This window comes from Homalodisca vitripennis, chromosome 7, assembly GCF_021130785.1.
Source record: "Homalodisca vitripennis isolate AUS2020 chromosome 7, UT_GWSS_2.1, whole genome shotgun sequence".
Classification (NCBI taxonomy): Eukaryota; Metazoa; Arthropoda; class Insecta; order Hemiptera; family Cicadellidae; genus Homalodisca; species Homalodisca vitripennis.
In genome coordinates, this window is record NC_060213.1 from 87,830,610 (window position 1) to 87,952,505 (window position 121,896).

Consider the following 121,896-nt stretch of genomic DNA (forward strand, 5'->3'; position numbering starts at 1 on the left):
GTGTATGAATGCCTGGAATTTAGAAACCCCGTATTGACGTTTGCCAGACAATGTACATATTGTCGCTGCAATAAAAAAGATTTTCATTTCGATTTTGAGGGTAAAAATGTAAGTTTTAATATATTATTTAGAAAATACAGCTATGGATATCTTTACTCAAACAAGTTATGTTCCAGTCATATTTAGTAATGTACATCACAATTACTTGTTTTTTTTTACAGAATGGCAATTCCAGGGACGTCAATGCCATCAAGGATCCCCGAGATGTTAGAGTATGGCTGACAGTGTCTAACGAATAACAAAGGTATTAAATTATACTACTTTAACATAGCGGGAACTATCAGTGTAATTAAATGAGCCACTGTTTAATAAAGTATTTAAATTCAGAAAATAAATGAATAAAACAAAAGCAAAAGTTTTGGGTTAAAATAATAAGTTGCGGGGAAGTTATCAAATTTCTTTGGCAGGGTCATTGTGCAAGTAAAGAGACTATATCCATGGTGTGTTAACTAAGTGTTTACGAGAATTACTCACACGGAATGGTACGTGTTAAAACCCAGGTTTATGCGTCTTTAAATAGTTGGGTATTGTATCGCAGATTTACAGAGGTGATAATTATTATTAAAACTATAATTAAATACTACATCTGATTATTCACTTAAATTAGGCCTACTTATCTATTTACATTATTTATGGCCACATATGTTATATTTGTAATTTTGTTCTCTTAAACTTGTTAACTTTTGCATATATTTATATAAACATTTGTCATCTAGGCTATACAAACATGCTAACTTAATTTCATAACTTCATAAACGCGTCTAGGTTTTTGTTATTGAATTAGTTTTTATTTTTTTTTTTTTTAGTTTTAATGGCTTTGATTTTATTTTTATTTATATATTTATAGAATTTTAAGATTGGCATCCGCTTCTCAGTTCATAACCGCAATATAACAGAAGATTATTCACAATTAAATAATTTACATTTCAGCCATTACAATATTGTGGCTATTACTAGTTTATATCATTTCATCTGCATTTTTAAATACTTCTTTATTTATATGTTAGTTCATTAATAATGTTAAGAGATTCTTTCTCCTTTTTCTGTGCCCTAGATAGTTAAGACAAACTTCTTTTTTAAAGTAATATTCAAATTTTGAAAAATAAAAAAAATGTTTTGAACTGAATTTGAGTATTTGATAGTAGTAAAAATGTGTCAAAGAATTTCGAAGAAAATGGGATCTTTTAATGATTTATGCGTAATTCCCGCTTGGTAAAGACATTTAAAAAGCTTAGTTTTTTATGGAGGAACTGGAACTGTTAATTTTAGAGTTAGTTTCAACTTTCTAAATACCTACATCGCAGAATTGCTAACATAATTCACCTTAAAGAAACCCTCTTTACTTGATAATTTATTGAACATTATTGCTAATTGATATTCCATTTAAGATCATTTACAAAATTACTGTCCTAGACTAATTTCATGTTATGAAAAAGATGTTCCTTAGATGGTAACTGAACATCAGATCCACCAGAAAGAACCTCCTCATTTTATCATAAATATTAATGTTTGTCTCTAATCATATTTTCCTTCATTTATAAATGTTATTTAATACATTGTTTTCATTGAAACTATTAAGCAATTTTTATTTATAATTGTGTAGTTGTATCTTTTATGTCTTTTCCAGGGAGTATAAATAAATTACTAAGCGTCCACAAATGTTAAAGAGGTTTTTAATTGAAATTGTAACCAGCAAATTCAGATGCCTTGCTCCAGTTGTAGTGGAGAACACATGGTACAGTCACTTGTTTTTAACGTTTTTTTCATAACAATCTACTTCCATTAATTAAGTAAGAGAATTGACAATTCATTTATTTGTGGTAAAAATAACTATACAATGAGAATCCTTACTAATTTAAAAACTATAAAATAGAGAATAGTTGGGAATAAAAGAATCAGGTAATCATGAAATAGTAAAAGGCTTCTAAAATACCAATAACAACTTATAAAAATTAATAGCGATAGTAAAAGCACGATATTACCAACAATTATTAACAAGAACAAACTAAACGAATAAATTATGACAGAAAGAATAACAATAACATTCTGAGGTCGTCACATAAAAGATTAAAAACCTCTAACAGCTCCCAGTTTCCATATAATTATTTATATATAATACTGCTAGAACTTGGAATTTTAAATATAACTTCCTTGTTGCATTTGTTTAAACAGGGTTTGTATAATGCATTATTTCATTCACTAAGGTCAGAGCGTATTATTTCAATTTCTAGAGCAGAAAAATGGGATCCAGATGGCATTATAGGATAGAATAATGAATCAATACTACAGTAATTGTTGGTTTCTGCTGAGATTCTGAAAGGTGGTCTTGGGTTTATACTTGATGCTTGCGCTGCTGTGCTTCCGGAAAAAATCGACATATGGAGCGACAGCATTGCCCAACTTCTTTCGTCGTGAAATGTATGTTCGAAGTGGAACATGTTGTAGGTAGTATGTTTGGTAAGTCCGTTTGACGAATAGGTCTTGGGACCTTCTGCTGAGTGCTATACAATTAACTGATGTATTTTTAATTTCTTTTCAAAAATTTCAACTTCAAAAATAATTATTAAAAATATTTTTTATGCAAAAAATCCTGACTCAACTAATACTGCACAAAAGATTATAACTTTTATATTTTACTGGTCCTAAAGTTATTTGGGTTTATTCTTAATTAGTAATGCAATAAATTATTATGAACTTTAATCGCTAAACCTTAAATGATAGGAGGACACTGAAAGAAGTTACCGTCTCAAACCTGTGCACTGCTTAGTTCGTACTTTAATAGGAATTGGAATTTTCCCCAGGAAAATTAACATGAACAATAGAATAAAACTATTTACTATCCATTGCTATGGTTTACACGCGACAGCTGATCATAATGGCCAGTGTGCATTGACAATTTTCAAATAACCTTAGTTTGCTAAGGTTTTATAATATTTCTCATTTTATGATTCGTCATATAATATTCCTATTTTTCCAGGTGATGCAGAATGGATTCTCTGAATCTACAAAGAAGAAGTTTATCCAAGAGGGTTCTATCACCATGTGGTAATGAAGCGATGATCTCATTAACGCAAATGTGACACTATTGGTACTACAGGACGAGACATGTCATTGAGAGTCTGGATTGTGGTGCGGTATTTCCAGTTGTAACGGAATAGCAATTAATGATGGGAGAATTCAACAATCGAGCAATATTACTGCTCATCTTCCTGGAACCTTACCTTCACAATTTAAATTACACACGTGGTTATGCAATAACATAGACCGTGAGCAAAATGCCAGTGTGCATTGACAATTTTCAAATAACCTTAGTTTGCTAAGGTTTTATAATATTTCTCATTTTATGATTCGTCATATAATATTTCTATTTTTCCAGGTGATGCAGAATGTATTCTCTCAATCTGCAAAGAAGAAGCTGTTGTTTATCTGAGAGGGTTCTATCACCATATGGTAATGAGGCGATGATCTCATAACACAAATTTGACACTGTTGATACTATAGTATGAGACATATAAATGAAAGCCTGGATTGTTGCGCAGTAATTCCAGTTGTAACGGAATAGCAACTAATGATGGGATGATTCAACAATCGAGCAATATTACTGCTCATCTTCCTGGAACCTTACCTTCACAATTTAAATTCCACACGTGGTTATGCAATAACATAGACCGTGAGCAAAAAATAATAATAAAATAGAAATTTTCAGAATAAGCAAGAGAAAATTATTTATTAGCCATTTTTAAGGACTAGTATACCTTAGATAAAATTACTATACCAGCGTTTCGGAAACATTTCTCAAACTTTCGCACAAGAAAAGGATTAAGGAGGATAAATTTTGTTATAATTTTGCGTGTAAAGTTGAGTCCTATGTAAAGTAATAGTGCCGTTACGGTTCTGCATCCCAAAAGAATCTACAGCGTTCACCAAGAAAAGACCGTAGCTAATACACAAACAGTATTCTTACTTTGTAACATATAATATCATAAGGTCTAAACTTTCCTTCTCATTTGTTTCTGTTGGATTATTTCATTTTTCAAATATAGACTTTGAATAAAATCTTCAAGAATACAGTATAGAGTTTAATTTTGCTTGAAGGGAATATTGACGGTGGGCTCCTTGTTGAATTTCTACCAGGATATGTTAAATTTTAATGAATAAAAAAATGTTACGGCCTAATCATGGCGTTAAGTTTATTACCAATGATTTTCTTATTTAATTAGAAATTAAGAATGTATTTGTTTAAATTATTAAATTAAATATTTCTTTTTATATATAGACTATATAATTATACAGTTATTCACAGGTTGTCCAACAATAGGTTGTAACAATCATCTGTGGCTGACACATTATTGATAACTTAACTAAAAACAAAATTTGTGTTATAAACATAGGTCGACACATGTATTGTTCAAAAAGTATGATCTCTAGAACTTATTAAGCTACAAATACCAAACTTTGCACGTAGTTTATGAAAAATAATTAAAAACTTAAAACAATTATTGAACGAGTTAGTTAATTTCAACAAAATGGCGCCTGTTTAAAAATTGCAAATAAGAAAACACCCATTACAGGTATAAAACATTTAAAATATACCAACTATTTTTAAATTGCTATAATAATTCTAACAGTAATTCTCTCGACGAAATCCGTCCACATATAAGCGACTACGATCACTTTGGAGGTATAACTTAACAAGCCGGGAGAAACAGTCAGTTAAGGCATCAGCTATTTTGCTTTAGATTCAATATACTAACTATTTTGCAATTTGCATCAGCCACAGAAGTTTTTCCCACCCTATTGGTAACACCCTGTATATCGTCCTTAGTCGCAAGCCACTTTAGAGACGTCTGAGCGTCTGGGAACGTTTTTTAAAGAAATAAATGTTTATTCATTCACATTTTGTTGTTTTCATTATGCCTGTTCCCAGTTGACTTGGCTTAATTCTAATCTAAATAAAAAAAACATTCTCTCACATTATTTTCCACATTTGCATGATTTGATTTCATTTGTGACATCAAAATCTAACATAGTATGTAATAAATAAATAAATCTTGATCGTGGTTCGATAAATTGTATTAAGTAAATCAAGAGAGTTGATTTAAAACGTTTCAAATAAAAGTTAGATTTTTACATGGAATAACAATGTTTAATATACCGCTAGTCCAATATTGCTTGTGTTGATCAATTTATATTTCGGAACTAAAGGTGCTATGTGCTCCAATGGTTAGGATATTTTTCTGAGAAATGATTATACAGTAAGATTTTTTCACAACTATTATATTAATATTGATGCTAACGTTATCAATTTGTCTCAGCTCTCTAATTATAATAACTAATAATTTATGTTAAAACCAGCGAATAAAATATGTAAAATGTTCTTTGCAGACAAAATGTTATACTGTATGAGTATAACATATTCTATATTATCTATTCTATATGACATTTTTTTATTGAGAAGTTTGACTGTTTTTTTATCTTTTATCTTTGTAAATAAATAAGCATATTAAAAGGTACGTAACCAACTGCACTCAAGGAACTAATTGTTTATGGAATTCAATCCTATAGATACAAATTCTAACGTGTGAAGGAAGTATATAAGCATTAATATTTAAATTTCCAAATAAATATTTATTTCTAAAACTCTTTGCTTTTTAATTTCTATTTTAAAATAATATAATGAAATAAATGTATGAATAAAATTAACAAATTACAATCTTTTATAACTTATTAATCTCCAAATGACTCTTAAAATTAAAATATTAAGAAAGTTTTATAAAATGATAACCTATTAGATTATACTTGTGATAGTATATTTTCTCAAATACTGCCTTTTTACAAATTGAAAGTTATCTACGGTATGTTTCATAATACACTTGATTATGAATCCTCCTAAGGATTTATAATCAAGGATAATACGGAAAATGTTATCTTAAGAGTTTCTTATCCGCGTACTCACGAAATTAAAGATCTCATTCTGTTTTTCAAATAGTTATTTTTTTAGTTTTATACTGCCTTTTCCTTAATACTAAAACAGCTATTGACTACGTAAGTTAATTAAATAGTATTTGTTTTGTTCTTTAACTCTAAATTAAGTATAGTATCAAAATAACTCGTTTCCGTTTGAACATTCTGAAATACTAAATAATAAATTAGGTTCCAACTCCAAAGTTGTATCACATAAGGTATCAATCTTCTGGAGGATGGTTCGTCGTGCTCCTCGTCTAATCCGAACCGGACCCTAGGATGCTACCAGAACTTGGGGCTCCCTGCAGAAGGGAGGCTAGGATACCGGCGACGAGGAGAGTAGCAATATCAGTTTGGCAACGAGGTTCAGGGTCTGGCAGAGGCTCTGCTCTTGCCTTAGGTTTCGGTACCGCCTCAACTCTCAGGTTCCAGCTCTGAAAACATAACCCAAATAAAACATTATGCGTAATTTTTTAGCAATTGTAAAATACGCTACACCACGTGTTGCATAATAGGCTTCGTTGAGGTTCAATGCACAATTTCAGATCTAGGTGATTTCATTAATGAAAGATACATTGAAAGAAAAATAAAAGAGATATTGTGTCAGCCTAGTGAGTGATAGAGTTCAACTACGGTTAGCCAAATGCTATGGTTGGACATGCACCATCATACAACCCGTTGTTGTCTACATAAAAATGTTAACCAAAGTTTTAAGTCTACAGAAAAAATATATCAAACTATATCCTTCCAAATGGTATATTCACATTGTAGCTCATTAAATTGGGTTTAATATTAGCTTTTGAATATTGAAATTCTGCACGCCAAGTCACGATTAAATTATGTTACATGTGAGTTTGTTACGTATATAGGCGAATAGGTGTGTTTCTCTCTCTCTTAGGACATGAAGCTAAGAAAATGGTACCTAGTCCTGTAAGGACCTTTGCGCTGCTAACGGAGTGACAGGATATTCTGGATGGGTAATGATAGGGGTAGGGGTCGCCTCCTGTCGACATCCATGAGGGAGAATTTAGGGCACTAATCTCAAGTAATATCATCTCGGAAGAAGAGGAAGCCAGCTCTGAACCAGCCTCTCCAGCCAAAGCAGACAAGTGGTGGCATTCCCCTATGCTTAGGTTACCAAGAAATTTTGACTCTTCGGGAACCAATCCCACAAACTCCAGCAGTCATCTTCCGCAGTAGACTAGACCTATTGAGTTACACTTGTGCCTCAGAATCTCGACATTGTCGGTTTGTGATGTGCTGCACCTGGATATCTATAAGGTTGCGAAGTGCCATATCCGTTTTTGCTGTGCCCAGTTTGGGTTCAACTGGAAGGTATAAACCAATCAGAAATGAACCCTCCTAGAGGAGGTTACATGTGTTAATAATCAAAATCTCTTATATATCAGTGTATTGTGTTTGTTTTATAAACTAATTTGTCCTCCATAACACCAATGTAAAAAATTCACTTACGCTCAGCCAAATCCCAGTGAGTGACTAACACAATAATGTAACTCAGTGATCCTAATATAGTTTGTAGGTCATTCCATTTTCGAGATATCGTGTAGACAGATGGACAGACAAACAAAACTGAAATCTTTCCAGCATTATGACTGATAAGGTTGGCTAAAGCTCAGCCAATAAATATCTTATTTAAAATATCTGCGTTAAAAATAGTAATGGTGAATATACATAAACATATAATTGAAGTAAATATTCAGAATTTCAAAATTGTAATATTTTTAAATTGTTACAATTCAAGAAATTCCTGTAGCGATAAGCTCCTTTTTAGTAACTGACCCAAGTATTCAAATGAAATTTTTTAAGTTTTAAGTAAATAATAATATACAGTTAGTAGGTGGTATACACGGTCCACATAAAGTCCACTATTCATCAGAATTCTTCTATTATTAGTAATACTTATAAAACCAAATATTATTGAAGGAGGTTAATATTTAAAATTTATTTTAAATAACAATATAGATAAAGTATTTTGGAATCTACATTGACAGGAGGTACTTTTATTTTCTAAGAAATTTAGTGAACCAACAAATCAAGCGCACATTTTATTTTACTTTGCAATGCAGAAGTGTATATTGGCTTATTGTTTGGGGTATTGGGTTTAGATCTTGTTTCAATAAGATATACTTACAAAAAAACGCACAACTTATGAGTCTAGTCATGAACAAAAGAACGTTTGAAAATTCTCGTCCATTGTTTGCAAATGCGTAGAAAATAAATAAATATTCAATATCTAAACCAAAATATACTTTATTATGTCTAGAAACTGTATCAATTGACCTAGTTGTCAACCAAATAAAAAAGTGAATTTTTACATTGATAGTGTAGTATACATTTTTCAGTTGCTAGAAAACTTTTATGAGAGAGAGAGAGATAGTGAGGGGGGAGAGCTCGGATTTATTTTAAGGGGCGAAAACGAGTCCGTTTCTCTTGAAGAATTTCTCTGACGTTCTTGGTTTTATCTAGTTGTTCCCCAAGATGGACCTAGTGGTCTCTTGGTCCATTTCTTTTCAATGTCTACAATAAAACTCTGGTCTAGTCAGTTCCTGTGAGATGCTTTTTCTCGTGTACGACACCAAGCTTTAAGGACCTGGCAGTTCTTGAAGACCTGCAGGAGTTTTCAATTGGTTCTTGATGCCGAGCTTTCTTTCTCAGGACATCTCGTCGTATATTCTACAACTACTTTATTTGCTCAGAACATTTCGAGCGTTGCGTGACCATTCGTGATCTTGGAGTGACCTATTCCTTGTATTATTCCTTGAGCTTCATGTGATTTGTGCAATTTAACCAACAGACCAATGGAGCTGTTGTTTCCTCTTGGGCGTGATCCTTTTAGCACCAGACCTCTGATTTACATCTCCCTCGTACGGCAACGCCTGGAATATTGTAATATAGTGTGGTCACCTTACCTCAGGAGTATTTGTAAAAGGTTGGAAGCAGTTTAGCGGAAAATCTGTAGACTTGATGGTGTTTGAATTGGCTTTCCTTTTAGGAAGCTCCAGTTGCTGAGATTCTCTCGTGATTGGGATTGGACTCTCACGGCACTCGTCATGAAGTAGCTGACCTTTGTTTCATATACAAATAGCTGAGTGGAAACATCAGCTGCTCTTGCTGAATGAGCTGCGAATTCCTTGTCAGATGAGATCCTGTGATATACTCATCAGAGGACAGTATAGAACAAATTACTTACGCCAATCTCCTCTTCCGAGGATGATCAAACGAAGGAATCGCGTGTCCTCAAAGCCCGATGTCTTCAGAGATGTCAGTGTTCTGGCCTTCAAGATGAGAGGCCGTCTACTCAAGTCTTAAGTTAGTAACATCTAGTCCTCCCTTTCCATCATATATGAGGTGATCGGACAGTGGTTACGTGAGTAACGTTTTATGTATAAAGTGGCTAATACGTTCACTATTTAAAGTACTTGCTATTGCTCTCGACATTATTACGTTTCATTTTAGTATTATCTTCACAGATTTGGGCTTAGGCCTATATTGATTTTATTTTTTTGGCATTTTTCTTTTTAGAGTTACCTGTTACCTAATTTATAACTGATGAACATGGTAGTTTAGTTGTTCTTTCTGTGTAGGTACTTGTTAGGTGATGTCAGACTTATTTCTGTCAATACAGTTTTGTAGCTCATAAACTTAAGTCAACGTTCAAGTAAAAACTCGGAAAAGTGTTAGATAGTAGCCTACAATTAGATAGTATTGGTACTGGTGTTGGTCATAGTTGCATGGAAGCTCGATTAAATACACAGTTTTTATGTCATTTTTTATTTTTGGATTATAATTTTAAAATATTTTAGTTATATTATTCTTTTATATATTTGAAACCAACGATTTTTCCAAAAATTATTAAAGGAATATTTACATCTTTATTTCCATGAAGCAATTTTAAGTAACTGGGTCCTCCAACGTACGTACACTAACGTACGGTTTATTCAGCGAAAAGGGAAAGGATACGTATAATAGGGAATACACATACGGGTGCACTGAATAGCTGTAGAAATATATCCTTCGTATTAAACATTTAAATTTCTTTCCAAAACAACGAAAAATTATCCATAGCAGATTCCAAGAGGATAAATCCTCACCCTATCGTGCTAGCCATTGCTGTGAAGATTGGGTTTACTCATATGCTAGTAAAATTAACATCTTATGATATTACCAATTCACGGTTCCAAATTATAATTAACGTTTTCAAGCCAAGAGATCAAAGGTCAAGCAATGTAGGCGTTTTTATGTGAAAGGGTTAAAGCCACATCAAGGAGCAAGTACTTTCAGTCTTTTTGCTTAATAGTTTAAAAAAAATTTGTAAAAATCTTGTAGCTCCCTTTTACTTAGTCTTTTTGGTTAGTATTTTTTTTTTAATTGTAACAATCTTTTAATTACCTATTAATTACACTATCTCTTTGTTTTCATATGTGTTTTGTATAATTGCATTGAACTTTTTTAAGCGTCATGCTTTTAAATATTTTTTGTAATCTTCCTCCAATCCCTTGATTAATGCTTATTCCTTGCTGTGCCATACACTCCTATTTGTTATATGATTGATATGGGAGTTGTTTCGACCTGTTTTCAAGTTTAGCCGTATTATCTTTAAAGTATTGAGATACCAGAGGAGGTTTTAAATTTTTAAATTTTTGAAGATCTTCTTCCATGTTCCAAGTTTCAACTTTTTAACGGAGCTGAGGTTAATTCATTGATAAGTGATTAATAGTCAATCAGCTAATTGTTACATACCTAAGTTTTTATATTTTTCGTTGCAGGTCTTTGAGTGATGACTTCAAGAAAACAAAACCATTTACAGATAAAATGTTTTCAGTAATCCAATTATATAGCTAATCGCTTTTAGTTCAAATCTATTTTAGTAATATGGGTGTCAAAGTTTGAGCCAATATAGGCTGAAATTGTTGCCCAAAAACAGAAGGAATGGTTCAGTAGAAAATGTTGATTTGCCTTCAACTGTAAAGAATATTAATGTTATTATATACAACTTTTTTCTTACTTTTTGAAAGTTTTGTTTTAGACACCTACTACATTATCTCAGTAACTTTAGAAATTTCAGCTTTTGGGTATACATACCTACCTATACCACAGTGTCTTTAAATAAAGTGCATGTAAAAGTTCTTACCCTCTTTTTTCCCCGAAAAAGCTTACCTTTTGGCCCTCGATCTACACTATACCATTCACAACACATTTGTTACACTAGTAAATTTTCAAATCAAAAATTCCATTTCAATTTAGGCATCAGCACTAACAAAAACAAGATGGGGGTACACAGTGTTTTATTTATGTGGGTGTGCGTTTGAAAATGCCATGATCGAGCGAGCGCGTCACGCTTAACAATATAATGGATTGCTTCATGACGTGATATAATAATATAAGTATAATACAAGATTAATACCAGCAATCCCAAAACAAGATCGAAATAAAAGAGATTTTTGAAGTGAAGACTTATATAGCTGTGTATATCTTTCAGGGAGCGTTTTAGGATCAATGTTCAAGCAAAGATTTTCGCGAAAACTCTCAACACAGTAGTATTTATTTTCATCAATTATCTAATAAACCAATATTAGTTATTTTGTTTGAATTTAAAATTTTTCATTTTTTATATTGTCTTATTTATATTCAATGTTCTATATAAAACTTTCAAATTTATACAAGTTACGTATTTTAGAATGTTTCCACTTGTTATTAAATAATAAGTGAACTGCAATCAATTATGGTTTAAATTTAAAATTAAATTAACATTATCTATTAACTGTGTAATGGAACTTCTTACTGTATGTGTTAGCCACAACTATTTTCAGTTAAAAGATAGATTTTACAATCAAGTATCCGGTTACCTATGGGTGGTGTACTCAGCCCAATAATTAGCAACATATTTATGGACCACTTTGAAGACATTGCTTTTGAAAATTGGAGTATTAAACCCAAAATTTGGTTACGGTATGTTGATAATGTCTTTTGTGTGTGGGAAAATAAAACTAACATCCAAGACGAATTTTTAAAACACATCAATTCAATTAGACCATCGAGAAAATTTACTATTGAAAATGAGGTAAACAGTGAAATTCCATTTCTTGATATTTTGATAACAAAAACAAAAGATAACACAATTAAAACAACATTATTTTACAAGAAGACTTTCAGTGGACAGTACCTTATAACTCAAATCATCCTCAACATGTAAAAATTGGACGAGTACAAAGTTTGTTCCAGAAGATTAATAATTTGGTAACTGATAACAAAGATAAAATTTTAAAGGAAAATTATACTACAGAACTTTTGATTAAAAACAACTACCCTCCGTCAATTATTGAACGAGCTAAGGCTAAAAACAAAAGTTGCAAGCAAATTACCAAAAAAGACAATCCTAATTATCTCACTACCGTAACTATTCCTTATGTAAAAGGAACATCAGAAAAAATTCGTAGGATAAATTATAAACTTAACAACCGCACTGTTTTTAAGTCCCAAAATAATATAAGAAGCTACTTAACAAAATTAAAACCGAAAAACAAACAACAAGAAACAAAGAATGTTACATATAAAATTGACTGTGGTTGCAACAAGACGTATATCGGCCAAACATCAAGACCTGTGGAAATTAGGGTAAAAGAACATATTTATAATTATAAAAAGAAAACATTGAAAAATCTAAATTAGTTCAAAATGGCACTGGAAATAACTTGTGGCTAATTCAATGCATATAAACTAAAAATGTATAAAAATATTTTATTTGAAAACTATAAACATATTTTACTGTTCATTCCCTGAAATTATCCTCTGCTAGAAAAAAAAATGCCCTTTAAACCATCTAACCTTATCCTTATCCCTCATATTATCATTATCCTTCATATTATCCATATCAAAAATACTATACAGGTCTTACCACGAGCAAAGTCAAGATGCAAATGGAATTTACGATGTGTTTAGTCATGTTACTTAAAATGGAGGAGCACGACTTATTTTCTGCAGCACTTCACACAAGACGCATTGTCCTGTGTAACTGATGGCACATTGGCTGTAAAGTTGATGGTTCATAAATCAGCTGGTGATATCACATTCTCACCACACTCATAAAATCATATTTGTACCTTCTCGCTCGCTCTACGAGTCAATGGTGATCAATTACGATTATTAATCTTAATTAGCTTTCCTTCCTGGTAAGAACCGTTTTTATGTGGCTATAAATAAGACTGGTGATGAACTGTCTACTTTTAGGGGCAAACACTTTAGTTCCAGTTTTAATATACTAATTCAAAAATACAGCAATGGAGATATTCATTCAAACAAGTTATATTTCAGTCATATTTCGTAATGTAAATCACAATTACTTTTTTTTCAGAACGGCAATTACAAGGACGTCAATGCCATCAAGGAACCCCGAGATGTTAGAGCATGGCTGACAGTGCCTAACGAATAACAAAAGTAATAAATTATACTACTTTAACATAGCGGGAACTATTGGTTTAACAAAATTAAATGAAGCCCTGTTTAATAGGGAGTTTTGATTTTTGACAAAGATAAATTTATAAAAAAGGCAAAATTTTGGGTTAAAATAATAAGATGCAGGGAACTTATCGGATTTCTGTGGCAGGATTATTGTTCAAACAAATGGGCTATGTCCATGGTGTGTAAACTAAGTGTTTACGAGAATTACTGACATGGAATGGTACGTATTAAAACCCAGGTTTATGCTTCTTTAAATAGTTGGGTATTGTACCACAGATTTCAAGAAGTAATCATTCTTACGCTATCATTAGAAATCCCATCTTTTTATACACTTTTATTAGGCCTATTTGTTTACATTATTAACAGGCTACATATTTTATATTTATAAGTTTGCTCTATAGTTATTTATTTGTTAACTTGTGCATATATTTATATAATACATTTCATATAGGCTATGCAAAACATATTTACTTAACTTCATAAGTATAGTATCTTATATTTATATAATCCATTTTATTTAGGCTATGCAAAAGCCGAGAGTTCATCTTCCTAGAACCTTTACCTTCACGATTTAAATTACACACGTGTTTATACTATTACATAGACCGTGAGCTAATAATAACATAAAATAAAAAACACCCAGATTAATTAAGAGAACATTATTTATTAACCAGTTTTTTAAAGACTAGTATAATTTAGATAACATTTACTACAAAAGTGTTTCCCGCGCTACATTCAAAAACATTTCTCTAACTTTCGCACAAGAAAAGGATTAAGGCGGATAAATTTAATTATAAATTTTGCGTATAAAGTGGAGTCCTATGTAAAGTAATAGTGCCGTTACGGTTCTGCATCCCAAAAGAATCTACAGCGTTCACAAAGCGAAGACGGTATTCTTACCGTACTCTCAAATATGGCAAAGAGGGTACGAGTTTTCAACCAAAAGTTGATCAAATAATTAATCTTTTAAATATTAATCGCTCTGTCAACATAACTTACAAAATCACAATGTCTGAACTTTCCTTCCTATAAAACTGGTTATGTATGGTGCTAATTTAAATTTATTCCCTACTTTGTGACTTGCTGTTGTAAATAAGTATATAATACTTGTATGTGAAGCATATTTTATTTTTATCACGTGATTGTTATAAGGTGTTTTGTTGAACATTTAACAATAAATAGTTACAGTTTTGTGTTAAGGGCATTCTTTACATTTCTCTTTTCATGTTAATAATTATTATAAATGGGTGCAACAATTTAGCGACGTGGTATAATTTGAAATGGTTTAACATGGTTTATCAATTTTTTTATTTGTCCCTTTGCCATAATTATAGCAACATCATGGGTGATTGAAATGTTTTATTTTTGACTCAAGCAATTTCTGCTCTCGTAAAAAAACTTTATACTGTTACAACAGCAAAGTTAACTCTATTTTAAGAATAAGCGATTCAGGATTATTTCAGTTTTCAAACATACACTTTGAATAAAATCTTCAAGAATACAGTATAGAGTAGAAATTTGCTTAAAGTGTATATTGAACTTTTACGGGATAATGATGGCGTTTAATTCCTATTACTAACCATTTTCTTATTTAATTCCAAATTTAGAATATATTTCTTTATAAATATACATATATAATATAAAATAATAAATTTATATTATAAAATAATAAATATAAAGATATATATATATATAAACTATATATATATATATATATATATATACATATATAAAATAAAATAATAAATTTATATTATAAAATAATTATATATATAAACTATATAATTATTCAGTTATTTACAGGTGTTAACAAAAGGTTGTATCAAACATCTGTGGCTGATAGTATTCGTAACTACAAAAAAATTTGTAATATAAACATATAATATACGACATATAGTCGATACATATATCGTTTAGCCGTCAGTTGCCATTTTATATGTTTAATAAAAAAACACTATTATCTCTAGAACTAATCAAGCTACAGATACCAAACTTCGCACATAGGTTACGAAAAATAATAGAAAAACTCAAAGCAATTATTGTACGAGTTAGTTAGTTTTATCAAAATGGCGCCAGTGTTAAAGTCATAAAACAGTTAAAAAACGATTTACAAAATACCTACTATTTTCCAATTGTTATAATAATTATAATTCTAACGGCACTTCTCTCGACGAATCAGTCCACACATAAGCGACCACGATCACTTTAGAGGCATAATTTAACAAGGCATCACCTATTTTGAGTTAATTTCAATATACCAACTATTTTAAATTTTCATCAGCCTCAGAAGTTTGAGACACACTTTTGGTAACACCTGTATATCGTATTGAGTCGCAAGACACTTTAAAGACGTCTGGGAACGTTTTTGTAAAGAAACATATGTGTATTCATTCACATTTTATTTTTTTCATTATGCTTGTTTCCAGTTGACTTGGCTTAATGCAAATGTAGATGAAAAAACATTGCCTCATAATACCTTTCATATTTGCATAAGGAATCATGATTTTATTTCTGACCTCCAACTTCAGCATATTATGTACTAACTCAAAACATGTTGATAATGGTTAGATAAATTGTACTACATAATCAATGAGTTTGACTTAAAAAGTTTGAAAACGTTCAATTAAAAGTTAGGATTAAGCAATAAAAATTTCCGATATACTAAGCGGATTATTTTTATAATTAATATAATAATTAATTATATACCGTATATTTAACTATATTATACCGTAATTTGTTCTAATATTTTTTATTTCGTAGCATAATAGCACATTCAGTTGTGCTATGTGCTCCAATACAGTTTATACAGTAAGATTTTATAACAATTATATACAATTAATGATTATTTTATACAATTATATTAATATTGATTCTAATGATATTAATTTGTCTCAGCTCTCAATATGAAAAACTTATGTCAAAAAATTATCAGGCTAATAAAGTCTGTAAAACTTTCTTCCTAGGCAAAATGTTATTTTTAATTGAGAGGTTCAACTTTTTTATTTTTACCTTTTATCTGTGTTAATAAATATTCATTCGTATTAAGAGATCCTCAGATTTAAAACATTCAATCTTTCCAACTGCACTCAAGGAACTATTTATTTATGGAATCCAATCCTATTCATACAAAATCAAATGTGTGAAGGAAGCATGTGATCATTAACAGTCAAATATTTGAATAAATATTTATTTGTAAAACTCTTTGTTTTTTATTGCTATTTACAAATAACATATTGAAATAAATGTATGAATAAAAATAACAAAGTACAACCTTTTATAACTTATTAATCTCCAAGTGAATTTTTAAATGAAATGTATTAATAAATTTTTCAGAAATGATAATGTATTAGGTTAGACACGTAATAGTTTGTTTTCTCAAATACAGACTTTTTTAAAAATTACAAGTAATCTACGGCACTTTTTATAATACCCTTGATTATGAATCCTTAAGAAGGATAATACGCAGAAGGTGAACTTAAGAGTTTCTTATCCGCGTACTCACAATTATAAAGAAATCATTCGGTTTTTCAAATAATTAGTTTTGTTGGTTTCATGCTACCTCATATTTCCTTTTAACTGAAACAGCTATTGACTTCGAAGCTACGTAAGTTAATTAAATATTATGAGTTTGTTCTTCAAGATTATATTAAATGTAATATCAAAATAAAACGTCTCCGTTTGAACATTCTGAAGTACTAAATCATTAATATTAGGTTTCCAACTCCGAAGTTGTATCACGTATGGTATAAGTCTTCTGGAGGATGGTTTGACGTGCTCCTCGTCTAATCTGAACCGGACCCTAGGATGCGACCAGAACTCAGAGCTCCATGCAGAACGGAGGCAACAAGTCCTAGAGCACCGGCGACGAGGGAAGCAGCAATATCAGTTTGGCAATGAGGTTCAGGGTCTGGCAGAGACTTTGCCTTAGGTTTCGGTACCGCCTCAACTCTCAGGTTCCAGCTCTGAAAACATAACCCAAATAAAACAGTATGCGTGATTTTTTAACAATGAAAGAATACGCCACACCACGTGTCGCGTAACAGGCTTCGTTGAGGTACAATTTGCACAATTTCAAGTCTCTAAATAATTCCATTAATGAAAGATAGATCGGAAGTTAAACAAAAGAGAATTTGTGTTAGCCTACTGGGTGAGAGAGTTCAACTACGCTTAGCCAAATGCTGTGGGCTAAACCAGCCAGAAGTGAACCCTCCTGTAGTAGGTTAAGTGTGTTAATAATTAAAATCTCTTATTAGTGTACTTAGTTTTATTTATAAATTAATTTTTTTCTCCTATTTTCTTGCCGGCATTGTGGTTACGCCTAAAACCAATGTAAAAAATATTCACTCACGCTCATCCAGTTTTCCATAGAGTGACATGCACCACCGTAGAACTCAGTGTTTCTAACATTGTCTGTAGGTCTTAAAGTTTTTGAGATATCGGGTGGACAGACAGACACGCAGAGATAATATTTTTTAGCTCCTCGAGTGATAGGTTTCACTAATGCTTTGTCAATAATGAACCACTTGTGATTCAATAGAATGCTTTAAAAGAACTCATAACACTTTTTACTCCCCTTCTTATCCATTCTAATGTTTAAAGAGTGTAAAAGAGCTGTTTTACTTCACAGAGCGGTTAATGCACCAGAAATCATGTTTCTTGATAGGGAAATTTTATCTTCTTCCGTAAATGGGTAACAGAGTTATTTTTTGCCCCAGCTAACAACACCTACTTTTCAGGATTTCGATAAGAAAATTGAGTAAACTCTATGGATTCTTATATTAACCTTATATGAAATAGGGCTCGGTTAAATTTTACTTAAAAATATAATAGTTTTAATTGTTTGATAACCCATTGCATACCATCTTTCTATGATATGGGTAGTTAAAGACTTCAATGAAGGGAAAATGTAATCGGGATCCTGAATGAGAGGAGTAAATAATTAATAAGTCCACCCTAATGATTCACGTATCGCGTTACAGGTTTACAGGATACAGGTTTCGCTGAGGTTGGTTCGGTTTATAGCTCATTTCATTCTCGAGAGATCCTGCAGATATATAAGAGAAGAAATTTTCGTGTCCCTTCCGGCAGGAAAAAATATAAACTGTGCCTGCCTAATGACTCATAGACTTCAATGACGTACAGCCAAATTCGACGATTGGACATACACCATTATAGAGCTCATTATATTTACGTATAATTAATTTTCACGCAAGCTTTAAAATTAAGATATGAACTCTTTCTTGAGATATTTTCTCTCTTGATTCATTCCCATTTATTCGTTAAATTAGGTATCATAGCATTGTTTAAATAACAAATTTCCGGTCAGCTAGGGAGGGTAATACAACACAAGAGTGTGGTGAAATCAAATCCAGGGATTCAAATGAAATTGTTTAAGTTTGAAGTAAATACTAATAGACCGTTAGTAGCCTACGTGGTGTACATGGTCAACATAAAATCCATTCCTTATCAGAATTCTTCTTTTACTAGTAATACCTATAACACAAAGTATTATAGCAGGTGGTTCATATTTAAACATTATGAGCTTCACTGTTGAAGGTCGGTCAATGAGAAAATGTTTCTGTATTACGCCAAAATAAACAAGGAGGGAAACACTTAATGATATTAAGTATTATGGTACGTGTATGATATTAAATAGAGAATTAGAATAAAAATGGATTCTCTGTATAATTATTATTACTTGTAATTTAATTATTGTTTGAAATGTTTGGTAGTATCAAGAAGCTTATTGTAAAATAACTTATAGGACAGAATTTACCTTAAAAATGATCCAGTCCTAGCCGACCATGCCATGGTTGGTCGTCTTCCTCTAGTATTTATGTTGGTGTAAAGTCTCCCTGTTGGTGAATGTGTGAATATTAGTGTTTGTGTACATTAAACAAAGTGAATATATAGTAATAGACATGGTGATAAAACTTAGAATTGGATTATCTTATTTAGGCTTACGCAGATGGTGAAAACGTTTTTGAGATAACATCAAAGTTTTTCTGTTTAAACTACATCGAAGCTATAGAATTTGGTTTAACAGTTGATGACAGAGGATGAGTATGATCAATTATTTCATAACTTGAATTGTGTTGGTATTTCCTGAGATTAGCTGAATAAATAATGTTATTTGACTGGGAAAATTTAACAAATTTAATTATATTGCTTTCAAGATTCATCATGTGAGCCAGCTCAACACCGTATTGAATTTAATCGCAAAGAAACAATGATTTTTTTTAACCATTTGAATTATAGTTGTATTGGTTATCTCATGATACATACAATGTATCACATTCATAACTAACAAGTAAGCTGCTGTCAACAGAACAATATAAATAAAGTAATATGGAATCTACATTGACAGTAGGTCCTTTTATTTTCCCAGAAATTAGGTGAACCAACAAATCACGCGCAGATTTTATTTTGCAAAGCAGAATTGGATATTGCCTTATTGTATGGGGTATGGCTTTATCACTTGATTCAATCGCAATATACGTACAACAAAAACAATTTATGATACTAGCCATTATTAGTACTCTCTTGTCAGTGGACAATAGAAAGTTTGAACATTCTCGTCTATTGTTTGCAAATGCTTGGAAATTAAATCAATATTCAATACTAGACCATAATGTACTTTACGACGCCTAGGATCTTTAGCAATTAATATAAAATTAATCTAGGAATCTAGTAATCTAAAAAATGTGAAAGGTTATTTTTTGCTTTCATGGAGTAGTGCAAATAAATATTTCACATATTGCTATTTTTTTAAGATGCATGAAAGTTTTTATTTTCATGTTATAGAATGAAAGAAAGATACAGCATGTATGAGTCAGAGTGTGTGTAAATCTGTGTGTGGGTGGAGAGATAGAGAGAGAGAATTTCGTGGATAAACATGCACCATCATATAACGCATTATTGTATCGGATGAATTGCGGACTTCATGCTGAAATCATACGAGACATCATTTATTTCATGCTAAAAGTTCGACTACGCCAAAACCTTCGACAAGATAAGTCATCTCTATCTATTTTGCATACTCAGAGGCTATGGTGTACCTGCACAGTTCGTTTAGATATCTCAATAGGCGGGAACTCCGAGTCCGTTTCGCTTCGAGAATTTCTCTGGCGTTCTTGGGTTCAATAAAAAATCTGAACTAGCCAGTTCCTGCGAGATCCTTCTTTTTCGCGGGATGACTTCAAGCTTTTTAAAGGGGTAGCATTTCTTGAGGACTGCAGGAGTCTTCAAGCGACCCTTGATGGACTTTCCCAGGACATCTTGTTCTATCTTCTGCAACTACTTTATTGACTCTGGAACCTCTGGAGGGTTGCGTGGCCATTCGTGATCATGGCGTGACCTTCAGCCATAACTTATCCCATGAGTCGCATGTGATTTGTGCTATAAGACTAACATATAAATGGGGTTCTTGGAATATTTCTTGTATATCCTTTGCCTGGAATATTGTTGTTAAGTGTGATCAGCTTACTTCAGTAGTCATTTTGAATGGTTGGGTGCAGTTTAGCGGAATCTGTAGACTTGATGGTGTTTGAATTGGCTTTTCTTTTAGTAAGCTCCAGTTGCTGACATTTCCTCTTGGTTGGGATTGGACTCTCGTGTCTCGCATGAAGTAACTGAACTTTGCTTTATACACAAACAGTTGAGTGGAAACATCAGCTCCTCTTGCTGATTGAGCTGCGAGTTTCTTGTCAGATGAGATCTTGGGATATATTCCTCAGAGGACACAATGGAGCAAATTACTACGCCAATCTCACCTTCTGAGGACGATCAAACTAAGGAATGACGTGTCCTCAAGGCCAGATGTCTTCAGCGATGTCAGTGTTCTGGCCTTCAAGAGGAGAGACCGTAATCCAGTCATGTCTTGAGTTAATGACACCTAGTCCTTCCTTTTCATCACATATGGGTTCATCGGTCAGTGGTTAAGTGACAGTAAATTCTGATGTATACAACAACGAATACGTTCGCTATTTAAAGTATGTATTTTTGTTCTCATTATTGTCACGTTTCATATTAGTATTATCTTCACAAGTTTGGGTTTATATTGTTTTTATTTATTTTCCATGTTTCTTTTGACTATTGTTTTCCGCTCATTTTTATATATTTTCCTATCCTATATTGATCATATTATAATCACTGTCTGTATTGCTGTTGTGCATAGTGTATTGTTACAGTTTAAGTGCATTTATTATTGTTCTGTACTCATTTTTATTTTTGTTGTGTCAAGCTATATTGTTCGCATTGTATGTACCTGTTCAACTGCCTGTAACCTAATTTACAGCAGACGAACATGATAGCTTAGTTGTTCTTTCTGTGTAGGTAGCTAGCATATTTTTGTTTTTGTTGTGAGATTGATTTCTGTTAATATAGTTTTTTTAGCTCATAATCGTATGTCAACGTTTAAGTTAAAATTCGTAAAAGTGTTAAGATAGTATTGGTACTAGTGGTAGTGGTAGTTGCGCGGTAGCTAGATTAATGTTGAAATATAAATAAATATACAGTTTGTTGTCAGTTTTAATTTTTAGGTTAAAATTATAAAATAGTTGATTTATATGTTGAGTTATACTAATTCTTTTTCATATTTGAAACCAAAGATCTATCAAAAATTATTAGATGAAATACGCAAATATTCATATCTTTATTTCCATATTTTAAATAATATTGTATAATCTATTAATACCATATTTTTACTATATTTTAATAGGATACTAATTATACTATTTGGAAGAATCCTAAGTAGTGATAAATTTTGTTGAAGGAGACCAGCAAAATTCTCTCCTACTATTTAAGTAAAAAGGTACTCCAATGTACGTAAAGTAACGTAAGTTTGTATTCACAAAAAAAAATAATAAAGGAATTCGTATAATAAAAAGTACCAATACGATTGCAATAGAAATTGCTATAGAAATATATCCATTGCTTAAAACATTACAACTCTTTCTAAAAACAGGACAAAATTCTACTTTACAAGATTTCAAGAGGAGGAATCTTCACTATATCGTGCTAGCCACTGCTGTAGAGATTGGACTTACTCACATGCTAGTAAATTAACATCTTATAATATTATCAATTCATGTTTCAAAATTAGAATTTTCACGTTTTCAAGCCAAGAGATACTTGGTAAAAATACAAGCAATGTAGGCGTTTTGACGTGAAAGGGCTAAAACCACATCAAAGATCAAGTAATTCCATTTTTTTTTGTTAGTAATTTTGAAATTGTGTAAAAATCTTGTAAGTTCCTACTAATAAATTACACGACTTCTTTGTATGCATTTGTTTTTTTGTAGAATTGCAGGAACAAATTTGGGGCGTCAGGCCTTTAAATATTTTTTTTTTAATCTTCCTACAATCCCATGAATTAATATTTCATCTTTGCTGTGCCATACACTCCTATTTGCTATTTGATTGAAATGGGAGTTGTTTCGACCTGTTTTCAAGTTGAGTCGTATTATCGGTGGAGTATTGAGACACCAGATGAGGTGTTAAATAGCAAATTCGTAATTACATATCGTGTACAGATAGAGAAGATATATAGCCTTAACCAAAAACAAATTGATTCCTTCTCTGTTGTAATCTTATTCTTTTTAAGACTCATTATATTCTTACCTTTGTCTACTGTATCAAAAATCAAATCTTCAGATCTTTGGTCGAGTTCACCAACGGATTAATTGCAAGCATACCCTGGACTCATTGGTTAAATAATATATAGCATATTTTCTAGTTGACTTGCATTATTTGGAGTTTAAGCCTCTACCAGGAAAGCAATGTTTGGATCCACCGACATAGACCTTTCCTAGATCACCTACCAAGTAATAGTTATCCAATCCAGGCGGACAACTATCATTTATGAGCTAGATATATAATTGTATGAGGTTTCTGAGCCAAGGTGTAATTTTAGTTAATATTTAGGATAAACGCTTCAATTCAGATATACAAGAAATTGCTGAGCAAGAAAAATACTTGTGTGCAATATTGACCTGCCTACCAAGGCTGTGAATCATTTGAGGATTTCACAAGTCCACATCTTTACTTCACTTTGAAACACTGTAACTCTTGGTGTAGTTTCCACGACATGTGACTTTGGGTCGATAAATCTCGAGTACTACTGGTTATTGTCGTTGCACTTCTCACCAGTCACTATTCACATAAAGGTACTGAGAAAACCTTGTTGAAAAATCTGGAGGTTGGTACTAGATAAGAAGTTTCTGGAGTTTTCATAATGTTCTGAACAATCAACTTCGTATGAACCTTCAATGTTCTGCATTTGGATTAACTTGAATAGAATAGAATAGAAAAATGATTTATTTCTAAAAACATATACAAAAAGATATTAGATTTATTTACAGAGTATAAATTGTAAATTACCCTTTTACTATGCTTACTAAGCGGCGATAAAACGAAACTTGGTTCAGGGTTTCACCTTTATTAAATGTCTTTATATTCTTGAAAAGACTACAATTAAAAAGTCAGCAAGTACTATTTCGGCCACGTTCAAATCTAGAAAAAGTATAAGAATCAGCTGTCCAAAAACAACAGAAATTAAATTACTTCGAAATTAACAGCATATGATTAAAATGCGAAAGTGCCAAATTTTACATAACATTATCATCAATTTTCAATTATGTGTGGTATAGCTTAGTACGAAATAACGCATTGCAAAGTTTTCGAAAACAAATACTGTTAATAAACAATTTATCAATGTGCTTACTAAATCCAGGCTACAAAGATTATGTCAACAAATTAGTAAATTTGGTTTTTATAAAACAAACTTCAAAGGAACTGTCTTAACCGCAGTACAGTATAACATAGCAAATGTAACACATTATTTTACAGAACTTTAATCGCTTTAAATAAACATTGAATATAAATATAATATAACAATAAATGTAACACTACTCTCAAGTATAGTAGAATCACGTGTTTATTGATGAGTACTAAAACACTTTAAACAAAATAACAACACAATCACGTGTATTGAATGTCTGTCGGCTTACTTACCAAGGCTAGCACTAACAATGCCACTACTATATTTAATTTTAAATTTGCCATCTTCAGTAGCGAAATCATTCGCAATCGATCGCACAGCCTTATCAGCTCCTTTATTCAACAACAGTTGTTAAAAGCTTTGGACGTTAGTGATAACAATTAATAAATATTCAAGTCAGAGTACAGAACCTTGTATTCGCCCGAGAAGTAAGCTGAGGCTCAAACAGACCGGGCCATATGAGTTCAGAGAGAATACAAAGTTTAAAAGAAAAGTAACGTATTTTTGACTGGTTACAAGATATACCTATTCATGCCTTTTTCGGTCTTTCAGTACTTTTTTCGTTAGTTCTACTATTAAAAAATCAAGTTTATTCTTTAATAAGGTTAAAATTTTTAATGAGCGTAAAGAGGAGTGTAAATATATATATATAACAAATAAACATTCGAGATTAAAGAGCTGGCAATGTAATGTAAGTATCGCCTTTTATTCCGTAAAGGATAGAGCGCTCAATCTGTATTTTTGCTGATGTACGCAATTATTTGGTTATCATTAATATACATACACCTCCATCTATAACTTAAAATTACCTTTATATTAAAACAATTAAGCATAAACAAAAGAGGTTACTACGTCATCGCATGAATAGCGTTCTGGTGAGAGACTCGCCATCACTCCACTCAGAGAAGTCAATAAGCATGACATTGATTGGCAAACATGTGTTCCAATATGATAGTGGCAGTTCAATGGCGGGTCAAAAGGAGGGCTTCAAGATCCGTTAGAGCGAAAGCGACCATGTCGATTTGGACCCCTTACACGATCCATAGAGAAGCATTAACCGCTGAACATCTCATTAAGGAACTGTGCGATATACTTAACATTGGAATGGGTGCAATCAACTACATTAAAAACATTCTTAAAAAGTAAGTTTTATTGAATAATTATACAAGGACATGGGATCTGACCGACCATTTTTTATTCTACGTTAGTTCTTATTGATTGTCTCTTAGTAGAATGTTTGAGTCGATTCACGAAATATATGCTTAACATATAATAAAACTATACTATTGCATTTACATTTATTGATAAGAAACTTATGTCGAAATACCTTTTCTTACTGAATTGCCTGAAGAGATGGACATACTTAGAAAGTTACAAAACAAATATTTTCTTTGGTTTCGAACATGAGTCGAGATTTTGATGTACTAATTAAAGGAAAAATCTCATCCTTCGCATAGAATTTAGCAAATATGTCCGATTGGCTTGTGTGAAACTTTAAAAGAATATTACGAACTGTAATTAGTTTGTGTTGATATGATCTGACTAGCTAAACTGTAATATTTACGAAGCAATCATTGGATTATTTATAACCGACGTGAATTAATTATTATGTAAGTTATAGAGTCAATATACTTTATTGATATTCTTTATCGACTCAATATAGGTGGGGCTGAAAGGGAAGGGCACCGCGGAAAGCAGTACAAACCTAAAGGGAGGCTTGAGTCCAAAAAGTTTAGGAAACACTGGTTTAAAGGGTTGTTATTTATGCTAAATACGTAAAAGTTTCCAACACCTACTTTCAATAGGACAGTCTCATCGTAATATTTAGGGTGGTACATAATTCCACAAGAATGCGCATTTAATCATAAAAACTGCTTACAGGAAGGAACTTCACTTCATCAAACTATACTTAACTTTATTTAGTACTTGTACGTAATACCTTATGGAACGAATTATGAACATAAAAAATCTATGGTGTGTTTAATGTGGATCAAAATGGGTTATGTTGAACTAGTTTGAGATCAAATATTTGCAGTATTTTTTTCTGACTATATTAAAGGCTCCAGACAAGTAATATGTATGTTTCGACCGATACAATTATAACAATCAAGAAACTATAAGATCCACTGCTGCTAGTGTTCCTTACAAACGTTTAACAAATTTATTAGTTGCATTTTCTCATGTTCAATCGTCATCCACTGGACAGATTTAGATATGTTCTTTAAAATAAAATCATTTTATACTTTTTTATTTTAGTTTGTTACTATTTTTGTCACTTGGTGGTTTACAGGGGTTGTTGTGAAAAATAATTAGGGGGTAGACTCTAGATTTGTATGGCCAAGGTAAGCTGTAAAAAATTAACTATGCTGTCCTTAATTTATAAAGTTCTCAAATTAAGGGCGTATTTAGACTTCACGTTATAAGTAAATCTAAGAACAAATATCCCTTAAGCTTTTTAAAATATTCAACGATCTCAATTTTAGCTAGTGATGAATTTGACACGATTAAAATTATGATATTCATAGTCAAAAGTATGTTGAGAATTTCCACAGTTTTGTATTATTGTTCAGGACCAGTTATTTTTTCAGCGTTTCGTAATGCAGTCACATACAAACTGGCCTCAAAAATAAGAAAACAGTAGATTAAAAGTTTTATAAGCTTGTATCAAAAATTCTAAATCCACCAAGACTATCTTTGCTTAGTTCCACCATCGACCACGAAGCGAGAAGGCAGCACTGGCTGGACTGCTGCCGTCGGTTATCACCGGCAAACAACTGTGCTCGATAAAGGCTCTTCACTCTTATTTATTGACAATTTACAATTCAGTGTTGACTTAGTCAGCGACAGTGCGATGTAGTGATATCAGAGAACCTGAGGGGAAGAACGATCATGCGCCACTCGATCCTTCCCATATTAGCGGTCCTCGCGTGTTTTGTGGTGAGTAAGCAGGATTAGCGAATAACTCTGAGGTTCCTGTCAGAGCAGCAGGAGCTGCAGGATTAGTACAGGATGTGAAATATCTGGAAGCCAATGCCACATTTTAAGGATAAAATGATTGCGAATTGTTTGTATTGTTTTATCATCGACGTTTACAGTCGCACTATATTTAATTTGTGGAAAGGTGCATTTCTGAAGTGATTCACATTCCTACGTTTTTAGTTAAGTTTCTTCCGATGGATTATTGTGCTGTAGTGATAAAACATTTTCTACGTATTTCAAAAACTGCTACCAAATATTATTCTGTGGTATTGATGTAAATATAAATATTTGTGCAAATCCTAATCTACAACGAAAGCGCAATACTGGTTTTGTTCATTTAGTAATTATAAAATTTAATTTACTCTACCTATGACCACACTGATGCCATTCTTCCACTGTACATGGGCAATGAGGGTAGCTTCTGAATCTGGAGTATACTCTTCACTTTTCGTTTTAACAATCGTTCTGCATCTGTTTGTTATTCGATAGCTCTAAACCAAGTACCTATTTATTTGATGAGTTGTGCTTTGTTATATTCAGCATTTAAAATGCGCAAAAGCTTTAATTGTTCCAGACGTCAAATATTTTCGAAAATATTGCTTTGTAGTTGTTCATATTCAAAAGATGAACAACAACAATTTTTTGTTTTCTCTATTTGTTTTGTTTTTTGTGCTTAACAAAACAAATAGAGATGGCGTAATTTTTTTTGATATCGTGTTTCGGGATTTATAAGACAAAATAGTAAATTACGTAGTTCAAACTTAACGAATAGATTCAACTTATACTTCGTCCATGCCCAACCGATTGTTAAGGTAATTAACGTTATGTAAAACCCAACGAGAACTTAAATTCTTCTTCCCTTCAAATAGCTTTAATCATTAATTATCCATCTTCCAGCCTACAGTCTTTAATCGGTTGTTTAAGGTTATAAAAATTGTTTTTGAAATATTTATTGACTGACACACGTGTTCTACACTTTCGAAATACACGTGTGCTTGTTTTCCATTGAATTTTCAGATTTTGTTAAATTACAGATAAAACCCCAATTCTAAACTTCAAACCTTAAACGGAATAATTCGTTAGCCTTAAACAACCTAATTCAGTTTCTTTTCATTAAACATTACAAATTTAGATTTTCTAACCACCAAATTATGTTAAAATACTTGGTTGCGAAAATTTTACAACGATGCCACAAAAATATTCAGATGTGCATTAAATTATTGGCCTTCGCAAATGTTACTTTAACTATTAATTATAGTACATGTTATCATTGCAAAACTACTTGTTTTATTGTTCTTTTAGTTCATTATTCAAATGTTTATTTATAACCTCATTTTTAAATTTACCATGAAATAGTTTAGTTATTGTTTTGAACAATATATACACACAAAATTTATTTACTAGTCTAGAAATTTCAGGAATGACTCAAGGCCCATACTATGATTCAAATAAAGTGCCTGTATAACAGGAAATTTGAAAATTATTTCTTCTATGAACAATCCATTTGTGTATTTTCGGACACGTACAGAAAAATCGCAAATAAAGTATTTTTTCAACCAATGAATCGCACAAAAACCGCCACTGTGGACTGTAACAGAATCCCCTTATACTTCACCCACCTAATAAGGGCGTCACGTCGGAACCAGATATTTCATATTTGTAATTCATCTACTCCACTCTATGTTTCAGGGATCATGTGTGTCGTTTCCGAGGCCGGAAGCGGAGGCGAGACCGAATCCCAGTCCCAAGCCACTTCTCGATAATCTCCTTTACTCTCTTCTGACACCCTTGCTACCTCTGCTCTGTGAGTTATTAAGCCTTGTCGATGGAGTAGTGGGTCTCCTCGACACAGTACTGGAACTCCTACCTGAGCTACTAGGCTCGGGACAAGTCCCTTACGACACGGTATCCACTCTATTCCCTGCTGTGTAATCTAAACATCGCTAAACAAGTGCGAACTTGATATGGACTACTGAATGCATAAACAATCATAACATAAAAGTGAAAAGAAGTCCCAGGCATATTGTGACTGCCGTAAATTGTAGCGATAATGTACAACTTAAACTAATTAAATTGAATCAAAACCATGTTAAATTTTTTTTTAATAGTTAAAATGAATCATTTTTTAAACAATTTCTTCCTTCATTGATAAATAAATGTCTAAACTAATATTTATGTCTTAAAAGAAAAATTTATTCGTCATAAATAATTAATAATTACAACCTTAAATGCTTTTTATTAATTCCCAATAAAATAAGGTCATTATATATTAGTGTAAGGTATAATTTATATACAATAAGACAATGTACAAGTAGCAAAAATTTTAATAAAAGCATTATTTTGTGTTCAGTATATTTTTACCCTAATCTAATAATTACGTAAGAGATTATCTCTAAATGTTAAGATAAAAGTCAATTCTAAATTAAGTTCTATGCAGTTCTTTAAAACAACTCTTGTAACGGCGAGTAAACTATTAATTGTAATTATTGTTACTATATTTCTCTTAATTTAAACTATTTGTGATTTTTTTAAAAACTTCAACATATAACTTATGAAGGATAAATGTACATAATGCATGGATATTCACATACATTCAAACCTCTATACAACTATTACATGAGGAAAACACTCATTCTCTCTAATACTCGTAAATAGTTTAAGATAAGATACAACTAAAGTTATAACATTATTCCTCTCTAGTTAACAATATAATTAGCTAATTAAGATAATAAATAATATAATAAAAGAAAGTAAATGCTACAGTTATAAAATTGTAGACTAATCGGTGAATTAAATAAATAAACTATGAAAGTCCAAGGGAGGCATTCAAATGGTATAATACTAAGAAATAATCGTTTAATCCGTTTTTAAGCTTCTGAAAAATTTATAATATAAATATTACTTAGTGTGTTCAAAAATCTATACCTAAAGTAACGTAATCGCACATATCCGGTTAAGGTACTCAGCATTTCATTACCCATTTTATTATCCTGTTCATGGGAAATCTATAGATTCCATAATTTAAAAAGAATGAGTGGATTTTAAAACTGCGTGCTATAAAAATATAAAAATAGCGTTTTGGATTATAAACTATGAATGAATGAGTAATTTTGCATTTTACCTTTTACAAAGGGAGATGACCCTAAAGAGTTCTCCTGGCCCTAAAAAAAGAGATTGAGCCTAATTGACCAATATTTTGTGTTAAAGTAGTAGGCAAAACCTCCCAGTAGCATATAAATATTGTATTTTTACACCGTCTAGAAAAGGATACTTTTAAGATAATATTCATGTTTCGGTTAACGTTAGACGACAATCCGTTTTCGTCTCCATATATGACTAAGGTTGTTAGTACCTGTAACTTTATGAGCAGACTATTAGCTATCTAGCATATAGTCCTCGTGGAGCTGGCACTGTGTTCTCGTATTTAACAATGATGTGTTTGAACAGCTTTAAAAATTATATTTTTCTATTTTAGAGTTAAAAATTAAAAGGATTTTGGCTATCTGTGATTAACACCCACAATTTGGGTGGAAGTTGTTTCACGTCATTTTAAAATTTCACTTTTAATCCAGCGGTCGTTGGAATTTCCATATGATGGAGATAATTAAAAATAAAATATAGCTAAAATATGTGTTAAATTTATCTCTCCTTCAACTGAAGTACTGCGGCGTCCACTTCACTACTTATATTATATTTCAGGCATAAATTTATATGTCTATATAAACTGTTTCCAAGTTGGGCAATTTGAGATTTTCCGTGGAATTTACACCACCGTAGTCAGTTGATTAATCATTGGAAAAGGTGGGTTCAATTTCACCTTTTTCAGTCATATTGTGTAAATGTGGCAATTTTCCTTAAAATTGAGCGTGTATTTTCTCCAGTTATTGTTTTAAACCTGTTTTATAGTTTTAAACCCAATAATTATATTCGGCATCTCCAAAAATCAAGTATCTTTCACTTGCTACAACCTCTTATTATGAGGTAAGCTTCACTTTGTAAAAAGGACAAACCCAAAATATTTACTTCAACCATAAAAGACCAAATAGAAATATATCAATAAATCATTTTTAAATCATCCCAGATTTAGATTTTCGATTTTAAATAAGCTTTAAAAATTTTATTTTATAATTAAATAAATTCTACTCACTAAATATTTTACTTTTAATCGTTACCATTTAAACTTTTTGGAAATCTTTAAAATACTTTATAAAAATTGATTATACATTCTAATTTTAAGCATTTTACGGTAAGTTTTGCTTTCCATTTAGTGTAAATCGTGGTTTTGCACATAAAAATTATTTAAAACATATAATTCCCCTTCTAAAATGTTAATAATATAAGCTGGCCATTTACTGATACAATTTAACGATACTGGGTAGTTTACTGATAATAATATTTACTTATGAATTCTATCAGCGTTTTCATTTAAATATCTGAATCTAATAGTTTAACTGCTGTTCCTTAATTTTGACCTTAATTCTATAATTTTCAGTACAACCCTCCCACTTTTAACCATTGAAAGTTAATTTTTTCCATGAAAAGGTAGGATTAGAGTTTTGAAATATCTAAAGATGATATATTGATTTGTGAATAAAAACATAAATCCATAAAAAATAGTTATACAAAATTAGACTAAATGTATATTAAACAGAAATTTAAGGTAAAAAGTGTACAAAATTAACTTTAATAGAAAAATGGTATGATAAACCTCATGTATAGATAAAAATTTAGTTTTTCAAAAGTATAATGAGCCCTCTACAATCCAAGACTTTATGGCAGTTACAATATTTTCCTTAATTAAGGTGTGATCTTAATCTTTACAATTTCAAAGATTAAGCAACTAAAGTTTAGGAATCTCATTTGTTATAGTGTTGATCAAAATATTACTTCTTGGCGATAAACACCTATCCTCCCTGGATTGTATTCAAGGGTTCGCCATGTTTAAAAGGCATTAATTTTTTCTTTCCTATTGGTGGCAATTAGATATATTATGTTTCTTTTATTTGTTGTTTTAGTTCGTGGATGTTCCAGATGATGCTCGTGTGGATTTGATCCAAATTTTGTTTACAGGGTTACTTTGTACACAGCATTTACGGTTGGTAGGGCTATTCCTACGAGAAAATATGTACAGTTCCATTAATCAGTTTTTTTCAGCTTTCATCGGTTAAACTGTAAGTAGCAGTGATTAGCTGTAAATGTGTTATCAAGAAAGTTGTAAGAGGTGCCATAATGGCCGAATTCAGTTCGTAGGCTACTAGCCAATGAGACAGCTCAGTTAGGCAAATCATATTAAACCAACGATCCTGGACCGAGATAAGGATATACATATTTCTATACCCCTGGTACGTATATTACAGTAGACCATACGTGGAATGGTACAAGATAGAAAGACGTACTAAATGTTTTGTGCTTGAAATTCAGCTCGTGAAGATAAACCATTCATAAATTCGTCATTCAACATGGCACGTGATCCGTCTGGAACTCTTCCTTGGAACTCGCCAGTTGTCCGGACCACATCTTTTACCAAGAAATGTCCCAGATCTCTTATTAACACATATGTTCCCATAGTTTTATCATTGGGGCACCATTCGACTCTATAAAATTTCCATTTGCCTCTAAAATACTCCTTGGGTTTATGAGTTAAAAAGACACCTATATGTGGGAATAGTTACCCTTCGTATGACAGATCGTCTTTTTAAGTTTACCGTTACAATTCATTGAATAGAATGGAACTAGGACGCATTCTGGATGGTATTCTGCAATGGCCTTCTCTCTCACACATTCACTTTTCATATTAATGTCAAGATCTGTGACATTCTTCTACAATATATATTTACAAGTAGGTAAGCAAAACGTTTACCTAGGGCAGGGTTTCCCAAAAATATGAACCATTTCAAATGCGTTTTATGTCAAAAGATAAATTTATTTAGAAAAATGCAATAGGTGCAGTATTAGGAATTGATTGTGGCAGTTCTTAGCAAATGAAATGTTGAATTTGACTTAAAGATTGCATGGAAATATACAAACATAAGGAGGATTTTTACAAAGTAGAAAACAACATTTCACAGCTGCACGTTGTTCTAAGTAACTTCCCGTCATAAAAACGAAACAAGGACAAAACATCTCTAGCGAAAACAATCACTGCATATGAAAGGGACAAGCCAGATTGACAATACAGGCGGCACTGAAAGGGCTGAAATCGGCAGAAATGCGTACTACACAAGCACCACTCATGGAAATGCTATTCCGGTTTATTTTGGGTACCCCCTCGTAAGTCAAAACCTATTTTAGCTATAACTGTGTTGTCATATTTATATTTCTCAATTAGGTTGGCCTACTACTGGATTGATGTTTTGTAATCCACCCCTCCCCATACACAAAACATTGAGAAAATTTAACAATAGCCTACAGATAGAAACATGGTCAATTAATAAGTGCATTTATTTCGTTTGTGGTTATTTTTAGTTTACGAAGATGACAAATTTTTTGTTACGTTTTTTACTAACGTTAAGTTATATTTAGTTTTTAAATTTTGGTTATTCTGAATTTTGAGTCGTTCAGGTATAAGTCTCAAGTTTATGCAATCTGCACTATTCATTTGGATTTTAAAGCGTGTAAGATTGAGGATAGAGAAGAGGTACATATACGGTATTAGAATTATAACAACTAAGAATTTCAACTTATAATAGAATATAAAAATCTTGCATATAACATTTTAATGTAATGTATGACCATAACTTATTTTATCATTACCGATAGTTCATCACGTAATACTTCTTTTAGTATCCTCTTCCCAATCTTAATAATGAAATAATTGTATTAGAATATGACTTGAATTTACAGTTCTCGGTGGAGTGTAAGCGTGTAGTGTCGGCATATAAAATATGTATTTTATTATACAGAATAAATGTTAATTCAGACGATGAATATCGAGATTATAATTCCATAATCTCCAACTGTATCATCGTTTGTAAGACGGTAGTAAAAACTAGAATATTTTAAACAAGTGTATCTATTAAGTAACTTAGAAGGTTATAAAATAACACTACCTCGACAGTAAAACATTAATTAATTAATTAAAAACCCAGAATTGAAAACTAATAGTGTCGGCATGTAGTAATATATGTATAAATCTTACAGTAGTGCCTGTACAACCTGGCGGCCGCTACCGCAAATGTCTAGTTGAACACAGCACCAGAAGAATGTCCTCTGTTGTGTTTATTATACATTTACTAGTAAATTTTAAATGTTAAACTGTTCATGATTAAACGTTAATTTACAATATTAGTTATCATACCCTATGATATTTTAAAATACGATATTATAAATAAACACGTAAGGGGATGTAGGGGTAACTTCAATATATATTACACGATTTTCAATTTATGAAATAATATGTTATTAAACATTAATAGTAACAATTACACACAACACACGTTGATACACCCTATGAATATCTAATTATAATGAAAGGTAGTATTTCCCCGGGGAGTCGGTTGACCCTATCTTCCCCATGTTAAATTTGGGAAATCAAGGTACATTTTCTCAAAAACTATAAGTGATATTGAAATAATATTTTTTTCCTTACAAGTTATTATGCATGACTTTAACTTAACGAAGAGTTTCTAAAATAATATTGAAACAATTTTTTAAGATTTTTTGGAATTTTTGCTTAAAAATTACATTTTTTAAAAACAATATTGAACTTTTTAAAGCTTTTTGACTTATAAATATGAAAATAACTCTCCGTCTGTTTATAAAGCTTCATAAAAGAAATAAATTAAAACAAAACTATAAAGACATCTCTTTTGGTTATTGTAAAAATGTACCTTTTATGTCGAAAAACAGTTATCTGTAGAAATCGCAGTTTAAAAAAGAAAATGTGTTTATAAAACATTTACAGGGGTTTTGTGTTCCTCCATGCAAACACATTTGAAGCAGTTCAGGACTGGACAAGCTTTTAAAAATAGGTTTAATTTTCTCCATAACTGGAACTGGCAAATGGCAATGCTCATTATGATCATATGTCCGTTTGTCGGCAATTACTTTTTGGAACTTGCACCAACTTTCGTCACGCTTCGGACACAAGGCATGAGCTGGTTCTTCGTTGCTGCTGATCAGATGATAGTATTCAGCCCATACTGCCTGTCTCATGGCTTCAAGACACTTGCAGTATTTCTTCTTATGGCAAGTCCATAATACAACTGTATCGTATTTATGTTAACTTCTGTCAGTCGGCCTTTTCCACCAATTGTTTTATCATCGTCAAGTTTGATTTTGCCCATTTTAGATTTTAGTTTCTTAAGTGGACTCCCCATCCGCTTCTGAACACGCCCTAGACATTCGAGTGTTTTTACATCAAAGTCTGGACCGTAGGGTTTTAATTCAGAAACTGTTGGAAAGGCACTAGAGTCCCCATCGCCAAGGTAATATTTAAATCGAATATTATGAAGCTCTTGTGATCTTCGGAAAAATTCAATTATACCACTGACCTCCATCGCACCACTTGTGTCCTGATAATTTGCTGTACAGTCTTCTGAATGTTTGTTTTCAAATATGTCTTTACATTTACAGAACTTGGACAAAACCTTTACATCCAATACCGTTCCAATACTGACACTGGTGGCAGTCACAACACCGTTCTGTGAAGAAAACCCTCTCTTTTGTCAGGTTCCGTCGAATGCTGCCGCAATATCTCTGTTACCCTCATTCTCTTCTACTTGCTCTACAGCTGCTTCAGTCATGCTAGCCTTACAAACCTCTTCAGTAGAATCATGCGAGCATTTGTTATAGTAACGAAACAACGGTGGGTTTGGTAGATTTATTATTCCACATAATGTCATAGCGGCACTTTCTCCCTTCCCAATACTACGCATTCCATATACTAAACGAATGTTCAACTCTGACTGAATTATTTATCAGTTCATTGTCATTCCTTTTAGAAGTATTTAGTCCACATTCATTACACTTATAACCAATCTCAACACTTAGGCCTAATCTTCGGTTGGTTGACACTAACAGTCTTCCGCTACAGTCTTTACAAACCGCTATATTAGAAAGCATAACTTCAATCTTATCTAAATTTACTATGTCATAAATATCTTTTTCATTACTATTGCTAAATATACTATACTGTTCCTCATGCTTGGCTGTTTTCTTCTTTGAAGAACTTATCCATTTGATATTAGTAGGCAAGGTCTGAGGCTGAGTTGTGTTTGTAGGCCTATAGTCTAAGAGCTAGTGGTCGGCTACCTGTATGTATTTGACGAGACCTGGGTTTTTGTACAGTGAGGCCCCTATACCCCCTGTACATGAGATGGGGAGTCACTAAGCTCCAGGTGGCCGACTTGGCGGGCTCTCAGGTAAGACAGGTATAAATTTTTGGCCAATTTCATAAGTATTTGATGACGTCTGCCGTTTTGTAATTTGAAAATATATTATTATTATTATCGGAAAATAACAATGGCAGACCATTATCGCGCGGATTTCATTGCGGCAGACAATTTTGAAAGTGCTCAAAACAATAAAATTTTGAAAGTAATTGACGAGATCTGCCATTGATATATTTTATTTATTAGGGTTTTAAAAACTTATATTGATCATGGCAGATGTCTATATAGCGGACATACTTTAGTAAAAACGAAAATCTTAGCTACTCCCTGATTAAAAATATTGATAAAAAAAAATTGTAATGGGTAAAGATCATCAAATTGTTGAAATACCCGTTGGGGCAACAACTTTTTTTGTTGGATGTCAAAATTTGAATTTTATCGCCAAATGTCTTGCGAAGTTTTTCTTCCAAATAAGATGCGTTAAATATTGATGCTGGGTCTGAGCTTTCACTTAATTCTTTAAATATTTCAAGATACTCTTTCTGCAAATAACTCAGAAAATAACAACGTCCTCGTTTTATCACATCATCTTCAACTAAATAACGCATTTCTTTATAAACAGTTTCATGTTCTTCTCGGGAGATGTGCCATGCAGTACGAACACGACTTTCCACGAGTGATCTATTTTGATATCTAAAGTTTTGCCGATAAATTTCATGGTAATGTACTTCAGATGAGAGAACACTTTCTATTTTTGTTAAAGTTTCTTGGTAAATTGTAGTATCTGGCTTAAAGTTTAATAGGATACTCTTTTTAAATTGATCCTTCTCTGAAGTCCGTAATGGGTCAATTTTATATCGAAATTGTTTTTTTTTGTTACAAAAAAAAACACAAATTTGAGTTTGCAGAAGCTACAGTATCGGAAGTTACAGTTTTGGAAGCTACAGTATTCGAAAATTGAACATTCGATGATTTTGCTGAATCTAAAGATGACCCCTCCTCCAACGAAAGTTCAGCTTCACGTCGATTTCTTTTTCTGCTTCTTTTGTCTCAAGAATGTTTACATTGTTTTCAAGAGAATCATGTACACGTGTATCCTCAATTATTGAACTATCAGCTGATGCAGATGTCTGTTCAATTGCAGACAAAGACTTTTTAGACTATGATAGAACCTAATTTTCAACATCTGTCGTCAAATACTGCCTTTTTAATGCTGTAAATGTCTTATAACAACTACTATGATATGCTGAATCATAAGTTTCGTCCGGTAAAATAATTTCTTTATATTTTAATATGTGGAATTTTCTTAACCTCAAAATCCTTTTACATTTTGATATAGTATCTGATAATGAAATCCGCGCGATAATGGTCTGCCATTGTTATTTTCCGATAATAGTTATAATATATTTTCAAATTACAAAACGGCAGACGTCATCAAATACTTATGAAATTGGCCAAAAATTTATACCTGTCTTACCTGAGAGCCCGCCAAGTCGGCCACCTGGAGCTTAGTGACTCCCCATCTCATGTACAGGGGGTATAGGGGCCTCACTGTAAAAAAACCCAGGTCTCGTCAAATACATACAGGTAGCCGACCACTAGCTCTTAGACTACTAGGTAAGCAATAGCTGACACATTTTGGCTTCTCAATGTTCTTGCGTTTTTTAAAAACCTTTATTGATGGTCTAGGCATGTTTAAAATACGATTATAATAAATCAAATAACACAATAACTCTTCTAAAACTATCACTGAATCACTATTATTGCAATACAATAACAGATTAACAAATGTAAACAAACAATCTAGTTGTACTGTTGCAGTAGTTATTTACATCTGCAAAAAGCCATGCAGGGTGCCAACTAGGCAAAACAAAATTTTAGTCACTTTTCAAACTTTGCACTACTATATTAAATGTATATTATGTTACTGTTCTAATTCGATTCTTGAATAGATAGTAGTTAGACTAATGGCGAAAGCGCGATGTGCTGCAAAAGATCCAAGTTCATGGTTTCAAAATACGTCCATAAATCCTTTTCTACTCAATATTTTTACGATGTTGAGGTGTAAAATTAATCAGATTAAAACTGTAAATTAACAAAAAAAAATATTTTAAAAATCGAATATTTTAGCCAAAATGATCAACCGACTCCGCTTAATGCACACACACTTAAAGTTATATTATTTAAGTTTTAGATGTAATTATCAGAATGGAAATGGAATAGTTTAGTGAAGAAGGATGTATTGAAGATAAAAAAATGTAACTTTGTATGTAATGTTGTACTTCATTTATTAATTTCTAGGACTTAAATTAACTTTATAAATTTATTTGAAATTTAAATTGTATGGTTGAAATGTTATCTTACCATGTGTTAAACCAAGTACAACTATGTGTTGATACATCTCAATTGATCGGTACAAACTTATTATTGTTTCTTTTTACTTCGAAAAAGATAAAATATAGAGAAGTTGACTTTACATATATTTGATTTGATTAAATGTTTGTATATGGGCTACTCCGTTACATCAAGGGAAGTAACTTTTAAATATATTACATCCAAAAATAGGTAACTTACCAATAAATAAGTATATCTAATCATATTTGGTACTTTTCAAGGAAAATAAAGTATTTTGTATGTGAGATATCAACATTCAACGTTTAGTAATATAACAGAAGAAATTCAAAATAAATGTTTATTGAACTTTAATTTGGGTAAATAGCAAACTACAATCAGAACTGAGAGGATACAGTAGCGACATCTAGAAACGGTATATCAAACTAACAGAAGCCCTTGGTAACCACAATAAAAGAAATGCTACGGAAATGTTTCGTTAAGTCTCTATAAATACTTCAAATTTTGAAGGCTAATCTTTTAATAATAACTAATGATATTGCATTTGTGTAATTTTTAATAACTTTGTAATTTTCACTCATCGCGAAATCAGACTACAATTTGAATCTTTCTTGTTTAAAGTATAGTTATATTATTTATAGTGTTTACCTAATTATTAAGCTTAACTAAACTGGTGTGATGAAAAGAAACGTCGAAATGAGCTTTAGCTAGTACTCATATTTATTAAGTGCACGCTGCACAATTTTGTAACGGTCATAGATTTATAAAAATCTACACTCAGCACTGTAGGCTACTTTATGTAACGATATCTACAGGTTAGTATAGCAAGCAATATCTACTGTAGCCCACAAATAAGGGGACAGCTCAAAGACACAGTTCAAAAAATAATAATAACGAATTATTTCAATATGACAATTGTATATTATATTGCACCGTCATATTTTGTTAGTTAAATTAATCTTAACCACTCATAATCATATACAGTAAACTAACAGCGCACGTCACACTCACACAACCCTCCAGTCATACGCGATTTCATGTGCAGCATTGGGTTGTTTGTAGCATTAAATCCAATATTTACGAGTGAATTTACATGAATTCGTCAGACGACTAAAACCCATTCACTACTAAAAAATGCTTTCATTGAGCCCGACAAAAGTTTGAATTTTGTATTTGTTAGTACATTCGGGAATCCTAATATTAACCTTACACTAACTTGAGAAGGTAAAATCTCAAATGTTATTTTAGTTTGACATCTAATAAAGTTGAGTTTAATTTGGGTTTTGGTTTAGTTTTTGATTAGAAAATCTAAGTTTTTAACCTGTACTTCCAACCCCTTATTAAACATTTTCTACCATTCCTGGTGAAATTGGAAAACTTTTTGTTTTGTTTAAAGAAAACTAAAGTTTAGAAAAATTCGATTATGGAGGTTAACTAGAAACCCCAATTAGTTGAAACAACTATTTTAAGAAGAAAATGCCTCAAGTGAAGATAAAGCCGTGCAGACTGTTTAAGATTCTCTCATTAATGTCTTAAAGGCAGAAATGAATTTACTACTAATGTTTTACCTTGACTTTATCGTAATATCAGATATTAGAAAAATCTTTCTTACACATATGTGTGAAGAATATAGAGATTTTCTCAATTTCTATAGGACGATAAGAATTTTAAGATTCTCATTTGTTGACATAAACGTATAATGTTTGTATCTCTGGTAGTCATGCGGAGCAACTGTTATACTCAGGTTCACTTCACTATCCTACTTCTACAGTGCAGAAGTTAGCCTACGAGTGTCTCTAGTGAAGGGCATTTACAACACTTGTTATAGGCAAAGTCCATTCCATTTTATGTACAATTTGACCTTCAAGGGTGAGAGTGCTCAGACATAAATGTGAGTAGCTCATATTTGTACTCATGTATTAAGTCTCTATCATCTTAAAGATACAAAATTATAATATACTTCGAGCGCTTCCAAAATTTTCTTTCTAATTTCAAATAATTTATATTTTTTTGTAAAACACTGACAAGTTTATTAAAGAATAATAAATAGGAGTAAGTATTAAAACTGAGTATAAGCACTAGTACGAAATACAAATATTCAGACGCTTTAGTAATTAAAATGTGTTTGGTGATATTCCCTGTGTAAAACGTAGGACCAGTTTCAACACCAATGCCCGCACCTTCGGAATACAGCTACTTGGTTTTTAGTTGGAAACAAGATTGAAAAAATGCTTTCGTTTATTATTTTTGTAATTTAATTACTTTTCGCTATTTTATGAATAATAAAACAATCTTTATGTCTCTGGGAAAAAATTCCGTTTAGCCAGTGCCTTTGTAAAAACATATCATACAATCTTATACTGATACTTACTTTATAAACACATAACACATCAAAATAAACATAGATTGTAATATAAAAATGAATATTTGTAATACATGATTTATATGTGATACTAGCAGTTACCCGCGGCTTGACACCACTCAATTTTGTAGGCTATGGATATATAAGAGCGCTTATGGCTCAAGAGCACATATGGTTTAAGTGAATTAATTTCTGACGCCAATTTTGAGTTTGCCTTGTTACCACGATTAAGAAAAAACTCTATATTTGTAACCAAAGTCATTTACTCCAGTCTTAGTATTTTTGTTTTGTTTTTACCATAGTGTTGTACCTTGTTTCCCGATCAAGAAAACATGCATACAAACACAGATCTAAGAAGTTTACTTCTGCAAGAGACAACTAAAATGGGTTTTTAATTTATAGTAAAAGATATATGGTAAATTTTCCTTTAATGGCTGCATCAAAGTACTGAACAAGCACTGCATACTTAATATTTGCTAAAACTTTCAGATAAAATTTTTTTTTACTAAAACATACAACGATTGCAGAAAATATTAAAATAAGAAGTTTTGTTACTAGCGAACTTACTATATGCTTTAGCACTATAAATGTAAACACATTGAAAATAATTGTTAAATTAACTAAACACAGAAAACAATAGTTACACAGAACAATTGCATTTAACAGTTTCTCTCAATTAAAAATATTTGTTATATATAATGCAACTTTCGAAACTGTGATAGCTATGATGGAACTTTCTCACCTTTTGAGAGCAGTAGAGAGTGTGGCTCGGAGGTATTTTCGAAATAAGAATACATATCTAAGGTAAGAGACATCGTCTTATCAAAATAACCAATCTTTAACATCGTACTATTCTGGTTTTTTTTTTCATTTTCACGATACGTTCTTAACTATTTTTGTTAAATATTTGAAATATCCCCATGTGTAAAGTATATACTTGATATTAATACGAGTATATTTTTATGAGCTACTTCACTACATCAAGTAAAGTAGCTTTCAAATAATAAAAGATATACACATTTTACAACTGATAATAGTAGCACTATTGGGTACTAATAAATAAATGAAAACGGATTCTATTGCCTGCGCGATGTCACTTTACAATGTTTATTGCTGTTGTTATTGTATCAGTTTAAAATTAAAGAAATAGAAAATTACATATTTTGAATACATTGCATATATATTAATTTCCAAAAATGTCAAAAACAAACACCATTAAACGTGAAATTAGAGTAATTAATAAGCTATATTCACAACTGAAAGGCTATAGGGGCGACGTCTGGTAGAGGTATATCAAACTAACAGTAGCTTCTGGTGGCACGGTATTAAACTGTGCTGCTACTTTACCACCTGTGACGGTCGTTGCTACAAATGTCTTATTGAGTCTTGACAGTACGAAAAGAAATTCCTTCGCTATGTTGATCATAGATTAACCATCAAACCTTAAAAAATGTCCATTCCTCATAGTAAGAAATACATTTCTGATCACATAATGCATTTTTATTATATTAATATACAACAACAAAACTCTTAAAGACTATAATAACTATACGTATAACAAATTAGATATATGACTATATTTAAAAATTATATTCTTATTTAAATTAAACATGGCTACCAAAACATAAATTTAATTATTATTTATAGTTTTTCCTACGTTTTAAGCTTATTGTAAGTAGAAAAGTTTAGAAGAAACGTAGAAATGGGGTTAAGCTAGAAGTCATTTTTTTAGTGTACCGTGTACCATGTTGAAATAAGTATAAAATCCAAACTCACCACCCTACTAATTTAAATGTATCCACAGGTTAGTTTAGCATAATATATCAACTGTAACCCCCAAATAAGTAGACAGCTTAAAGGTACAGTAGAAAGTTAGGCCATATCCTAATGTACCTCGTCTGATCAATTTATTTCTCGCAATTCATGAGGACGCTTTAGATGCCAAGAAACACTTTGCATCTAATGACTTTCCGCTTGAAATTTGTGTGGAAGACCTATGCCCGATGTTTCAGTCATTAGTTTTTTTTTTTTCAAGATGATTGAGGAAAGTAACTACCATTGCTGTTTTTTCTTAAGAAAGAACTCGCCAAACATATTTATAAATATAGTATTTAAAACCTAACTGAGTATCTGAGGCTGAAAATCAACTGAATAATCTTAAATGGTGAGTTTATTTAGTCTGCTAGCAAAACGTTCAATACAATTTAGAACTATAGGGACACAATTTGGAGTTACATAAATTTCTTCAACTGTAACAATGAATATTTTTCAATTGCTTTGTATTTCTAACTACATTTTTTCTAACTTGAACATCGTTTATTAAACAAACATTTTATATATATATATATATATATATATATATATATATATATATATATATATATATATATATATATATATATGTATGTATATAGGGAGAGGGAGAGAGAACATAATGTTTTTATTTTTTATATTATTGAAATATCCATGGATGAGTTCGATATTTTTCTATCCATATTTAATCCAATCCCTACTTAAATAAAATGGGTAATCCCTAATAAAACGGACCGAACAGTATTTTACCGACGGAATGTCGTATCGCAAAATATACATTAATGGCATTACAAAATTATGTCAATGAACACGTTTATATAGAGTAAATGTATTTATCAAATAATTACTAAATAAATTTTATCAACGGAAATTCGTTAAAGTTAAATTAGAGTAATTCAAAACGGAGTAAAAATTTGTTTAAAAGTCGACATATAAAAGTGCTATATTCAACTAAAATTAGTTCCTTGTCTTTGACAACAATGAATTATTGTCAATCTTGTAACCCAGTTAGACAAGATGGTGGATTGCTACGAAGGGCTCAACTGGAGATTTCAAATTTTTCTAAATTTTTGCAAGAATATCAACATTTCAAAATGTATATGGAAGTGGAAAAAATTACTACAGGATGAATCTACACAAAATCTAAACATTAACAAAAGAGTGGGTGAGTGGTTAGTGATGCCGTACGCTAACAGATACTAAATAAAGAAGAATGTTTAGGCCATGAAACTCCTTACGGGTGCCAGTTGCCATGCGAACATAGATGGTGCCAACAAAAACCTGCTCAACGGAAAGAAGAAGAGTTAAAGGAAACTCCCTCCCGAACCAAAACTCGCAAATCAAAAAACTCAAAAATAAATACTCTGCTGGGTTATTTAGACCACCTGTTATTTGCGTTTATAATTTGGTACTCCATACCCCCGAGACCCTTCGGTGTGAGGGGCACAATTGTTTGAAGTACCTAGGGTGCGGAATATATTATGGGGAAATTCATAATTTGGAGTAAGTCATTAAACATTTCCAAACCTGACAAAATGTGTAATTGTACAAATTCTCAATCAAATACATTTGTATATAAATAAAGACAAAAAATGAATACTTATTTCGTGTTGTCTATGAATACCAATAAGTAAATAATTATTTCTATGCAACATTACACTGTATTTGCTAGTGTAGTTCGGTACGGTAACTGAGTTAGGCTATTCAAAGTCGGTCAGAAGGAGCCTTGAGACCGTAGTGCTAATGAGCTCTAAGTAGTAAAGTAGTACGATTAGGATATATATTAATTTTGATATGTAAACGGATGACTAGTACGTAAATATCACTTACTATAAACATTGGATATAATATTTAAAATTTGTTATTTTTAAGTTTGAAATTGCTAAAAGTACAATGTACACCTGCTTCGCAGTACCTTGCCAGCTCTCTGGGCTCGAATGTGTTCTAGGGGAAATGCGCAAGTCCTCTGCAAACCTGATGTCAAACCCATGAGTTCAAGGCATCCTAAAAAAGCCCGTTCGATGTTGGAAGAAATTTTTGGTCATCCGCCCTGAATGGAATGCCTGTAGCTGAAAAAACTTTACAACCGAGACAACTCTAGTTAGTAGATCTCGCTAGTATTTAACTTTATTATCAAACTGACTTTGGGCTGCAATTTAGACTGAGGTGGCTTTTTTCTTACAAACATTTTTCAAGACATTTGCCCTATGCTCTCCGGACTCTCATGTGAAAACTATCGTAAAGAGTGTTTACAACACCACTACAGCAGTAGCTAAAGCTGAAAGTTTTCCGCCTGGCTGAAATAAAAGGCAATAGAAACAAAATACCTGGCCTTTTGAATTTGAATTGAGGAGCCACTCTCTTAAACTTCTCTCAGTTGAGAATCTTGCCAAAAATAATTTTGTTGAGAGCTTACGTTTAATTTGGAGCATTCACAACAATTTACATAGTTAGAAAAATGGTTGAAGCTTACATCCGAGAAGTTTGACCCTAGTATATGAGAACAGTGCAACATGCATTATATGATTCATTCAGTTTGACAGATGTCACTTAATCAGTTTGAATGTAAGTTTTAAAACGTTTTTATTATAACCACTCAGTTGATTTCTGGATGGTATAGACCTTATTCTGTTGGCTCCCTTAATCAATTCTCCCGAGCAATTAGGCAATTAATATTAGTCAACCCCACTTTACTAAAAAATATAAGTTGTCACCTTTTTGTGTTCCACAAGTTCTCTTTTGGGGGTGACTAAAATATTTATAATAATAAAAACAAAAATATTAAATAACATTTCAAGAATTGTCATTGTTAACACGGATGTCACAGAGCCTTTCATAATCTGCAACCTGTAGCCTGACACTGGCATCTTGGTTTTCATGTTACAATTATTATACAAGAGATAAGCACAGAGCAGGATGCTATTAGTATAATAGGAATACAAAGCTTCTGTTACCACTGAAGATAACTTACACGCACCGGAATATTACATTATTAATATTGCCTTATGGTATTCCTGACACAATTTATGTAATGATATTTCAAGTGGAAAATAAGAGAAAGATAAAAATAATTACACACCACAATTTGATCATCAACCCTTCAATAGCTATTCCATATTTCAAGATGTTTTAGTGCATCTGTCCTCCTCGTCATAGTACTAGCTAATAGCTTTCGTGGTTGGCATGTGCCGTTTTTTCTGGTCCCTTGGTGTGTGTTGTTTTGTAAATTCTCCATAATTATTAATTGGACACCAAAGAAAAGGGTCGTCCCAGAACGAGATGCTTCAGAAAATGGGATATTGGTCACTTTTACAGCTACCGCCATTGTTGTAAGAGCTTTAGACCATAAAAGCGACAAGCAAAAATTACGCTCTAGTCTAACACCTTCTTCCTTCAACAGGTACCTCACACTCCCGAGGTTGCGGTGAGTAGACGCCGGGAGTTACCACAAGCAAACTGCGCTACGCGGTTCATTCCGCAATTTCTTTCGAGAATTCGCATGAGTACGAAGCCCTTTGTCTGATGGTTTGACCAACCCATCAAGTCTGAAGGGAAGTAACTAGTTTTTTTTTTTTATATTCGAGATGTCTACCTTTAGCTGGTTTTGGTCCGCACCAAGTAATCATTTTCTCGGTACCACCCTATATCTGGACAGTATGCGAACCACTACCTAGGGAGACGTTCGGTGAGAGACTAGCGTCACCTTCGAGTGTGTGAGGAGGTGGAAAGAAGGAGCTGGGCGACATGTATGGTCTCAGTCTGGATTTTACCTATAAAACTAGTGCAACGTAATCGCTTTGTACAGGACTCACGACAGTGAGCTAGACAACTTTGCAAACGCTTTAAAGCAATACTATTCAAATATTAGTAAAAACAAAACTTACATTCATATCCGTAATATGTGTTGTATGAGACTCGTTTTATGTGTGGTATTACGAAAACGTATAGAGACGTAGGGGACAGCAAAACTTGGAGCTTATAGACCTTATATTCGTGAACCACAATAACTAATCTGATTAAAACTTTTGATATAACAAATACTATTTGAAAATACGATTATATTATTGCATTAAATATTCAAATACAATATTGTAGGCTTAATATTAACCTATTCAAAAGCCACTAACTGCATTTCAAACTAATATAAACCGCAACAAAATATAAACGAGTGTGGCTATAATTATATGGACTATTGCTATTGACAAATTTGATCTTAACATAAGCGTTAATCTGTTTTTAGTCACTATAAAAGGTAATGTTTGTAGGATATTGGTAATCCCAAACCAAGAACACGCGCACTATAACCTTGGATTAAAGATATCACTTAAATAAGACAATTTTTTTTAAATATAGTCTTAATAATATTATAATATAGTCGTTATAATTATAATTATTATATGTCAGACAAACACAACAAAATTAATTGATAATAAAATTGACTTTTGTTAAAAGGTTTTTGTTGTTGTTGTAGATTAATATAATAAAAATTCATTACCTAATCAGAAATGTTGTATTTCGTACTATGAGGAATGGAAATTTGTTAAGGTTTACTTGTTAATCTATATTCAACGTAGCCGAGGACTGTCTTTAGACTCAGTAAGAGATTTGTAGCGACGACCGCCAGGTGGTAAACTAGCAGCACAGTTTAGTACTGTAGCCACCAGGGGCTACTGTTAGTTTGATATACCACTGCCAGATGCCGCCGCTATAGGCTTTTACTTATGAATATAGCGTTTTGATTACTCTAATTTCACGTGTGATGATGTTAGTTTTTGACATTTTTGGAAATAAATATATATGCAATGTATTCAAAATATGTAAGTTTCTATTTCCATAATTTTAAAATGATACAATAGCAACAGTAATAAACATTGTAAAATGACATCGCGCTGGCAATAGAATTGGTCTCCATTTATGTATTATTACCCAATAGTGCTACATTGATCAATTCATTCAATTATTCACATTTTTTTATTATTTGAAAGCTACTTTACTTGATGTGGTGAAGTAGCTCATAAAAAAATGTAAATGTCAGCAAATATTAACTATGCAGTGCTTGTTCAGTACTTTGATGCAGTCATTAAAGGCAAATTTACCATATATCTTTTACTATAAATTAAAAACCCATTTTAGTTGTCTCTTTCAGAAGTAAGTTTCTTAGACCTGTGTATGTATACATATTTTCTTGATCGGGAAACAAGGTACAACACTATGGTACAATAAAAGAAAGAAAACTAAAATTAGAGTAAAATACTCTGGTAATAATTATAGACGTTTTAACATATTTTCTTCATCTTGGTAACAAGGCAAACTCAAATTTGCTTCAGAAATGTAATTCACTCAAACCAAAAGAGCTCTTGAACCATATGCGCTCTTTTACGTCCAAAGCCTGAAAAATTGAGAGCTAAGCCGCAGGTATTACATATAAAGCTAGTATTACATATAAAACTTATATTAGCAATGATTAATTTCATATTACAATACATGTTTATTTTGTTGTATTTATGTGTATTATCAGTTATAAGTATCTGTGTAATATTTTATGATATTTTTATACCACACCACTAGCTAAACGGAATTTTTTCACAGAAGCATAAAAATGTTTGTATTATTCTGTAAATAACCAAAAATAATAATAATTTTTTTGTTAGAAAGTATTTGTTCAAATCTTGTTTCCAGCAGATAGCCAAATAACTGTATTCCGAAGGCGTGGGTATCGGTGTTAAAACTGGTCCTACGTTTTCCACAGCGAATATCACTAAGCACGTTTTATTTACCAAAGCGTCTGAATTGTTAATACTTGTTATTCGTACTAGTGCTTATACTCAGTTCTAATACTAACTCGTCTGTAATATTCTTTAATAAGCTTGACAATCCTTTCCAAAAAGTATAAATGATTCTAAAATAGATAAAGTTTTGAGAAGCGAACTCGAAATATATGATAATGTTTTATGTTTAGGATGATCGAGCCTTAATATATGAGTTGGAGCCTATTACGAATAGTTGGACTTATAGTTACGTTATGGGCTTTTAGTTAATCTCCTTAATCGAATACCCCCAAACTTTAGTTTTCTTTAATCAAACAAATTCGTTGATAAATTCTCCACCAGGAATAGTAGAAAATGTTAAATAAGGGGTTCTAAAGATTCAAAATCTGTGTATTTTTACATTATTCTAACGGTTAACTATGGTGTCATCGAGAAAATTGAATGAATAAATTTGTAAATATAGTGAGTACAATGCTATTTCAATTAAAACATATGATATAAGGCATATTTAGGCTAATAAAATTAACTATGGAGTTGAAATGTAGAATATAACTTCGGTGAAGTCTTAAATCCAACTGTTATTCAAGCAGAACTTTTGGGTAGGCTTTCCGGATCATTGATAACACTAATCTTTGTGTTAGAACAAAACCTCGTCAAGATTTTAATGTAAGACTAATCTCTTTTAGCTTTGGTTGGGCATTCAAATGTTTTGAGTAGGTATGGATTTGAAAGCAAATCGTTCAAAATAAAATTTGGTGTCATACAAAATTATAGATAACTCCAATTCTATCAAATTACAGCCGTGCTCATTGGTTAAACAGACCAGCAATGAGTGTATAAAAAGTGATCTAGAGTTGCTTCATGTGTTGTATACATCTACAATCTTGGCAGACATTGTTCTTGCAGTTTTTATGAAAGTGTTACGCCTTCTAACTTGAAGTGACCGGTTCGTTTACAGTCATGTGTGTAGTTCCTCTTCTCTACTGCAAGGCGTTTAACGACCTGTAGTAAATGTGTTTTACGTACGACTATTGCAGTTTGATTTTATCTGTTATACTCAGTATTATTGGTACTAAAATACTATTGGTTATGTGATACACTCAGTCTTCAAAAACAGCATAGAAATTGTTTTGCGCTCAAGAATGTCTTATAGGTTATTCCTTGTAGGAGTTATGAGTTTAAAATCGTGTAATTTCTTGCATTTATAGTCTTACATACTGATAGCCGCAGTTCTCTGTTATAAAGCGTGACGCTTATACATAAGCTTATCCATTTTAAATAAGCTTAAAATGCGCGCGCGCGAGGTGAAGCTACTGGGAAATATTTCCATCCTATAAACTTTGAGGTAGATATGGAAGAATCGAATAGTATTTCGATTGGTTTATAGTATACCCGGGCTTTATTCGATAAAGCCCGGGTATTCACATATTCGAATACCTCAAAATGAATTCAAATAATTTTGAAATAAATATAATTTCTCTGAAAGAATTGAATTCAAATTGTACAGTATTCGTTTGGACTAATAGTACTCAAATAAAATATTGATGAGCTGTGTTAGTATTCATATACAAGTATTTATTAATGAATATATATATATATATATATATATATATATATATATATATATATATATATATATATATATATAGTATATATATATATATATATATATTTGCAAGAGATTAGTCTTAAATTAAAGCCTTGATCAGGTTTTGCTCTCAAACAGAAATTAGTGTTATCAATAATCGGGAAAGCCTACCCAAATTTTCTGCTTGAATTACAGTTGGATTTATGACTGTTAATAAAATCATAGAAGTATATTAAACTATTAATATATCTGTTGTAGAACATCTCTTCCGTAGTTGGTACATAGCTGTAGCTTGAGACCATGCCTTTGGGTTGAACCATAGAAGAAAGGTCCAGCCTTCAAGAACCTTCCCTTGCAACATACAAATTAACTGTACATCAGCAGAACTTTCCAAATAATAGTAATAACTAGGTGACGTAAGGCACAACAGTGTTGTAAGAGTTATTACCAGAAAAGGATGAGCACATAATGAATGAGCGACCTTCACCTGCGACCTGCAGTATGAGAATTTTAATGCCACCACGTCTTGTCAAGAAGTGGTGCCACCTTAAAAGCGTGGTTGTTCCTAAGCAAAAAAAATTGTAATCTGACTATTGATTTATGATAACGTACCCAAATCTATCTATATTTATCTTATGTATATTACAAAGAGAATATACCACTCAACGTGTTGCGTAATAGGCTTCACCCATATTATATGCTATATCTCAAGTACATACCTTATTTTATTAAGCTAAATGTGCCTTTTGTAAAATATTAAAATGCATGTATGGTTGTTCTCAGTATATTTGAAAATTTATTTATTCAATTTTCTCGTTGGCATTATGGGTACTCGTCAGACTAATGTAACAATGTTCGCTAACGCTCAGCAAAATCACATGAAGTGACATGTAGCATTATAGAATTCAATGTTGCTTATACAGTAAAGAAGCTCCATACAAATTTCTTCGTCTATAGGTCAATTCTTCGTTTGAAGACTGTTTTCACAATAGAAGCATTGCGAAAGAAACATGATTTTTCCGAACATTTTCCATTGTTCAGTGATACAAAACATCACTGTGATGTATTTTCTTGGCTTTAAAGTGTAGGCTATTGAGTTTGGCTTGCTTTATGTTATTCGTATTTACTGTAGTATTGTGTGTCAGTACGTCACTCAACGAGAGAGAAGGACGTTACAAACGATGAGTAATTGTGTTGATTGCATCAGATCGTTGCATATGGTAAGAAATCTGTTTAGTGACAGGAAAATATTTAAAAAAAACAATACAGCATATCAAAGAGACAGATAGTGTTAACAAATTTTAGAAGACCAAATTCTATAACGAATGAAGAGAAGTCGACAGACGCCTAACAAGGATGTATTAAACATTTACATACATCTTTCATTTCATCAGCTTCACTACATGGAACTAGCCACATTTCAGTCAGCAATTAAAATCAGAACATATTAAAATGTTATAAATTGGATTTACTCCACTCATTTTATGTAAAGATGGTTTTGTTCGCAGTTTGCAGTTCTGTTGAGTTTTAAAGAACAGAATAAATTAAAATTTTAACTTTCAAAATCAACATTTTATACAGGGTGTTTGGTAATTAGTGTACACATTTTTTATCTGTTGGGACTGCAAACAAAATGTGAGAAAACCATATTAGTGCTGGAGCCATTTTTACATATTTTTCAACAAAATCACAATTTTTGTAATTGCTTTATGTTGCATTTATTAAATGAATATTTAACTCTATTTCACACAATTTTAAAAATTTACGTACCATTTCAAACATGAATATTTTATTTTATCCCCTAAATTTAGGGTGGGTACTTACTATGTAAGCAGGTTTGGAACCATTTCATACTAAGAGTCCAAAACTTTTGGCAGTTTGCTATAAAGCGTAGACTCCTTTTAGATAGAGACACGAATGTCATTGAAAAATGTATTGTCATTTTGTTACTATATCTACCTTGAAGGCTTTCCTACTCGGCAAAATAAGCTTCAAGTTGTCAATTAGAGTTAGACGAACTGTTGCCTTTTCTTGGTGGAAGAGTAAGTACTGAAAGGTTTGATAGTGAAATATATAAAAATGAAAAATATTAATACATCAGCTATTAAAATAACTTTAGTGATAATTATAGGTGTTCACAGAAATATTTTAATTAAACTAGCTTTTACCCACGGTTTCACACGCAAGTTTTAAATCTAAGTTCTTAGCATACTTTGATAAACACTTATGATATGATATGATAGTGTCCTATGATATTTTTTAACGCATGTAATCATACATCAGGTAAGATTATTTCAGTGGTCATGGTAAAGGTGATTAGAGGTTAAGGGACTGTTTATCATAAAAGAATTTGCGCGCATATGAGCATTTCTGGGTCGAATGAATTATATATTGCTGACGCCACAGCTGAGTTTGCCTTGTTGTACCGATCAAGAAAATATAAACATAAGTCTCACAAACCCTCTTCAAAACAAAACACGTTTATTTCTCCAGCCCTTATAAAGTCCACTTCCGGTATAAGATATTTTTAGTGCTATAGTGGAATTTGCTTTGTTGTCTCAATAAAAAATATATGTAATTACGAGATTAGGGAATGTTTTAATACTCCTTATAAAGTTTTTGACACAGCCCTTGTAAAATCTACTTCCGGTCCAAGATATTTTCCGTGCTATAGTTAGGTTTGCTATGTCGTCTCAATAAAGAAAATATATATAATTACGAGATTAGGGGATCTTTTTAGCACTAAATAATGAAATTGGTATTTAATTCTATTACATTTGTAGAAGAAAACGTATTTTTAAACTTGATTCTTGGTGATGAAATATATGTTCGCACAATTACCACTTAAACACCACAGACTGCCGGAAATCGTGAACAATACGGTACATTTTATTGTTGTTACACGTTATGTAACATATAAAGATGACAAATATTCGGAATCTTCTTATAATTTCAAATTATCCATTATCAGTAATAAATTCGAAACAGAGAATTTATAGTAGTCGAGATACATACTACATACAATTCTACACAACATTTTTCATTATTTATGTTATATAGAATATAACAATTTCGACCGTGTACAATTGTTTATAAAAATAAGCACAGTGACAAAGAAATTGAATTTCCACTTAAGATGTCACTGTTTTGATAACATTTAAGACAATAATAATCACTATTGTTTTTAAATATGTGCATCATATTAAAAAATGACGTGATAATATATAAAATATGCGTCCAAAACGCGCCGTATAACACAGTATTTTAAACCGCTGTTACACAAAGTCTCTATATTAGTGCGCCTTCGGATATTATACGCAATACATTACACTTCTCACACGTGCTATGGCTCCCCGTCTTTAGTTTACTCATTACCGGGTGAGGCAGACATTTTACTTCAGAGGTCAATGACCAATAATAGTTTTATGCAAATTTTGTTCATCTTGACGAGACTTTAAAAATGAATTACGAGATTATGCATGTTGCTGAAAAATTAGAGTTGGGGTGTCACCAAAAAAATACCCTTAAAAGTAAATACTCTTCATTCTGATGTCGATTATCAGAATGAAGATGAGTTTCTTGTGAGCAAAAAGTCGGAATCAGAATTAGAAAAACTCAAACGGATGAAAAAATACAGAATGTTCTGTAAATTTTACATATATAAAACGGCCGCCATTTTGAAACGGATTGAGATAAGTGAATTTTGTTTTTGCCAATATGAGTTCCCTTTAATAATACCATTTAAAACGATGCATGATTTGTCCTATGCTTACATTTAAAAATTTGTAGATTTGAACACTTGACTTTTAATTTTGGAACACCCTGTACATAGATTTGGATGAACATATTTGCAATAAACTCCCCATGTGCGTTTTATGAGGAAGACACTTAGTTTTATGTTAATACACCAAACCGTTCTCCCACTATACATACCGCACGGGTGGTCTGCCTCACTCAGTATAAGAAACTGTCTATGTAATTGTTCCTACGAAATAATCCGTGAAATGCGTAGCTACCTTTACTTCAAATAAATGAAAATATTGTCTCAATATGTATTGACTAGGATAATATAGAATATAGGCAATTTGCACTGTATAAACAGTAAGCACACAGCCTGTTTTTTTTTCCCTCTCTCTCCCCCTCTCTCCCTCTCTCTCTCCCTCCCTCTCTCTCTCTCTCTCTCTCCCTCTCCCTCTCTCTCTCTCTCTCTCTCTCTCTCTCTCACTCTCTCTCTCTCTCTCTCTCTCTCTCCTCTCTCTCTCTCTCTCTCTCTCTCCTCTCTCTCTCTCTCTCTCTCTCCAATAGATCGCCTGCTAGGTTTGGTAGAGAGAGGTCAAAATGGAAGAGTATGAAAAGGGTTTTTAATATAAAAATTATAATTGTTCTCATATCTTATTTCTCTTAGGTTGACACATTTAAGTCAAGGGTCCTTGACTATTAGCGGCAGCTTAGTCTTAACTTAGCGACTCTCAGCATGTATGTAATTTTTCCAACGCCTCGGAACGACTGTATCTCTAATAGCAGGAGACAGATGCACACAACCGACAAATTCAGCAGATGAAGTAACAAAAGTTTCCAATTTATTCTGGAGTTATAATTACAACTTATGTAACTTTTACCGCATCTTTACAAGTAATTAACTATATCATTAAAATAATGTATCTACATTGTAAAGCAATCAACATGGACAAAGAAGATATATCTCAAGTACTATTGCCAAAAAATGAGGTAAGTGGCACTTTTACTCATGCCTATGACAAGTGGCATTATGTTACAAAACATTACATTCCATATTTTAAAATTTAATTTCGTTTTAACTTTATTACTTAATTTTACTTTTACTCGCCCTCACTCATTTTAATCGTGCAATCTGCACCATAAACTTCATGAATGGACACAGATGTCTAAGGTAGGTACAATTTATTGCGTTCAGATCAATATATTCTCTCCAGAGGGTTTCAAAACTGATCCGTTAATATTTTTCCATGATATATTTTTCTAGTCTGTGACAATTTTTATTAAAACCATTACGATCATAAGTCGTCCAGAGTGGCACGTTTTTGGCAATAGAGGTCCGTTCTACACGATTCAACTATTCTCAACAACTAAATGAATTTTTTATTTCCAAGTAGACCTTCAATGCCGTTCTTTCGCGTAATAATGATGATACATATATACTGTATACACAACGATAGACATTTGATTACACAAACATCTTGGAATAAGCGGATTATAATTTTACTTAAAATTGTAAGAGAGTTAAAAGTGGTTATTACATTTCCCACGACCTTAATTAAAATAATAAAACTGCTATTATATACTGATCGCGAGAGAAAAGAAGAGACCTGGATTCTGGCCTATCTCAAATTTGCAGGCGCTACTACTAGTATGTTGCCGCGCCTTGTTTCGTAATTCCATTATTGTTTCACTGTTCCATTGCTATGATAAACAATTCGCAGGGTTGGCTGTGGGGCGAAGCGCCTGAAATTACCGCGCGGCAACACACTAGTACACAGCTGTGCGCCGGCACGGGCCAGGTCTCTTCTTTTCTCTCGCCAACAGTACAGCATGTGCATGTCAGAGACCGTTGGGGTTTAATGACGATAGCGACTTCCGGGTCCAGATGGTGGTTTCTGATCACAGTCATGTAAAAAAGTCCGTAATTTAAATTATCGGTTAGTTAAAAATTTATTCAGTATAACACATCTTTTGATTCCGGACAGCATCCTGGCCATCTAAAAGATGACCTAAAAGATGCGTCAGGTTTGTAAGATTTTGAAATAACCGCCAATTCTGAAAATCGACAACAATGGTCATGGCCAAAGAATATCGGTTTGTGTTTGTCCGTTAAATTATAGAAGATGTATTATAAGAGTAAATTAGGATTTTCTAATATAAAAAAATGTTCATTATAAATCTATTATTACTGAATAATCAACAGTTATTGGTGAAAATAGTAAATAATTATGATCATCCATCAACGTTACATTTTCCATTGAACGTTGGCAAGCCTGGCGGAGAGGCGGGAGACCGTTAGCACTGCCTAGCGGAAAGCTCGTGCAACTATCATCTCGGATCGGGCACTGGTTGACTGGAAGTGCGAGTTATGCACGGGTAGTGCACTGGTTGTACTGTGATGTGTTGTCTCAACCCCTCGCGTCCCGTTACAGATCGGTGGTTGTGTTAGTGTCAAGTGCAGTGTGACAAGTTTATAGGACTTTCGGATAGTCGAATTCAAAAGGTTAGTAACTACCTGTCAGGCTAACTAGCCACGTATACAGTGTACATGCCTCTTGTGTCTTGCCTCAAATTGTTCTCCAATTAGTATGTTTGTTTAGACTGTTTTGGATTTAAATTACCAATTAATAATTTACCCATTAGGTAGAGTACCAACGCTTTTAGGAAATTAATTTTCGAAATTGGCTGAGTCAGTGAAATAGGTCTAAAATTATCTCTACGGTTTTGTTACCCGTTTTGTTTACTTGCATAAAATGTTTAATTGTTTTACTTTAATTTGACATTTCAAATCAGCAAAATCACGTTAAGTTGCTTCAAGAAAGTAAATGTAATATCAAATTTATGTGTTGAAACCAAAAGTACTTAAGATAAGGTTGGTCCGTTAGTTTGGAATTAGCATCTAAACCGGTTTGCCAGTTGTTGACACTTGGATAGCGCGCGCGCGGGCTGGAATCAAGAATGTTTATGAATTTCAACGCATTTTTACCGGCTGCCATTTGTATACGTTCGTGTTTTTGGACCCGTATATACTCATACAAGTGCAAAGTGGAGTGTGATGAAATTTATCTTTAACATAGAATGAAGTTTTTTTTCTCTTTAAACGTACATAATAGGTGCAATTTTAATATAATGTTGGCCAAATTTCTGGAAATTTTATTGGATGACATAGAGAAGAATACGGTCAATTTCGCTATTGAAGGGAGGAACCCTGTTCAGTTTCGATATACAAATAAAAGCTGTCATCAATTTAAAAAACTCGTGAATACAAATTAGCAACAGTGTGATTTAGCACGAAATTATGAAGAAAATACTTTATGGAGTGATACATACATATACAGTAATTCTTAATATATTATAAGGTATCGATGTATTAAATATAGTATTGACATTTCCACTATATACTCAAAAACACTAGTGCAAGTAAATCCAATATAATGTTTATATGTAATTTAATTTTCTGTTTTTTTCCTACTCATTTAAATTAAAGGTATAAAATTCCGTATTACGTGTAAGAACATTATACGCACCTCTTGATCCACTGATATCATATGTGTCCGAAGTAAAGTACATTTGTAGACAATTATTCATTTTGTATTAGTTGTAAGAGTTGAAAAATTTTAAGCTAAAAAGAGAAATTGATTTCAAAATTTTAACGTGAAGAAAGAATTTACCCACGTCTGTCTAACCCAGAATAATACAATGCAAGGTTTGTCGCAGGGAAAGGAAGGGTATGTCCTCTATTCTTCTGAAGGTCGTTAGTATAACCCATCCTCACGGAGAGCAGCCTAGGTCGAAGGAACAATAGGGTGGTCCTGCATTCCTGCCGCATTCACACAATTCCAAGGACGTAGCTCCTAGCTCGCGCAGTCTGCCCTTGTTTTATGAGCTATTGTCGGCCGTTTTTTATTCAGTCCTTCGGAGAACGCCCTAATAGGAGGTTACAGCTGTTCAGAAACCAATTTGGTCCTGGCCCTTCTCAATTTTAAAAGCCAGTTAGTTCCTCACAGATCTTTTTGAGGGCCATAGCAAAATATTCTTTTTCATTTCTGCAATATTTTATATCACTAGCATTTTACCTGCAAATGTGTGAGCTATTATTATGATATATTTCTCTGCGGATCATCCTATTCATAAACGCTATCACTAAATTAGCTCGTAATTTTTCATCGCAAATCTGTTGTCAATTTTACTTATCTATAAGTCTAGAAAGGTATATATCAGAAATCGTGGCCTTCGACTGACGATGTGCGACGAACGCCTATCCATAGAGTATATTATTAGCCTTCTTACAGTAAGTACTTACATGTGATTGGACGTGAGTAATTCTCTGATTATCTCTTTTAAGTATTTCCAGATTTGCCAATAATATGAGATTCGATGTACTAGTGATTACATTTTTTTTCGGTTAGTTTTCAGTGGTACAATTTCGAATAGTTCATATTCAAAACAAGGGAATACAGAGGTAAATCAGTTTAATTACTACAATAAACTCATAAGGCAAATTAGGATTTTTATTCTTGTTATAACGAGTATATTAGCCTACAGAGAACTTTTGAACAAATCAAAACGTTTTGATTTGTTTGGCTGTTTTAAATCACAAAATATGTTAAATCAGTGATAAAATAAAAAAATAAAGAAAAAAATAATAATAAATATTAAAACATCAATAATTGTAAAATTTAATTAACTATTAATTATTTTTTTAATTATTATTTTTTGATAGTTCAAAATATCAAGATAGCTGCGAAAAAATCGACCTCAGTGGATGGGTATATTCTGGAAGTAATTACAGTTGACAATAAAGTGTTAAAATGGAAAATCCTAACTTTTAAACCCACAAAAAATGAGCCATTAAATCTAGGCCATTTTGGTAAACAAACCATGTCTTTTTAAAATAATATTTTGAACGTAGACCTATAGTGTAGGAATTCGTGAAATTGAGGTCGTATTGCATAAACTACATTTTATCTGTTCGATTCAAGTCATATTATTAAATTGTTAGCCCCGGAAGCCAACAACAAATATTTTGGAAATATAAACATTTTTTGAGCCAATTGGAAACTCGAATTGAAGTAATTTTCTTTCAAACATTTGACTGTGTACATAATGGAAATTTAAAATCGTCAAATTTTGTAGGCAACGGAGGCTCGTGAAGAAAAAATGAGTCATATAGAAAAAACATAAAAAGGTACCCACCAAACAACTCATATAACGACTACTATCAAATAAATATCAAAATAAACCTATCTATTTTGGTAAATTGGACAGTTTTAAAAGGTCTTAATTTGAAACATTTTGTCGAAAACGAATACATTGTGGTTTAGTATGAAAATTCTATTGATATTACACCATATGTGTCTTTTTAAGGCATTATTACACTAAGAGCATAAAAATATACCGAGTTTTGAACTTAAAGAGGAACAGAAGTACGAAAACCTAATTAATTGCGGTTAAATTTGTAATGTAAACGTAATCTCTCAAATAATATGGTCACTTTACGACAATTATTTTAGGTATATTTACTAGAAAAACATTTTAAATCTAAGTTCGAAATCATTACACGAGTGAAATGATAACTAGGAAGCCCTTAACATTGTTTACTTGTTGATTTTTTATTTTTATTTTACGAGAAAACTACCAGAACCTATATGTACTACCCAAATAAGTTAAGCACTACATACTTGGCTTTAGCATACCTACAATGTGGTACTTTGGATGCAAAAACTGCAAGTGTGAAATACGTAATATCACTCATTATATTTCAGTAGACCATACTTATAAATATACGAGTTAATATATGATCAGATTTTGAAAATCTCAAAATGAGGATGCACTGAGGAACATAAAAGGAATTTTATATTTACTTTGCAACAAATCCAGTGTGTTAAACAATACTTGAGAGGATTCCGAATGAGATTGGTTTTATTACTGGACCCAAACAATGCGTCCTCATATATCAAAAAACTTGTTAAAAGCAGCAATTTTTCATTCGTATTTATTTACACATTATAGTTTATAAGGTGTCAAATTAAAGACATTTTCTTCTTGGATCGGACAATTAGCCTAAAATTGTGTAAAAGGGGTAAATATATATATATATATATATATATATATATATATATATCCAATACTTTGAAAGAAAATTTATACACCGGGGTATCAAGTTAATGGCATTTTTAAATAATTTAAAAATGTACTAAAAGTTAAATTGAATTTTGGTAGGCATGTAAGTATTTTTTCGGTTCTACGTCTAAAAGTGGAACAATTAAAGTAGCAAACCCTTCTGGTACTAGGGTTTCTAAACTGAAAAATGTTCCAAGTAATTCATCTGTTCGTAGTATATAGCATTTAAGTGGTAACAATAGTCCTGTTGTCTCATGCGTGCACATGAATAGGTAAGAAAAGCAAGTTTATAGAATCCATAACGCAACGAAAAATAACAAATCCGATATATTCTGAGTTATTTAAATATATATTAATAGTTTAAACTAATTAATGAATTCAAACAACTTAACGCGCCTTGCCTTTTACGACTGCACCGGCAGACCGACCTCCATCGATTGTTACGTATACACTTATGATCGCCATACCAGTCACTGAATTCCATTTATACTATACGAGTATATGAATCGATCCCCCTACTCGAAAGGAATATTCGTTTAAGAAATCGTGACAACCAGTCATCGCCTTCGGCCGTAATCGTGTGGCAGTCAGAGTAACGAAATGTCAATTGATATAGACCTCTATTTGCTCGTTAAAACGAGCAATCAAGTAGGCTAAACATCAATTGCCGATGTGGCGAGAGCATAATTTATTGATATGCAATCAGAAATGAGTTTCTCAATTACTTTTCACAATTTCCTTATTAGGTCCCTTAAATGTAGGATTTTACGTTTTTAAAGGCTGTAAAATTTTTCGCTTTGTCTTTTAATTAATATTTTGAAAAAAAAAAACTATCAATAATTCCAAAAAGTTAAATATTATTTATATATTTGTAATCATATTTGACAACTTTCTAATTTACAATTGACGCTTTTCTGAGCTAGCTCCATCAATATGACATATCGTAAATTAATTCATATAAATAGAATTCTGTGTACTCGTATACATGTTTTTTGTTGGAGAGCACCGTGAAATAACACAAATTATGATTAATTAGAGTTATTTATAAATCATATTCAGGAAATACCTTCAATAACTGGTTGCTGGATTGGTGACATTGAATAGGTTGATGGCACTATTGTAGTATTGAGCATTTGCCGAGCTGTCAATTTGTCAGATCATTAGGAAGTAACAGTATGAGTAATTCTCATTTCGTCGATACATTTATCTATTGTGCCTTTGCTTAGCCGTCCGCTGTCAAAGCGTCATAAACAACGAAGTGGTTCTCAATACGATGTTAATTTTATAAATTATGTTTGGAGAAACAACTTTCAATGAGTGGTTGCTGGATGTGTGTCATAGTATGTATGTCAGAGTTGATGGCACTCTTGAGGAATTGTGCCTTTGGTGATCCGCCAAGCCCGCAGAGCTTCAAGAAGTAACACTAAAGTGATTATCATTTCTACGAGACAGTATTTATGAATTATGTTTGGAGAAACGCACTTCAACAAGTGGTTGCTGGATTTGTGTCGTGGTTGATGGTTTTGTAGTATTGCGCGTTTGCTGAGCTGTCAATCACCATTGATCGGTTAGTAGCGCGTCTGCTGTGTAGGGCTTCCTTCTGTTAACTGTGTAGCCCCTATAACAGTTAGGCGTTCTTATATATCACGCTACTTGGATTAACGACTGTTTGTAAATTTTTCGAATGGTTCATCTCTGACTCGGCTAGCGTCTTATTCCATATGTCTCGCCTTACTTTTTATTTATTTAAATTCCCACGGTATAACCATTTTGCAAATTGCATTACTTAAGATGACTTACAATAGCAAATGCTCACAAAAATAGTACGGTATGAAAAATCAAATTCAACAACTAACCATGCCTATGACATAATAAATGATAAGGAATAACAAAGATATAACTAAAACCATGTGAAACATAACAAAGGTGGTATCAATAACAATAGTGCAATAATAAGTAATAATATAACAAGTAATAAAAATAATAATGCAACAACGACAACAATAACAGTCATAACATTAATCAAGATAACAATGGAATAATGGAGTAACTATTAATATAATGCTGTGTAGGACTCGACAAACTCACTCTGACTCAAATGTCTCCAGCCTCACCGTCAACACAGCACGTCTCAAAGCTCTCAGTCGATTGCTGAAAAAGTCAACTCCACTGCACACCTCAACCTCGATGTTTCGGATAGCTTTATTTAAGAGAGATGCGCGTCTTGAGATTTGCCTCTCTTTAGAATTATACTCACATTATTTTGCAGTCTTGAAATTGCGTTCCTTAGCAGATTTTTGGATATGTGGTGTGACATCACTGCTCCTCTATGCTGATACTGGATCTATGCAAAGCATTAAACTTGGGAGCTATCATAACCTACTTTCTTAATCTCTTCTCCAAAGTATGAACCTTTTGGATCAATACATTTGGGGAATCCAATGGGGTTTAAGAATAATGTTTTTTCCTGCTGAGTGGAGACATCGTGGAAGCCCAGAACCGTCTCGCACCGTCAAACCTTATTACTATCAGATGCTATACCTTTTGGTCTATTAGCCTGCTGATAATCATCAATTCAATCCTTTATATCATCAGCTTCCGCTTCCGCCCAGTTAAAGATGTCTTGTGTATCAGTGGAAAATTTACTTTCCTTTCTGGTTGATACTCCACATCCTCTTCAAAAGCCATGCTAAATCCTCTGCTTAGCTGGATATTGTGTAGGATTTAAAAGTAGATCGTATGTAATCTATACTGATTGCGAATAATGTACGATATAAAATAGATTAAGAGAAAATGTTTTCTGGGAAGCTAATTTTTCTTTAATTTTACTATTTTTTGTCAAAATAGTTAATTTAGTATATATAATACAGCCTATACTTTTGAAATCGTACATTTAACAAACATGTAATTCATGTCAATGACAGTAAAATATGATGGACAATATTTTCAACGTTTTAAAAAGAATTGTCTAAATCAGAAAAATATTTTAAGATTCTCGATCGATTTTACGATTAAAATGCTTCCGTAACGTAGAACTCCCTCGAAATTTTGAAATTTAACTGAAGGGATTAATCAAAGTGGAAAATTTTCTCTTTATTATTGATAGTATGTATTCCTTGATATAAAAATTTTGGTTATGTATTTTTTACGATAATATTACATACTCCGTTATACAATGTGGTCAAATTTGAACCTCCGTTTCTTGCGTATCAATGATGTAACATTTATCTTTAAGTGTTACGTCTAACTCTATCCTGATGATTTTAAGACTTCTTTTTCAAATCGTTGGAGTTGTAGACTGTATGACTTTTTAATCATAAGTTCATTTTTCTGTAGGATAATATCAAGGCTGGATCAATCATATATCCTGATCTCCTGAAGACAATCTGTGACATTTACTGCTAATGTAACCAAATCATGTTTTGATCTTAGCAACAGGATTAAGTACTCTATATAGTGTCGCGATAAAGTAAATAGTGTAGGATCGTTGGTGATTCATAGATTCAAGCTCACATAAGATTCTCTAAACACACAAGTGATGATTTCAAACTGGCTGCAAATTTGATCTTGTTTATAACCTAATTCTTATGGAAAAAGATTCTTAGATTTGAGTAGACCACTGTGCTTAGTTATCCTGAATATTCCTCAATCGTTCAGTAAATACCTGGGATACATAGATCGTGGCTGTTCTGGGGAATTCCTTTCGTTGGTCTATCTATAGTTCTAGTTCAAATTAAAAACTCTTCATTCAAGTGGACATTAATCGATACATAAATGACACGGATCCCAATGTACCTCACAGGGCGCGTGCGGGAAAAGTAGTTCACAGAAATATCAGTTTACAAGTTTTGAACCTTCTGCAGTCTAACAGCAGTCTATTTCAAGCCTCCACCACTATCAATTTTTAACCAATAGAAAAAAGGATTCAATTTCACAGACGTAACACTATTTCCAGCTTAATCATTATAAAACAACATTGCGAACAGAAAAGTGGCACTTGATAATATTAAAAAACTATATGTTTGGCATGACAGGTAATATCAAATGTAAAAACTATGTAATAGCCTTGATTATGGATCCGTCAGAAGGATTCATAATCAAGGGTACTAGGTAGCAATAACGGTAACATTAATATAATAATAACAGATTTATCGTTTCTATAAACGATGAAGTATAAAAGGCCTATAAAAAGAAATAAACTACGAAGAACTAATGATAAAATAATATGACTATAGCAATGTAATACATAAATATTATCGGATAAAATGTAAAAGTAAAAGAAATGACAATGGTTTCCCATCAAGTTACATAAATCTTTGGTAGCATGGTCGAAGAGTTCCTAGTTATACATTTCGTATGATAGATCAAACTGTTCGACCCTATAAACACCTCGGTGTGGGTGTAACTCGGTAGTAAAACACTGCATGTTGACAACGACTTCAGGAAGTTTTTAACTACTATGTCAACAATGACTGTGCAACTTATTCTCACGCTGACCTTGTTTTAAGTAAAACCTAGTTATTAAGTATTATATATTACGACTTCTGGGTTTATATGGACACGAGTTTATGGATTTCTAGCAGTCGGATGTCATTGGTATTATTTACTAGGGTTTTTGGATTTTTATAGATTCGGTTCTAATGATTGCTAATATGTCAAGTGTCAATAAGATTAGTAGGAGGACACTTGAGTTTTAGTGATGAAGAGCCTTACCAAGAAATGTAATGTAAATACCAGTTAGTAGTAATTCTACTGTACTGCCCACAGAGGACGAGTCCCTTATCACCTATCTTAATGAAACAGTTGTTTTGTCATTCATTTGTTATCAAAATACTGTTTCAAAGTCAAATAATACTCTTTGTGTTTAGTTTGGTAAAATATAACAGGATTATGATAATACCTCTCGTATAAGAAGATGTATAAACAATGTTTTTGTGTGTACACAGGACGTTATTTAATCCCTTACTACCAATCGATTAGAGTCTAGTCATCGTGCTTGGTGTTGTTTTGTCATTTTTTACCCCGTAAAAGCCTGCAAAAACACTATTAACAGTAGTGTAATATGGACAAATATGTACGCGCAGTACTTAGAATAGAATTCTTTTATTGAAGCAAAAAATATTTCATCGCAAAAGTCAACTGATAATTTTGACACGCAAACCACAATTTCCAATCTTAGTTCTAGCTACGAAGTCAGTCAGCGAAATGGGTGGTTTTCCAGTTATATGCCAGAAACTCGCAAACATTTTAAAATGCTTGAGTTGCTAAACAGTGTTTTAGGCAAGGTTTTTCCACTTTAAGCGTCGGGGCATTTTTATAGTATCTGGCAACCTGTTAATGAAGTGAACACCCGCTTGTGAGGGCAAGTGCTCAAAAACTACTGTCCTGTGTCTTCCAGTTCGGTAGACTTCTCTGCCCCTAGTCTCATACCTATGAATGTCTTGGCTTCTTGTCAAAGCGCATTTTGAAATACAAAACAAAATGTGGTTTCCAAGTCTCTTTGCACGACTCTTTGGGTTATAATAATGCAATAATTTGAACAGCTTTTTCCTGAATGGCCTCATGAAGTCTGTGTTCGCACATGCTCCCCAAAGCAATACTTCGTAAGAGACGTGTGGGTACATGAGGCGTTAATACGTCGTCATCAGCACCTGAGTCGGGCAGTATTTAGCTAACGATCTCAAAACATAAATGCTTGAAGATAGCTTGTCACAGACAGTACTAATGTGATCATTCCATGTCAATCCTTAATCCAGGTGTATTCTAAGGAATTTTGTTGAAAGGACCTCTTCCAGCACAGAGTCTGCCAATATTGCGGCAAGGCCATACTGTGAGAGTGTAGGGCGCAAAGAAAAATTCTAAACAAGTTATTTTGCTTAATTTGATGTGAGATTGATGGAGTTGAAATTTTGGAGTCAATTGTTGAGATCGACAAAATATTGGAGTTCCAGATTGGATGTGTTTTTGAGCGAAAATAGAAAGTCATATAATCAGCGTTCTGTACAAATCGTCCATGCAGTAGTGATGATCTTATGTCGTTGACATGATCAAAAGAGGACTGGATTTAGAATGGACCCCTGAGGGACTCAATAGGTTAGATTTATTGAATTAAAAAATTGGTTTGAAATTTGTTAATCTATGGTCAACACAGTCGAACGCTTTTAATAAGTCAAGAAACACACTTTGAGTGGAATTTTGACATTCTAACCCCTCTATAACCATGGCTACAAGACTCACCACTTCATCTACCATAGATTTGTCCTTCCTGAACCCAAATTGTTCATTTGAGAGCTGGTTATTTTTAGTTAAAAAATTGCAGCATCCTCTTCAAACTTATTTTTCAAATACCTTCCTAAAAATTGGCAAGATTGAGACTGGCCGATAGTTGTTGACAGAGAAATGGTCATCTTTTTTGAAAATTGGGGTTACTTCGGAAACTTTTAGAGAGGAGAAGTCTCCCGTCTGAAAAGAACATGGCCATGAAGTACAGTTTTGAATTATAGATCCATGTTTAATCTGTAATTCTTCTAGTTTGGGAAGAAAACGTTCTTCTCCAACATATAAATTTTAATTTTTCCATTTTTTGTGTTTTCTTTAAAGAGAAAAAGGCCAATTACTCTATCCTGAGAAATTCCACACCATACGTTTAGTTTTCAATATCCCTGGTGTGTTCTTCATAACGTTGTGGGTTCTCAGTCACACATATCATAATATTTTGCTTCTTTACTTTAATACTTGACAAATGAAAAGTAGCCTCGACAGAGAAAATACTCTTTTTAAGTATTGATCATTACAGTTTATGTTATCTTGCAGGTTACATCAAATTCATTTCGTAGAATCCAGTCGTTTGGGGTAATATTTTATAAAATTTGGAGTTTGTATGAGAGAAAGTCGTAAACATTTGAGAAATTTGTACGGACCGTTGATCGTTTTTATATTTAACTTATGTGTACCAAATCTCGTAGATATTTTGGGCTGTTTATAAAAGTATGTTGACGTTTTTATCGTTGACTCGGGGACGACTGTTACCTTTTTTGTGGTGTAAACTACCAAGTCCTAATACAAGCTCTAGAAGGAGTATTTATTTTATATCTCGTTCGAAATTTCGACTGAACAGCAACATCAGACTTGTTTTCGATAAACCACTCCACACACACTGTGTAAAACACGAGCGCCCATTGCGATTCTAATCAGATGTCAATAATTTGTTTTTTTTTTATAAAGGCAACTATATAAACCAATCAGCTGATTAAACTGTCAGCTGGTGAACAAGTTTTGAGCCACTCTTTCTCTTAATGTTCCATGGAACATTAATAGAAAAACGTTAAAGTTGTAAGGTTTGCTATCCCTGTATTTGTCAGTCAAACACACTCATTCTCATTCAACATCACAGACATCGTATGGCACATCCGGCTCATTGTAAATTCCACTTATTTGAATTGACAATTTTATTGCCGCTAATTGATTTCATTCAACCCGGGCTCGGGGATGGGCGCCTGCCTATTCAGTCGATTTGGAAGTAAGATCGGCCGACCTTGGCGGAAGACGGTTGTCCACAATACGACATCCGAGTTCCAACGGACTTCTTTGAATGAGGCTTCTTCTAGAGCCGGATACGCCGCCCCTCCCAACCGTTCGTATTAATTAACCTTTCAAGGATGTCCGACAAGAAGGACAGAAGGCCGAGTCACCTGCGCCCGCGCGCCAGTACAGTAGTGCGACCAACGGTTGAGGCAGGTGCCATAACACCGTAACGGTTCCACCGAGCAAGCGGGGTTCCGAGCCCGGAGTGCCGAGGCCTGGTGCTGCGCGTGAGCCAGCAGCATCCTGCCTACAACAGTCTGTCCGCACTGCTGACACATTGACACATGCCTGCCAAGTCTTACCTAATCTCGGAGTTTCTGGCTGCTGTATAACACATCACGCTTTATTCCGAATAAAGTCGTCAAACAGTAGGATAGGATTACATCTAAGAATTGTTCAAAATTACCTGCTGCCTTACTCGCTGAAACATTAGGTAGGGGATGGACTTTCCGTTAGGCCTGCGTGGGTAGATATAACATGATAACTGCAAAAGGGAAGGTTGTAAAATGTTCCTTTAAATGCTTTAAAGGTCGATTTGTACAAGAAAAAGTGTTCACAATTTCATTATTTCAAGATTAACTTTGATTCAAGAAATACATCTCTTATTTCTACCAATCTCATCTTGTGTGCACTAGACACACAAATACTAGACAACGGAGTACACGAAAGAACATAACGAAACTACCGAACTGACTGTGAGGGTAACTTTGATGCTCTTTGACCTTTTACCTTTTCCCCTCAATTGCAAGTGTTTCTTTGGGCCAAGAGGAACTTATGAACGAAGTTTCACGTCTCTAAGGCCGTTCTATCAAATGTAATCACACAGAAGGTCACACAATGATACGATTTTCAGAAGTGTCCTTAATACAAATTTAAATTTGTAGTAAAAGTACTTACTATTTGTTAATCGTCACAAAAAATGGCAATAAGAAATTTCAAAACAGGTTCACTTACAAGTTTTACTGAGAAAATAGTAAAAGTACTATTTAAAAAAATCTAAATTTGTAAAGTTAGCTTGGATTAACATTCAGGCTAAACTGAAATAATAACATCCTACAAGTACTGAAAGTTCGTGTATTTTGCTTGAAATAAGGTTTACATAATAATCCACCCAGAAAGTTGCATATTGAATTTGAAAGCTCTGCACATGATGATTAAAAATTGGAGCGCTTACAACGTAGACGCTATACGATACCAAGCTGTTTATGGCCTAGGGAATTGATATGTTTTGCTAGTTACTTTGAAATAATCAATTAATAAAGGAAATCAAATGTACGTTCTACTTGAAAAAGTTATTATTTAGTATTTTTAACCCATTCGATACCCTCCCATTTCGACACCCCCAACAACTAGCGCGGTTGAAAATCATTCCTTTCTTAGGAAAAATGAAACATTGATTTTACAAAAATCTACTAACACAGGAAAAGCTAACTCTTGCCTTCCAGTTTAGGTTATCGGGGGAAAATTAAAAATGTCTTTATTTAGACAATCATCTAAAATTCAAGACCGATCGTTAAAGTACCTCGTGTTCAGGAAGTGTTCGTAGTTATTGTTTTTCTTACTAAATGAGATCAGTTCAAAACATGCTACTTGCCCACCAGTTCAAAAGCCTTCAGTTCACGTTCAGAACAGTAACAGTGTCCGCGCTTACCAAGCTGTTTTTAAAGCCTAGGGAATTGTTAAGTTTTGTGAGTCACTTTGAAATAATTAATTTATAAAGGAATAATTAATTTACAAAATCGCAGAAATAATTGACTCTTGTCTCTCAGGTTAGGGTATCGGAGGAAAATCAAAATCTCATTATTTAGACAATCATCCCAAGTTCAAGACCGATTGGTAAAGAATCTCGTGTCTCTGTTCAGGAAGTGTTCGTGGTTATCGTTTTTCTTACTAAATGAGATCGCTTAGAAACACGCTACTTGCCTATAGTTCACAAGCCTCCATCTCACGGTTGGAAGGGTAACAGTTAACAGTGTCCGCGCCTGATAGAATCCTGCAAGTAACCACCTGCAGTTAGCTAGTTAACAAGGACGATTTGACCGAAGAAGCCACGACACGTCGCGATGTCTTCCTCGCAGTGGCCGCTAATTCCCAGGAGGAACGGAGGACACTGGAAACATCGCGGGTAAAAACTCAATTGCCCCTGCGGCGATCGCAAACCGGCACCGGCTCTAATGGGCCACGTTCCTCGGGGGGCAGCCGTTTGTACGGCACCGTGCGGGGGGAGAAGGGGGGAGGGGGAGGAGGCGTGATAGCCAAAATCGGCACCAAGGACTGGCCAGTATGTGGGACGGATTTCATAATCCTTCTGGACGGCCTTCGTGTACCGCTTCATGATCTCTCAGTAGTACCGGATGAACTGAATAAATTACGATGTGGAAGAGTTGTACAATGCGGAAACACTCTCATTTTATTATCTTGTATCTACGCCCGGATAGATTTTTTTCAATTTAAAAAATTATTAAATGACGTAGACTTTAGTTTAAAATGTTAATTTCTTGCACATTTACAGTTTGTTTTATTTTTAATTATGTATGTTGGTAAAAACCACCTTGTTGACCTTGTATATGGAGCGGGTACCGCATAGTAAATACGGTGTACGCGATTCCTGTTGCAACTAATGTCATGTGTTCGGAGTGTTGCACAGTTATAATGAAGGTTAATCTGCTATGTACCACGTACTGTGCCTGTTTAACCATGTACCATTGTTACAAATCCTGCCTGTTGCTAACACCGATGTCAACATGTTGTATCACACGTGTCATATTGTTTCAAGCGTTATTGCGTAATGTTTTTATATTGCAAGTTGGGATATAATTCAAATCAAGTACATCAGTATTGGTAAAGTCTACTGTATTACAAACACTATTGCTTCCTTATTTGTTGTCGTAGTTTTGTTGTTGTGATATTTGTCTCATTTAAAAGATTCCATTAATTCGCGCCCAAACGCTTCTATTTCTATTTTTTTCTTGTAGAGCCTTACTTTTTCTGACATCCCAATTAAAAATATCGGAAAAATTAAAAAGCGTCTGGACGTGTTTTAAAATTTTAATCTCCCATTTCCACGACTGACACTAGGAGTGTGAGAGTGTTTCCAATTTTGTTCTTATGGGACTAAAATTATGGTGGCCGCCGGGTATGACGTAAATTTGTTAAGCAGAGTTAAAAAGTCCCACTTGCAAACAAAAAGGCAGCATTCTCAGAAGGGCCATGATACCTCTAAACTTAGTTTTTAGGTACGCCACTGGGTAAATGTTGGCTCTTTTTGTGGATATGTGTGGTAAAACACAAACAACACTTTGTAAAACTTACTGTAACCAAATCAGGAATTACGCTTACAATATGAGTACTAAATCATTCTAAACCGCCATTTACTACTGAAGTAATATGATTAGGTAGTGATTTATTTCGCTCTGGCATACAATAATTACGTATTCCATATCACTAATGCCCAGTCCAGCAATATGCTTACGTCACGACACCAGAATTGGCATCAGTTCAAACATATAAAACAGTAAAGTCGTTGAATGAACTGCAGACCATGTTCAAATTATAACAGCGGTTCGATATTTAAATTGCAAATAGTGCGGAATCTTAAAACTCTTTACTTGGCAGTAAATAGTTAGTGTTTTAATACTACTGAGAATAGACACATTTAGGATGATGTATATAAACAGACAAATCCTAATTGGTGTGCTAGCTATTTTCATTGAAGAAACCTTCAGTCCTCCTTCAAGTGCTAGAATTGTCACAAACTGGATGATATATGTAAATAGACAAATCCTAAGTAATGGTTAACACACAGTCGGACGACCGATATTTCAATAGTGAACTGAATGAGGGAACGGAACCTTGGCAGTCCTCCTTCAAGTGCTAGAATTGTGGAACTGGACGGCCGGTAAAATCGGTCGTCCAAAATCGGTGCAAATCCTAAGTAATGGGTTAACCAGTATATGTGCTAACTATTTTCACTTTTGAAACCCCCAAGTGTTAGAATTGTCACAAATTGGAATGATATATCTAAATATACAAAACTTAAGTAATAGGTTGGCCTACTTGGTAGTATGTATTTTCATTTAAGACTACTCCTCCTCCAAGTGTTAGAATTGTCACAAACCGGATGATATATCTAAACAGACAAATCCTAAGTAATGGGTTAACTAGTCGGTGCTAGCTATTTTCATTGAAGAAACCTTCAGTCCTCCTTCAAGTGTTAGAATTGTCACAAACTGGATGATATATCTAAACAGACAAAATCCTAAGTAATGGGTTAACCTGTATATGTGCTAACTATTTTCACTTTTGAAACCCCCAAGTGTTAGAATTGTCACAAATTGGATGATATATCTAAATATACAAAACTTAAGTAATGGGTTGGCCACTTGGTAGTATGTATTTTCATTTAAGACTTCACTCCTCCTTCCAAGTGTTAGAATTGTCACAAACTGGATGATATATGTAAATAGACAAATCCTAAGTAATGGGTTAACTAGTCGGTGCTAGCTATTTTCATTGAAGAAACCTTCAGTCCTCCTTCAAGTGTTAGAATTGTCACAAACTGGATGATATATCTAAACAGACAAATCCTAAGTAATGGGTTAACCGGTATATGTGCTAACTATTTTCACTTTTGAAACCTTCAGTCCTCCTTGAAGTGCTAGAATTTGTCACAAACTGGATGATACAGTATATGTAAATAGACAAATCGTAAGTAATGGGTTAACTAGTAGGTGCTAGCTATTTTCATTGAAGAAACCTTCAGTCCTCCTTCAAGTGTTAGAATTGTCACAAACTGGATGATATATCTAAACAGACAAATCCTAAGTAATGGGTTAACCGGTATATGTGCTAACTATTTTCACTTTTGAAACCTTCAGTCCTCCTTGAAGTGCTAGAATTTTCACAAACTGGATGATACAGTATATGTAAATAGACAAATCGTAAGTAATGGGTTAACTAGTAGGTGCTAGCTATTTTCATTGAAGAAACCTTCAGTCCTCCTTGAAGTGCTAGAATTGTCACAAACTGGATGATATATCTAAATAGACAAATCCTAAGTAATGGGTTAACCGGTATATGTGCTAACTATTTTCACTTTTGAAACCTCCAAGTGTTAGAATTGTCACAAATTGGATGATATATCTAAATATACAAAACTTAAGTAATGGGTTAACCAGTCGGTGTGCTAACTATATTCACTTAAAAACCCTTCAAGAATTGTCACAAACTGGATGATATATGTAAGTAGACAAATCCTATGTAATGGGTTAACTAGTTGGTGTGTGCCAACTATTTTCAATTAAGAAACCTTCAGTCCTCCTTGAAGTGTTAGAATTGTCACAAACTGGGGAAACAAATTTATGCACGAAGGTGAATGTAAGAAGCTTATTGGCAAGCTTCCCATGCTCGGTGTTGTAATTACTCTAGCAAATTAATTACACGGATACGAAGGCCACGCTTGTGTGAAATTGTTTGGTAAAGCGAGACTGCCTGCGTGGTGGTAGGTTTAATCTTTCGCTACTCCATTTGGTATTTTGATAGAAAACACACTTGTGCATTTGCATTATAATATAGTTGGAATTACTGAACTTTTATTGCAAGTTATGTCGAAAATTAAGTAATAAAACCGAAGGAAAAGAATCATAATATTTCTTTTCAATATTTGGCCAACAATTGGTACGATTCCTTACCCTTATCTGGTGAAATGTGGGTTAATACCTCAATACTATTTATGATTAACAGTCGGGTGTACGGGTGGCTATCTTGAGTGTAACTCTATAACAAAAAAGTTAAACCTCGTGCACTTTTCTAACTTATTTGAGTTGTTTGGACACTTCTATAAATCAGAACAAAATTGCAAACTCCTTAGTAATCAAGGACCTAGCAGGCGAGTGATCCAAGGGGTCTGGACCCCAAAATTTTTCAATTATTTTTGAGTAAATGATTATTATTTTTAATTCAGTATTACTGACACATAGTGCTGAAAGATCGTTCTCAACTAAGAAACGGGTCAAGAACTGTTTAAGGAACAAAATGGGGCCTTACTCTCTGTCTACTACAAAAATGTCAATTGTCAGGATCCCCCAAAACTTTTTTCTGGATACGTTCTTGTTTGTAGTTTAAATATTTAAAAATTACATGCTTTATAAAACTCTCTGAAATGTGATTAGATGCGTATTCATTATAACTTATATTAAAATTGACACATTTCCCATAGCGCTACGACCAAAAATAATAGTGTAAAAGTCCATTAAATTTAACATTAATCTTGTAGGGAAAAGACAAAGATCCGTAATTTGACTAGAGCCGTCTACAAGTAACTGCTATCTTGTTGTGATGCCCTTTCTGAAGTCCGTTTGCACGTTAATAGATTTATCTGTTTGCTTTGTTAATCTATATTAAATTTCAAAAAGTACTCTCTCCCTCCGAAATCGTAGTTTTTAGAAAAATATTCTTCGTAGTCTATTAAGAGCGGTGTTTTCAGGTATGTTTTCTGTAAAGGAACCAAAGCGTGACGTAGAGGGTCTCTACCTGCCAGCTGCCGCGATGTGTGTGCATCGATTGTCCGTTTATCTAGTAGCTATTCAACAGCAATAGGGCTGTACTGCGCAAACTCTTGGCACGTTAATACATCGTTAATGTTCACCCGGCCTATTAAGAGGCTAGAATCAACTTAAAATTCACATTTTTCGGAATAGGTTTTAAAAATGCTCTGTTTTGTTGACGTGTATCTTCTATTGATCTTTAGCTTTTGAAAGATTAGTAAAATCCTTAATACCATATCAATCAAAATTTGTGATTTATAATTTTAAAAATATTTTAACGAGAAAGCTACCTGATACTAGCCTTGATGCAAAATCACAAACACCATTTAAAACTTCAAAAATATGAATTCTTTTTTAACATATCTTGAAGAAAAATGTACACATACTTCTGTCACACCAAAATCGTTAAGATCGTTTCAGATAATTCAGATTTTTTGTCTTTTGATCCTTTAAGAAAGTTTACAATTAAAAAAAAAAAAAACTTGTGCGCCAAAATTATACAATTTTGTCTCGCAAGCTTATACTTTTTACTTAATACTTTTTACATACACAAACAGCTCATTTCTGTTCAGCAATACAATTGTAGGATAATTAGACCTTGATAAAATCGAGTTTAGCGCTATTTTAAATGTAAGGATTTCTCAGGAAAATATGCTTTGACATAGGGAGACTAAAAGTACAAATTTCAAGTACAGATCAAGGTCTGTAATATACCTACTATTAATTTTACATTATTGAAATAATTAGTAGAAGAAAATCTATAATGATAATATGGTATTTATTCTTTTACTTTATTGTTAGTTTAAATATATTCATTATATTAAATATGAAATTAAAATTAGAAAATAATTAACATTATTAATTATAAAGATTCATTTTATTGTTATTATTCCCTTTTAATAGGAACGTGTTATTTGTTTCTAGTTTACTTTATTTAATTTCGTTACAATTACCAGTATTAGTAGTCGCATAAAGTTTTTAATAATTATTAGATATTGCTCAAGATATTATATCCAAAACACATAGGAGATATAGCGAATTTAATGTAAGGTAGTTAAAACATTTGATTCTGATGCAAAGTTGCAGAGCTTTTCTTGGTTTTATTTGTGACCCTACATGTCGTGCTTTATTATTTGGTTTGTTTGATTTGTTGGATGTTTGCTTTGTATCAATTTTACTATTTGGTCATTTCATTGTTTAATTCTAATATGTTACAACTTACAGTTAATGTTTCTTATTTTGTCACAGTTTCCCAGTTTGCGAGTATATACGAGTATTTGTTATTATTATTATTTTTCACTGTTGTTATATTTTTCTATATTTTTTGTTATTGTTGTTTAAATGTTGTCATTTTTTATATAATTTATATGTATCTTAGTTTTTCAGGTCAATCGAATTTAAGGCACATTATCAATTGTCTACCACACATTATTTATACACAACATTTCATAGTTTTTACTTTTTCTGGCAATTGTTATTGTTATTGCTTTTTGCGTTATTAGTCTATATGAATCTATAATATCGTATGTAAAATAATGCAATGCCGAATGAATAAATAAATAAAATCATGTATCGTAGTTCGTATATCTGGAATACGTTAGCTGCAACGACCGATAGGCAACTGCTCAGAAGTCTTCTCGTGACTTGCTAACAGTATCTAGTACTACCATGACTGGATCTGTTTTTGAATTTTCCCATGTAGTTCTAAGCCTCTGTGAGACAACAAGGCTTATAGCTTATGATACCTCAAGAAATATGAATGCAATACATCTAAAAGCCTGCAGAAATTTACAATATAGTTAAACACTGTCTCGTCAAACAATATTGGAAAAAGTGGCCCAACCGATTTCGGTGACTTTGGTGTCATTCATTTCGCCGATCATAATAAACAAATGGAAAAATCTGTAAATACAATTTCGTATTGGGGAGTTAGGTGTTTGTGTAACTTAAAGTTACATAGATGAATTAAAAACACAAAAATAAACTGGCCCCGCCCTAAGAATACGAGTATGTCTTACGAAAAGTCGAGACATAAAAATGGGGTTCATTGGAAACTCTTATACGGAAGACAACTTGCTCTAATCGTTTATGGATTCAGTTTAAAAATTGAAATTCTATCTCAATTATCATCCCGTTCCTTCCTACTTTATGAATCCTGGAAATTCGAGGACATGGACTAGGCATCAGGTAACTTACTTGGATTTCGGCATTCTAGTTTCAATTTCTTAAGAAAAACTTCATTAGAACTCTTTTTGTGAAGTACACATCTAAAATGGAGCATAACCAAATAGTTGGGTCACTGCTAACGACTTCGCAATAAGTACAGCCAAGATTGAAGGGAAGTTGTTTTTTTGGATTTAATGAATAGGTTCAATCAATGTAGATTCGCTGTAGCTAATAGCACGCAGATCGCCGATCATCTAAAGAGATTCCATGTAGCACAGAGAATTAAGTGAGAGACTCTGTATAATATTTCTGATCACACACTGTACTTACAACGGAACCACGGTTGCCTGTATAATGTTGCGTAATTTCACTGACATGATCTGTGAGCAAGATCCTGACTACACCTTGAGCAAAACTGAATCCTTTATACGTTTGTCGTATCTCGTTTAGCTTACTCGCAACTCTGGTACGGATTATAACACTGTTATATTTTTATTTGCAACCTTTATTAACCTTAAAACAAGTGTTTTTACGTATATTTCAAATAGTATCAAAATGTTCATACATACTTTCTCGTAGTTTGTAAAGTATGATAGTAAAATTCACAAAAGTCATAGTGAAAACGAAAGGCTGAATAAACTGAAAATTATTTGATACCTCATTTACTGTATAATATGAATAGGAAAATAAAATTATTGCTGCGGTGATTACATATAGTAAAAAGTAGAGAAATTGGTAAAAAGGCATAATTATATTTTATCCTATCGAAATAATGTACAAATATTTGAAGTTTGATGAATTGTGTGTTTTTTTTTTTTTTTTTTTTTTTTTTTTTTTTAGAGAGGAAAAAAAAATGCTTTTTTACGCACGTAGTGCCGGGCTCGATCTTGGCCTATGGATTTTTGGTCCATGTGGTTACCAAGACCCATACCGACTAAAACGTAAACCTCTCTTCACCCAGCCTTTGTCCCCCCGCGGGACTGCCGCTAGGTATTACTTCACGGGGGAAGGCATTTAAGCGATTTCGCTCTTCCTCTACTTTTGTGTGGAGAGTTCACTATTAGGCGTCTCGCCCTTCTGTCTCGCTCTTCCCTCCTTTTCTTTTCTTCCTTCCTTAGCTCTTCGATGACTTCCCTGGAGAAGTCCGTTGCTGCTTTCCATTTGGTTTCAGATGCGAGCATTTCTTTTACTAAGTTTTCTGGCGTAATCACCACATCACTTAATCTTTCAAGCTTTCGTCGCTGCAAGTCAAATCTCGGACATGTGAAAAACACATGCCTCGCGTCCTCCTCTATCCCTCGACACTTTGGGCACTCTGGTGAGTCCTCGTGTTTATACTTGTGTAAGTATTTACGGAAGCACCCGTGTCCCGTGAGTACCTGCGTCAGGTAGTAGCTAGGATATCCATGTTGGCGATTTATCCAATCTGCTAGACTCGGTATGAGCTGATGTGTCCATCTACCCTTTTCGGAGTTGTCCCAGTGGGCTTGCCAGTGCTCCAGACTCTTCTGTCTTTCTCTTTTTCTGCAGTCATCTACATTTTCTTGTTTATGGATTCTACACTGGTATAAGCTCCTGTATTCCTCTGCTAGAATCTCAATTGGCAGTATTCCCGAGATTACGTGTGCTGCATCCCTGGAGACGGTTCTGAACGCACTCGTAACTCTCAGTGCCATTTGTCGGCCTACAGGCTATATCATCCTCTGGCACTCCTGCAGTTTTAGTGCACTTGCCCAGATGGCAATGCCATAGGTCAGTATCGATGTAACTACTGACGCTAGCAGGGCTCGTCGTCTCGGTTTTTGTGTGTGTGTGTGTGTGTGTGTGTGTGTGTGTGTGTGTGTGTGTGTGTGTGTGTGTGTGTGTGTGTGTGTGTGTGTGTGTGTGTGTGTGTGTGTGTGTGTGTGCGTGTGTGTGTGTGTGTGCGTGTGTGTGTGTGTGTGTGTGTGTGTGTGTGTGTGTGTGTGTGTGTGTGTGTGTGTGTGTGTGTGTGTGTGTGTGTGTGTGTGTGTGTGTGTGTGTGTGTGTGTGTGTGTGTGTGTGTGTGTGTGTGTGTGTGTGTGTGTGTGTGTGTGTGTTGTGTGTGTGTGTGTGTGATTATTACAGTTTCGTAATACCGTATATTACAAATTTGTAATATTCCTCAATTTAAAAATTAATGAGAATGTATTTTTCTGTTTGTTGCTCTTACGTTATATGAAACAAAACATCTTGCAAAATTCAAGTACATTTCATGAGTAGTTTTTAAGGGAATAATGTTGTGAAGTATTGCTACTTAATAAAGTTCTACAAAACTCTTCCCAAAGGGTTTGTTTACAGATAGTATCATCCGCTTTAGTTTTAAGTCATAAAGGCTTAAGTTACTGTAAATTGGTAATATTTATTTCTTTTTGTAAAAATATGTCTAAATTAATTTGTTATCAACATTAAAAGTTAAAATAAATTAAAATAGAATACTTATTTTGTATAACGAATTTTCAGATTAATTCAAAATTACATTTGTTCATCCTACATATTTTATGTAAATCCCTCTGGAGCATTGATGTTTCGGAGTTGTTCATTAATTATAAGATATTTTATTTTATTTATAAAATAGTACGTGCTTTCCAATTAGTTATCTTATTAGGCCTGAAAGTTATCTCTAAATTATATTTCTCTATCTAATTTAATTAATATCAATTACAATTCACTACTTGTCGTATACAAAGTGACTTTCTTTTCTTCACAAAGAACCTTACAAGAGGTTAATATGCTGGGGCTTTGTTTGAATCTTGAAATTGAATTGCTTCCCAATCACAGACAAGTTGTGTTGTGTGCGTGTTGTGTTGTCCATGGCTCCAGACAAAGTGTGGGGGGGGGGGTGACGTAAGGACACGGCGCAGGTGTCTGGGGTAGGCCTACGACTGTTAACAAACAGAACTATTAAAGTATCAAAGGAAGACCCCACGCACCTACAGTCCGTCAACAGTTTGTAGACAAGAATAGAAGAACATAAACAGTTGCAGGTTCTTGTGAGGGAAACAGTTAAATTGTCACTACTTACTGTACCTATATTATTATCTTTTACAACCGTGAAGAATTTATTTAAATAACCGCTCATTACAATTATATCTTGCTCTTTGCACTGATAGTTATGTACATAAAATCCTTAGTTAAGTGCAAAGCGTTTCGTTAAAACAAGAATAAATCTCGAAACCCGCTATTACAGTAGAGATGAGGTAATAAGGGGTTGTAATTATCTACGGAATGACTTGTAATACCATTATGTATTGCTGTCACAATGAAATTAAATATACTTATCATATCACGTTACAAAGTACTTCAATTCATCATAGAGCTGTGTTAAAGCGTGTTTGTAAATATATAAAAACCTCTTGTCCTATCAAATAACGAGTGATCAGAAATGTTTTACAGATTTCTAGAGAGATTTAATTTAAATTTACATTAATTTTAAGTTATTAACGAGACTACTTTTTGTGCATTATAATATCACAAATCTGGATTGCAGAAAAGTCTTAACAAGAATTCCGTCTTTATTTTCGAACTTATAGTTATTTATAACAACACTTAAAGTTAGCTACGTAACTCCAAGTTTTTTAGTGACATATTTGGATTAGGTTAGTTCTAAGTTAGGGAGCTGTCTATTATTCTGAGCTCGCAAGATTAGCTAAATATTTTTTTTTAAGATGTGTGGATTAGATTATCATATAAATCATAATTTAGAATTATCCTCAAAATGGATACCGGTACCACTCAAAATCCGCACGAAGTATTTATCTAAATCTTCAAAACAAAGGTTCTGGCCTTACATATGATTGGCATGATTCATTGCCCCAGGAGAACTAGAACAAACGAACGGACGGATTGTCCTGTTACTTTTTGGCCCCAAAATCTATTTAGGGCTTTGGAACAAGGACACTATTAATATTTGTATCAAGATTTATCGCAGAGATGGACGGACGCAGACACGATTTCAAGAAACCCCTTTTCGGCCGTTAATGGGTTATAAAAGCAAATTTAAATTTAAAACTTTTAACATTTGGCTTTTGAGTGAGCATTTTGGAAAAGACAAAAACGCGAGATAAACAAATTAGCAAACAATCATTCCGATACATTATCCGATTTTGTTTTCGTTTCTCATGAAGTTACCAACAAATGTCATGAAATCGTGGAAGATAGGTCGTCAGGTATTCTGTCCTTTTTAATCTTTAGAATAAGAAATTTGACTTACTAGTAAAATGGTTTTATTCTAGAAACTTTGTCCAAGGCATATATCCTTTTTTTTCTAAAACGGTCTAACTGCAAAATGAATTATGGACCCCAAGATTCAGTTGAACGATTTTGCCTAACTTTTAAGATAGATTTTGTCAGCATGTATCGTATTGGCCAACTTAATAACTTATACCGGTACCAGAATATGTGCCTATTTTGCAGAAAAAGTCCTGCTGAAGGATGTTGGCTAAACTTTGTCAATATGAGCTTACGTCTGTCAATCTGGTATTCGAAATTTGGAACAGCGTGGTCATTAAATGGGAACCAATCCAATCCTCGTCTTAATGGAACGAACCGACCTCCAGAGACTGGCAGAAGCACAGGTTACCGGACAACTAAATCAGATAATTAAAGCACTGTTATGTGGTTCCCAGGTCCAAGCCGGGCTGTGGGAGCTATAGGCAGGCAATAATTGGCATCTAGACCGGAAGTCAAGATCTCCCGCCTCGACACTACCCGGGGAGGCGGCAGTAGACCTGTAATTCAATGGACAACACTAGAGAACCGTGCGCCTATTTTAGCTGGGAGCATCTAATTCCGAATCCTAAAAGAGGAATGCAGTTTCAGGGTTTCATATGTTCACATACAGGAATGTCCTTTCGTACTATTTACAAAGTTCTACAGTAACACTAAAGCCTTCAGAGTTCAACGGATGATCCGAATGTCGCTACCTCAACTGGATGGAGATCCGGATTGGTTATGTTTGATGTATTCAAGCTCAATCCTCAAAATAATCAATTTCTCCAACAAGAATACGCCAGATGCGTAGAAGCCGACATTTGTATGTTCAGAAAACTCCACTCAGGTGATTTAATGTTGAAATTGAGAAATTGAAGTGATATTTCGAGGTCTCATCAAACTCCATGGCATTGTGGATTGTTAGAGTAAGAGTCCGAATGTACCTTGGGTCAGTGACGATGCATCCCACTCATGCACCAACATTTTCATACTGACCCAAATGATGATTTTTGTGTCCGCCCGAGATTGCTTAGTTCTATGAATGCTCCTACTCTATAGTAGAGAACAGGGTACAGCTAAAGACATGCGTAGTGACAAGTAGGTCTAATAGAATATAATTAAAGTCCAACAGTTGTAAGTACTGCACATAGCTTGGATGAGTTCATTAGCCAGTCAACCTTTTGCTAGATGGCGGCCATTCGCATTTGAGCAGGATTTTAACTCGACTAATTCCCAATATATTATTAGTTATAAATAAATGTTATTCTTGTAATTTTTCGATATCCGTACAATTCGAAGATGGTTGCCATTCAAAGTTTGTATAAAGAATGGTTATGTATAAATTAGTATGCATTATAGCTCAAAACATAAAAGGTTCTACTATTGTAATTTTGGTTTTTGGGGGGAGGGGTCATGATCGGAGAAAATGCAAAATATATCCTGGAAATTCCGTTATTTGGGCCATTGCTATATATTGTTAATGTATTGTGGACTATATGTCATATTTATTGTCCTCTATACATTTTTAGAAAGCCTACAAAAATCATCCTGTAAATCTGTAATCATCCTTTCCTTGAAAAAATTGAAGGGAACTTTAGGAGAACTTTGTCAGAAGCCTTTTTTAAATTCGTTAGTATGGTTTGATAAGTATATTTATATATTTAAGAATGCTAACGTTTGCAGCTGTTTCTACGTTGGAATAAAACGTAAATTCATATTTTTATATTATTTAAGATTGCAGCTGCATCTATGTTCTTTGTCAGTCTGTGATGAAGTCACGTGGAAGGACGTGCTCTGCAGCGGCGACGAACAAAAGCGGGCCAACACAACGCCTTGTGGCATTCCATAGCACAATAGCCTTTAAAATTGTCCCACAAGCTATTCCACAGTGAATTCCGCATTCGTGGTGAAGTGCTGTAATCCAGTTACTTAGAGGAATGTTGTTTGAGACGTTTTATGAAGATATTATCACACGTCATCCAACTATTGTCCATCCTTGTCTCATATTGTCTCCAGTCAATATGACTTAATCAGTGAACTGTGAAATGTTCTGTTTCCCCGGAGAGTGCGTCTCGAGCTTTGATTAATAGTGAGGGATGTAAACTTTGACAATGAACTCCAACGAAATTTGATTAATGATCAATAAAAACCATGTTTACTAGGGCTTGTCAAACATGCCTAGATACGCTTGATGGTGCAAGGTACGTGTTATTGACAAAATTATACAAATACAAATATAATTCTGAGTGTATATTAAAGTATATATCTCACACTTTAACTAGTAATTGAACTGTACATACCCTTTTTCAAAATTAGTCGACCTTAGAGATTACACACCACGTCTTCGCATATTCTACAATTAAATTATTTCTTTTAGATATCTAAGTATCTTCATCAGGCTAAATATTAAGTTAATTGTTATAATTTAATTCTCCATCCTGAGGAGAAAAGTAAATTTAACTGAAAATATCAATAGCAGTAACCTGCTTTAATAAAGGTAAAAATTATTTAACCAATATGAAACATTTCGTTTCTTCACAAAACTTGACATAACACTGATTCATAAGATGTCCGTTATAGAGTAAGTAATTAGTGAAATGGTGTAATGAAACTGTAGCCCCTTGAAATTGCACAATCGTGTCTTACTTCATTTCTGAAGTCTATTCAGTGTATAAATGCTAACAACTTTATCGTACAGACAAAAAACCCACGATAATTTTAATAATAAATAATAGTATTAAATTATTATTGTTTAATAATTCTATTAATCAGGTAATAATTATTTTATTTATTTTTATTATTAGATAGTTAATTTTATTTTGTAAATATGACATTTTACTAAAATAATATCAAAATAAAATTATATAGTTATGTTTTATTTATAATCTCTGCTTATTTGATTTTTCCGTTTTCTATGTCGTTTCATTTCCCTTTCATTTCTTAATAATCTATTTTAACTTCTATTCAAAATTCATTTACATTTTTTAATGATTTTTAAATAACCAATATCTTTCTTTTTAGTACATAATATATCCTATTTAATTACACATTCCACATGAAATGTCGATATTTCTTTTAAATGTTTTGTATCATAAACCCTGATAGCTTTTATTAGGATATATCTAGGTATTATGGAGTTTCTGACTTCACCCAGCAATGTGACCATGGAAATGTGATAGTTCTCTGAAGCTCCTGAGTTCTAATTTCTAATATAGATCATGGAGTTGCTAACATGGAAATGTGATAGTTCCTAAATTCCTGTTGTTCCTAAATTCTTAGTAATTCATGTATTAGATCATGCTGCTCCTGACTTTAGTTCCCTCATGCTTCTGAGTTATGGGTTCATAATATTATAGATCATACTACTGATGACTTTAAATTTCTGGTGTTCCTGAGTACTTCGTTAATAATATTTTAGACCTTTTAGTTGCTGACGGTTATACTGATATCTAGTCTAGATGTCCGCGAGGTGATCGTGGAAGTGTGATATTTCTCTGGTGTCCCCGAGTTCTTCGTTGGTAATGCTATAGATTAAGGAGGTGCTGACGGTTTTACTGATTACAGGTCGGGATGTCCGCGAGGTGACCGTGGAAGTGTGATATTTCTCTGGTGTCCCCGAGTTCTTCGTTGGTAATGCTATAGATTAAGGAGGTGCTGACGGTTTTACTGATTACAGGTCGGGATGTCCGCGAGGTGACCGTGGAAGTGTGATATTTCTCTGGTGTCCCCGAGTTCTTTGTTGGTAATGCTATAGATTAAGGAGGTGCTGACGGTTTTACTGATTACAGGTCGGGATGTCCGCGAGGATGACCGTGGAAGTGTGATATTTCTCTGGTGTCCCCGAGTTCTTTGTTGGTAATGCTATAGATTAAGGAGGTGCTGACGGTTTTACTGATTACAGGTCGGGATGTCCGCGAGGTGACCGTGGAAGTGTGATATTTCTCTGGTGTCCCCGAGTTCTTTGTTGGTAATGCTATAGATTAAGGAGGTGCTGACGGTTTTACTGATTACAGGTCGGGATGTCCGCGAGATGACCGTGGAAGTGTGATATTTCTCTGGTGTCCCCGAGTTCTTTGTTGGTAATGCTATAGATTAAGGAGGTGCTGACGGTTTTACTGATTACAGGTCGGGATTTCCGCGAGATGACCGTGGAAGTGTGATATTTCTCTGGTGTCCCCGAGTTCTTCGTTGGTAATGCTATAGATTAAGGAGGTGCTGACTACTGATTACAGGTCGGGATGTCCACGAGGTGACCGTGGAAGTGTGATAGCTCTCTGGTGTACCTGAGTTCTTAGGTTAATAATATTATAGATTAAGGAGGTGCTGACGGTTCTACTTATTCCAGGTCGGGATGTCCGCGAGGTGACCGTGGCAGCATGATGGATCTACTGCTGCTCCGCATCAGCAATAGCCTCAGCCCGGGCCCGGCATCATGCTGAAGCATCTGAGGTCAGCATTTCTGAACTAATTGTACAGTGGTAAATAAACCATTTGAATAGTCTGATTATTATAATGTTTAAATGTGTAAACCTACAGCACGTGCGAGAAGAGTCAAATCTAGTTTAATTTTTAAAGGGCAGGATGCGTCGTACTGGTTCGACGAGAGAACAAACAATAACAACAATACAAATTTCTTACATTTGAACTAAATGTATTGTTTCGAAACAACAATAGTCCATTCAGACTACCATACAGCATCCCACGCGTGCACAATTTATCAATTGCGCAATACATTAAAAATATATAATTAGAAACTGAAACGATTTTTAGCCAAAGTAAATTAGTCAGAGAGGTTTATGTAGTGCTAGAAGGAAAGGCTGAGAAAAATAAACAAAGAAACTTTGGAGGTATTTGGGTAAATTAACATGTGCTGTCTTCGAGAAGGCACGTAATTAAAGATATGGTTGCGGAAAGTTGAAAGTAGCAGTTTTGTACCAGAAATGTGGTCATCTTATAATTTAGTGTAGCTGTTGTATATGGTACGCGATAACGTACCGTGTGCTTAGTGACTCAGCATTTTCAAGAAAGTCACAACCATATTGTCATTTCATCGGCAAATACGAGAAGAATTATTTTTATTTCTTTTAAGCTCGTGTTAATATAATTATTGCACTATGGGGCAATTAAGTAGGTACTATGTTATGGTAAGCCTAGAATTTTGTCTTAAGACGTCCTCACTTTGGAGTGATTAAGGTTATAAAATTACAAAAAGCTACAACTTTATTTATGTTTAATCGTGTCATAATTAACTACGTACGTTACTTACTCTTCATATTTCTTCTTGTCCCATGTCTATAGCATTTCGTCCAGTGTAGTTCTGTTGCGATAGTTTTGGATTTGATCTTGAGATCTCACACATTGTTAAATGCCCAAGTTGTAAAATTAAAACTACGTCCATCGATATTAAGTCTAAATATCATTTTAAAACCCATCAGGTATTCTCCCGTCTTAAAGACCCAATCAGATACCGTGGTATTTTTCTTGACATAATTTTTCTGCACGTAATTTAAAAGTCCTGAGACAATAGTAGTAAAAAAGTAATACATTTTTAAAAATTGTACCTTAATTTGAGACGTATCAGACATCTACAATCTTAAGCCAGTTTAAAGTCTAGAGTTGTTCCTAAGCCATAAAATCAAAATAGATATCAGTGCAGTTGTTGTCTTTTCAGCATACGTAATTCCAATAATGGGTACCTTTTATTTGGCAGTGCATATATTTCCCGTTATCTTCATATCAACTAAAACATAAGCTTTGCAAAGCTCGTTTTATTAAAAACATCCAAGATGTCCTTAATGATTAAGAGGATAACGCTGGTAAAAAGGGGATAGAAATATGTTGAAACGATGGCAACAGCCATAAATTGATCCTATTCTAATACAAGATGGATGTACGCCACGTCAAGTTTCACATAATAGGCTTCATTAATGCAATATTTCAAGTATATAGCTCATTTAATTTTTGAGATATCCTGCATTCAGACATACAATCGTACAGAAGAGAAATTTGTACATCCCCCGGCAGATAAAAAAAATTGTGCAGCCTCAATATGTGGCTTTAATGAAATTCATCAAAAGCCCATAGATGAACAGCCAAATGCCACGGAGTGACATGCACGACCATCAAAGTTGATGTTGACTGAACTGTTGTGAAGCGTCATGCACAATTTTAAACCCATAGATAAGTTTGTTCTGGAGAGACGGGCGTACAGACTGTCACCCAAGGACAAGTTAGTTATCGTGCAGAACGAAAAGATAATGTTATCAACATTGATGTGTCATCTTCTTAGTTTCCAGGAAGTATTATGACTATTTTACTGGTACTATGAAAGCAATGATCTATTATCATGTGCAGTATAACGACTTCCTCCGTCCATTGTGATTAGACACAATCTCACATAGAAAACCATCTGTTCTATCATAATGTTTTATCTCTTCAACTGATGACGTGTTTCAAAATGTTTAGATGACCGACACTAACTGTGTCGCACATTTTCATTTCCAATTCAAATTATAATCTTCATTTCATTACAAATCAAAGTTATTTTCAAACATTTGAGTTTTATTATCGGCAAAAAAACTTAAATTCAAGGGCAGAATATAATCCAAAGGTATATGTGCAATAATCAATTACGAATTAATAACAACTATTATTATTATTATTTGAACAAACCCGGAGTGTCATCATTGGTATGGATTCTAACTTAAAAACATACATTTCGTTAACTTATTTACATTCAAATACATAAATCAAATATTTAAAACTTTTATTTTTGTGAGGCCTTCGATTGCAAGGCTATCTTCGTCAGACACATCACAAAAGCCTTTAAATATTTGGTTTATGTGTTTGAATGTAAATAAGTTAACAAGTAGCCAATACAAGCTCCATCTTCAACATAAATTTCGTTACTCTATAACTAAGTTTGTATTTGTGATTTTGTATATTGTATTTGGAAATTGTATATTACTATTATCTATTTGAAGCTGTTGGAGATAGACTTGCCGATAATTTTTCAAATCTAGATACTGGTATATAATGGACGTAAATTCATATTATACAGGTATCGGAGAAACCACTAAAATTTCAATTTCCTTATGGGGATACCAAAATATATTATTCCCAATGTTAACATGGAGCTGCCGAGATAGATTAGAACGTGAAGTCACTTCATTTCCAACCTTGAAGTAGAGCTACCAAGATAGATTAGCACGTGATGTCACTTCATTTCCAACCTCGACACGGAGCTACCAAGATAGATTTGCACGTAAAGTAACTATATTCCCAATCCTGACATTGAGCTACCAAGATAGATTTGCACGTGAAGTTACTGCATTTCCAATCTTAACAAGAAGCTACTAAGATAGATTTCCAAGTGATATCACTACATTTTTAATCCTAACATGAATCTACCTAGATAAATTTACACGTGAAGTTACTACATTCCTAATCCTGACGTGGAGCCACCAAATTAACTTTTTTAGTGCTTACTAGAGTTCTTATCGAGATATTTCGCTGACAAGATAGATATATCGACCAAGCGCGTGTTCCAAGTTTGAATTGAAGCTGGTGAGGTGAGCTGGCTATGCCACCCAAAACTTCTTCTATGTTTGCAAGATCTCATTGCTGAAAAATCCAGTGCTTATTGCCTTGGTTCCGATGTATGACTAATGCTGTTCTAAGACAGGTGTTTCAGATATGCTGAGCCAGTCAGTATATTCTCAATGCTGCTAAAAAAAGTGATGACGTGTAGCATTTCCGACATGCTGATGTGGTTGTATTTAGTGAGGTAGCCTATTTTAACGCAAGTGTTCTTCTTCGGCGCTATTTGCATATAGTTTTCAATGATGGCTAGAGTAACTGGTTACTATAAAACAAATTACTTTATTGATAATAATAGAAATGACGACAACGTCCTAGGAATATTTAGTGCCAAGCTATAATCGACGGAAGGCACTTTATGTCAGTAAAGCTGTAGCATTTATTTTCACTACTCTTAAGTTGCCCTACTTTACGAGCCAGTATGGCTGAATTTATTTTCCTGAAATTCCTGACGTATACAAATATAATACGCTTCACGACGCGTTTACTCTGTTAAATCCCAAGAAGTTAAATGATGACTTACAGATTGTAAGTATCGATGAGAGAGATTGATCAGATAAATTTTATTTTAACTGGATCCTTGTCCATAGAAGCATTAAATGGTGAAATATCTGATTATAACCTGCCAGCATAGGGGTACTATACAGGTAGTATTTTAACGATACAACGATGCTCAAATTTAAGAGTGCTCTAAACTCTGAATTGTGTATTTATACATGTTAATGTGGTTGGGGTGATTACAAAAAAACTAGAAATACTTTCGATATAACCTTTGATTATATTAGTTACACAACTAAATATTTGTGTATCTAATATAATCAAAGATGTAATTGACAACTTGTTAACAGCCCATAGCTTGTTTATCTACAATGGGTCTGAAACTCTATTCCTGAGAATCTACTACCGATTATGTTTTATATACAGATAGCACCGGAATTGTGCATAAAGAATGTCAAGGACATCAATATCACAGCGTAAAGGATAAACAGGACATAGCAGGAACTATTCTACGACTTGATATTGAAAAATATTTAAATACTCTAGTGCAAAGCTAAATCATGCAGTTAGTCGTAACATTCCTATTTAAGAGGATTCAGGTTACTGTAAATTTGTAATGGTTAACCTGATGAACATTAGCTGTTTTGATATTGTTAAAGGTGAGAATTATTTTAGTATTTATTGTGCACCTGAATTATCTTAACATTTAAAGAACTCACCCACCTCACCAAAAACTAATATTTCATTATAATTTTTATTGAAACCACAAAATCATGGATCTTGTTACCTTTAAAGAAATCTAGACCAGCTATATTAAACTAGACGTTGAGAAATCTATGAAAAGTTAGTCGCAGTTAGTCGTAACAAACACATAATATGCACATATTTGGTATTTAGTAACAAAATATCAGAGGTCATTCCTATTTAAGAGGATTCAGGTTACTGTAAATTTGTAATGGTAAACCTGATGAACAGTAGCTGTTTTGATATTGTTAAAGGTGAGAATTATTTTAGTATTTATTGTGCACCTGAATTATCTTAACATTTAAAGAACTCACCCACCTCACCAAAAACTAATATTTCGTTATACTTTTTATTGAAACCACAAAATCATGGATCTTGTTACCTTTACAGAAATCTAAACCAGCTATATTAAACTAGACGGTTCGAAAAAAGTGACTTTATATTTGAAAAAATCAATCGGTTCAATAAATTGTTACATAAGTAAGATACAGAGATTTAAATATGCATTTAAGATGTTCAAATGAATCAGACTGTTTATAGACTAGTTCTTGTTGAACACATGTTCAGTGTCAAGTACGCGTTATATTACTCACTACTCGTGTTAGTACTCTTTTTGTGTCCAACCGTTAATTCACGATTTTATGTCACACGTTTTATTATAATTATTGCAACCTCAGGATTTCCCAGTTTCTTTTGGTTTATTAGAGCAGCAAAGACTAATTTGTTAATAATCCTTTTTTAAAGGCTCTTTATCAGGGCGTTTTCTTCTTTTCAACTTAGTACAATCAAATCTTTTTGCGCGTCTCGTGTTTCAACATCCAGACTGATTGGGATCGATCGGTTGAATCTTGGCTATTGATCTAGCCTTCATAATAAATAAAACGTCTATTAAACAAAAGCTTCTGATGGAATTCGCCAGATTTCAGAACCTAAGTTAGGTTAAAGTTGTAAAAAAAGGAATGAAGTTTAATTGTTGGTGCGATTGGTGCTAAAATTTCAATAAACTGATGAGGAGTATTTCCATCAAGGTCAGGTATAACGTAGCTATGGTGGAAAGGGTTGAATTCGTGTGGTTGAGTTTAGCTCCAGATCACCTTTCTTTTAGTTCGATGAGTGACATTTCATCCTGTCATTGACTTGACTCCTCGAATCTGGAATCATGTTCGTCTGAAGAGATCCAAAAAAAGTCGGCTACGAAGAAGCTCAAAATGGACTCTTTATCTTTACACCGTTTACACATCAGAACACCCAGACAAAGTATAGTGTAATTTAGGTGAAGAGGTATTCTCATTGTCTCATCAGGTGCACAATTGACGAGAAATGGACTTGGGGGGACAGAACTTTTCCAGCAGTCGGGTTCAAGAGGAAGAACAGATCACGTCCCTGAGTAACGTTAAATATGCAGGACATGGCTTGATGGCTGATCAAAAAAGGGACACCAGGACCCCACAATATTAATTACTGGAAGAATCCCATTCTTCTTGAACTACAATCCAGTATTCACTCAAAGCTTTGCTGATATCTTTCTTCATTGGTACTCATGTGTTCTCTCATTACCTCATCTGTGGGTCAAGACTATCAGGGCAGATGCCCAAAATACTTCTCAAAGACCCGTGATATTTTGTTACGTGTTTGCTGTATTAAGATTTCTAGATTATCCTGGACCGTTCATGATTGGCTTCCTAAATTTTTTGAAGAACTTTGGAGTTTTGAGCGGTCCTAGGTACTGAGGTTTGAGACAGTGGTCTTACAATTGGAAACATAATGTACATGTTTGACTTTACAAATACGTGTTGACGACAGTACGGTGGTTTGTTCAAATCAACTATAATCACCTTGTTATTGAACAACAAGTAATTGGTTTCTTAAACTAATGACAATTAGTTTGAATCTTCATAATGACAGCCCTTTAAAAGTAAGTTGTAGATTCAGACTAAAATTCAGAAGTTTTCTCCCAGGTTGGTTTATTGTGTAAGGAATTTGAACATTTAGTAGTAACTGACTGTGGAAATAACAGTGAGCTAGACCTACTCTGTATTAATATATTTTTGTTTAATGTATTGATAGAAACCTGATGGAGAAACTGAAAACAGTTGCTTGGCTTTAATTCTCTTCAACTTTCTGCTCTTGCTTTTTATTTCTTGCTGGCAGTTCACCAAAAGTAGTTACCCGATCATTGGTACTGGACTAGAAGAGCAGACGGTTCCCAGGTTTTAACGAACCCTTTTTATTGCTACTGCTATGTTTTACCACAAAACCTCGATTTCCAGGAGCAATGGCGGTATAGCACACTGCGGTCCGCGCGGTCTCAACCACTCGTACCCCGGTCCTCGAACGAACCATAACCACAGTCACAACCACAACCACGTTCACAGTCACAGTCTGAACGTGTCGACCCTTTCGACCTCCAAGCACTCCCTGGGCGGCGGCAGTAGCGTCGGCCCACCCTCCAAGATCGCCAATGGGGGACTTCACATCTCCGCTAACTACGATGCCTTCACCACTAATAGGTAAAACTTTTTGTAACTTTTTAAATAACGTCCATGCCACCATTTCTACTACCTGCAAATGAACTTTGATCGAGACTCTCCATGCTTCCTTTATGTCTCTATGTCTTTCCTCTATGCTTCTAATGCCATTTTTCCTTAGAGGTTTCTTTCGAAATTACACAAAGCTGGACATTGCGCTGTCTATTGATGGTGGAAATTTTGAAATCAAAACGAGATGTTGGGCCTTTTATTTTTAAAATATAACACATCATTTCGAGGATTGGAATATATCCTCTTCTTCAGGTATCAATAAAATTATTGCATAAGGTTAAGCAAGCATAAATCCTTTTCTTGCTTTGAAGTTCGTTTCTAACGATGGAAAGATTGTGAAAAGAAAATCAATGTATGGTGATCAACTCGTCAAAGTTAAAGTCGATCTTTACCTCAAGTACAACTCGTTCTGTTGTCAAATTTGGACTTTAGCGAGTTTATCTCTATATTTTTTGTTTATGCTTCCTTAACCTGACAGTATTTTGTATCGGTTTATTTCTGTTTTAATTCTGATCCAAAATTTGTCTTATCTTACCACTATGAAGCCAACGCATTTAAAACCATATTATTTTCTATTTAATTTACACTTTTAAATACAGTTTTAAAACTGATTTACAGTTTTATTTTCGTTTGAGAACTCCCTCCCACGGAGTGAACTCATGAATATGAATGTGACAACTTTTAGTTCTATCCTTTCCTCTTTCTTTACATTTAATTCGTATTTACTGCACTTGCAATAAAGCAGCTTCAAATACAAGAGATCTCAGGATGTGGTGTGTTTTCAATTCCATAAAGGCTTCAGGAATGCAGCACTTCATTATTACAATTCTGTGAAGCTCTTCCTTTTCGTTACTCAGTGTAATAGCAACTGTTGTGTGCCAGGTCGCCTGTGCCGCCGGCCTCGCCCCAGCAGACCCCTGAGGCCCGGATCTCCCAGACCCCCGGAGTCCGCGAGATGCTGACGTCACTCGGCCTGCTCTGCCTGGTCTCCCTGCTGCTGGCGCTGCTGAGTCTCATCTTCCTGCTGCGCATCTCCCCGGTGACTGCCGCTGACGTCAGGGAGCTCCTGCGGGTCGAGCAGCTCACTCTCATCTCCCCCGAAGAGTATGTGATAGTGTACGAAGTGACGCTCGCGTTGTGTGCGCTCTCCCTCTCACTCAACTTGTGCTGCGTTCTGGTGTGTGCGGTACAGTTTCTCTTCGCCGTCAAACTCGTCAGGGACTCGCCCGGCGGCGAGAGGTGAGTCTCATTTCCCTCGATTGAATTCCGTAACTGGAATTCAATTACTGTACCCAGAATCTTCGAGATATCTCGAACAGCTGATGCAATTCAGTAATAGTATATAAGGAAGTCTGACATTAGTAATATTTTCATCGCATAACCGGTTTGTCCACCTCCTAAGTTTATTTGTTGTATAATAGACCATGCCGAGAGAACTTATAACATATTAAGAGGAATAGTGACTCCCCGTTTTGGCAAATATTCGTGTTAAGGCGAACAAATTAAGATATTTCAGATGACAGTAGACTGAATTCTTAACTCGAATTTTACATTAGATATTTTATTTTTATAGAAAAAAACCTAAGCCGGGAATATGAACATATTGAAAAATGTAAATATTAAATTGTCATCTACTTTATTAGCAATTAGTGATTGCAGTTGAAGGGCTCGGTAGTCGCCTCACCATGCACCCCCAAACTAAAGAGGAACGCAGGGGTTTGGACTTCTCATTGATTTTTACAATCTATTTATATTAATCACTTTAGAATAAAATCATAAACCATATAATTTAACATGGTATTTTATACTATTATTTTCCCATCTGCTTCATTTATATACCTACTCGTAGTTTAAAGTAAGTAAGGTTGTTGCTGGTCTGCAAAACTATCATAGTTTGAAACGCCAAAAGTAAAGAAATAAATTCATATACAATCCGGCCCAGTCTTTTTTTTACAAAGCATAGCAAACAGTGGACGATATCGTTTAGTTAACTACAATAGGTTAAATGGTGATCATTTACATGATTAGCTTACATTTATTTAGAAAAAGTACAACAAATATATGCACATGCCATATTAAAATATACAATAAAAGATAACAATGTAATAAACATAACGAAGAGCGTAGCCAGGAAAGAATTTTGGAGAGAGAGTCCTGACAACTGATATGTTTCATAGTTGACAAGAGAGTAAGGCCCCGTTTTGTTCCTTAAAAAGTTCTTGACCCGTTTCTTTGTTGAGAACAAATTTTCAGCAGTTCATGTCAGTAATACTGAATTATATAAATAGTAAACTTTTACTAAAAAGGTAATTTTAAAAAAATGGAAATTTGGGGGATCCGGACTCCTTGTCTACGTTATTGAACGTAACAAATGTTTGTTTTCAACTGAAATTAGTTTTGTTCATATTAATTCATACATAGCTGATCTCGCTATCATATTGGTAATATCTGTGCTAAAGTTACCTCGGGCATACATGTCTTGCGTCACCTAGAAAACTTATGTTTCCTTGCAAATTCTTAAAATTGCCTTTTATTACCTATTATATTTACATTTTACGGAGTGTGACTTTGAGCTAATTGCTGCTGCAGGCAAAAGGATATTGTTTTAAGCTTCAGAAAAGGGTTGAGAGAATCATTGAAAGGTTAAACTATAGAAAATCGGAAAAGAAATCATTCATGGAACCGGAGTTACTGACTACTCTGCCTCAATGATTTTGAACATTCCCTGTACGGATCAAGCGTTGGATCAAGAGTTGGTTCGTGGCAGGGATGTTCTTCATTATGAAACCAGGGGCAGTAACAACTTCTGACCTCTATATCACAGACTGTTTTTATCACATCTGCCGCAATAGGTTGGTCTCAGACTAAAATTCAAACAATCAAAATCTGTTCAAAACTCATCTCAAACTCCTTTTGGTGTCTGTAGTGTTTTATTCGTTTGATTGGTTTATAAGATTAGACGCTGAATAAGTAAGGTATGTAAGACGCTGAATTTCTGAAAGATGCTGAATATGTATAAGTGTGAGAGTGTATGCAGATTAAGAGAATTGTACTGTAACATTATTTTACGATTTCGACGTGATGTGAAATTGTAATAAACGATATTATCATTATGTGTAAATCTTCAACCGTCAACAACGAATCGGTACTCGGTAACAACAAAGACTTGGATGGACTCTAACTAGCAGCCTCTGATACAGGAAGCTGTGTCGGAGGGTAAATTATCGTGATTAACGAACTACTCCTTGAACCGTTGTACTCTTTTAGCGGATGGCCGCTCTCGCTGCTGCACAAAAACAATGAACTGCTTAACATAAACTGAGTTATTTGGTCGCGGTAAATTTACACCGCTTCGTTTCCGACTGGGATTTGATAGGTCAGAACGTTGTAAGAACCAAGTTGCAATGGTTCACAGGTGATAATAAAAATACTGGATGACTTGAACAGGAATTGTAATTTCACGCGAACACATTTAAAATATTATTCTTCCCGTGTTAGAACGATTAGTCCTTCCCATATTCAGACGACCGACCAACCGGTAATTAGTTTCCGAGGTATAATCCATGGTGCTAATTAACTTTTACATCGGTAGGATCATTTTAAAGTTAGTTTAGATCGTTATCGATGCCACATTAATAACACGTAAGTGACATTGCATCTTATAAGCAACACATTCTCAGAATTAATGAATTTGTGATAAGTTATAATCAAACTGACTATAGAAACACCGTTTTACTATAGCTTATGCATCTATTAGAACTTAATCACAATGCAAGTGTCAAATCATTCGTTGGGATAGTGATCCATGTTAATCCAGCTGGATAGTACAGTCTATAGGCTACTCATGGAGGTTTTAGGCCATCAAATATTTGTTATCATCACTGTTTGTCATTTCTTAGTCTGTAATGTAACAATAGTTCATGAAAACTGTTATCACACCTTACCGGAAGGGATATTTAAATTTTGTAATGTCAAAAAGTCGATAACGCAAATAATTATAAACTGTAAATTCTGCTCTTAAATCCAAGAAGCCCTCATACTGCAGCTCCAATATCCGGAAGCCGAGGACCTATGTGCGCTGCATACACTAGAAATCTAATATCTCTTAAAATCGATAGTTGGGTACGCCTTAAAAAAGATATTGATTACCAGCCTCTATAGTTGTTGCGGTACATAGTCGAAATGGAAGGTTACCAAAGGGTTTAGAAATGATGATTTTTCATTTCATATTTTGTTGAATGTAGGCTACGAGTTGAAATCCAACCGACAGACAAATCAATGGTCATCGAAAGGTCGGTCTTTTACCTCGTTGATTGACAATGATTCCATAATTCCTCTATCAACTCCTTGAAAAATTAAGTTGTATGCTTATTATTGCATATATTATAATGCCAATTGGCAATCCTCCTAGTAGGCTATCATAAAATGGGTTGGCTAAAAAGACCAACGTTTAATCGCGTTTTACACGCAACCAATTTTCTGGTCCTAATGTTGTATGTAAAGGTCCAGAAGAAAACACCATACAGCAGTTCTGTGCTTTTTGTATTTAGACACGTGTAAAGTGTAACGGTGACGCATTATAATAACAATAGAATAATTTTTATCTTAAGGCGTTACAAAGAATGTAGGGCACCAACAAACACGCGTATTTTTGTCTAGGGTCTATTGTCTTCTTTAAGAAATGAAGAAGTTGCGTTGGTAAGAATTCCGTAACGCTTAATTTAGCATTTTTTTAAGTGCTCAAATTTACGGTATCTGTTGTCAAGCCGAAAATTTGATCTTCGTGGCGTTATGTTTTGACCACCACACCATGTCGATGTATGTTTTCACAAAGGTGTTGAAGGAGGGGGAGGGGTGGGCGTTTTGGAGCTAAACGGATCCATTGTCTCAGTCTCAGCTCGCTACGCTCGCGTCGCCGTTCTGCCTGTCGCTCGTCTTTCCTTCCCCAGGTCACATCAACCGCGCCGCGTGCTCGTTCCATACAAACTGTTCAACGCCTCCGGACAATGAACCCGCTCGTAACCTTTGATTGTAGATTGAAGAAGAGTGTTTCTACCACACACAAAATAGTACAACACAAAGGTCTCTCTGGAACAATTTTCACAGCTCGATCCTACGGTCAGGCCCAGTACAATTTACGGACCTTAGCGGAACACCGAATCCTATAGGTTCATCCTAATTACGAACTTCACTAGGCTTCTGGGATTGGATTGTTTCTTGTTTCTATTTTTAGAGTCTTCACTTCAGAAAAATTAACATTGAATTTCCGTATTTAAGTCACGATGGTCAGCCATGCTAGATTTGGTTGGGGTCGAAAATGGAGGGTACCAAAAAGGTTACAATTAAGAACGGATAATTTTTCTCAGATGAAATTATCTTACCTTGACACACAACCTTTTAAACCGTTTTACACCGTCAATTGTCAAAACTTCTAATACATGACACCTGAAGAAGAGCGTAGATTCCAGTTCTCGAAAGGTATTGTTATACTTTTGTAATATATAAATATGGCTAATATCAGAAATCCTACTGTCTTTTCATATCATCCATCGTAAATAACAAACTTTAAATAAAGAATTGATTCTCGGTACGAAACCGGGAACCAGTTAACAAGTCATTGAACTTGAAAACTTGCATCACTGTCCGACAACTAAATAAAAAGACTGAAAGTCGTCACTTTTAAGGGTCTATATGTGGTTAGCTGACACTGGTTTTACATTTATTTATGTGTTTGACGGTCAGTTTCGTGGGTAAAACTATGAAGAACAAGATAAGAAAAATTGTATTATTATATATGAAAAATAATATAATTTAAGAAACAAATTATCGTTTCGTATGTTTAATCCATTTGATATCTTCCGATTTCGATCTCCGCCAAATCTAGTGCGACATAGATCGATATCTTTCTTTATGGAAATTCCTCTACCGATTTCAATAACAATTCAAATTGTATGCTTATGGCACACAAATTGGCGCTCGGCTTCTACACTAATATGAAATATATGTGTATAATGTGTTTTACGTGGATATAATAAAGTCGAATAAGGCAAAATTCGAAGATGCGACTATCCCTAATTGAACAGACTAATATATGAAAAAATCAGTCATTAGATCAAACACAGATTTTTATGACATAGGTACCACAATAGCTTCCTCATCGTTCTCTTTCCACCATACAAGTAACATTTGGTCGTTTTTTGACACCGGTTCAGACAGATTTAGCCATTTTGTGATAGTGCCATTGTTAATGTGAAGTGCCATTTTCGTTCAAATTCACAGTTCCCTGACAGTGGATTAAAAAATTAAACAAGTGCTTCTGACCAAGTCATGCTTCTTCTAGCTATGTCTGTAATTTTTATTGAAACTGAGTGTTCATTGTTGGCTCTAATCAAGTACCATGTATAGCCTATCAGATTCAGCAATGAATAAGTGTATAAATATAGAATTAGCAGTGCTTTATTTTGGGGTAGAGGAGTGGTACATAGTTCATAAATGTAATCGTTGATAATAAGAATTATATCCATAAAAATCGCAATATCTTGTAAGACACGGAAAAGGTCATTTGCTTTAGATGGCAGTTCACCACAATGTCAAGTAGGAAGTAGAACTCAAAGCAAAAACCGTTTAGAAAAATAACAACAAAAACAAAGACATAAAATAGTATTGGAAGTAAAGCACTTGTATGTAACTCTTAATACTTTGATGAAATTGAAACATCATTATGTAACCATCACCCAATTATTTAAAAGGAGAGGCCGACCACCCTTCTACTCTTATTCTACCCTTCCTCGTAGGCCACAGGCATTTACGAGGATCTTATCAAACAGATTGAGTAAGGAGAGTTGATGGTATAAAAGATTCTAAATCCATAGATAAGATTTGAGCATACGCTATCCCTAACTCAAATCCAAAATCCGACACCTTAAACCGTCCAGCTATGCGCTCCCCATAAAACTGAGCCTTTATGAGACATTTTGATCATATCTGATAATGAGTGTTTATCATTTCTCAAATCTTTAACAACTCTGATCAAAGTATTTGGTCCAGATTGATTGACTAATGTTAGGATCAATTGAAGATTTTATGAAGGTCTCGACATTTTCATGGAAGGAGACGCCAGATGCCTCAAGACAGCGATGAAGGACTCTGGATGTGCGTGTCACACGCCGCTGTTGGCCCGAAAGAATGTAGCCTATAATGTCAGAGATAATATGAGGGGAGAAGTCAGATCTGGGAGACTCACACATTGTCTGCTCCTAGGTTTTCTCCCCGTCAAGAATGTTTGGAGATAAAACATAATTATGTAAACGTCTACGCAACACGAACTGGACAGTCGGTGTCAACTACATATATATATAGATTTTACTTTTACAATTGGGTCCAATTAAATATATCTTGTTTTCAGTGCCATCCAATCTTCATTATTAAATATCAATGACCAAAATTCACAATTATTCCAATGATTATTTTCTTAAATAAAATGTGTCGTTCTGTGAAACATTAAGAATAAATCAGTTCAGATAGATAATATAAAACCCTAAAAACGTTTCGCGTTTCATTGGAATCAATATAAATTAAAGTTATAGATACTATAGCTATCTATATGTTCAGTAGAAAATATAAAAACTCAAGGTAGCCAGCAACGGGCTCCAAGGGGTCCGGACCCATACATTTTCAAATTACTTTTAGTGAACGATTATTATTATTTCAATAATTCAGTATTACTGACATGTACTGCTGAAAGATCGTTATCAACAAAGAAACGGGTCAAGAACCGTTTAAGGAACAAAATAGGGCCTTACTCTCTGTCCGCTACGGGAAAATATCACCTGCCTGGACCACCCCCTCGCCCAATTATTTTCTGGCTACATTCTTGGAAAGACCTAAACATCATATACAAAACACAAGATCAACACAAATGTGTTAAAACCACTAGGATATTCAACCCCTGTCCATTAGTAAATGACTGAAATATTTATATATACGTAGATATTACTTAAAAACAGAAAAACTAATATGCTCCGGTATTAAACACATGCATTTGGTGGACAATTATTCACATCGGAGAGGGAAATTATTCAGGTGTGGTGTATACGAGCCACAGGGTACCCCATGCGCCTGTCCGTCTCTACAAACGACCTTGCGCAGGAATGCGCCTCGCAAAATCTCGGCGGCGCGGTGGCCGGGCACAGAGCGCAGCGCGGCAGCGTGCCGGTGTAGGTCACTCGCAACATTACTACGGCATGGCTGTAACACTCAGCGGTTGTAATGCACTGTACTATTATACCATATGTAGTAGGCCTTATCAGAACAGCGAGCGGTGGGATTACAATGGAGTAGCCTATACAGCCGTTAGATCTCGTAACTGTAATCGGGAAAAAGGGACTCACATGATTTGCAAATAATTACTGATTACCACATCAAATATCCCTTCAGGCTTAGTTTTTTTTTTACTTTATTTATTCATTCTTTAAAATAACAACAATTAGAAATCATTTAATTCATAAATGCAAAATCCCTATTTGGGTTTGTCTGGATTTTCACTAAATATATTAATATTAATTCTATGCTTTGAAATTAATTTGTCGTCAAGTCCATGCAGTTTTATTACAACAGTAATCACCTCACCAGTAATGCAGTTACAATATAAAAAATAATAAATACAAATTTCAAATTAACATGCCAAAAATTCTCAAGAAAACAATAACAATAATTAACATTTCTAAAAATAAAAACTTAATCCTAACGACAATAAATAAATACTGAAGGATAACAATAACAACAACAACAAACAGAAGAAACAAATATAAAATATGCATAATTTAACTTATTAAAAAAACCCCCAAATCATATTTAAATTTGAGATAAAATTATTCAAAAAACAAAACTAAAATAATTAAATATAAATATATGTATGTATATATGTATAAATATATGTATAATATACGTATAAATATATGTATGAATATATATATATATATATATATATAATATAAATATACTACATATATAAGTTACCTTAATTTGGAATGCATTTTCAACAATATTTTCAATAACAAATCATCAATAACCATCAATAATCAATAACATCAATTAAAATAATTATGTACAATGGATCCATTTAGTATATAATATGATCCCTGAGAAAAAAACAGATTAATGCAGCTACAAAGCACAAAACAACACAACAACAACCAGTAATATTAAATTTCATTTTTCCATAACAACTCTTTTCATGCAATTTTAAATAATTTACAATTCTTAGCATTTTTAACATTGTTTGGAAGCATGTTAAAAACCAGAGGTGAATTTCACTAGTACCTGTCATTTCGAAATGTCAAATTGAGGATAACTTTATACATTGGGCATTTGATTTGCACAATATTGATGTACGACTCTCGGAGTTGGAATGTTAGTAGTACCTATGGTATTTGAAATCTTACAAGACAAATATTATTATAAGCATATAACTTTCTTTGTAAGAACGTGGGCTTGATTTATTCACATTCAGTTGGAAATTATATTTGAAACTTATAAAGATTCAGTGTTATTGAATACTCCTAGTTTCTAAAACTTTCAAAGGCTGTCATCTAAAAATCTTTAAATTTATTGAGAAATAAGTAAAAATAAAAGTAGTTTGAAATTGCTTCATAATTTGATAAAAAGTGTCAATTTAGATTTTTGTTTTGAATACTTGTGATAGCAATTTTGCACAAATTGGTAGTAACCACCATCTTGAAACATTTTTATTTGTTGATAGCTAATAACCTTATTCAAGCAATGTGTAAGTACAGTACTGTTTTAGTACCACGTTTAGTTTGAATCAGCTTGAAAATACGGTAATTTTAGTGGTCACTTTTGTTTCCACAATTTTACTGTCATTACTTAAAACTTTGTTCGGCCCTTACCTGAAAATCTTATGAAATATAACAACAAATTAAGAACAAACGTTATTCTATTAGGTCTGAGAATTCTAAAACACTTTTTTGGTTTTCTCTACAATGCATTATAACTTATATAAACTATCCTTGTTTTTATTTTTTTTTTTTTCTTATCATCTTGAAATTTAAAGAAATATTAGAAAAATGCAAGAATAAAAGTTGTTATAAATTACCTACTGTTTTTTACAACGTCTGTCATTTTCAGCTTATTTTTCAAAAATAGTTAACATTTGCACAAATATGAAAAGCCACCACCTTTGAACCTTCCATTTTTTAAGAATGACTAACAAACTTATCCAAGCTATTTGCAAATACTGTCTCTGTACCAAGAATAGTCTGGATCTGTAAAAAATTATAGTAGTTATCTTGTTTATATGCTTTCATTTTAATGCATATAAACATTCCCATATGTATACATTCGAATCAAAAAAATGCCAAAAAATCTCCTGAAAATTCCATATGAGTGTGCAATAGATTTCTATGAAATTTGATGATGAGAAGTTAATCTGATAAAGCAAAAGATTAAGTTTTGAAATGCTTGCCAAGTTGAGATTCTAAAAAAAGCCTGCTAGCAGAGTGCTTCTAAGTAACCAAGGCTTGAGATCAACAAGAGATCAGTTTTGCATGGTTATAATGTAAGAATATTACAGGGACGTATTTTCATGTCTTAAAATTCAAAATAATCATATAGTGCTTACTGTATTGTAGTAAAAAAATCAAAAAATTCTAAAACATTCTGGTGTACAATTTGAAATATGTAATTATCAGTGTTATTCTGTCATGATAGTGCCACTATGAAATTTCCATTTTTATTGTCATTTAAAGATTATAAGATCATTTTTAAATTGGTTAAAATTTAATTAAAAATTATGATATGAAATAAATAAAAATACTCTTTGAGACCTCATATATCAACAATTTTGTAGGGGTAGTTCCTAGACCTCCTTTTCTTGAAGGAGGTATTCCAGACCTCCAGGAGGTTTACTGTCCGTAGAATGGGATGAACCATATTTTCTAGGAAACTACATTTAGTATATTATTCAAAATATTTATTTAAAAATGTTTCATGAAAATAAACTGAACTTGTATTATTTTTATTACACGGTACGTGGGCTTAAAGACACAATAGAAGTAATCTAGATATTTCATAAGTCTCTATAGAAGTAAATATTTAGTACTTTATAATCCAATTAAAAAAATACATACAGAATTAATAATTAAACTTAGATAACTTTAAAGAAACATTAAAGAAACAATACACTCAGACATTAAACTAACACTGAATTAATTTATCAGTATAAATTTAAAAAAATGCTTTTACATGTCAATTATATCTCAGTTGCTGAAATATGTTTCACATATAATTTGGATAATTGCTTCTAATTAAAATAAAGTACAAATAAATCATGGCTTAATAAATGTATAAAATGAAACTTAAAACTACTAATAAATTGGCGATGGCCTAGTAGGTTATATAATATATAATTATTATTACAAAAAATGTTTATTACTGGTCATCTTCCAAGTGGGCTCTGGAAAAATAGTCTTTTACATTGATTGGTATTTTCTCATGACTGTCAAAAATTGTATACATATTATATTATGTAGGAATTTATACTGAGAGAGAAGTTCTATATTGTAGGTAGCCTATAATTAAATTTATTATCTTGTGTAAATCATGATTGATGTCTTCAGCAGTTAGTCATCAGGCTTGTTGGCCAAATGTAGTTAGCAGTCATCTGCATAATGTTGGACTGTGCAGGTCATTACACAACTGGGAAGGTCATTTGTGTATAGGTTAAGCATAATAGTTCCAGGACAGCTTCCCTGGGAAACAGCATTTTATTTTGTATGTCGTATAAATCACTGAACAAGTTCAGGAGTGAAGAAACTTTGGGCATTTGTATATATGTACATATATATATTTCAACTGTACATGTTTGAAGTTCCCCAATACACGAGCATATGAAAGTTTAAAGTTTCACAATTATTAGTGCAAGACTATTCTTCATGACTTACATAAGTTAGAATATATTTCAACTATGTACAATATTTTTAATTTTTTCTTTAGATTAAATAATTTATACAATTTAACTGACATTGTTTCGTAAAAACATATATAGATACAAATTCAGCCCTTTAACTATCCAGTACCGCTGCAAAGTTATTTAAATAAAAAATTGTATTTTGGTTTTCAAATTAAGAACATTAAATTCATTTATGCAAATATATACCTTAAATTTTTACAATTAAAAAGAGACACTCTGAATTGTAATTATATTTTAAGGTTTTTTATTGTCTTACAGTGGACTGTTTATGCATTGTACCAAGGTGAGAAGGTAAATATTATTAATGTTACTGACAACCTTTTATCAGTAGTCTTGTTTTACACTCTTGACCTTGAATACAAAGAAGCAACAGTGGTATTGGTGTTTGTTCAATTTACTGATAGGAGTCAGTTATTGGCAACAGAATATTTTTCATTGTTTGATATTTACATGAGATTTTGATGATATAAAAAAATATTTTTTTGTGTGACTATACTGAAAAACTTTTGGGAATTGTTTTCTGAAAATTTTAATCATTCAAAGGACATTGTTAGTTTCACTAGGATGGTAAATAAACAAATATATGACCATATAATCTTCCCAAGATATATAAGAAGGGTTAAAAATTTGTTAAGCCCCTTAAACGCAGTGTTTTTTTTGTTGTTGTTTAAGCTTAAACTGATAAAAATTCTTTATTTACTCAACTTTGTGTAATGACAGTTCTTATTTCCATTAAGATATGTTCTTCACATTAGGCATATAACATTTATGTACTACTCTATCACTACAGAACAAAACACAATAGTTCAAATCAATGTTCAATTTGAGGCATAACGTAGCAAAACAGAGTTCTGGTGCCTTTTTTTAGAAAAATAACCACTTTAGAGCTGTGCATAAACTTTCCTCTGCACTCAGAAATGTATAAAAATCCTAATTTTAAACCCAACCCTATATATTAAAAACTTTCTGGAGGGTGATCCCAGACCCCACTTTCTTCTCAGAGGTAATCCATATCCTCAGACCCCGTGGAAGGTTTACAGTTTCTAGAAATCCAGCCCCGATTCTAATAGTTTCCTTCCTCGTCCTGAAATAATTGGTCAAATCTTTTTCAAGAATATTTAGTTACTATAGTTCATCAAGTATAGTGATTTATGAAGACTTCCTCGTTACAATACTTAATCTTTTATTACATTTAACCCAATGGGGGTTTTCTTTGTTATAATGAACTGTAGAGTAGCAATATTCTCTGTTAGAAACCATGTAATAAACCGTAGGTCTATCACACATTGTTTCTCATGAGAAGTGATAATATCTTCTAAAAATAACCAAGAGGTATTACATGAAAAAAATTGCTCCTCAAAAAATATTATACACACACTCTACCTGTTTAAAAAGTTGTTACTTTTGTTTAGTTTCCATTTAGGTAAAAGGCAGTTAATTTGCATATACACCTTGTCTGAAGAAATAAAAGTCAATAAAACAAGAAAATGGAGTTTTCTCTGTTTTTTATTGTATGCTCATGTTAGCTATCTTATTCAAGAAAATCCCATATTTTTCCCACTGAATTCAATTTATGTTTTTGTTTTCATAGTAGAAAATTTTTATACAGAGAGAGTTTTATGTCCCGGCACACCTGGATATAATTTAAACGGCCCGAGATATCTATGTGAAACCTTGACCCTACCTATTATAACATATTTTTTTAATTTTTCAAGTTGTTGAAAATTTCCCCCCTTTTCTAAAGGGGGGTTAAAGGGGGCAACTAAAAATTTTCAAATACAAACCCCTATCACGTGACCCCTCATTTTAAAGGTAATAAAAAAAGAAATCCAATAATGCAAACTAGAGGTCTCTACGTTTATTTTAACAGATTGTATGACAAAATTACAATTGAGTAAAGGGGGGGCAACTAAACATTTTCAAATACAAACCCCTATCATGTGACCCCTCATTTTAAAGGGAATAAAAAAATTAATTCAATAATCCAAACTAGAGGTCTCTTGGTTTATTTTAACTGATTTTATGACAAATTTACAATAATAAAATCAGTAACTGTCTCGTCCTGTTTATCGTAACATGAGTCAACACTAACGCAAATTCTAAAAACAGTTACCAGTTTTAATGTAGCAGGTGTTCAAACTGTTCACCTTCGGCTGTTTGACAGTGTGCTAGACGTGTGTAAAAACTTCAGACATGATAGGGGTTTGTATTTGAAAATTTTTAGTTGCCCCCCTTTACTCAATTGTAAATTTATCATAGCATCTGTTAAAATAAACGTAGAGACCTCTAGTTTGCATTATTGGATTTCTTTTTTTATTCCCTTTAAAATGAGGGGTCACGTGATAGGGGTTTGTATTTGAAAATTTTTAGTTGCCCCCCTTAACCCCCCTTAAGAAAAGGGGGGAAATTTTCAACAACTTGAAAAATTAAAAAAATATGTTATAATAGGTAGGGTCAAGGTTTCACATAGATATCTCGGGCCGTTTAAATTATATCCAGGTGTGCCGGGACATAAAACTCACTCTGTATTAGAATTTAAAATAACACTACTACTGTCTTTTTGTATAGGAAGTATACGTTAGAAATTGTTATGAAATGAAATCGATCTTAGAAATTGTTATGAAATGAAATCGATCTCCACGTAATTAATGATCTATTCTTCCATAACCTGTAAATTCATATCAGTTGTGATACACCACATTATTTGTGAAATACGTATTAAGATTGAATGGGGAAAATAGTACATCATAATTGCCACATATAAAATTCTTATCCATACTGTAAATAATAACAATGAATCGATATATTTTTCCTTCAAGTTCCATTTTTCATAGTACATATATAAGGATTTAAAATAATTTTGTATACAATTTTATACATAAATAGTCCTTCCGGTTCAGTAAGAAGAAATAGATTTTATGATAGCTAAAATATTATTTATTTATTCTCGTGTGATTTATAGTTACTCAATATCTTTAAAAAGGTTCAATACACAAAAAATGTAAACAGCAAAATGTTTATGAAATATTATAAGCTTTCCAAAATTTTTTTAACAGTTTTCTAATGTAATAGATCCCAATAGATTCATAAATAACAGAGCTGTGAATTTCTTAAAGTTTTTTACGGCCGCCATATTGAAATGAAATTTTATACCAAGCTAGCCAATGAACTTAGCCGAGACATTTATAAGATCAATTTTAATACCAATTGTCAAATTGTTAATTGTTTCGTTTTTTGCCTTTTTTTCGACGTGATAGCTTTCACAAGTCACGTTATATAGCATAATATATTTATTTATACTTGCCAAAAATCAATAGCCTATATAGAGAAAACAATCTGTGTACAAATAACAAATATTTCAAAGTTTATAAAGTGGTATTCCATTGATGTTTAAACTTGTCCTATTCTATATAAAATTAGATGTGTGTACACCAATTCAAAAAGTAAAACTTTTTACTACTAATAAAATTTCATTGATGATTTAGTATCATCACATGAAGAAGTTTTTATCACATGAAAACTCCCAGAATGCTTTATCTACATGGTCAGAAGCACAATGTTAGGTTATACTGGGGTAATCACATAATCTACATAATTCAAGCCCACGGTAAACTCATAAAAGGTAGGTAGGTTTGAATGGTATGGATTACCCTTCTGCCCCAAAAATCTTGACTGCAACTGACTAATTTAATTTCTGCATATTATATCGTATTTTATTATTATTGTACTTAATTTTATATATTCTCTATTTCAGAACAAACAAGTTCCTGAAAAAGAGTGCAATCACCAGGGTCTGTGCTGTCGGAGGATTCTTTGTCTCCATTCCAGTCTTCTTAACAGGTAACTTGAAGTAATAAAATTAGACAGTAAAGCCTGGAATTGTTTGGAGGACTAGTTAGAAATTGATGAGGTAATAACCCTCTAAGCGAGTAGTTAATATTTAGTGTTATTGAGAACAATAAATATTTACCACTGTGTGATATAGGGATAGGCCGTAAATACAGTAATTAACTGTTGGTAAACAGGATAAGAGCTCAAGAAAGTTCTTCTTTTATATCTTCATAATTAGTGACCAATCTTGTCCTAACAATAATGGCAGGAGCAAACTGAATTCATCAGCAAATAATAACATTATGGCAGCAAAGTGTTGCAATACAACATAAGTTATTAGAGGTTTTGTAGCTACAATTGAAATTTAGCTTGGTGCTTATTAAAATTTAACATTACAAAATTAATATCAATAATAATGACAGCTATGCATTGGAAGTTTCTTTTTTATTTGTTTGGTTAGAAGGTACAAGGTTTATTGCTTTAGTTGAAATCTGTAATAAATTTGTTGAAACCTGCCTAAATAATCAACTTCCAGAGGGAAATACCCTGCTCTTATCTCTGTTAGGCCAGATTAAAAGTAGCTTTGATCTTGGTTCCTAATGAAACTAATATATAACTATAAATACATGCATACGTGTTTTAAAAAACAAGAAAATATATTAAAGTGCATGTCTCACCACTTACTCAAATCTTTAGTTGCCCAATTTTGCCCATTTGCTATCATTTGAGTAAAAGTCTTGCATTTTCCCTTCCAAGAGCCACATGGTTTCTATCTCCAAAGAAACTGTACACTGGTACATTTTATTGACAGCGAAGCATAAACATGTATCCTCGGATTCAAATTTATCAGTTAAATTCAGATTTCAATATAATTTTTCACTTGAGACCATTTGGAACCTCAATGACAAAAGGAATTTCTCAGCCTCCAGATCACACCATTGAGTTCGTCTTGATTACCTTGACTGAAGATTACATAGTTCACACAAGATACCTGTGTGCCAAAAATAATTGATCTGACTAATACCAACAGATGATCACGGGCAGAGATTCATTCTCAATAAAGTGAAAGAACGAGTTACACCCAAGGCTGGTTCAAGCTATTCTGGTGCCATAAGCAAAATACCCCTTTTCCGCCCCCATCATCCAATCACTGCTCTCTACCACACAAAAAACTACAACACAAATAGAACTTCTGTAGTGTGTTTATCTAAAGAGACTTTAATTACCAATACAACAGAATAATTTCATCCAGTGTATTTTAACCCAAATATAAAATTAATACATTTTAAAATCAGTAATAATAACTGTATTTACATAGGATTTATGTATCATTTCATTTTTGTAAAAAATAACACACGTTCACTTTTATTTGGAGACTTGGCTTTGTGTAAGGTCGGGCTTTTAAGTACAGAATGCTCGCTAATCAAGCTACATTATCTACAGGCAATAAGAGCTACACAGTGTCAACACCAAAACATCAAAACTGAACTGTGAGAGGGTGATCTACTGACATAAGTAAAAGTTTAAACAATGAGTAGGGATGATGTAAAGAAATAATGTAGCAGTATGATTTACATCCAGATGTGAATTTTCAAGGCCACTTCCAATCACAGTGTCATCTCACCTTACACCCCACACTCTTGCACACAATACTGACACTGTAGCTGTCATTCAGTGTTACACAAAGGATAGCCAAATAGGCCTCTTCTACTTTGTCAAGTCAATGTGCAACTTACCCAGTGTCATCTCACCTTACACCCACACTCTTGCACACAATACTGACACTGTAGCTGTCATCAGTGTTACACAAAGGATAGCCAAATAGGCCTCTTCTACTTTGTCAAGTTAATGTGCAACTTACCCAGTGTCATCTCACCTTGCACCCCACACTCTTGCACACAATACTGACACGTAGCTGTCATCAGTGTTACACTGACACTTTGTCAAGTCAATGTGCAGTGTCATCTCACCTTACACCCCACACTCTTGCACACAATACTGACACTGTAGCTGTCATCAGTGTTACACAAAGAATAGCCAAATAGGCCTCTTCTACTTTGTCAAGTCAATGTGTAACTTGCCCAGTGTTTACTCTGACGCTTCAAGTAATTTTTTATCTAATTAAAGTCGAGATTTAAAGTAACGGCCTAATTTATATAAATGTTTTAATTTATACAAAGTTTTGTCATTTTCCCTCCCCCAAAAGCTGCAGTTTAGTTTGCTTAATAAAGGATTGTAATGGCAGACCAATATATGGGTTCAAATGCACAATAGGGATGTACCTAGAATTTTATTTTGGGTGGTGACAATAGTGTATATGCACATAATTGCAAGGAAACTATACATTTGTTAACTGCAAATAAAATATATCCTAATATGCAAACTTATCATTCTTCAAATTTTGTTATATTTCAAAATTGTTGAAGGGATCAATTTTTATTCTTCTCTATCTGGGTACATACATCTCAGTGAAGTGGCAGTCTCATTTGTCTCATCAAGAGCACAATTGAGTGCAATACGATGTTTCTGACACGATCTCTAAGCATGGTGGAACAACTAAGTTGTCTACATATAATGTAGCTATGGTAGGAAAGTTTGACTCAATTTGAATGTTAAATTCAACTCCAGTTCAACTTCCTTTTATTGCAGTGTCTGGTATCTGACTCTGTATCATGTAAAATTTCATTTTGAGCTTCTTCGTCACTGACTTTCTTTGAATCTCTCAATTAGATGAACATGATTACAGGAGTCAAGTCTTACAGGATAACTCTCCCAAAAAGGCCAAATGTCTCTGCTAAGTCTATAGACTAGCTTGGCAATTTCCATCATTCAAACTGTCTTAAAGTGTCAAAAAATTGCAATTACAATATTTATGAATCTAAAGACAAAAACTAAAACTGTTCTCTAATGGTTATAACATTTCCTAACTTTATGTTGCTAACATTTTTTTGTTTTTACGGTTTTTGAGCTGTTGGGTATAATGTATATCCCATGTGAAAAAATTAATAATTTTTAAGTTGTCACAAAATTTATCTATTTCGTCTGACTGATCTGGAAGGACTATTTTTATGTAATCTAAGCATCTCAATTTAATAAATTTATATATCAAGAGACTTGATAATATTGTGATTCAGTTTGATGATATTCAGTATAATGCACCATACTTCAATACCTTGTAAAGATCTGGTTTTTAAAGATCTTCCTTTCCAATTGTTAACTGAATGTAATTGTTGCAATACAGAAGATATTACAGTTTACACAGTAAAAAAATAATGATGAGAAATGTTAAATTCCACCCTATGTAAATTATACAGATGATAAAACATAGATTAGTGATAAAGTTTGTTTCTTACTCACCGAATTTGATTTACAGGCCTTATACTTTACACGTTCATCCAGTTCCATTCGATGCCGGCAATCGTCACCAGTATCCTGATTGGCATCGGAATTGTGTTCTGCGGCTGTGCCATGGTCCATAACGTATTCGTATGGCAGAGGGTAAGATACTTATTGAAGGAAAACTGCCCATTATGTTTAACACTTTCAGATCTAGATGTTTTGAAATCAAGTGGTGTACTTGGATAGCCACTTTCTTGAATACAAATAATTGTTTTTCCTAAAATATGTGTTTATTATGGATTAAAACCACACAAACAGAAAATAATTTAAAATTTAAATCGTGTATACATTTATTATCTTTTTTATGAAATTCCTTCCAGTATCGAATTATACACAATGTTAAACTACAGTTACAACATTCATTATATATAATATCTTTGCTCTTATTTCCATGTATTTCTGTGTTATAGCATACATAACACTGCTCACTGCATTTACACTTTTCTTGTTTGACTTTTGATAATCAGGAGTGGACAGGCAAGAATGTCCATCAGGCGGAGAGGATATTTGTTTCAGCTTGGCACAGGTTCAGAACACTGGCATATAAAAAGTAAACAGCAAACAAGGCCACTGAAGATGCACCAACTGTACTTCGTGCTATTGAATGAATTCATATAAGATAGAAGTTGGTGTAAAACATATTGCCCTAGCATATATATCACAGTATGTATTTACCCCTAAGTGTAATAGATCATTGAGGTCAAATGCTCTGCTACACTATCTACTGGAAATGTAAACAACTGAAAAGTTTTTACATTTAGTTACGCCAGCTTCTGATAGAGAGAACAAGGTTTTCTGTGAATACTGAGTTTAGTTCTGACTCACCCTCATCTTAGTTCAGCGTCTGGAATCTGATTTTCTCACAGACTTGACTCCTAGATTATGGAGTCATGTTCGTCTGAAGAGATCCAAAATATTTGCTAATAAAGAACCTCAAAACAAATTCTTAACATCGTTTCAACATCAGAGACACATAAACTACAAAATATAAAAATATAGTATAATCTAGGTGAATAGGTATTCTTATTGTCTCATCAGGTACACAATTGAGTGCAGTACAATGTTTCTGACATGATCTCTAATCACAGTGGATAACTGAGTTTTCTACACATAAAATAGCTATGGTGGGAACTGTTTATTCAATATGAATGTTGAGTTTAGCTCCGGTTCATCTGAAAAATCCAAAAAAATATCACAATGTTATTTTGTAAGAATTGCAGCTGGGTTGCAAATGGCGACCCATGTATGAAATTGAACTAAGTGGAATATACTAGAGCTAAGGCAGAAGTACAGAGAACTTGTGCGTTGGCTTCCTAACACAATTTAGCAATGTCCTGTATAATATTAGCAATGGTTCTCACTTTAGGTGCTGTTTTTTAAGGTCGCCTTTAAATTTTGGAGATCAGTCTAACATCAGACTCCATTGAAGCTAATATTAAGCTTATAATTAACCAGTTTATTGTTGAGATAAAAGCAGGCAACCTCCTTCTTTAGAAGGTTGGGGTTCCTATTCCAAGTTCTAAGGTAATTAATTGTAAAGTATGGCAAGGTCATTTGTAAGTAGGGGGAAAGCGGATAGTATGGGCCGGCGGGAAGTATGGGCCACCAGTTGTTTTATAATGTTGCCGTCAGGTAGCAGCACTGAACTGTGTTTAGCAAGCAGCGCTAGTGTTTAGCCCCACCATGTGCAGGTAGTTGGTCGTCGTCACTACGTTGCGTTGAGTATGAGAGAGTTTTGTTTGTTTGTGAACCTGGAAACTGGTGCTTCAAGTAACTTTTAACAGATTCCTATATTATTATAGGTAAGGATAAAGCTATTAAATTAGTATTGTTATCACGTCTACTTTATAATTATACATTACTGAAAGTTTCATTTCGATTCCATTAACCCGGCCTAGTTGCGCCGTGTTCTTTGTCTCAATGTTAGTCGGGTATTATGGGCCACTCCATAATCGGGTTGTATGGGCCACTTTAAATAGCCGTTTTTTTAGTAATATTTCTTTCTTTGCGTTACAGTACCGTAGTCATGCCAAAGTCTGAAAAGAAACCGGAAGGCGAGGGCCGAGGGGAGTGGTCGGAAGATGCTATGAAACCTGCAGTAGCTGTTGTTTTGGAAATTCAAATTTCTAAAAGGGCTGCATCAAAACGTTACAACGTGTCTAGAAGTACCTTGCAAAGAAAAATTAAAGCGATTTCAAACAATCAAGAGAAAGTCCTGAAACGAAAAAAGAAGAGGCAAGACAAGCAAGAAAACAAATCCGATTTGCGAAACAGAGAACTGCAAAAATGTTGCCACAATCCAAAAAAAAGGAGAAAACAACAAAATTTGTTGATTACGACAATGCTAAACCCTGTACATCTTCAACCGTGGACTGCATTGTTTGTGGAGCTAGTTATGAAGAAAACTGGATCCAGTGCAAGACTCGTGAAGGCTGGGCTTATGAACTGTGTGCCGAAATTGATGATCCTTTGTTCTACAATTGTGATTATTGCAAGTTAAACAACTAGTATAGTACTACAATGTAAAAAAACCTCTGTTACCTCTATCATATGTTATTGTAATTAAAATAAATTGTTTTTCATCACACAAAAATATTTTATACTGATTATTTCCTATAGTATATTAAGTGGCCCATAATATCCGACAGATATACATTTTTCTGTATTTCCACAACATTCTAAGTTACCAAACAACTTTTTTAATATACATGGAAACATGTTAAACGGATGTTTACTTAATAAATACAGTCTAGATAAATGATAATGTATGTTTTTTGCTGCATATGATATAAAAATATACAGTTTACATGTATATATCCTTAAGTGGCCCATACTATACTCCTTTCCCCTATGATTTCAGTTATTTTTATGGCCCTGTGTTGGAAAGCTATAGCAATATCAAGCAGCGTTAATTGAACTTCCTGCATACCACATTTGCATATGTAATAACAGAATTTCAGCAACAATAAATAAATAAATAAAAATGCTTAAAACTACACTACATTAATTACTACAAAAATATTTTTAACAAAATATTCAGTTGAAAAAAAAACACATTTTATTATTTTCACTAGACTACTGCTTAAGTCTATTTTTAAAATTAGGCAAAGGCAGTGACTTAGGCTCACAGAGGTAGGCACTATACAATGCCCGTCCAAAATAACCAAAACCCCTCTTCCCAAGTTCAAAGCGAACTCACAGGTAGTGAAGCCTTTTGCTTTGACGGGTGCCACGCAAGGTGACCTCCTCCCAGAACAAGAGTCTCTCATACAGGTAGAATGGCTCCACAAGTGTCAGGGTCTTGTAAACTATGCGTCATGTCAATGTTCTACACACTGCCTCCATAGGCATCAAATTGGCTGCTGTACGATGAGCAAATACTCTGTCTCCATTTATTAAAATTGTAAACAAAACATAATGCAGTGTTCATTTTTGGATCCGCTCAGTGTCCTCTTTCAAAATGCTATTCCTGTAGGCTGGATACCAAGGATCTGAACCAGTACAGCCCCCTTACCCTCCCCAGAGCACGCTAGTAGACAGAAGTCACGTGAGAACAAGCAAGTTGCAGAACATGAGGTGCTGCTATATGGAGCCCTAAATACTTACTAATATTGAGCTTGAGTCATGATTGATTGACCACAATTTTATACTATTAAGGTCGGAGTTGATCTCCGAAATGCCAACATGCACTAAATTTGGCTCATAAGAAAGATGCAATTGCAAATCGTGCATGTATGTATATATATGGGCGGCACAGTTAGTGACACAACCAGGCAGGTCTGCTGTGAACAGCACTGGCCCCAAGCAACTGCCTTGAAGCACACCTATAGTTTTCAGCTGGGGTGAAGATAGCCCAACACCCATCCCAATCACCTGCAGCCTGTCTTGTCAGGAAGGAACACACCCAGCAGATTGCACTCCTCCAACACCTAAAGTAGTGCATTGTTGCCAGTAGCATTGAGTGGTTTATAGATTCAAAAGCCTGAGAGTAATTGAACATGAAAAGTATGCTACACTTGCACTTACCTCTTGCCTCAAACAGGTCACTAAACATATTGATCAAGGCTGTACAAGAGCTATACAAAAGCCCTGATTGTAGCTTTGGAAGTACACTTTCTTTCTCCATATACTCTGTAATTAGATAATATAAAGCAATCTTTTCAAGGATTTTCGAGATGGCAGGGAAAACATAGATAGGCCTCAGTTGTTTAATGCTGATTGGCTTCTGGATTTTTGATAATGGGTGGACAATAGAAACATGACTCTGGAAACTCACCAGTTTGTAAAGACTCATTGACTAAACGTGATAATGCTCCCAAGGTGTAATGACTAAAAGCTTTAATTATATTTATTGATATTCCATCACTGCTAACTGCTTTTGACATAATGCTATTCATTGCATATTTTATGTTCCCTGAAATGTAAATTTCTCTTTTATTTTTCATTCTCATTTGTGTCATACTAGGATCCCATGTTAGTAAAGAATTTATTAACTGAATCCATATTAAAGTGTTAGTCAAATTAATCTCTTTTCGTGGCACCCACCACATGTCCTTGTATGATACAATTTCAAAACTCTAGACTTTCACAACCAGTTAACTTTTCAGTAAAAAAATCATTTTAAGCTCTCCTTTAGGGATCTGGTCATGAAGGAATCTCTGGGAACGAAAGAGCTGATGCCATGGCCAACTTGGGCCTAGCGTCTAATATGATGGGACCTCAACTAGGTAGATTCTGTGGTATTTGTAGGCGTGAATCTCAAAATGGGTTCACACTGAACATGAGTAGATGCAGGCAGCATCCAGGTCTAAGAATGTACAGAATGGTCCTTCAGTTGTCTTCTCCTAGGGTGGTATCTGACCTCTTCTCCTTAAGTAAATTGGTGTGTACTCAGGTTATGGGTCTAATTACATGACATGGTCCCCTGAAGTAGCATCTTCACAAAGTCGGCATTCTTTGGCAGGATCCACTCTGTAGAATATGAGATGAGCAGGAGGACTGTTGAACATCTGCTGTTTGACTGTCCTGCATTAGCAATGGAGCGCTATGCCATCTTTGTTTGTCTGGACAAGAGTGGTGAATTTCCCCAGAAGGACCTGATCAGTTGTTTTCAGAGATTTGTAGAACTGTTGAAACCGTAGACCAGTAGGCCTCATGGTATACTTCTGGAATTTGCAAAAGGCTCTTGAGGCTTTGTATGGCAATAGGCTGCCTATTAGAAGAAGGAGGGGGTGAATCGATAATACAAGGTCAATGGTTCTGATATAAAGTGCAACGGTCATAGACAGGATTACAGCTAAAGCTGCACTATCTCTAACACCAGATCCAAAGTCCGACATTTTAGACTACTCAGCCATCGGTATTCCCATGGCCCATGACTTTTAATTTTATCCAATTTTTTCATTATAACAAATTAGGGTGTACAAATACATTGCTAATAATAGAACAATGCAATATAATTGAGCTGAAAATATTGTTTCATATTGTTTCAGGAAAAAACACATGCAGTACGAGCTCTAGCACATCAGCAAAGGCTACACCATCAATTGTCACACCTGGAGATTCCAAAGCCAAGTGGCAGTGGCAGCCCTGGCAGTATACCCCACGCTACCCTCGACCTCAGTAGTGCCACAACGACACCCCACGAACTGTCCACTTTAGTTTAGTGGTATATATATTCTAGGAAACAGTGACCGGTAATAAAATTGCAGGACTGCCTTGTGCAGTAAGGTTTAAAGAATTATATTTGTTTGTACCTGGATCTACTTAATGAATGCTATTAGTGAATAACAAGCTTATTATTAAATTTATATACGAGTGGAATTTTGTACTTAAAATAGGTTTCTGACAAAAAATTTTAGAAAATACACATTAAAAAATTGATTACATTATTGAAACGTTCTTTAAATACCTTAAATGTGTATTCTTGGACAAATACTATTTTTCAAAAGCTTGTAAACCTTAATAAAGAGTTAATTTTATGACAAATTCAATAATCGAACACTATTTTTTAAGAACCAATCAAGTGAAATAGTTTTAGAGCTTTATAAAATGTGCTTTTCAGCATAAGATTTTGAAAGAACAGAAATGAGTAGTACAACAACCTAAATAAATCAAGCAAACTGGAGATATCAAATTGCTTTAAATGTTTGAAAAACGCTATTCAACTCATACATTTTCTGATTCCTTAGTAAATTTTATCATTTTTATTGACTTATCCAAATTATATTTTGGACAGTTTATGTTGATAGGTTATAAAACTGTTGTTACTATACACACAAATAGTATTAAAATAGTATTACGACTTTATTTCAATGTATTTAAACAGATCTCAATGTTCTTGCCAATATTGTATAAATTGTTGTTTATAGTACTAACACATTTGTTATACTCCTTTTTTACATAAAATATATGTTATTGAAATCATCCTAGATGTGTTTATAAAATAAGCACCATTTTGGTATAAATAAATAAAATCTATTGTATTACAATAATAAATAGTAATAAAAGTATTCCATTAATTTAATATCATTAATATTCCCACAGCATTGATCACTCAAGGACCAGTTTTTGTAACTTGTTATTAGAGTTGAGTTATTAGATGGTGCTTGAATTACATTTTCCTAGCCTCATTGCCCGATTTGACCGTCGATTAGGTTATGTTGCTTCTTGCAGATGGCAATCGACATGAAGCAAGATAATTTCACAACATTTTTCCAAAAACTGTGAACATTTGTCAATCATCTTAAATTCCTGCACCAACTTTCCAACCACCGATTATAGTATTATTGCCATAAATTTCAAAATTTTCATGATTAATGTCAGCTGGTGTCATTTTCTTGCACTAAAAAATCAGACGATTGATTACACCATACAGTCGTCAGGATTGTCAATGGACTTAAGTGTTTTAAATTGTAAAAACCGTTGATAAATGTAAATTGCTGGTTCTATAGTAGTGATTGTGCAAAACCAAGGAGAGAGAGACAAAAAATGCATTGTGTAAGCGTGAAATGGCTGTTGTAATGCTCCTGTAACAGCAGAACGAAATGTACTTAATTTTTAAACATGCCTGATACTTATGATCTTTTTGAGGCATATACAAATTGTATTACAGTATTTTTAATACTTTGAATTTTAAATTATTTTTGTGTTTAGTCTACAAAGTAATTTACTTTATTTGTTCTTATATCTCATAAAGTTCAAAATATGACTAAAATTCCTCTTTAGTCTACTTTCCCATTTAATCAATTATATTTGTAATAACGGTGGTATATGAAGAAAGAATATTAATTTTGTTCACTTATACTGTTTTTCATTGTTTGATAATGAAAATGACTAGGCATTAAACTTGATATTCAATAATTTTGTAAATAGAAATAAATTAATTTAGGTTATATGAAAATGAATTGTTGTAAATATGCTTTTGTGGTTTTGTGACTATTTAGTGAGTATGAGGTGTACTCTCCCGTCTTGAAGAAAGACTGGTAATGAAAATTTCTTCTTCGATGTATAAATAATGTTATAGATATCATAATTTTTACGGAGATTGATCAATGCCAATTTTAGAATGAGTTAATTGTACTTAATTTATATTTGTATAGAATGTTATGGTAGGCTTTATTTTGATGAAGTAAGTGATAGTAAATTTTATTTATTGAAATTTATCTTTTTATTATAGAGTATTATAATAAGATCAAAGTGATTTATTATTATTTGTAAAAACTATTAATATATTTGAATATATATATTTAGATTATGTTGTAATCTTAAAAATTTCAAAAGTTCATAAAACTTATCCTATACGCTAGTAAAATGCTCAGGCTGCCCTTAAATGTCCCCTTTTTGTTCTTGCATCTTTTAAATCCTCTTGACTTGGCCGAGAAATGCTTTTAATTTTACACTTAGTGGGCCTTGACACCTAAAACCTTGTCTGTACAAATAAATATCTTGTGATGTTTTTGTGACACAATTTACAGAATATTGATATAAAATATTTAAGTTATAATTCTCAGTAAGGTAAGTTTTTAATTACTTAAATGAAAAAACTTTCACTAGCAGTCAAACTGTGTAACACCTTGTGTTAAAGTGTATTTGGTTTTGCAGTACACACTTGACACAAAACCAACCGTTCATATACAAAAAAAGCAGACGTTGCCATACAGGAAAACGTGTTTTTCGATAAAAATGTTATAGAGAACACTTCTTGAAAACAGAGGAAACTCTTCTGATAACAAAGAAATTGTGAAATGTCTATTCATTTTTTTCTTTATCATTAACATTCTGCTCCAATTCGTAGGTGATCATTGAGGGTCTCCTCTCAACATTGAACATTTTTTTTTGGCTATAAAAGTTCTTACCCATTTGTATGCCACTCTATTACTCATAATTTTTGTTCATACACTTCATGATTCTGTCAGTGAATTTCAATTGCTTTCACACAACAAGAAAACAAATAACAACACGTACTTCACAGTCAGCGGAATTCTCAATTCACAGGGAGCATTTGAAATATGCCTTAACAGATGTAAAAATGAATGATTTTTGCCGTAACTGCGTCCGTGGCTTGCTAACAAATGAAGATAGACAGTTCCCAAGTGCGGAACACCGACCGTAGCGCTGCAGCTAATGAATTTCAAAACGGTACTTGCTTAAAATACATGCCTCTTTTATGTGTGTGTATAAAAATTGAAGGAGAATGTGCTTATATATGTATACATGTTATCTTTCAATATGGTCAGTTTGTTTAATTAGGAGGGATTCTTTTCCATTTCGATTACGTCTCTGAATGCTAATCTAAGTAGGCTAATATTAACATGTAAAATTACCAAGTGTAGTAATGATCAGAGAACTTCTGCACTTGCAGCTGCACAATTCTCATTAGTACAAAGTTATACAAGTATCCTTACTTTGGTAATAATTTTCAATTGTATTATTATTGCTGGCTTAATATTTGGTAAAAAACGGTTACTACTTCCTTTAAAGTTTTTCTATTGAGGGTCCACTATTATTTCAAGATAACACAGTACTTTCCAAAAAAACTATAGTTTTGTATTAATTTTTTTAACCAGACTAATGATAAGCAAACTAATGTGATTAAAGGTGATTTATAGCCTATTCTAATAAGAAGTAAAAAAATTGCTTTTTTAGTACTATAACCAAAAAAGTCTGCATTCCTGTTAGGCATTAGTCTTGAATCAAATAGATGTAATTTACCATTCAAATCTTCAAGACTAAAATAGGTGTGATCTGATAGTGTCCTATGTATTTATTTTTACAAAGAGACTTTTGAGTGTCAGATCATAGAAGAGCAAATAGACTCTTCAGAGCACCAGTGTTATCACCTGGTATCAATAGTGATGACAAAGTAGATGTTTCCTGTACCTTTTGAGGGCCATGTAACAAATTTCAAAATTTATAGAGTAGTCTTGTCAGTTAGTTAAATACGTTCAGAATATAATTTATGCCTTGTAACAGAATACCAGAAGTGGCATCTTATGCAATCTAGCATACTAAAGCAATAAATTGTACATGCAACTATATGATTAAATAAGAAATTGGATATAGTTCCCTCACAAGATTTAGGTCATTCCTCAAAACTAAAATAGTACTAAAAATGCAATTCTGTTTATAAAGCCAAAAGGCAATATAACATCCCTGAACCATTAAATTATTTTAGGATGTAATGTACCATTTTTAAAACAAGCCCTACTTACTGTGTATTCTCTGTGCCTTTCAGATCTGTTGTTGTTATTTCTTGTTATTGTTCATGTTATCTTTGACTTGTACATACCATAGATGTCTATTACCGTACATAAACACTGTATCAACTGTACCTCAATAATTATGTATCATACTGAGCTGTGGTGAAAGCTTTGATTTCCCCAATAAATGTTATTTTAGTACAATTGTTCTGTTCTTCTTTTCCTAGAGTATAATTATGATGGTAGTTAATACATCAGTCAGTTGAACATATACAAAATCAACGCTTGGCTGATTACAAAAGAAAACAGTAGGTTTCTCAACCTACGTTAAAATATAATAATAATAAGATGGCATGGTAATGAAAACTTATAGAAACAAGTCAATATTTGTTTAAAGTTCTTAACTTTAATATTTATAGGTTCTTAAAAAATCAAAACAACATATCAAAACAATGACACCACCTAGAGACATTTCTCAAACTTGTATTTTTATCTAATTGAATGAAAGAGTTATTTTTACAGCATGGGAAATTGTGCAATTTGCCAATGAGTTACTCTCATTTTTAAATAACTTTCCAAAGAATCACTTGTAATTCCAGAGACTTCTGTTACCTTGGATTGCTCAGAGACTAATGGTTTCCAAAGTATTTAAACATGCGAGGAAGCCGTTATAGAATGTGAATCAAACAAGTCTTTATTAGAGCGCTAACTAATACTCTATGCAAAGCTACAT

At 33.3% G+C, this 121,896-nt stretch overlaps 1 protein-coding gene across 1 annotated transcript; it reads left to right on the forward strand.

Annotated features, from left to right (window-relative positions):
- The first annotated feature begins 56,534 nt into the window (after window positions 1–56,534).
- LOC124366032 lies at window positions 56,535–121,367 on the forward strand. Its single transcript, XM_046822236.1, has 7 exons — window positions 56,535–56,717; window positions 85,208–85,311; window positions 91,974–92,213; window positions 93,126–93,482; window positions 107,987–108,072; window positions 111,437–111,561; window positions 116,955–121,367. The coding sequence occupies exons 2-7, from the start codon at window positions 85,295–85,297 to the stop codon at window positions 117,126–117,128; spliced, it is 999 nt and encodes a 332-aa protein (XP_046678192.1). The 5' UTR covers window positions 56,535–56,717; window positions 85,208–85,294; the 3' UTR covers window positions 117,129–121,367.
- Window positions 121,368–121,896: the final 529 nt, after the last annotated feature.

Coding starts and splice junctions, on each gene's coding strand:
- LOC124366032 (XM_046822236.1), top strand. Junction 93,483..107,986: donor GACTCGCCCGGCGGCGAGAG/GTGAGTCTCATT, acceptor TCTCTATTTCAG/AACAAACAAGTTCCTGAAAA. Junction 108,073..111,436: donor CATTCCAGTCTTCTTAACAG/GTAACTTGAAGT, acceptor TTTGATTTACAG/GCCTTATACTTTACACGTTC.